Source organism: Orcinus orca, chromosome 1 (assembly GCF_937001465.1).
Source record: "Orcinus orca chromosome 1, mOrcOrc1.1, whole genome shotgun sequence".
NCBI lineage: Eukaryota > Metazoa > Chordata > Mammalia > Artiodactyla > Delphinidae > Orcinus > Orcinus orca.
Window position 1 is genome coordinate 197,147,191 of NC_064559.1, and position 142,681 is coordinate 197,289,871.

General features: G+C 50.5%; 1 protein-coding gene and 1 long non-coding RNA gene across 2 annotated transcripts; one reads left to right on the forward strand and one right to left on the reverse strand.

Moving 5' to 3' along the window:
* The first annotated feature begins 51,679 nt into the window (after positions 1–51,679).
* LOC125963646 (uncharacterized) lies at positions 51,680–54,132 on the forward strand. Its single transcript, XR_007475881.1, has 4 exons — positions 51,680–52,006; positions 52,133–52,335; positions 52,824–52,974; positions 53,566–54,132. It is a non-coding gene; the product is annotated as an uncharacterized LOC125963646 (long non-coding RNA).
* An 802-nt stretch (positions 54,133–54,934) lies between these two features.
* On the reverse strand, positions 54,935–100,262 carry VWA5B1 (von Willebrand factor A domain containing 5B1). The gene is made up of 21 exons (XM_004272486.2): positions 100,034–100,262; positions 98,044–98,196; positions 96,526–96,781; positions 93,002–93,147; positions 91,658–91,789; positions 90,903–91,027; positions 87,154–87,330; positions 83,375–83,485; positions 81,284–81,486; positions 80,701–80,815; positions 78,567–78,752; positions 76,469–76,652; positions 75,414–75,604; positions 71,589–71,790; positions 70,842–71,156; positions 69,159–69,296; positions 65,673–65,786; positions 63,444–63,518; positions 62,743–62,812; positions 62,183–62,300; positions 54,935–60,669 (listed from the first exon to the last, which is right to left on the reverse strand). The coding sequence occupies exons 1-21, from the start codon at positions 100,170–100,172 to the stop codon at positions 60,175–60,177; spliced, it is 3,645 nt and encodes a 1,214-aa protein (XP_004272534.1). The 5' UTR covers positions 100,173–100,262; the 3' UTR covers positions 54,935–60,174.
* Positions 100,263–142,681: the final 42,419 nt, after the last annotated feature.

The following is a 142,681-nucleotide window of genomic DNA, read 5'->3' on the forward strand; positions in this document are numbered from 1 at the left end:
TAGGTCTTGTTTTTGTATCCAGTCAGTGAGCCTGTGTCTTTTGGTTGGAGCATTTAATCCATTCACATTTAAGGTAATTATGGATATATATGTTCCTATTACCATTTTCTTAATTGTTTTGGGTTTGTTTTTGTAGGTTTTTTCCTTCTCTTGTGTTTCCAACTTAGAGAAGTTCCTTTAGCATTTGTTGTAGAGCTGGTTTGGTGGTGCTGAATTCTCTTAGCTTTTGCTTGTCTGTAAAGATTTTGATTACTTCATTGAATCTGAATGAGTTCCTTGCTGGGTAGAGTAATCTTGGTTGTAGGTTCTTCCCTTTCATCACTTTAAATATATTGTGTCACTCTCTTCTGGCTTGTAGAGTTTCTGCTGAGAAATAAGCTGTTAACCTTATGGGAGTTCACTTTTATGTTATTTGTCATGTTTCCCTTGTGGCTTTTCATAATTTTCTTTGTCTTTAATTTTTGTCAGTTTGATTACTATGTGTCTCAGTGTGTTTCTCCTGGGGTTTATCCTGCCTGGGACTCTCTGCTCTTCCTGGACTTGGGTGGCTATTTCCTTTCCTATGTTAGGGAAGTTTTCAACTATAATCTCTTCAAATATTTTCTCGTGTCCTTTCTCTCTCTCTTCTCCTTCTGGGACCCGTATAATGTGAATGTTGTTGCGTTTAATGTTGTCCCAGATGTCTCTTAAGCTGTCTTCATTTCTTTTCATTCTTTTTTCTTTATTCTGTTCTGTGGCAGTGAATTCCACCATCTGTCTTCTAGGTCACTTATCTGTTCTTCTGCCTCAGTTATTCTGCTATTGATTCCTTCTAGTGTATTTTTCATTTCAGTTATTGTATTGTTCATCTCAGTTTGTTTGTTCTTTAATTCTTCTAGGTTTTTGTTAAACATTTTTTGCATCTTCTCAATCTTTGCCTCTATTCTTTTTCTGAGGTCCTGGATCATCTTCACTATCATTATTCTGAATTCTTTTTCTGGAAGATTGCCTATCTCCACTCCATTGAGTTGTTTTTCTGGGCTTTTATCTTGTTCCTTCATCTGGCACAAAGTCCTCTGCCTTTTCATTTTGTCTATCTTTCAGTGAATGTGGTTTTCATTCCACAGGCTGCAGGATTGTAGTTCTTGCTTCTGCTATCTGCCCTCTGGTGGATGAGGCTATCTAAGAGGCTTGTGCAAGCTTCCTGATGGGAGGGACTGGTGGTAGGTAGAGCTGGGTGTTGCTCTGGTGGGCAGCGCTCAGTAAAACTTTAATCCATTTGTCTGCTGATAGGTGGGGTTGAGTTCCTTCCCTGTTGGTTGTTTGGACTGAGGCAACCCAGCACTGGAGGCTACAGGCTCTTTGGTGGGGCTAATGGCAGACTCTGGGAGAGCTCATGCCAAGGAGTACTTCCCAGAACTTCTGCTGCCAGTGTCCTGTGAGCCACAGCCATCCCCCGCCTCTGCAGGAGACCCTCTAACACTAACAGGTAGATCTGGTTCAGTTTCCTATGGGGTCACTGCTCCTTCCCCCTGGGTCCTGATGTGCACACTACTTTGTGTGTGCCCTTCAAAGGTGGAGTCTCTGTTTCGCCCAGTCCTGTTGAAGTCCTGCAATCAAATCCTGCTAACCTTCAAAGTCTGATTCTCTGGGAATTCCCCTGCCCGTTGCCGGACCCCCAGGTTGGGGAGCCTGACATGGGGCTCAGAACCTTCACTTCGGTGAGTGGACTTGTGTGGTATAATTGTTCTCCAGTTTGTGAGTCACCCACCCAGTGGTTATGGGATTTGATTTTATTGTGATTGCGCCCCTCCTACCATCTCATTGAGGCTTCTCCTTTGTCTTTGGATGTGGGGTATATTTTTTGGTGAGTTCCAGTGTCTTCCTGTTGATGACTGTTCAGCAGTTAGCTGTGATTCCAGTGCTCTCGCGAGAGGGAGTGAGTGCACGTCCTTCTACTCCGCCATCTTGAACCAATCTCCCTTTTTCTCAGTTTTATTGAGAAATAATTGACATACATCACTGTATAAATTTAAGGCATGCAGCATGATGGTTTGATTTACATTTAGTTATCTTTTAATGAGCACTTACACCAATCCTGAAGTAGGTACTAATTTATTCCCCATTTGAGGATGAGGAAATGTGGTTCAGAGAGGTTAAGAGGCACAGCTATGGTCACATAGCTGGAGGTGGCACAGCTGGGATCTGACTCCTCTGAGGGCTGTCTTATGAACTGTGTCAGACTCCCTCCCTCTGTCATACTGAGCAAGAGTTTGTTGAATGACTGACAGTGTTGACATGTGGTGATGGATGGATGGGTTTGAACAGCTGGCCTCTGCCAGCTGCAGCTGTTCATCAGGGACAGGAAGAAAGAAGGTGAGCTGGGGCCAACCCATCTGGGGGCTGGGGTCAGGCTTGGAGATCTACCAGAGATTCGGATGTTCTGGTGGGGACTAGAGCCACCCAGGGTCATTTGCAGACTCCAGATGAAAAGGTAGAATCTGGGCTCCAAGGCAGAGGATTCTCCAGACTCCATTTAAACCCTTCCCGTGCTGGGAACCGTCCTCTTCAGGGATGAATGGCAAGATTCTGTAGCTGATAAGTCTTGATCCCAGCAACCAGGTTCCAGAGCCTATGTCTTAACCACCATTCAATGTGTCTTCCCTGGTCTAAGCACTCTCATTAGCTACCTGGATTCCTGCAATGGCCTCTTCTTGTTTTCCCTTTGACCTCATCTACTACCCTACACCCCTTGGTCCATCCAGCCACACTGGCCTCCTTGCTGGTCCATGAACATGCCCAGCTCACTCCCACCCCAGGGCCTTTGCACATGCTTCTCTGTTGTTCAGAATGCTCTGTGTCATCTAGGTCGTTTGCTTGATTTGCCTCCCCTCCTCAGGCCTTTGCTGAAATGTCTTCTCAGTGAGGCCTTCCCTGATCAACTTTTTAAAAATTCAAACCCTACTTCTCAGCACTCTCTACCCTCCACTTTATTTTTACATAGCACTTATCAGCACCTGACATTCTTTTTATTTTACTTATTTATTGGTTGATTATCCATCTCCCTTGACTAGAATGTAAATCCCACGAGGACAAGGGATTTTGGTCTGTCTTGTTCATGGCTGTGTCTCTAGTGCCTAGAACAGTACCTGGCACAGAGGGGGTGCTTTGTAAATATCTGTGCATGAATTCCCTGAGCTTGCTTGAATCCAGGATCTCTTTATCATCATATCCTTGATGAAAATGTCCAAAGACAGATCCCGTGGTACACCATCTGAGACATGCTGCAGGCTGACATTGATTCGTTTATCAGCATCCCTCAATCGGGTCATTTGACAGATTATGGATCTACTTAACCATCCAGTCCCTCAGCCCTGACATGTAAGCTCCGAGAGGAAAGGAGGTGGGTCTGTTTTGCTTGTTCTTTTTCTTTTTGAAAAATTTTATTTATTTATTTATGGCTGCATTGGGTCTTTGTTGCTGCGCGCGGGCTTTCTCTAGTTGTGGAGAGTGGGAGTTACTCTTCGTTGCAGTGCACGGGCTTCTCATTGCAGTGGCTTCTCTTGTGGCAGAGCATGGGCTCTAGGCACATGGGCTTCAGTAGTTGTGGCGCACGAGCTCAGTAGTTGTGGTGCACGGGCTTAGTTGCTCCACGGCATGTGGGATCTTCCCCGACCAGGGTTCGAACCAGTGTCCCCTGCATTGGCAGGTGGATTCTTAACCACTGTGCCACCAGGGAAGTCCTGTTTGTTCTTATGAACAAAATATATTTAATACTTTGCTTTGCACACTCTAAGTGTTCAATACATGTTTGTAGGGAAAAAAAACATCAAAAGAGCCGGCAGGGACAAGGTCTCAGCTAAAGTAATCTACAAACTATCTTGTTTTCTTATGGTGATTGTCAATTCCCACAGACCCTTCCTGCCCCTACCCCTGACACCCCAGTCTTGGTGGGGGAACAGCACCTGTTTACATATAAATATCTTAGTGTCCTGACTGCTCTGAAAGGAATGAACAGAGAGAAATCAAGTGATACCCTTCAGGGGAAGCAGTGAAAATAATATGCAGTTTAATGTATTTATACACAAATAGTTTGCTCTGACTAGAGGCTCCGGGGAAACCGGAGAGTCTGGCTGTGTGAGTGGGGAGTGGAAAAACAGAGAGATTCCACCCCTCTCGCTTCATGGAGGTCACATGGGGAACTGGGTCTCCAGGCGCCTTTAAAAATTTCATTTGTTTGGTGCCTACTAAGCACAGGAACTTTATACCAAAATATCTCATTTCACCCTCATAACGGTCATTTCCTCTCTTTCACAGCAGGGGAAACAGAGGCACACAGGGGGCCAGTGCCTTGCCCAGGGCTGCAGAGTGGGTGTGGGAAGGGCAGGGAGGGGGCCCCAGTCGGTTTGGTTTCCATGGTCTCCCTGTGCCAACCTTCACCTGAGCCGCCTGCTCTGGGTTAAGGGTTTGCCCCCCGCCGTGGAGGAGGCAATCAAGCCCTGAGACAGTGGGATGGACTAAATGACCTCCCAGCCACCTCCCTTATATCCTTCCTTCCCCAGGATCCCTGGTTCCTGGGCCAGGTGCTTCAAGATGGTGGCCCAGGTGGTCCTGCGTCACCGTATGAGCTGTGACCCCAGCCAGTGGGGCTGCACCACCGACCGAGGCTGGGGAAGTGGGAGGAGGGCGGGGAGGAAAGCAGGGAGAGACGCTTTCTCGATCTGCGGTGTCAGCCTCGGCTCTGGAAATGAAATGCCTTTTAATTTCAACGTCTGCTTTTTTTTTCCCCTCCGTGATGCTGTCTGGTGCCAGGAGGCCCTTGGCCACAGGATGCGCATTTAACAAATCCAATAAAGCCTTTATTTGGCTGGCTGCTTGCTCCCTGGAGCTGGGCTGGCCTGGGACACATTACCTCATTCAGGCTCCTCACCTGTGCCTGGGGGGCGTGGGGGCAGAGAGCAGGGTCGGCCAAGGCGCTGGGAGAAGCAGAGGTTGGAGGTGCTGCACTGCTCACCAGGGGACAGGTGATGCCTGGGGCAGGGTCCCGAGACCTGAGTGCCGGTCCCAGCTCTGCCACCAGCTAATGGTTTGACCTTGGGCAATCCCTGGAAACATTGGTTCTTCTGTGAAGCGGCAGGATTAGACTAGGTCAGTGGGCTTTATATTTTTTAAGCAGCAAAACCCAATTTCCCCAAGTGGAATGCACTACGGAAGTCTCCTCTTGGAAGGCTCTGGCCCTTGGTTACTACTCCCCTTTGTGGTTTTTGTTTGTTTGTTTGTTTTCTTAAAGATGGCAAGCTTGTTCCTGCTTCAGGACCTTTGCACTGACTTTCCCTTTTGCATGACTACCTTCCCCTAGAATGCTCTGTGCGCAGCTGGTGCTTCTCTTGTCAGCTGGGAGTTAGCTCGGATGTTACTCCCTCAGAGCCTTCTCTAACCAGCTTGTCTAATGATGTCCTGCACGCCGCAGTCATTCTGTACCCAATCACCATTTTACTGTGTCCTCAGCACTTATCACTGCTTGATATTTCCTTGTGTCTTTATTTGTTAACACGTTTATGGTCTCTTTTCCCCACTAGCTTACAAGATGCACGAGGAAAACTTCGTCTCTTTTACTGCTCTATTCATAGCAGCAAACACAGTGAAGGTACTCAATGTTTCCCTGATGAACGAATAAACGATGATCTAAAACAGTGAAGGTGACGCTGCTCTGGTGTGGAGGGCTGTGTACCCCACTGGCTGGACCACCCCCTCACGACCTCCAACCTCCCACCGTCTTTGAGGTCCCTCCCTGCCCCCCCATTGGGATGTCACAAAGCCCAGTTTGAAAACGACTTGGACTTGGGTATCTCTAAGGCTCTCCTAGCAGCTCTGACCATCCGTAGCCAACTCCAAAACCACGGTACAGCCAAGAAGTGCTGGGGTTTCAGAGAAGGGCAAAGTGAAAGCTGATTGCAGTTGTCTCCGAGAAGGTGGCCCTTAAATTGGCTTGGAGCTTTAGAGCTGATGGAAAGAGGCTTTGAGGAGGAAGAGAAGCAGAGGCCACGGAGCAGAGAGGAGGTGGGAGATGTGGGCCTTCTTCAGACACCTGTGAGCCACCCAGGTTGGCAGGACCCAGGGGAGATTAAACAGGAAATGTTGGGCACGGCCAGCTATCGGAGGGTCTTGAGTGCTAAGGTGGGATGCTTGTGCCTGATTCGTGATGTGTGGCGGTCCGCACTGAAGCTTTGAGTGGGACAGTGGAATCGTCAGGGCCTTGCATGTGGGCTATAAGAGGGAGAAGGCAGAAATGGAGGCAGGGAGACTGGGGAGGAGGCTGAGAGACGATGAGGCCTGGGCCATGGCAGCGGGGATGGAGAGAGGGATGGGATTCAGGAGAGAATGGGAACTAAGAAGGGAGCTGGGGCTTCCCTGGTGGCGCAGTGGTTGGGAATCTGCCTGCTAATGCAGGGGACATGGGTTCGAGCCCTGGTCTGGGAAGATCCCACATGCTGTGGAGCAACTAGGCCCGTGAGCCACAACTACTGAGCCTGCGTGACTGGAGCCTGTGCTCCACAACAAGAGAGGCCGCGACAGTGAGAGGCCCGCGCACCGCGATGAAGAGTGGCCCCCACTTGCCACAACTAGAGAAAGCCCTCACACAGAAACGAAGACGCAACACAGCAAAAATAAATTAATTAATTAATAAACTCCTGCCCCCAACATCCTGGAAAAAAAAAAAAAGAAAGAAGGGAGCTGATCTGGCAGTGGGCTCATATGGAGGGAAAGGAAGAAGGAAGAGGCTAAGATAGACTGAAGTTTCCCATCAGCTTATGGGGATGATGCTCTGTTCCACGAGGACTGTGTTGGCGGGGATGGTTGGGGAGGGTCAGGCTTGTGGATAGCCCATATCCCAGGCCCAGAGAGTAAGGCTTCACAGCTCAGCTGCTCCACACCTCAGGCTGCCTGGGCCAAGAGGAGCCTTTGGGGCAGCACTCCAGTTTGGTTCCCTCCCCGCAGGCCCCGGGATTAATGTGTTAATGGTCACCCAGGGACCTCAGCAGAGAGTGGGGATGACTCAGTTTCGACTCATCCCCACTGCAGAGAACAAGGCACACCATGAAAAGCACTGGAAGTGCCCGGCCGGGGGAGCCCCCTTTGGCTATGAGGGCTGGCGTGTCACGGGCATGTCTGTGATGGTCTGCATGTCCCAAGTGACAAGGACAGGGTCATCTTCTCAATCCTACAGGTCGTCCCCTGACCCTCTTCTCCAACGTGAGCCCTGAGCACCCCACAGTCCTCACAGTTCAGACAGAAAAGGGAGGAGAATTTATTTAGGGGCATGTTTTAGAATTTGGGGGTGCTGCCGGGATAGTGTGCCCAGACTGCCAGAAATAGAGGGCATTCTTTGGATGTCTAGAGTGAGCTCTGGACCTTGGGGAAAATATTTTGTAATTCGAGGATAGATTTCAGAATTCTAGGCTTGTTCCAAAACTCTGGGCTCTGTTTCAGAATTCTCGGGAATGTTTCAGAAGCCTAGGGAATTCTGGGATGTATTTCTGAACTCTGGGGGTCTGCTGGAGTCCTGGGCTGGCTCCCCATCATTCATCTCCTTGGACTTGTCTTTTCTGCTGTGATCTGCCTTTACACATGGTTACAGGGAGGCAGTTGCTATGGCAACAGTAACCGTGGGGTGTATCAACTCCCAGAATTTACTCTGAGCCTGTGACATTTTAGCTGGTGGAAAACCACAGTTAGCTCCTGAGAGCCTGATGAGCAGGGATTCCTGCCAAACCTGTCTTTGTGCTTCCCTTTCCCCAACCTCAAATAACCTCCCTCTGGGCCCGAGGATATGGCTGCCTGACACTCTCTTGGGCAAATGAATATTCAAAAGCAGCCAAAAAGTGTATTCAAATCTCATAAACTTCCGCCAGCCTTGCTCCATTTAAATGCAACAACAGTCTCTGTTTTGCCCCATTCATCTGCCAGGAGAGTGAAGGGTAATTCCAGGAGCTGAAAATAAGCGCTTTTCCCAAGTTGCTTTAACCTCCTAAGTGGGCTAACAGAGGGGTGGGGCTGGGCTTTTCACTCTATAGGTTGTGTGAGACCAGTCTCCTAGAATCCTAAGATGCTGGACTACATCTGCTGAAACTGTGGTCCAGGGAGGGCGAGTGACAGCCGATGAGCGCCAGAGGCCAAAACCCAGGTTTCCTGACCGCCAGGTTAGGCTCTCCCCCACGGTGGCTGTGTCCTTAAACAGTAGGCATGGCCCACTGGGGACGGCGCTACGTGAGTAGGCTTTCTTGCCTGAGGCCTGCTTCTGTCTACAGAGTCACAGACTGTCATGTGTGGAGGACTCTTGAGAATCATCTGGGTTCTATGGATGGGGAAACTGAGGCCCAGAGACATCCCTCAGATGGTTGATTCGTGGCAGAGCAGGGACCTGAATTTCAAGCTCCCAATTCCCAGCCCTGAGCCCTTGCTGTCACCCTCACCTCTCCCGCTTCATATTATTAGTTCATCATTTGTCCATCCATCGTCCATTCATCATCTGTCCATCCATGCATCCATCTGTCCACCCCCCCATCCATTTATCCATGCATCCATGCCTCCAGACATACATCCATCCAGAAAGATATTAGTAACTGCTGAATGTCTTGTATCACCTTGGGCCTGGACAGGGCAGGAAGCTCATGGTTGTCTCACCTGGGTCCCCTGTTTAGGATTGGGGCCATCCAGTCCATCCCACTTCATTCTTCCTTTCTGCTAAAAAAAAATTCCCTCCTTTAGACCAGCGAGTGCCCATCCCTGCCCCCGCCCCCACTGCCAACACACCGATCTTCTAGTCTCTGCCCTTTTGCTGGTGATGTCCTTCCTGCCTGGGGCCCCCATACTCACAGTTTATCCAAACCCTACTTACCATTTAAGGCCACAAAAGCCCCCCATCCTCCACAGAGTATTTTCTCACCACCCCAGGCCATCTGCGCTCTCCTCTCTCCTAAGACCCTTGGACAATTAATTGCACAAGGAGCCTCTATTTCCTGCCTTTTGGTTTTGTCCCGGTTCACTCCTTGAGATTGGTCCCATGCTATTTTACTACTAATGTTGCTGTTGGTATATTAGATTTGGGCAGTGCTGTGATGTAAAGAAAATGTCAGGAGTTGTGGAATCAGACATAACTTTATAGATGAAATGCTGTGTGATCTTGAGCAAACTGCAGAACCTCTCTGAACCGCAGAGGTATGCGGTGAGGATTCCTGAAATGATACTTTTGAGAATTCTAAAGTGCTGAATAAACAGAAGGGAGTCCTCCTCAATTTGGGATCTATTTTCCTCTGTGCTACTTGGGCTTGTGGTCTTGAATGACTACTGACAGTTTAGGGCACAGACACCCTCTTCCTCCCCTATTCCCCATCCCCCAGGGGGGAGGCCTTGCTTGAGGACAATCTCCCAAGAGGGGTCTTGCTAAGCAGCCTTTTCTTTTCTTTTTTTTTAAACATCTTTACTGGGGTATAATTGCTTTACAATGGTGTGTTAATTTCTGCTTTATAACAAAGTGAATCAGCTATATGTATACATATATCCCCATATCCCCTCCCTCTTGCGTCTCCCTCCCACCCTCCCTATCCCACCCCTCCAGGTGGACACAAAGCACCGAGCTGATCTCCTGTGCTATGCAGCTGCTTCCCACTAGCTGTCTATTTTACATTTGGTAGTGTATATATGTCCATTTATACACTACCACTCTCTCACTTTGTCCCAGCTTACCCTTCCCACTCCCCGTGTCCTCAAGTCCATTCTCTACGTCTTCATCTTTATTCCTGTCCTGCCCCTAGGTTCTTCAGGACCACTTTTTTTAGATCCATATATATGTGTTAGCGTACGGTATTTGTTTTTCTCTTACTTACTTCACTCTGTATGACGGACTCCCTCCACCTCACTACAAATAACTCAATTTCATTTCTTTTTATGGCTGAATATTCCATTGTATATGTGTGTCATATCTTCTTTATCCATTCATCTGTCTATGGACACTTAGGTTGCTTCCACGTCCTGGCTATTGTAAATAGAGAGCAGCCTTTTCTTAATCTCTTCTCTCGAGGAGAGGTCCAAGGCAATGGTGGGGATGAGTGGGATATTTTTTTCTCCCAAGAAGAGTCATTTCCTCCATTGGTTGAGGTTGAGCAGAGCCTGGACAGGCCTTTGAGTATTTCCGAAGGGGTGTGGCTTCCTCAGGGACCGCCTCCTGTCTGGGAAAACAGGAAAGCACTTGGCCGCCTCTTGATTCCCACTCTGTGCGCTGCTGCCTTTAGTCTTCCTCATGTGTTTCTTTCCTGAAGTATGGCTTTAACACTCTCTGGGGCCTGTGGGAGGAGGTTTATACCTTAAGCACCTTTTTTTTTTCTCCCCCTACTGATTGATCTGTGCTTTCCAGAGCTGAGATGTCTTCTTTCACCATGGTTCCAGGAGACAAATCAGCAGTTCCTTCCTCACCTTAACATAAATCAAAACACGTCTATGTACCAAGGGTCGGCCACATGTGCCCGCCACATATGCAGGCCCAGGTGTGTGCACAGGAAGGCATGTTTTCACATGGAGACGGGTGTGCACAGGCCTGGCACGCGCGCTTGCCTCCCTGCGGGCACATGACGCATGTCCACGTCCTGAGCCTTTGTGCTTAGTTGCATCCCTTTCCCACTCACAGTGGGTGTCCACTTGAGTGGGTAGATTTACACATGTGCTGGCATAGAGAGGGCCGCTCTGTCTTGGGTGTGCATCTACCATGTGCACAGGCTTGTACACCCACATGCATGTGTAAAAATATAGACCTGCGTGCATCCATGTGCCACAAAGATAATCATGACAGCTGATGGTTACACACACCTATGTGCCAGGCACTGTTAACTTGGCGGTATTAACAATTGAGCCCTTGCGATGACACTATGACATATATACGTAAGACTGTATTATTATCCCCATTTTCCTGGATGTAGAAACTGAGGCTCAGGGAGGTTATATAACTTGCCTGGGTTCCCACAGCTAGGACATAGGAGGGCTGGGGTTTGAACTCAGGCAGTCAACTCCACAATCCACACTCATAACCACTCCACAGACTTGGTGGTTAAAGTCTGCTTTTGCAGGCGCTGCAAGGATTAAGCCAGTCCCTAACCTGGGCCTTTCCTTCTCGCATAGGCCAATAAGTGCAGGGTGTGAAGGTGAGCGTGTGGTGTGAAGCTGCCCCCTTGGGAGCCTCTGGGAGCATTTCAGCTTTCTCAGGGGGCCAGTGCCCCGAGGCTCCTGAACCAGCCTCTCTAAAACTTCCACCTTCCATTGCATTTTCTTTTCTCAATTCACATGTCCCAAGGCCCAGCTGAGCCCCATGAGGCAGGAATCGGAGAACCAGGCCACTCCCCCCAGTACTGGGTCTTTCCCAGCAGTCAGGCAGCTCTTAGAGCCCCTGCTCCACCTTGTTCCCATCCCCATCCTCACGTTCTCCCGTTGAGATCACTTTTGAGGACAGATGCTTTCCCCAGCAACCCACCCTGGACCAGTCTGATCAAGTTAGGGGCCCCTTCCTTCCCAAGTGTGGCTTGGGATCTCCCTCGGTCCTACTTCTGGCTTTGCTGCTTCTCAGCTGTGTGACCCTAGGCAAGTTTCTTAACCTCTCTGAGCTTCATTTGCCTCATCTGTAAAGTGAGGTAGCATTGACATCTACCCCAAGAGTTAATGGGAAGATTACATGAGTTAATACGTGGAAAGGGCTTAGAACTGCACCTAGCACTTAACTACTCTCATCATCACCATTGTTCTACCCCTTACTGTCCTAGTGCATGGTTAGTTTTCAGCCTTCCCCGCTCAGGTGTTGTGCTCTCTAAGGGCAGGACCACGACTTATGTCTCCTGGCTTGGTCCCTGGGGCATTGTTGGTTCTGCTCCACGTTGATTACACGTCTGAATGAGAAAGCCAGTTCTTCCCCCAGTGGGACAAGTTCTCTCTGTGAGTGGGATAAACCCCATCTTTCTGTCTTAGGGGGTGGGGTGAGGCCGCCTGCTCTATGCCAGGGATGCAAAGTAGGGCAGCCCTCCCCAGGGGGGTTGCCGTGGCAACAGGGAAAGTTCTGCACAGAGGCAGACACGCACGGGGTACACGCATGGGGTTGGTTGGGAGGCATGGTGGTGTTGCCTGCTTAGGGTAGAGAGACAGGCTGTTGAAATGGCTTTCGAGCCTCAGTGACTCATCTGTGAAATGGGGGTAAGCTCCCAGCTCATGATTAGGGTCGTATTTAAGGGGGACATTGATGGGGAAGGCTGTTGGGAGCTGCAGAGGGCTGTGCCGGTCTGCTGTGACTCCCTTCCCCACCAGAACGGAAGCATCCCAAGAGAAACGACGTTGCTTTATTCACTGCTGTACCCCCAACACCTAAAAACGTCCCTGACACGTAGTAGCTAGTAATAGGTGTTTGCTAAATGAGGAATTAGTCAAATAAGAGGGTGGGGACATCTCAAGGTCTCGCCCCAACCCAGCATCTAGAATTCTACCAGGCCCTGGTTCCGAGCTGTGGTTTACAGTAGAGACTCCTCGATGCCAGCCCTGACCTATCCCAGACCGCCATGGCTCCCTGAGTACCACTGCCCACCCTAGTTGGGACCTCTGTGAGGGCATGCAGGGGACTGGATCCCACCAGCCTTGGGAAAACTGTCCTAGACTGGGATACTCAGACTTGGCTGATAATGGAAGCTTGGGGTGGGGGTGGGAGAGGTGATCATGGTGGATATAATGAATTCAGGTTCCCAGGCCCCTTCCTTGTCCTATCAACTCCCTGGGGTACGGCTCAGCATTTGGGGTTAACTACACTCCCAGGGGATTCTCAGGGCTTCGGCTCAGGACACAGCCTCCTGCAGTTGTGGGGCCTTAAGGGGTCTCCCCGAGCAAACCAGGTTCTGCTGCTTCTTTTATACTTGGGGAGACTGAGGTCCAGAGAGGGACATGACTTGGCCCACGCTAACTCTGGCGCTCCTTTGTCCTGTGGCTTGGACACACTGCTTCCCCATCAACACTCATGGTGTCCACCTAGCCTGGCTTCTCCTGAGGGCTGCCCATTACAGCTCCCACCTATGCATCCAGGTCACGACGCAGAGCGGCAGGGAAGGAGCAAGGCTACTGAACCAGACAGCCCTGAGTTTGCAGCCCGGCTCTTCTTTTGGGCTTTTTGGGCAAGTGCCTTAACCTTCTTGAGCATCTTCCTCTGCAAAATGGGCATAACACGACCCATTTCACGGAGAAGTGGGTTAGTGAGGCAGTTAAGAGTGTGGACTTTGTAGCCAGGGAGTACAGATTTTGAATCCTGGCTCTACCGGGTTGACAGCTGTGTCACCCCAGGCAAATGACTTTCCCTCTCTGAGCTTTAGTGTCCTCATCTGTAAAATGGGGGAGATGAATCCCAGCTTCCTGGAGGTCATTGTGAAGATTGTAAAGGCACCCATGAAGCACATATTTGGGGGCTCAGCTGAAATGAATGCTTTTTTAAAGAAAGGCAAGAAGGTGGCGACTCAGATGTCCAGCCTGATCCATTCTAGCTCTAGAGAGAAGCTAGAGAGAAGACTGGAAGCTTTCCAAAGGGCAGCCCAGACCAGGGACGGTAGAGGGGAGAGGTGTTTGTTTGAATAGCCAGAGATGCTGAGAGGCCCCTGGTGTGTGTCCATTAGCTGTTCCTGCTGAGTCGGAGGGAGTTGAAGGCTGGGGAAGTGAGGAGCCGTCATTGCAGCTGTGCAGTACTTTCTCTGCTGAAAAGCAGTTTACAACCCGTTATCATAATGCACCCTCACAATAACCCTGGTAACCGTTAGCCCAGGGATCAGGCTTCCTGCTTCAGATGTGGAGATGACAGCCCAAGAGGCCAACTGACTCCGCCAAGGTCACATAGCACAGCAATGGCTGGAGACAGGGAAAGTGGAGGGTGCCTGTTGTCTCTAGAGGACGGTGACAAGCGTAGGGGTGTCCCTCCTGACTTCTGTCCAGCTTAACTGCTCCTTGCTCCAGTGCTCTGAAGCCAGATGTCTGAGTTCAGATCCTGGATCTTCCCCTTCCTAAATGTGTGCCTTGAGGATGTCACTTAACCCCTGTTAGCCTGGTTCTTTATCTGTCAAATGGGAGGAATAATAGTACCTACCCCATAAGGTTGTTTTGGGGAGTAGCCCAGCCAAGATATGTAAAGCGTGTGCCTAGCACAGGATGGGTCCTCTCTCTGATGTGCAGCTTTCCTGTTCCGAGATACGTACCCCTAAAGTCACATCACCTGTCTGGGCCTCAGTTTTTTCATCTGCCAAATGGGCGCTTATGTGGTGCCAGGCATTGCACTAGGCCCCTGTGAGTCAGGATTTTATTTAATATTAGCAGTAACCAATGAGGCCAGTCCATTTAGTCACCACATTCTACAGATAAGGAAACCAAGATGCAGAGAAGTAGACTGATGTGTCTGTAGTTACTTGGCTAGTGATCAAGATAATCCAACTCAGACTCAGACCTGAGATTCCAGAGTCCACAGCCCCTAAATGCGCCTGCCTCTAGGTTTTCCTCCAGGGAATTCTTTAGGGCTGCTAAACTTGCCTGGGACTTCGGAGTCTGCGGGCTAGTGCCCACCTGGGTGCCGGAGCAACAGAATCCAGCCCCACCCCTGCAGGCGGTGACCTCTCTCTGCACTCTGCCCTGGCCTGGAGCTCCAGTCCTAACTGGGCCTTTCTTCCCTGGGGCCTGCCGGGGAGACTGGCAGGCCCCAGGCCAAGGCGGGAAGGCCATTAGCTGGCACTGGAGGCTGAGCGCTGGTAATGACCCTATTTTCACATGGACGCAGCTCATGGTCTCTCCCCACGCTCAAATCTGCTCCCAGAGCGCCCATTCTGGAAAGAAGCAGCGCCAGATTATGTAATCGGAAGCGGGTTATGTAAGGATGTAGCAGGCCCTGGTGGGACTGGGGGAACGGAGCAGTGCCCCCAGCCCCTGCTCGCAGCCCCCAGCAGAAACTTCGCGAGCTGGGCCGGGTTCCTGCTCCCACACCGCTCGGCTGCCCATCCTGGGACTGAGAACTGTGGCCAGGGCGGGGTGGGAGAGGGGAGGGCGAGGCTGTGGGACGGAGTGAGATGGCACTGGTCAGTGAGTCAGGAACCCTCACCTCTGTCCCAGCTCTTTCACGAATTGGACAAATCCCTTCCCTGCTCTGGGCCTCCGTTTCCTTTTCTGGAAAACCAAGGAGGGGTGACTTGGGTCATCTCTAGGGGTCCTCCCAGTGCTAGGGCTGCTGTTTCTCTCACCTTGGAGAGGGAGCCCCAGATTTCTCCTGCGGTTGCCAGCTTGCTTGTGCCGGGTGCATTCTCTCTCTGGGCCCTGCTTTGCTTAACTGCCTAGCAGGAATATGGGTTCCACTTTCAGCTTCGTGGGTGCCGGATGTGCCTGGACTTTTGAGGTTCTGGAGGCGGGCAGCAGAGTGATGCCAGGACATCTCATCCCCAACTCTCTCCCTTGCTCCCTCATTGAGCCCCAGCAGAGAGCAGCCCTGCCTAATAATAATAGTGACAAGGACGCCAACTACCACTGATTGATCAGGCCCTGTGATAAAAAGCCCTAAGAAAGGTGTACTTTTATTATCCCTATTTTACAGATAGGTGCTCAGGCTCAGAGAGGGCAAGTGACCTGCCCAAACTCACACAGCTAATTCAGTGGCCAAACCAGGATTTGGTTCCAGGCTTGTCAAACTCCAGAGCTCCCGACACTGTGAGCCCGCACAGAATTGGCCTGCTTCTCTCCGGAGTCCAGAGAACCAGCTATGGCCAGATGGTGTAAACAGCCTCGTTCTGCAGTCTGGGCTCTGAGGAATGTCCGTCCCCGTCACCAGCCACCCCCAGGCCTTTCTGGACTCCCCACCCCCTGTCGTTCCCTTCGTGCCACCCACGGTGGCCACAGTGGCATCTGTGTGGTGGGCAGCACAGCCTGCAGGCTGTGTGGGCAGTTGGCACTGAGGGTTCATGGGCGCTTGTATTTTTAAACCCCGGCTCTGGCCAACCCCTGAAGTTAGCTCAGGGGTTTTCTTTGGGCACTGCTGACCCTGAGTGGGAGGGCGGGGTGGCATCCTTGGCTTTGGGAGGTACCCTGCCAATAAGTGGGGCTCTTACCAGCCAGGGAGATGATCAACACTGGCTGGGGTCTGTGTCCCTTGGACTCTGGGAGCCCCAGGCAGGCTGAGCAAAGACCATGGGAGCAGTGGGCAGGTTGGAGGCTTGGAAGGAGGAAAGCAGGGAGAGCAGAAGAGGGAGGAGGGCGGAACGCAGTCAGAAGGAGTTGGAGGACGTAGGTGGGAGGCCACTCAGAATGGTTAGAGTCTGACCCACTCACTCTGAGATGGGGATGCTGAGGTCCCTAGAAGGAAAATGCATGTCACACTGAGTTAGAGGCACAGTCAGGACTCGAACCCAGAGCTCTTGATTCCCAAGCAAGAGCAATTTTAGACCAAGTTTGCATCTTGGCTCCCAGGGAAGTCCTGCTCCTGGGTAGGGGAGTTTTGTCTGCCTTGGAGGAAGGCGAGGGCAGAGGAGTCCCCTCCTGTGTCCGCTGAATGCTGCCATATTGAAGGAGCCAGGGCAGGGTTTCAGGATCAAGGCCAGATGACAATGAAAGATGTGACTGGGCTGTAAAGGAGAGGTAGCTATACCCACGGGGCCCACCGGGGCTGCCCTTGCTCTCTCCCTTCTGATACTTAGGGCATTGGCCAATTTCCTTGTCTCTGACCCCTAGCACGAGGAGGGTCCCTCATACCATAGTACAGAGTAGGAAACTGAGGGCACTGTGGGGGCCATTTACAGGAGAAACACGATGAAAGTAAAGCACAGAGACAGTGGGAAGACCCAGTCCGCGCCCCCAGCTTGGACGCTCCCCAGCTCCATAACTTTGTCACAGCACCTTTCTGGGCTTCAGTTTCTTTATTTATCAAATGGGGACAATCACCAGCGTTTACCAAGTACTGATTTTATGCCAGGCATGGGACTAAACACTTTCATATGTTATTTTATTCAACTTTACGATGATCCATTTTTCCGACGAGGAAACTGAGGCTCAGAGAGGTTAAGCTGCATGTCCAGGGTCACTCAGCTGCTAAGTGGCAGAACCTGGGTTTGTCTTTAGAATCCAGGCACTTAACCTGCATCCAATGCCTCCACCTAGGGTGTCAGTTGCTCAGATGAAAGACAAGTAGTAAGAGAAAGGGATTTGGAAAGGATGGCTGGAGACATATACAAGCTGGGTGTTTCAGTACTCTTCCCTTGCCACCTACCAGGGAAAGGAGGCCCAGACCCATTCCAGGCCTCTCTCCAGATTCTTTCTTGCCCACCCTGCCTAATCCAATCTCCATGCCACTGCCACAAGTGCTGGCCTTCTGAAAACACCAACCTGATGGTCTCACTCCCCAGCTTGAAACCCTTCCATGGCTCTCCGCTCCCTCTGGGGAAAGTCTAAACAGCCTAGGTTGGCATTCAGGGCCTTTTTATAATCCAGCCCCTTCCCACCACTCCAGGGACCCTCTACTTTGGCCACATCATTCCCTGGACAGATTTTCTTCTCCTCCCTCATGCCTTTGCTCTGGCAGTTCCCTCTGCCATTTTTACCTTATCCTCAAACTCCTATTCATCCCTCAAAACCAGCCCCCAAATCACTTGTTCTGTGAAGATTTCTGTGCCTGTCCCTGGTGGAATGTCACTCTCTATTGGTGCTCCTGTCGCCTTGAGGGTGGTTCTCATCACCAAGTTTTGGAGTAGACTGTTTATGTGACACTCTCCCCAACTCACCTGACAGCACCTGAGGGTCTCTGGAGGAAAGGGACTCTGTGAGCCACTCCAGTGTCCTAGCCCCAAGGCTGGGCACAGTGAGCATTTGCTGCTGAGTGAATGAATCAAGGGCGTGGACCAGGAAGCTGCAGAGGGTGGACCAGAAAAAGTTCTTTCTGGGTAGAAGCCAAGGCTTGGGTTCTGGCACAGCTCCATCTGTATCCCACTCACCAAGTATGGTTCAGGTTGAGAGCTAATGGTCCACAGTTGGACAGATGTGGAATTGAGCCAGGTGACTTTGGGTAAGTCACTTAACCTCTTTGAGTCTCTGGTTCCTTATCTGTGAACTGCGCTAACAATATGGTTGACATGAGGATTCAGATCAATAGTGCCTGGAAAATGGCTAGAACAGAGCTTAACCTGCCATAGGGTAGGTGCGCAGTACGGGTTTTTTTCTCTTCTCCTACTGTCATCCCCATCATCATCACCAACATCTCCATCATCATCATCATCTCCATCAATATCATCATCCCCATCATCATAACCATCATCATCATATCGCCTTCATCCCAACATCATTGTCATCCTCATCATCATTATCATCACCACCACCACCACCATCATCATCGACAAACCACCACCATATCAACATTATGAGAATGTTGTATAAGTGAAATCATATAGTATGTTACCTGTTGAGATTGGCTTTTTTTTCCCACTCAGCATAATGGCCTTGAAGTCCATCCAAGTTCTTGCATATATCAGTAGTTGGTCTTTTTTTTTGTTTTTGTTTTTTAAACTGCTGAGTTATATTCCATTGTATGGATGTATCAGTTTGTCTTTCACCTATTGAAAGACATTTGAGTTGTTTCCAGTTTTGGGCTATTACAAATAAAGCTAGTATGCTACTTTATCTGATATTAATGTAGCAACTCCTGCTTTTTATTTTTTTTAGTCATTGTTTGCATGGTATATTCTTTTCCATTCTTTTCTTTCAACCTATCTATATCATTATATTTGAAGTGAATTTCTTGTAGATGGTATATAGTTGGATAATGTTTGCTTTTAAAAAAATCTACTATGATAATTTCTGTCTTTTAATTGATGTATTTAGACCATTTACATGTAATATAATTGATATGTTAGAGTTTATGTCTGCCATTTTATTTTTTGCTTCTGTTTCCTCTGTTTTTCATTTGTTTTCTTTTTCTTCCTTTTAACTACTTGAACATTTTTTAGGATTTCTATTTTGATTGACCTATAATGTATTGATATTTGAATATATCTCTTTATATAGATAGATTTTTAGTTGTTTTTCTAGATATTACTTTATGCATACATAACTTATCACAGTCTACTCGTACTGACATTTTACTAATTTGAGTAAAAACCTTACCTCCTTTAATGTTCCTTTCCCTCCTTGTTTTAAATATGATTGTCTTAAATATTTTCTTTACATGTATTTAGAACCACATCAGACAATGTTATTGTAAGGAACGGCACCAAAAACGGAGGAGAGCTTAAACAAGCTTTATTGGGGAACGCTCCTGGGCGAGGTTCCCTTTACGAGAGAAAGGGGCCAAAGAAGTTGTGCCCAGGTGTGGGTGCGAACAAAATTTATAGAGGTGGACGCAGGGGAGGTGCTTGCTGTGTGAAGCAGCCTTTGTTTGGTAATCTCTCAGGTGTTGTGGCAATGTCAGGTGTCGGTTGCATCAGCCTCAGAGCCGTTGGTTCCGCCCCTTGGGGAGCGGGAAGACCAGGGCCAGTGGTGTGGCAATGTCAGGTGTTGGTTGCATCAGCCACTTTGGCGGGGGTTCTGTCTGGCTCCCTGGGCCCTTCCCCGGACCTGCTGGCCTTACAGTTATATTCTTTGATTCAATTACCAAATATAATTTAGAAAACTCAAGAGAAGGAAAGAGTTTATATATATATCAATATATAAAAGAGAAACAGAAAAGTACATATATAATATTATATATATATCTCCATATTTTTGCTCTTCCTTCCTTCCTGATGTTCCAAGATTCCTTTACTTCCTTACTGTTTCAAGAACTTCCTTTAGCCATTCTTTTAGGTTGGTCTGCTGCTGACAAATTTTATTATTTTTCCTTCACCTGAGAATGTCTTGAGTTTTCTTTGTACTAAAGGATAATTTCACCAGATATAGATTTAGGGGTTGACAGTTCTTTTCCTTCAGTACTTAAAAAGTGTCATGCCAGTTTCTTCCAGGCACCATGGTTTCTAATAAACCATTGTCATCTGAACTGTTTTCCCCACAAGTAAGTTGTCTTTTCTCTCTCACTAGTTTTAATTTTTTAAATTGTCTTTAGTTTTCTGAAGTTTGTTGTGATGTGCCTGAGTGTAGATTTCTTTAGGTTTATCCTCTTGGAGATTCATTCAGCTTCTTAAACCTCTAGGTTTATATGCTGTGGCCTCTCCCGTTGCGGAGCACAGGCTCCGGACGCGCAGGCTCAGCGGCCATGGCTCACGGGCCCAGCCGCTCCGCGGCACGTGGGATCTTCCCGGACCGGGGCACGAACCCGTGTCCCCTGCATCGGCAGGCGGACTCTCAACCACTGCGCCACCAGGGAAGCCCAAGACTTTATTTTTTGTTTCTAGTTGGTTTGCAGTTGCTTGTTGAAGGGTTTTTATGCTGACTTTTAAAATTTGTCAGATAATTCCAACAGCTGTGACTTCTCAGTGTTGGCATCTGCTGATTGTCTCTTCTCATTCAGGTTGACATTTGCCTGGTTCTTGGTATGATGAATGATTTTCACTTATATCCTAGACATTTGGGGTATTGTGTTATGAGATAAGGGATCTTAGTTAAATCTTCTGACACTGTGCCAGTGAGGGAAGGAGGGTGTCACTTCATTACTGCCAGGTGAGTGAATGTCCAGGTCCCCTCCTCAGTTTCAGCACCCCAGGGGAGAGGGGTGGCTTGTTACTGTTGGGCAGAGGTGGGATTTCAGGTTCCCCACCAGGGCTCCACTGATACCAGCTTGTCTGGGAGGGGGAGGGGTGCCTTGTTATTGCTCCTCACATAGCCTTCACTGACACTGGAACTGGAGAAGGCTTCATGACTGCTGGATAGCAGTGAAAGTTTTGACTTCTGCTCAGTCTCCTCTATTGTCATTGTAGGAGGGAGGGTAGGGTTGCCTCATTACCACTGGGTAGGGGTGAAAGTCCAGGATCCCCACGTGGCCTCTACTGCCACCAACATGGGGGGGAGGAGAGTGTGTTATCACCTGACAGAAATGGAAGTCCTCGCTCTCCGTTGCGTCTTCCCTGATACCATTCTGGCAGGGGAGAGGATAGGGTAGGGGGTGCCTTCTTAGGTGCCTGGCTAGGGTGGAACTATAGGCTCCCCACTTGGCATTTACTGATGGGGTGGGGAAAGGGCCCATATTTTTTCCTGTAGTGTTTGGCCAGAGTTGGGTGGTTATTGCTTAGATGTTTACTGTAGACTAGTTTCTTGCTCTTTTCTGGTCCTTTAGCTAGGGAGCAAAAGCTTTCTTGTTGCTGTTTAATCTGCTCCCAATAGCATTTCTAGGTTGCTAGCTTCTCCAGCACTCAGTCTGAGATGCACAACACAAAAAGAAAACTCAGGGAGCTCACCATTGTGTTATCCCTTAGGTCCCTAGCCAGTCTGCCTTCTCTCCACCTTTCAGGGTCTACATATGCTTGTTTTAGACATAACGTCCAAGGCTTTTAGCTGTACTTAGCAGGAGGAATAGGGAGAAGCGCATCTACTTCATCTCGGTTCAGAACCAGAAGTCGACTTGGTTCTCTATAGGTTTTTAAAAAAATAAGTAGATCTATTTTATCTACTTGGTTAGAAAGAGAAATAAGCCTTGGTTAGAAACTAAAAAGGGATAAGCCAGTTAAATATAATTTGGCATCTGGAGGATGAAACAGAAAGTAAATATCTGATGGTTTGCAGGGTTTAATCACAGAAGCATACTATGGTTGGCACACCCTTGGCTTCAGGGTTATCACCAGGAGAGCAAAGCAGCCCAGCACATCCACTGCTGCACGTGTGATAACAATGTAGTAATAGGAGGTAGTGCGTGGACAAGCTGATTTAGATCTAGAAGAGGACAGCCATACAGTACCACTTAGGGGGAGTACAGACAAGTCTGAGCAATGTACCCTCACTGGAGCTGGGTTGGTGGAAGTCTAAGTGGAATAGGAGAGAGGGGCGGGGGATTGGGCATTTTGTACTAATGTGTAAATCCAAACATGTGAGTGAGAATGTGGCGGAATGCAGGTCTTTTGTTTCTTCTACTGACCTTGGTCAGGTTCCTGAAGCCAATAAGTGGTTGGTTTATCACTCTGTGTCTCACAGAGCACCTGGCACATAATAAATGCTCAATAAATATTTGTTGACAGAATGAATGAATGAATGAGAGACTGAGTGAGTGAATGAGTGTTTATTTGTATTGCCTCACATATTTCACTAGGTGTGCTGTTGTTGCTGACTGGAGACTCCCTGTTGATGGAGAAAAGTTGGAGACTTACTCTCCTGAGGCTCTGGGTAAGTGGCCTATGGGGAACCCTTGAGGCAGTGGTGCATAGGTTTTCACACTTGGTGGGGTAGGCCAACCGAGAGGGAAGAGGAGATCAGGGAGTCAACAATTCATGCAGCCACTGACCCATCCATTCACCTACTTTTCCAGGTCTGGGGCCAGATGTTGCAGGTTTTCATGCCCAGAGGAGTGGGTCCATGAGAAGGGAGAAGTGGGGAGAGGGTTAACATTTTATTCATCCATCCATCCATCCACCCACCCACCCATCCATCCATCTACCTATCCATTCATGTATCTATTCGTGTATCCATGCAGCCATGCATCCATCTATCCAGGGTTGGGGCCAGACTGCTCAGGGTCCTTAAATGCCAGCTTAGGACTTTAGACTGAAAGCTATTTTTTTTGGTGACAGCTGTCAAGGAGGAGAAGTTAGTTTGTATGAACAGCCCAAGTGCATGTTGGAAACTAATTCGGGCTTAAGCAGGGAGAGTCTGCAGATTCTGGAGTAAGTGGAGCCTAGGCATTGCAGAAAGCGACCTCTTCACTCCTCATGACAGTTTTAGAGAGAGATGGGGACCAGATGGGACACAGCTACTCTCATGAACAGAACACCTGGATTATGTACCCATTAACCATTTTATACTGACTCTAGAGTATAGGGCAGCAGATGGAATGATCTGGGTGTTCTCAAAAGTTCTTGGAAGGGAGAGAACCCAGTTAGGCTTTCTGGCATCATTGTTGGGTTTGAGACTGGGTAACAAATACTTTCTGAAAGAGTAAATAATCTGGGAAGGGGTGACCTTCAAATGCTCCTGCCTTTCTGTGGAGACCACAGGTATCTCCTCAAGGTCAAAGCCGAGGCTGGGGCTGTGAGAAGGACCAGGCGTCGTGGAGGAACCAACTTTTATTTTATCTTTGCCCCTGTGCTCCCCCTTCTCCATAGGCTGTGCTTGGTTCCTCCCCCTGTGCTCAGTACCTGAAACATAGTAGATGCCAGTAATGCTTACAGGTGAGTGAGTGGACAAATATATCCCTTAGTCAATACATATTTGTTGTGTGCCTACTGTGTGCCAGGCATTGGCCTAGGAGCTGAAGGTATAACAGTAGACAAGACAAATGTTTAGTGCTCAACATATTTAAGGAACACAAGTGAGTCCTATGTCTTTTAGGGCATGTGCTGCGGCTGTTGTTTCCTGAGGACCTTTGCCAAGTAATGCTTGCAGGTGTCAGTAGGTGATAGCGTCTTGGAACCAAGGCCCAGTGGTTGATTCTGGGAAAAAAGGGTGAAAAGAGGGCAGTACCTACTGAAGAGTCAAAATTGGTGGAAAAAAATTTTTTTTATTTTTATTTTTGTGCCAAGCCATGCAGCATGCAGGATCTTAGTTCCCCAACCAGGGATCGAACCCATGCCCCTTGCAGTAGAAGTGCAGAGTCTTAACCACTGGACCACCAGGGAAGTCCCAGTGGAAATTTTTAAGGGCTGTTTATTGAGCATGTTACATGCCGATATATAGGTTCTCTGAGGTCTCCACCACAGGAAGCAGGCTCTTTTATTTGCTCTGCTTTACAGAGGAGGAATTGAGGCCCCAGCAGCTGCTGTGACTCACCTGAGGCCACAAGGGGAGAGGGTGGTGGAGCTGAGATTGAATCCAGGTTTGTCTGGCTCCAAAGGCCACATTCTTAACCACTTGGCTACACTGCCAGGGAGGGTGGAAGAGGGTGGCAAGAGGGGTCAGCACGAGCTGGGGCCTGGCCATGGAGAACTTTGGAGAGCTGTCTTGGCCCTAACACCCTCTTGTCCTTGAGTGTGAAGCAGTCATGGGTGACTTCAGGCAGACCCACCAGGCCAGCCTCCCTGTTGCTGCTCCACTGAGAAGTCCATTCTGCAGTGCAGATCAAGTCTGTCCACACCCAATACAGATCCTGTATGTTTACACAAATCACTGAATAAAAGTTATATATTGTTGCAATTTCTAAACACCACCTACCACCCACCACTTGTAGCTGCAGGAGGAGGCACTGAGTGCTTGGGGAAAGCTGACAATGGCTCTCAGCCCCGCTGGGTGTACTGCAGCTCTGGTAGGTAGAGTAATTCAGTAACTCAGCCGCAAATGGCAGGAAGGAGAGCCTGGTTCTGCTGTGGCTTCAAGGGTTGACCCAGTCCTGGCTATTTGTCCAAATCTGCATTGATTCCTCCCCACATCTGGAGGCCAAATCCAGAAACTAATGATTATTACGATAAAACAACAATCATAGCCAACTCTCACTGAACACTTTATATAGCCCAGAAGCTTAATTTTACTACAATTCTTAGAAATAGGTACTTTGCTGTCTCCATTTTATGAAGGTGGAAACAGGCTCTGAGAGGTTAAGCAACTCACTCAAGGTCACCCTGCTAGTAATTGGTGGAGAAGACCACAAACCTAATTCTGATTGATTTAAATGTCTGGCTCTTATCTGTGATGTTGCCCTGCCCCCACCTGCCTCCTCCTCTGAGACCCATCAAGGAGATCTTACTTGGGGGAGTAGCCAGCAGCAGTGAACTCAGAGAGGATCCACGAGAACCAAGCCAGGGGCCAACTTACCATGTGTGCAAAGGTCTTTGAGCACGTGTCCGTTTCTGTGTTCACACGTGTTCTTAATGTGTGTCCTTGAGATTTTGCATGAGCCTATGCGCTTGAAGCTGTATTGTGTGTGTCCTGCATATGTTTGCATCCTCACATGTGTGTTTGCTAGTGTGTGGCTGGGTGCTTTTGCGTTCTTGTTCACGAGTATCATCATATGTTTGTGTGTTTGTGCTAATGTACATTACATGTGTATCTCATTTGTATTGGGTGCTCACCGTGTTCCAGGCATGATTCTAAGTGCTTTGTAAATATCAACTAATTTAGTCCTCACAACAATCCTATGTGGCAGGTACTATTAATATCCCCAAATCACGGATGGGGAAATTGAGGTACAAGGAGGGTACCAAGTTGCCCAAGCATCTCTTCTTGTGAGTACAGAGCCTGTTTTCTTCCTTTATGCTGCCCTCCCTCATTTTTGGCCCGTGTGGCTTTGGCATTGGTCCCTACTTCCCCCACACCTGGGTTGGACGTGGAACCCAGGTGTGGTAGTGAGAGTCACTGTGATTGGTTCAAGCAGCTGAACCAAGCAGCTCCTGAGAAGCAGCTGAGTATAGTTCTGTGTTATTGAAAGTGTGGTCTGCAGATGGCAGCATCACGTTCCCGAGACCCAGCCCAAACCCCCTGAATCAGGAATCTGCTTTCACAAGCCCTCCAGGTGACGGGGGTGCACTTAAGAATCTGGACCTTGAAGCCAAACTGCCTGGGTGGGGGCTAGAATTCCAGCTCTGCCACTCTCAGCTATGGAAAAGCTACATAAGTTTCTGTGCCTCAGTCTCCTCATCTGTGAAATGGAAATAGTAGTCCTGACGTTTTTAAGGTCTAAATAGCTTAATACATACAAAGGGCCTAGAGCGGATCCTGGCTGGTGACTTGCTGCTGGAGGGTTTCCTGTCACTGTCTTTACTCAGGAACAGCATGATTGTGACGGGACTCAGTCCTGCCCAGTGAGCATCAGCCCTGAGACTTTTGCTGGCACCGTTAGGAAAAAAGTCTCTTTCTGCTGAGATAGGATGCAAGCCTGGAGCGTCTGGTGACAGCACACCACCTCACGGGGAGAGCCCACCTGGGAGTAAAGCAGCAAAGAAGGAAGCAGAAGGGGAGAAGACATTTTGGGAGCACCCGGTCCATGACTACAGCCACTGGACTTTTCAAGTTCATGAGCAAATACATGTCATTTTGGCTTAAGGCACTTGGATTTAGGCTCCTGTCACTCACACGTGAAGGACTCCTGCCTAATCTGACCAAAATATTTTACAAAAAAGTGAGTTCGAGGCCAGTGAGTTGGGGCAATGCTCAAATACCTGACCCCCAGTGTGGCCCTCTTCCTGGCTGTCCTGTCCCAACAAGGTGACTCCAGTCATCAGCTCCCAGCCCTCAATCGTCCGTCCTCTCTGGCAGGCAGCTGAAGGCCGACCCTGTGTGTTAAAGGTGCCATCGTGTTACCAAACGCAGGTCCGTGTGCCCAGTGCACAGTGAGGCCAAACAGTACAGAAATGTTGGCATTTGGAGCAGAGAAAGGTTTAGTGCAGAGCCGTGCAAGGAGATGGGCGGCTCATGCCTTAAAAGCCCCCAACTCCTCGAAGGCTTTCAGCAAAGCCCTGTTATAGGAAAGGTGAGGGAGGGGCGTGGTTAGCTGTTGCAGACTTCTCCGTGTCACATCCTTTGTTCTTGCAGCTGTCCAGGGAGGTCAGATCAGGGTAAACCTCCATCAGAACAAATGTTATTCTCTGTTCTGCAACTTTTTATCCAAAGGTGTAATACTCTTAAAGGCATAGCCTTGAGAATTATACGAGAGGGAAGGGGAGGCATTAAATTCCGGCTCCATGCCTCCTTGCCACTTTTAACAATTAACAAATCCCATAAACAAAGACCCATCATTACCTCCCAGTTCACTTGTTCAAGGTCCCAAGGATTGACTTTCGCCCTCCGAGGTCCAGGCTCTGGCTAAGAGGCTGGGGTCCAGGCGCAGGCCAGTTACCCAGCCCAAGAGTGTTCGTCCAGAACCTGGTCTGGGTCACCCCCCCGCCAGGGCCTAGGCCCAGCTGAAGAGACAGATCTCCGCTAACCGCTAACGGCGCCCTCTGGGCCAGGTCCCCAGACCCTGACCAGCTGTCATCAGTGAGGAAGCCCAGAGCCCAGGACCCAGCCGGCCCTCAGGCTGCTCAGGCTGCGCAAACGGGGGCCGGGTCCCGTGGTCTGCGACCTAGGGTGACTGCCGCCTCCAGGACCAGATCACCGCGACGCTGACTGTTGGCGGAGTGGGACCTCTAAGGGCTGCGCTCCCGCCCCGCGCCCCTATTACAACTCTGGGCCCTGCAATAAACCTTTCTCTGCTCCAAACGCCGATGTTTCTGTATTGTTTGGCCTCGCTGCGCATCAGACACACGGACTTGTGTTCGGTTAACAGTTGCATTTCTTTCCCGGGGAACGCCATTGGCCTGAGAGGGGCGGTGGAGCTTCCAGAGAGAGAGTGACGTATTGGTCAGCTTCACCACGGGGCTGGGCACGTTAGCCACGTGGGGATTTTCTGATGAGGCCCCTTGGCCTCTCAAAGTCAAGCAGAGCTTCCCTCTGCCAGGCCTCCTCTGTAGCTGCTGCTGGGACCCCCTCATTGGCGGTGCCAAGGCCCCAAGCCTGGAGATGGGCTGAGGTCAGAGGCCGAGGATGGGCAGTGGTTGTGTCCACCTTCTTCCTTCCTTATTGGAGGTGTGCGGCAGGCCAGAGGCCATTTTCTGCCTTAGCTTCCCCGGCTAGTGCGCCTCTGCTTCCTGCTTCAGTTCCCTGCCTGACCAGGCTCTCGCTGCCTTCCGCCATCACCCCCAGGGTTCTCCCTGATCTCGCCCATCCCTCGCTCCACTCCCAGCCTTCCCCTGTCTCCCGTTTCAAGTTCTCACCATCTCCTCCTCTCCCCAGGTCTGCCAGTCTCGCTGTCTCCCCATCCCCCTCAGTTCATCAAATCTCCCCAGCCTCCTTTAACCACCTCCATCTGACCTCTCCCCATGTCTCCCCGCCTCCCCAGCTCACGGCCACTTGCCCCAGGGTCCCCAGAATTCCAGGCTTTTCCCTCTTCTCAGGGCTCTCCTGATTCCTCCATCCTCTCTGAATCTCCCTCCTTCCATTGTCTCTGTGTCTCAGGCAGCAGCTCCACACCTGTCTCCCCCTCCTCCCTCCCTTTCCCCCAGGTGGCTCGCTGCCAGTCGGGTACCAGTTGGGTTGCCATGGGAACCACTGAGCTGCTTAGGAAGCTGCCATAGATCTAATCATGGCTGTGAGATTTCAAGGAACAGCTCAGTTTCTGGACGAAAGAGGGTGCTGACAGTGATTAGGCTGCTGCTGGAGGCGGGGTGGGGGGTAGGGTAGGAGGAGCGGAAGCCATGGAAAATGTCAGCCAAGGCAGGGCCTGGCCTCCCAGTCACCCGCAGGCAGGAGGCCAGATCCACCCAGCCCACACTGCACTGTCTGCTGCCTCACTGGCGCTCTCAGACCTTCTGGGATTTCCCTTAAGAGATCATTGATGCTCCATTTATTTTTTCCTCCCCCATCACTCACATTCATTCATTCATTCATGCATTCGTTCACTTACCAAACCGCTCCCCTCTTTTGGTCGTGTGCTCCCAAGGCTTTCCGGCACAGTGGGAGAGACAGATCCCTACACAGGAATCTTCCCCAGGGGGCCAGGCTCTGCTGGAGGGCCTTCCGGGGACTATGGGAGATCCAAGGAGGGTGGAGGGCCGTGCAGTGGAGGGAACAGTGAGGGGACTAAGTGGTCATCTTCACAGGACATCCCTGAACTGAGTCTCAAGTAGGGACAGGAGTGGGTCAGCTAAGCAAAAAGTGAGGGCCTTTCTGGACCTACAAGTTCTCTCTCTGAAGGTGGGCCGTGGAACCTCTTTTTGAGTATGCTTGAGTGAGGCCGAAAAAGCCACTGCCTACCAACTGAGCCGTTTCTGTGGGAGCTGTGGGTGGTCTCTTCAGAGCAGACTCTTCTTACAGCTGTGCCAAGGATGGGTGGGGGGACCTCACCCCCGGAAAAAGAGCACAAAGTTCATGGCACCCAAGTCCCCTGGGGTTGGTGATCTGTGTTTTGGGAGGGTAAGAGGGTGCGGGGTTATTTGGGGGGAGACGTTCTCACCTGCAAATACCCCCCAACCCCTTTTGTTGTGTAGCCAGTAGGGTTGCATCCGAGCTTTCCGGCCAGAAGGGCCTGCCAGCTTGATCTAGTCTCAGATGGCTCCCCGGTGCCAGGTCTTTGGTTTCTTTCATCCAAGCCAGAGACTGTGTTTGCACATAATTTGCATACATTTGCATGTGGTGAAAGCAGGGCCCGGCATAACAGGAGAAAACATATTTTTCTCGCTAGGGTACTTGCAGTCTGAACTAGATAGAGCTCAGGTGCACAGAGACCAGGCCTATAATTCTTCCTTCCTTTGGCCCTCGAACCTCCTCTAGGGCATCCCTTCCTGCATCCCTCCCCCACTGTGGTGCTTGGACCCCAAGTCAGCAGGCAGGAGGGTGTCCCAGTCAGGGAGCCTGGGTTCTCCTGGTCCTGGTTCAGCTACCTACTTGCTCTGTGTCACAAGTCACTTTTCCTCTCAATGTCTCCACCTGCCTTTGGTTTACAGAAGATAGAGAAGTGGGGGGGGGGGTGTCCCTGAAGAAGTATCACGTCCTTCGTTCATTCGTTCATTCATTTGATTCTACTCATTGTGTGCTTACAATGTACCAATGCCCTCTCTTCTGAAATGAACAAAACTAGCCATGATCCCTACCTTTGGGGAGTTTCAGGGAGAGTGGCATTAGTCAAATGACCCCACAAATCAATGTACAATTGAAACTGTGATAAGTGCTATACATTATAGAGACACGTGGTGCTTTATGGGAGCCCAGAATTAATCTGGAAAGTCACAGAAGACTTCTTGGAGGAAGAGTCCTTCAGCTGAACTGTTAAGTGTAAGATGTTATTCAAGTAACGAGGGGCTAGAAGAACCTTCCAGGGAGAAGAAAAAGCATGTGCAAAGGCCCTGGGGTGGGAAGGAGCAGAGTGAGTGTGCAGAAGGGAGAAGAAGGCGCTGTGTCTGAGTGAGAGGGGTGTGAAGAAAAAATAGACAGGAAGGTGGGGCCAACCCTGCAGGGCCTTTCTGACCCATCAGGGAAGGTTGTCTTTAAAGCAATGATGCCTTCATTCTAAGAACAATAGAAGGCATTAAGCAAGGCAGTGATATAATCAGGTTTGCATTTTACAAAGATGGCCTGGACTGTGTTGTGAAGAATGGGTGGAGTGAAAGCAAGAACACTAGTCAGAAGATTGTGGAGTTGTCCAGGTGAGAGGAAACAAGGGCGGGGGTTAGGTCATGAAGGTGGGGATGGAGAGAAGGGGAAGAAGCTGAGATCTTCAGGCAAGGCTTGGTGATGGTTGGGGCATAGGGGACCAGGGTGGGAGGGGGGCTGTTGAAAATGACCTCTAGATTTCTAAACAGTCTTTGAGCCATTGACTAAAGAGGAAGACCAGGTTTGGGGATGACAAGCAGGAATTGAGTCATGATCATGTTGAGTTTGCCTTGCCTTTGAGGCATCCTAGTGGCAGTTGGGCAGAGGGTCTGGAGCTCAGGGAAGAGGTGGATAGGGGGTTTTGTGTCCTTCCAGCCCCCAGCCCTAGGAGGAGGGACCCTCAGGAGCCCCTCTGTATCCAGTACCTTCCAGAAGCAACCAACCTCATCTGTCTTTTTTAAAAAAATAAATTTATTTATTTAATTAATTTATTTTTGGCTGCGCTTGGTCTTCGTTGCTGCATGCGGGCTTTCTCTGGTTGTGGAGAGCGGGGGCTACTCTTCGTTGCCGTGGCTTCTCTCTTTGTGGTGGCTTCTCTTGTTGCGGAGCATGGGCTCTAGGCGTGCGGGCTTCAGTAGTTGTGGCACATGGGCTCAGTAGTTGTGACATGCAGGCTCAGTAGTAGTGGCTCGCAGGCTCTAGAGCACAGGCTCAATAGTTGTGGCACATGGGCTTAGCTTAGCTGCTCCTTGGCATGTGGGATCTTCCCAGACCAGGGCTCAAACCTGCGTCCCCTGCATTGGCAGGCAGATTCTTAACCACTGTGCCACCACTGTGCCTCATCTGTCTTCAGATCAGTACTTTGGGCTTATTTCTAATCCCAAGGTAGGCAGAACACTGCGGAATGTGATAAGCATCTTCCCACATTATGTGTATTAAACATGCATCTTCCCTATATGGGGATGGTATCTTCTGAAGCGTAAGTCAGCATCTGAAAAGGAATTCCAGGCTAGTTCCAGGAGAGTATATACATTGTGAAGAACATGATTTAGATGCAAAAACTTCACAATTTCTGGGATCTTTTGATGGTTTGTGGGGATGAGGGGACAGAATATTTGAAGTCAGGACAATATCAGAAAACTGAGGCTATGTGGTTTCCCCCAGAAGGCAAGCAAAGGGAAGGAAAGGAAAAGAGGATCTGTTATTTAGGAACATCTACTGAATGCCAGAACTTAGGCTAGTTTTTTTTTTTTTTTCGTTTTAATAGTATCATACTATTCTCACAAAAGCAAGGTAGCCCATTTTGCAGATGAGAAAACTGAGGCTCAGAGAGGTTAGATAACCTGCCCCAAATTGCAGAGGGAGTAAGGGTTGGAGCTAGAATTCTAACCCAAGCTCGTGCTCTTTGCACCACATCAGCAGTATATGAAAGTGCAGTTTTACTGTGAAGCCCAGGAGGGATTTGGCTTTCTTGAGGACCAGGTGCCAGGAGGGTAAGGAGCCACACTTTGTGCACGCACTGCCCAGCAGGAGCCCAGAGCTCAGCTGCGGGCTGCTTTAGGTTCCCGGTTGCTCTGCTCTCAGTCCAGTAGTCAGCACGGGGACCTCAGCCCTCACTTAGTGGTCTCACTCCCCCTTCACCTGCAGGAACTTTCCACCTCAGCACCCTTGCTCTTCTCACTGTCCCCTGGGAATGCCCCGTGCCTTCTCACCTCCACACGTGGTCCCGCTGTGACTCCTTTAGAATGCCTGGTTCTAAAGGAGAATGCCTGGTTCGGCCCAAGCCCTGCCCGCCACACCCCAGCTCCTGGCACGCTGCCTCTCATCTTTCATGACCCAGCTCAGGGGTCTCCTGTGAACCCTTCCTGATCCTCCGGGCCGAGCTGAGATCCTCCCTCTCCTGGGCCAGGATGGCACCTAAAAGCCAAGGCCAAGTTCAAATCCTGACTCCTCCACTTAGGAGCTCTGTGACTTAGGGCAAGTTGCTTAAGCTCTGGGGCGTCCCAGTCTGCTCCTCTATAAAATGGGAATCATAATGGTCCTCACTTCACAGGATCTTGGGAAGATTAATGAGATGATGAAAGTAAGATTCTTAGCCCAGTGCTAGGCACATGTGAGCCCTCAGTGAGAGATGGTCATTGTGTAGCTCGGGGCCCACTTTTTGTATTTATTTACTTGTCTGTAAATAAATTTATAAATTTATTTACTTGTCTGTAAGTTCCAACAGGCTGGGAGCTTCTTGAAGGACAGAACCTTTTTTTTCAGTATTCCCAGGGCCTACCACAGGCCTGATACATATTAGGTGTCAGTGGACATTTGTTGAATGAATGGACAGATGCTGGTGTCTTTTTTCTATATATCTTGCTTCCCTTCCCTGCATCTGGCTTTTTAAGGTAACTGTTGGGTTTCATGCTCAGTTGTACCCTTCACAAAGCCCAGCCTACACACAGGAGGAGCTCAGCAAAGGTCTCTGCTTCATTTCCTAATCAGCCCTTTCCCAGACAAGTGGAATCCAGCCTCTGATCCGCACATGCAGCGCCCGTCCTCTTGGGTGTAATGGATACAGATTTCTTATTGCCCACATGTCTCACCTTCCTTGCTGAGGACTGTGTTAAGTGGCTGTTCAGCACCTCAAGTGCACAAATATCCCTTTGAAAATTATTACGTTCCCCTTCTGTTGGCAGAACGTGCCATGTGAAACGGCACAACCTCACGTTGACTGCGGGGGTATGCTTTCTGCTTCCACTTCAGGGGCATTGCTTGAGGCCAAAAGACCTTGCCAGGGTTCCAAGGACCTGCTTTGCCAAGTATTGGCTGGACTTGGGGGCCAGTGGGGGAACTGATTCTGGGTTAACCTGAGCTGACCTAGGCAAGGCTGGCATCAACATCATATTATCATTTTCTTCATCACTGACACCAGTACCACAACCATTGCTACCATTACTATCACCATCACCACCACCACCTCCACCAATCAGCACCACCACCACCACCATCACCACCATCACCACCAACATGGCCACCATCATCACCACCACCATCAGCACCACCACCACCACCACCAACATGGCCACCAACACCACCATCACCACCAATCAGCACCACCACCATCACCACCACCAACATGGCCACCATCAGCACCACCACCATCACCACCAACATGGCCACCATCACCACCACCACCACCATCACCACTATCACCAACATGGCCACCATCACCACCATCACCACCAATCAGCACCACCACCATCACCACCATCAGCACCACCAACATGGCCACCATCAGCACCACCACCATCACCAACACCACCATCACCACCACCACCACCACCACCCCCCCACCACCATCACCACCACCACCACCACCACCACCACCACCACCATCACCACCACCACCACCACCACCACCACCACCACCACCACCACCACCACCACCATCACTACCATCACCACCACCTCCACCACCACCAACAGGGCCACCATCACCACCATCACCATTACCACCACACCATCATTACCACCAGTTTTGCCACCATGATCACCACTGCCATCCACACAGCTATTATCACCACCACCATTATCACTATTGCCACCATCATTGTCACCATCACCACCACAATTACTAATACTATTAATTATCAACATTTATTGAGGGCTTTATCTGTGATAGACGTAGAGCTAAGCACCTTATGTGCATAATTTTATTTAATCTCAAAAGGACCCTGCAGGCAGATACATTTTTAATTCTCATATTACAAATAAGAAAACTGAACTCAGAGAGGTTAAGAAATTTGCCTGACATCACACAGCCAGCAGTTGCAAAATTGATTTTTTAAAAAAACTCAAGCCAGCAGACATTTAGTGAGTGTCCGTCAGCACACAGGATACGGTGTCTCTTATTACCAGGGACACAAAAGTAAGTGTGCTTCCTGAACATGGGGGGTCTTTACAGCTCTCTGAGGGAGACGGGACACATAAGTAATACAAAGCAGCCTAAAGGCGTGTCTTAGAGAACACAGGCAAATTACCCTGACGGCCATGGGAAAGAAAGATCCTCTGTGGTTAAGACCCGTACCTAGAGGCACCACTCTGCTACATGTGTTTTGATAGAAACCGTCCTAGGCCTTTTGGTCACTTAAGATCCTGTGGTCTTTATGACTCTGCCCTAGGAGGATGGCCAACTTGAGGGAAGTCTTCGCTGTTCCCTCTAACTCCACGTGCCGAAGCCCTGGGCCAATTCCTCTTGCTGCCCTAGGTTTCCCAGGACCATCTTGGTTTCCAGCTGGAAGGGAGTCTAGCAGCCCTCGTGTAGGTGGAGAAAACAAACTCTGAGAAGGGAAGGGACTTACTGAAGGCTCAGAGTAAATGTCTTTTTCTGTTAAGTTCCCTGACAGTTCCAACATTCCGTGAGGACTGTATGGACGCTAAGTTCATCAAGAATGAAAGGGAAGTACCCACATTAGACTGTCTTTCCTCATCTGCTGGTTTATGCAGTCAGGGGTGAGGGAGGGGCTCCTCCCTCAGTCCCTTCCAAGGGGACCTCAGGACATGCTGGTCGAGTCTGGGAGAAGAGAGCTGAGGGCTCTTCGTCCACCAGTCCTTCAGGGGTTCATATTGCCCGTGGCTGGCCACGGAATCCTTCCCTTGGAGGAGGAAGGTTCCAGAGCTCATGGTGTGGTTTCCAGATGCCTCGCCCAATAAACAGGCAAACAGCACTTCAGTCTGGGCTTCCTTCCTGGAGTAGCAGCCTGGCGCCTTCTCCCGAGAGGCTGCAGCCGGCCAGAGGGGGTGTTGAAGGGATTTAAAGGTGTTAGGTCCGAGTGATTAACATGTTCACCCCCTGCCCACCCCCGCCAGCCCCACCCCCGCTCTTTGTCATTCTCTCAAGAGACTACAGTCCATCCTTCAAGTGGCCTTGGGATGACTTCTGGGTCTAAAATGCGTGTTTCTTTGACAGTGACTCGTGCTGAGGTGGACTTGGAGGAGGCAAGATTGCCCGGCTTGAAGAGGGTCACATCTGGTCCCTTCATTTGCTCAGACAACAAATATTTTTTGACCTCCCAGGAAGCATCAGGCTTTGTGCTGGGAATGGGGTCCAGCGGCGAGGACTAAGTAGAAATGGTATTCGCCCTCGTGGGGAAGACAGACACGACTCCAATAGTTATGAGTGGAAAGAAATGACAAACAGTTTTAAGCTCTACCCCCCAAAGCAGAGACCACTAAGAAAACATGAAACAGGGAGTTAGGAGTGGTTTGGGGATTTCCTTGAGGAAATGATGATTATCATTATTTTACAGATTGGGAAACTGAGGCACAGAAGGAAGGAGGAAGTTGTCCAATATATACAGTTAGTAAGTAGCAGGGTAGGGATTTGAACCCAGGCCCTCTGGCTTTGGAATCCAGCATCTTAGCCATTTTACTGCCAATGTTTCTGGCGGATGAGTGGGTTTAACAAGGCAAAGATGGGGAGAGCAGATGGAACAGAGCCACATAGAAAGTGCCTGGTGGTCTGAAGGGTGCAGATCATTCCAGGAGCCAGATGAGGTCCAGTGCAGCTGGCACGGGGGGGGGTGAGCTTCAGGAGGGCAGGGGAGAGAAGCGCAGGACCAGACTGCGTGGGGTACAGTAGGAACGTTAGGAGTTGGGTCAGGATGAGGTCCACAGGGCAGGCGCTGTGTCTGTTTTCTTCACCCATGAATACCCAGCTCTGAGCACACTGCCTGGCACGAAGGGGGAGATGGTGGATGATTGAATAAAGAGGGTGCGAACTCCCCTCACTCCAGCCCCCACCTTGCTCGGCTTCCTCAGTTCCCACTGTCTATCAAAATCTCCAGGGATCTTGTTAAAAATACAAACGCTGGGGCTACAGCCCCGAAAACTCCAGTTTAGTAATTGGGCCTTAGGATCTGTGTTTTCAACAAGCTCCCCAGGTGATTCAGCCTGGCTGTCCCTTGGGTACCCCTGGAAGCCAATAGCTCGGCTTGTATTGGGGGGCACAGAGGGAGCTGCTGCTCTGCAGACGGACACACCTCGAACTCACAGCGGACACACCTCGAACTCACAGCCTCCCATTGCAATCTTCATCTATAGCACCGTGGAGAGAAACACTCTTGGCAGAAGGTCTTCCAATGACCAGCAGACCTCTCTCCCTTTGGTGATGCAGATGTCAGTTCCCGGACAGAGCCTGACCAGCTGACTACCCGAGAATGTGGACTGGATCATTGTTGAACTTGAGTTTCATGCATCCTTACAGACTCCCTGGATGTCTGCTGGGAACCAGGAGGGAGAGAGAAACCAATCAATCAGTCAACCAACCAGCAACTGGTCAACTCAGAAAAGAGGAACAAGAGAGGGGGGTAGAGACAAGGGAGCAAAGGGAAATAAGAGAGGCGGTGGAGAGTCTGAGGATGGGGGAGAAGGAGGGAGAGATCAGAGAGACAGAGACTGCGAGGGAAAGAGAACACACCGAACAGGGATGCAGCGGTTCTGGGAAGGTGGTCCTGAGGAACGGCAGTCCTGGGCATCTGACAGTCAGGCAGCGATTCTCCAGCCGTTCTTGGGGGGGCTCTGAGGGGGTCACCAGAAAATCTGAGCACGTCTCACAGGTGCTGAGGGTGGTAGTGGGAAACCTACCCCCCCACCTCTCCTCGCTGCCACCTGGGGTTCAGGGCTTTAGCTGCTGGGAGAGGATCCCTTCCCTGCAGCTTCCCAGACCTCAGTCAATTCAGGATTAACTCCCTGCCTGATTGGGATGGCCTGGGGCTCACCTGGACTCAAGGGCCACCTATTCCTGGTTTCCATCACTGTACAGTGTTAAAGCACGTGAAACAGGTGAAGCTGGAGGGGGTCAGAAAAGGTGGTCACCCCTGGGCTCCACTTTATTTTATTCAGAACTCAAGACCTGATGTGTAGTGGCCCCTGAGGCCCTCTATATCGGGACAGGCCACTAGGCCATTAGCAGTCATCCAAGCCAGAGCTGGCCCCTTATAGGCAAAAGGTGAGGCTGATGGGTCAGTCTCAGTCTCCCCAGCTACTAAATGAGGGCATGGGACCAGAGATCATACCTTTAGCTATTAATATTGAGCTCCTGCTATGTGTCAAACTCCTTCTGCAGACATTCTAGGACCCCATCCTGACCTGGCCATACTTACCATTCCAACTTCAGCCCTGCCACTTTCCCCACCACTCCCTCTCTTCAGCCTTACCAGCCTCCTAGACACCGAGCCCTTTGCCTCCTCAGGGCCTTTGCACATGCTGTCCCCTCTGCAGAATGTCTCTCCAGGTCTTTGCATGGCTGACTCTTCTTGCCATTTGTCTCTTCAGAGAAGGCTTACATGATCACCCTGTCTCAGTCACTTGCCATTACATCGCCCAGTTTTATTTTTTGTCACTCTGCTCTCTCCACCCCCAGCATGCACAGACCATTAAAGCAGGGACCTTGGCCTTTTTAGACTCGGGGGTATTCAACCCCCACCCCTACGTCTAGCTCAGTGACAGGCACACATAGACACTGTGTGTCTATTTTCTAAATAAAATGAATGAATGAATGAATGCAGGTGGAGTAGTTGGTACTTAATTTGTGTAATTTCATGTAGATATCAGGAATCCCTACTTCCATTAGGTATTGAGGGGAATGTTATTGTCAGCAGTCTACACCTGAGGACACTGAGGTTCTGAGAGGTGAGGTCATGCAGCTGGGACCCGGACCCAGGATTCTGCCCCCAAAGCCCTCAGTCTTTCCCTTACCCCAGGCTGCTCCTTTGCTGAGCCAGGAGGAGACACCAGCAATGAGAAAGTTATTATTTGCCTTTAGAGATGGGGAGGTGGTGGCTCAGGGTTAAGTTGCAGGCTCCTAGTTGGTGGTACTCAGCACTGCCACCTACAGGCCTTTGGTGGTGATGATTTTCCTGCCTGTTCCTAGTTCCCAGCTCTGTGATTCTGGGAGGTTCAGGGCAGGGCTGTAGGGATACGGCGGCTGCGTAGTCTGGATTCAAGTCCCAGCTCTACCATTTACTGGCTGTGTGATGTTAAGCAAGTCACATAACTCTCTGAGCCTCAGTTTCCCCATTGTACAGGAGACAGTGCTTATTGAAGTGCCCGGCCCACAGTAAGTCATGCGAGAGGCATCATCTCACCATCTGGCCACACTCTCACCTCGGGCCACTCCCAGCCAGTTCCTCCCCCGTGCCTTTGCACACACTGTTCTCTGCCTCAATGCCTCGCCCCGCCTCGCCCGCTGGGCAAAGGTCTCATCCTCCTGCAGGGCAGGCACCTCCTCGGGGAAGCTTCCCCCAGACAAATCAGTCCGGGCTTCTCTGGCCCCCACGGTGCTCTGGGCTGATGGGGTTATAAGGGTCAGTGTCCTTGAGGACCTGGGCTGTGTTTTGTTCATCCGTGTCCCCAGTGCCCAACAGAGGACTCAGCACAGAGCAGGAGCAAAAGGAATATCCCTTTAACAAATAGATGAAAGAGGAATTAAAAATAGGAATGAATTAATGAGCAAGGAAAGAATGAAGGAAGGAAAGGAGGAGGAAAAGAGCGAAGAGGGAAAAAAGAAAAAAATGAAGGAAAAGGAGAAGGAAGGACAAGGAAAAGGAGGGAAGAAAACAGAAGGAATAAAGAAGAAATGAGAGGGAGAGAAGGCACGGAGGGAGGATGGGTTTCAGCCTCGTGTCCCTCGGGCGCCGCCTTCTTCCCTACCCTGCAGTGCTGACACCTCTCCCCTGCCTCTTCCTGTCTGCCTGTCATCAGCAGAGATCTTCAGTTGCCTCTGGCTCCCACAAAATATTCATTGTTCTCTTGCCTGCTGCATCTCTCCCTGCCTCTTAGGTGCCAAAAACTGGTGGAATTATCAGAGGTAAAATAGGTCTGTCACCAAGCCTGGTGGGTGGGGTGCTGTTACCGGCTGATTCACTGAAAGATGCTCCTGTCCCTTGTCTAAGGGTGCAGAGGCGGATTCAGGCCCGACTGAGTTTTCCCCAGAGGACCCAGAGAAAGCAGCAAAGGCTGTGAAAAGGGACAGTCCCCAGGGCTGGAGAAATTCTTTTAGAGCAACTGAGGGCCAAGAATCCTTGGCCAGGGGGCAGACCCCAGCCCGTGGGGCTGTAGGGGGCTGGGGAGTGGTCCAGCCTGCAGTGGGGAGGGGTTGGGGGAGAGTGTGAACCCAGCTGGAGATCCTGGGAGAACCCTAAGGGCAGCTCCTTGAGCAGGACCTGGGGTGGCTGGTATCTTGGAATGGGCTTGTGCCAGGGGCAGGGCACACAGGGCACAGACTCTCCAAATGGGGCCAGAGACAGAGCTGGGAGAGAATATGAGAGAGTGAAGACTACAGGCTGAGAGGCAGAGGCCAAGATTCAAGGAGGCCGCTGAGGCATCAGCCAGCCTGGGTCTGAGACGACAGCCACACAGAATCCGGCTAATTGCTTCTGTTTACCGTGTGCCTACTCTGCGCCAGGTGCCGTGCTAGGTGCTCTAGGGGTCTTGTCTAATCCCATCTTCACACTAGGTGTCATCCCCATGCGAGGAAACCACGGCATAGAGGTCAAGGAAATCATCAGTCCCGTGGCTAGAGGACGTCAGAGTCAGGATTTGCACCAAGAACTGTCAAACCCTGTTGCCTCCCTGTCAAGGCACACACTAAAAATGATTTATTAATCTTTCTAGAATATAATAATACACGTTAGCTGTAGAGACTTGGAAAGTAGAATTCAAGAAATAAAATAAAATTTACCCTAAACCAAGTTTTTTTGTTTTTTCTATGCCCTTAAAAAAAAATCATACAGCACACACCAGTTGGCATCTTATTTCGTCTACTTAACATTAAAGCATAAGCAATTTCCTGTGTGAGTAAAAACTCTCAGTCAGGGTAATTGTTAACGACTGTCACAATATCCTGGTTGGGAATTTGTACCCTAACTTCCTCAGCCGTTCCCTTACATTTGGACACTTGGATGGACTCTTAAGTTTTCCCTGATGTAAGCCTCACAGTGATGCATTTCTTTGTGTTCAAGCTTTTTTTCTACGCTTTAGGTGAGTTTCTGAGCATAGATTTCTGGAAGGGGAATTACTGAGTCAAAGGAAGGGCTGTTTTTAAGGATGGGTAGATGGGAAGAAGACCAAAGATTCCTGGCAGCCTCAGGGATGTAGTTTTTTTCTAAGAGAAACCAACTCATGAGGGAAGTTGGCTTCCTTGGACTAATGCGTTTCTGATTTCTGGCTGTGGAAATGAGAACTGAAACAGAGCTTTTGATAATACTCTTCGGACTGTTTTTTCACCCTCTCCCAGGAGCTGGTAGGTGGATGTTGAGGGGAACTTCATGCAGTCACCCAGCTACGGGAGGCATCCACCAATTTTAGAGACCTTGGGGATCATCCCACCCGACCCTCCCCACATTCACATAGACGTACATTTGACAGGCTGGGCAGCTGAGTCCCAGCAGGGACAGGTAACTTGTCAGAGTCTCTTTGCTTGATAGTGACTTTGCTGCGGCCAGAAGTGGGCCCCCTGAATCCCAGTCCATTGCTCTTTCCATGACGGTAGCTACTTCTCATTTTAAAATTCCAGGTAATATAATTCTATAAGCTGAGCATAGCGAGTACCAAGCGCTGGTACCATGGTTACCGTGGCAACATTGGTCCTGAATTTCCTCCCAGAGGTGCCTTGGGCAGTGAGAGGCCTGAGGCTGGGGTGGGGGCTGACCTGGATGGGGCTGGAGTCCCCTGGTGTCTCAGGCCATCGAGATGACATCACCCTGATGCCCTCAAGGAAGCCCCAGGGCTCGGCCCTGAGCAGGGACTGTCACCGGTGATGCTCCAATTTGGTGCTGATGCTCCGTGTGGGAAGAGAAGCAGGATCTGTGTTTCGGGTTTTTTTTTAAGACCGGAAGATGAGAGGCTCAGCTGAGTCCTAGAGCCGACTGAGCCACCTAAGCAGGGAGGAGGTGAAACCAGAGAGAAACCATGTCAGGCCCTTTTGGAAGATCTAGGGAGACAGCAAGGGAGCAGTGGTTCCTGGCGGTGGTGGGTGGCAGGCAGGCTGGTTTGCTCTGGGGAAACTGTACAGAAAAGTGGCTGGAGAGGGGCGAGGCCCAGAATGGGGCTCTGGAGATGGAAGGGCTTGCAGGCAGGACCAGCTCCAGATCCTGCCCCCCCAGGTGACCTCCAGAGCACTGCCCAGAGAAGGGTGTTCGTCTGGCTGTGGAGAAGGGTGGTGCTTTACGGAGGAGGATGGGGGAAAGTGGGGGCTTTGGAGGAAGTGGCGGGAGGACCCCAGGAACAGGAGCCTAGGGGAGGAGGTCCTTTTCTGTTCCCCGCTTTTCTCCCCTCCTTATCCGTCTACGTCCTTTCCTTTCTTCCTTCTTTCTCGCACTCGTTCTTTCTCCTCTGTTGCCTTCTTTCTTTCTCTTTCACCTACTCTCTTCTCCTTCCCTCCTTCCTCCAGCCACTCTCCTCTCCTTTCTCCTGCCACTATTTGCTCAGTGAATTGAAACACAGCCCAAAGCCAGCAAAATTGAAAAGGAAAATCTATTGCTAAAATTTCCAAAGCTAAATAGACAGGCATTTTCCACACTGTGGCCTATGAACTCCAGGTCCTCAAGGTGGGACGTGGTTAAAGCACAGACTTTGGAGCCTGTCTGACGAGGTTAACAAACCCCTGCTCAGCAGCATACTAGCCATGTGACCTTGGATAAGTATTTGATCCCTCTGTGCCTCAGTTTCCCTTTCTGCAAAATGGTAACAATAATAACACCTGCTTCATAGGTCGTTGTGAAGAAAAAAATGCCTTAAAATGGAAAGATCTCTTAGCTGGTGGGAAGCAGCCACATAGCACAGGGAGATCAGCTCGGTGCTTTGTGACCACCTGGAGGGGTGGGATAGGGAGTGTGGGAGGAGGGAGATGCAAGAGGGAAGAGATATGGGAACATATGTATATGTGTAACTGATTCACTTTGTTATAAAGCAGAAACTAACACACCATTGGAATGCAATTATACTCTAATAAAGATGTTAAAAAGAAAAAAAAAAAACAAAAAAGGAAAGATCTTAGAGCAGTGCCTGGCGTGTAATAAGTGCTGAATTACTTAGCTATTCCTATAGATGCTCCATGAGAGAAAGTCTGAGAAACACTGAGCACTTCTCCCCCATCATCTTGGAAATAATCAACACACAATAGCACGTTAGAAGCCCCAGAAGTCCTACGTGTCCCTCATCTTCGAGACTGACGTGATCCTCTCCACCCCACTTCCATTAGCTTTTCATGCCCTGCAAGGCTTGAGCCACAGTGGCCGTAAAGAAGGTGTGCTTCCCTCTCCACCAGGGAGAGTGATGAGGTGAGAAGTTCCCACTTTTCTCCCCCTACCAAAAAAGATAAAAGAACTAAACTCCACCCCCCCCACCCCCGCCCCTATAGGCAGAGTGACCAGGCACTTTTGAGAGAGCCAATGTGTGCGTCCCTGTCCCTGGTGCTGAAATACGGCTAGTACCTGGGCAGTGGTCCCCAACTCCTGACCAGGCTGGAATGGCTGCTGCAAAATCTCTTGGGGAGAGTCCATCATCACGGTGATTCCTAGGCCTTGCATCTCATGTGTTGAATCGGAATCTCCTGGGGTCACTGCCCAGTTTCTGTACATTTGAGAATCTTTCTAGGTGTGGTTTGGGACCCCACTTCTTTGGGGAATATTTGCGTATCCGAATGCTAGCCCACCTCTCCCATGGATCATTGTTTTTCAGTGATACTATTTTCTGATTTTTCTTAATAAATTTGTAATTTTCATACTGTGGCAGAAAAACAGATCATTTTATGTGCTTCATATTAATGGAACAGATTTTACGGGTGGTTGGCAATTCGATTTTTTTTATAGTAGTAGCAATTTTTTTCCTACTCTGGGAGCTCGAGGGTGTATATTCCCTCCTGATCCAATATTTGAGGTCCTCTGAAGTCCACTCCATTCTTTCCCTCTGCCTTCAGGCCTGGAGATTTAGGGTGCTGGAGTGGTTTCAGTTATGTTCATGTGCTCTCCATCCCCACACTGAACTGCTCCAGCCATAGTGAGATGCCTTTATTGTGGTATTTACTCTTTCAGATACTTCTCTTTCCCTCTGAGACCCTGAGGAAAATCCTCAGTAGAGAAATAGTCTCACTGGACATTCTACCAAGACAGATGCCAGCAGGATTGGGCCAGAGAGCTTCACTAGCTTCTGACAACCCCCTAATGCTGTGGGAGTGGGTGGATTGGGCCCTTGCAGACTGCATCACTCTCCTATTTGATTTCCAGATTCCAGAGCAGCTGGCTTTGAGGCTGTGAGGAGGTACAGAATAGTGATCGCAAGCACAGGCTTTGGTGTCACATCTGGATTCAAAGGCTGGTTCTGCCTTTTGCCAGCTGTGCCATCTTGGACAAGTTGCTCCTACTTCCTGGGCCTCAGTTTCCTAATGTTTGAAATGTGGGCAGCACCATTCATGCTTTGATAGGGTTGATGTAGAGATCACATGAGAAAATGGACATCAGAGTGTCATCCTATAAGCCACCATAAGTTATTATTATCGTACAAAGGCATCTCTACCCATATGATGGCTGCAAACTTAAGGAGGGCATTTATTGCATTTTATTATGATATTCTTGGTGTCCTGCAAACTTCCACTTCTCTCCCCTTCCTCTGGAGATCAAGGTCTAATAAGGAAGTTGAAGGTAGATGTTTGGGGTCACGGAAGGGCAGGGTTGTGTGTCCAGAGCAGAGTGTTGGTCATTGTGCCTTCTAAGGTGTCTTCTTGAGGTGCCTCTAAAGGGCAGTTCCAGACAGAGGAAGAAAGGAAACTGTCCCGGGGGGTGGAGAAGGTTGCTAAGTCTTCCCAGGCCCCAGCTGTGGAAGCGTTGTGCTAGTGTGGGCCTGGAGCTGCTCAGGCCTTAGGGTTGGCCTTAGCGAGCAGAACCAAAGGTCATGAATTGGGGGCCCCTCCCCACTTTGTGTGGATGGCAAAACAGAGGCCCCGCTCCCCATATCCTCAAGTCCATTCGGGTAAGCTGTGACAAAGCGAGAGAGAGGCATGGACATGTATACACTACCAAACGTAAGGTAGATAGCTAGTGGGAAGCAGCCACAGAGCACAGGGAGATCAGCTCGGACCACCTGGAGGGGTGGGATAGGGAGGGTGGGAGGGAGGGAGATGCAAGAGGGAAGAGATATGGGAACATATGTATATGTATAACTGATTCACTTTGTTAGAAAGCAGAAACTAACACACCATTTTAAAGCGATTATACTCCAATAAAGATGTAAAAAAAAACAAAAACAAAAAAACAAAACAGAGGCCCCTACAGGTCAGGTGATTTCCTCCAGGCCACAGAGTTAGCTGGCAGCAGAACCAATGGAAGGAACCAAGTTGCCTTTCATTGTGCCACATGGCCTCCTGGTCACAGTGCAAGGAGTCCAGCCACTGCTTCTGTCCAGAGCAAAAAAGAAAAGACTTGAAGTGCTGTGGGTTAGTTTCTGGGAAGATGGATTGGGTTGGTTCTGTGTGGCTCCGGGGTGGGGGGGGAGCCGTAAAGCTTAGGTGTTCGGAACAGACCTTTTGACATCAAACAGGCTGAAATATGAGTTCTGACTCTGTTATTCACCACTGCTAGGGGCTTGGCCTCCAAGAGGCTGGGTTTCTTCACTCGCGCAGTGGGACTAATGAGAGATGCTGCCTCAGTGATGTAGTGAGTCAGTAAGACAGGCAGGAGCGACGTGTATCGGTGGTTTTACAACGATACTCCAGTTCTGTGTCTCTGCACGTGCTAAGATGTTGAGTGAGGAAGTGAAGCGGTCACAGCACAGCCGGGAACAGACAGAATTGTATGCAAACTGGTATGTGCAGACCTCCAGTGACAGGAGGAGCTGCCTGTGTGATAGCGAGCTCCTCACGACGGGAGGGGAGCAAGCCCCTGGTGTGGGTGCCCCCGGGAGGATTCAGGCATCTGCTGGAGAAATGGACCAGCGCCTCTGCCATTCCATGAAGCCCACTCTCCCCCTTCTCAAGTCCCTGGACCCTGCTCACTGAGTGGGGGGGGGGGTCTCTGTTTTCCAAAGCGGCAAGCTGCCTGCATGGTAATTGCTTTTGGACTTATTAAGCATAATTATCCCTAATCGCACACAACCAGTAATTTCTGTGGCTGTTACTGGGGCCTACCCATACAGTACCACCCGCAGTCCTGGGGTTCCAACACCCAGCTGGGGCCTGAGGTGGAGCTGGTTCTCTCCGCCTGGGGTTGGGGGGCTCTGCAGAGATGGGGCTGCCGTATCCCCCACCAGTGCTCCTTCAGCCTGGGTACCAGGCTGGTGAGGAAGTTGGTCAAACACCCCAGCCCCAGGGCCTTCCTTCCAAGTACTCCCCACCCTGTGTGCCTGCCCAGACCACGTCCCTTTGCCCATGCTGCTCCCTCCTCCTGGGACTCTCTTTCTCTCCTCTTTTATTCCCCTTCCTTCCCTCCCCTCCAACCAACTACCCTCCCTTCTTCCCTTCTTTCAAATATTTTTTAAAATAAATTTATTTATTTTTGGCTGCGTTGGGTCTTTGCTGCTGTGCACAAGCTCTTTCTAGTTGCGGCGAATGGGGGCTACTCTTCATTGCGGTGCACAGCTTCTTATTGCGGTGGCTTCTCTTGTTGTGGAGCACGGGCTCTAGGCACGCGGGCTTCAGTAGTTGTGGTGCACGGGCTTAGTTGCTCCACGGCATGTGGGATCTTCCTGGACCAAGGCTCAAACCCGTGTCCCCTGCATTGGCAGGTGGATTCTTAACCACTGCGTCACCAGGGAAGTCCCCTTCTTTCAAGTATTTTTGATTCTCTTTTAGGTACCTGGCACTGTTCAAGGTACTGGAGATACCAAGTGAGGGAGGGGGCTAAGGACAAAATCCATGCTTTCACGGAGCTTACTTTCTACTGGGGAAAGAGAGAGAGGCAAAGAACAGGTAGGTAGTTATATAGCATATTAGAAGGGGTTGAGCGCTATGGAGGAATCAAGCACAGTGATGAGGATGAGGTTTTTCTTTGTTGGGGGGAGAGAAAGTCACAATTTCAGTAGAATGGCCATGGTTGGCCTCATGGAGAATGGGACACTTGAGCAAAGACTTGAAGGCTAAAGACTTGAAGACTTGAAGGTGATGGCTAAACTATGATGATATGCGGGGAAAGAATGTTCCAGGAAGAGGGAAGAGCTAGTGCAAAGGTCCTGAGGTAGGAACAGGCTTGGGGTGTTCAAGGCACATGGAAGAGGCCAGGATGGCTGGAGCAGAGAGAGTGAGGGCAGAGAAATCGGGGAGGAGGTGGAGGGTAGATGGCGCAGGGCCTCATGGGTCATTTTAAGGATGTTGGCTTTTCCTCCGAATGAAACATCTGAGCAGAGGAGTGGCTTAATCCGACTTGTTTTTTGTTTTGTTTTGTTTTGTAAATCTCTATTCTGTCCATAGAGAGACTGTGGGCATGGGGGACCCCAATGAGGAGAAGCTGTTACAACAATCGGGTGAGAAATAATGGGAGTTTGGGCCAATATGGTGGCCAGGGAGCTGGGAGGCATGGAAAGATTCCAGACACATTTTCAAGGGAGAGAGGACAGGATTCTCTGATGGGCTGGACATGAGGTGTGAGAGAGAGGCAGCCGGAAGGGCTCCAAGGTTTTTGGTCTCAACAACCGGAAGGAGGGAGCTACCACTTATCCAACTGGGGAAGACTGGGGGGCAAAGCAGGTTTCGGAAAGGAGGGCTGATGTTAGGTTCCAGGCGCGTTAAGGTCTGGACACCCAAGAGATGTAGGTTAGTCAGTGATTCAGAGGAGACAGGTCTGGCTGGAGTGTGAACGTGGGAGGCCACATACGAATGACAGTTAACACGTGAGTAAATGAAGACAGGTAAGAGGCCCTGGGTCTGAGGGCTTGGGCCCCCCAGGGTTAAGGGGTTGAAGCCAGCAAAGGGCTGAGAAGGAGCGATTAGAGGTAGGAGAGGAATCCAAGGGAAAAAAGCGATTCGAGTAGGAGAGAGGGAGCTCTTTCTTCTATATCCTTGGGGCACTAGATTCTGCCTCTTGAGCTCCCCTACTTCTGTCCTCACTCCCCTTTCCGTCAATTTATTCCCTTTCCCTCCTCCCCTCCCCCCTCTTTTTCTCTTTCCCTGTCGCTTTGGATGTCTTTCTCAGTGTCTGTCTCTGTCCTGGGCTCCTTCGCTGGGCCTCTCCCTCCCCTCCTCCCTGCTCAGTCCCTGGCCGAGGGTGGGGGCCTCTGCGGCGCAGGAACCCCCAGCAACCGCCGGCACGCGCCAATCTCCCGGGGTCTCAGAACCAGCTCGCGGCCCGTGCCGCGCCTCCTGCCCGCGTAATGCGCTTTAATTTTATTTACATGCCTTTCAGACTATTATTTATTAAGGTATCGCTGCCAACCGTGAGCAGACTAATTGCTCTTAATGTGCCCCCTCCCGGTTCCCACGGCGACGCCTCTGTGCCAGTAGAGTCAGCGCCGCAGGAGCGGGGAAACAGAGGACCAGAGCGCGGAGGGTGCCGGGAGTGCGGGTGCCCGCGCGGGGTGGGGGCGCGGGGGCACGGGAAGTGCGTGGGTGAGGCGCAGAGGGTGCTCAGGGAGCGTGCAGTTGGAGAGCTGGGGACGCGGAGAGCGCAGCAGGGGGACCCCGGCGCCAGGGCATGTGAGGCGTGCCCGCGGCGCAGTTTGGAGTCTTGGAGTGGGGTGGAGGTGCAGGGGACCCAGCTGGGGGGTCTGGGAGTAGGTGGGGGACTCTGCGTGCGAGGCTGGATGGGACTGAGGTTCGGACGGGCTGCACTCGGACCTTGCGCAGCTCTCCTGGCTGTGGGCAGACAGACCGATGACGGGGGGGGGGGTGGGAGGGTGCGGGGGGGGGGCGGCCGGGAGGGGGCCGTAGCCTTCCCGCACCCTACCCACGTAGGCGGTGGCCTCGCCTCGGCTGGTTCTCCCGACGTCAGCAGCAGCAGCAGCAGCCGAAGCTGGAGGCAGCGGTTTAATTGGCAGGATTTTGGGTTAAGGACAGATGTGGCTTCGCTGGGTTTGGAGGCTGGGCGTGCGGGGGCGGAGGAGGATGCTGGTCGGAGCGGGCAAAGCAGACTGAGAGAGACTCCGGCTAGGCGCCCCTGAAGAGAGGAGACAAGATAGGGGTGGCCCAAGATTGGGAGAGAGAAGCAGATGAAGAGGGACAGAAAATACAGCTGGGCAGAAACAGGCAAGATGGACTCTGGAGAGACGGCTGGAAGAGGGGCGCTGCGAGCCTGGCTTCTGCCCTCTGCTAGGTGGAGGCCCTCCCCCTTCTTGCCCGGGACCACCCCCTCCCTGTATTAGCACAGCCCCATCCCAGGCAGCAGTCTTCACTGGGGGGGACAGGGGGCTAACTTGGGGACATGTATTCATTGAATTTTATTATTGGTACTGTGTGTACAGTGTCTGCCAACTCCCAGGCCTCATTGGTGTCACCCTAAAAATTGTCCTCTGGACTGGAGTTGCAGTTTAATAAAACCCAGGGTACTGTGCCCCTCCCCCCCATAAAGACTGGTTTAAAGCAGCTGTGCAGGGGCCTTTTGGGTCCCTCTTCTGAGCTGCACTGGGCCAAGTGCATTTCTCCCTGTGAACACTGCTGAGGTAGGTATGGTGATTTTCCAGATGGGCAAACAGGGTCTCTGAGAGGTGAAGTGACTCCCATAGCTAGTGACAAGCAGAAGCTAGAAGGAGCGGCCAGCCCAGAAGCTCTACCCAGGGCCAAACCTCTGATTGCTGATGGCTATTTCATCAAGCTTCTGGCCCCAAGGGGTGTTGAGATGGCCACAGAGCTTTCTGGAACTGAACCCGGTCGATCTGCCTGGTTGGTGGTTGCTTGAGGCTCCGGGCTTGCTCTGTACTCTGCACGTTCCCCAGATGCCCAGAGCTCATTTCTCCATCCCTGGACCAGATGTGGCCATGCTAGATGCTGCCGCCTGAACGCTGGGAGTCTTATGCCCCATGGGGAAGAGTCCTTGTCTCCAGGAGAGCTGACACAACGTCATGGGGGCTGAGAGTGGGATAGGGGCACCACCCTTTCATCCTGGAATGTTCTGGAGTCTGGAATCAGGATGTTAAACTCACCAGCCTCAGAGGTGGCGGGAACCTTGAGACTTATCCAGTCCACCACATTCATTTAACAAATGGGGAAACTGAGGCCCAGAGAGAGGAAGTGACTTACCTAGGGGCACACAATCTGTGCACCTGAAATGACCTCTGCCCTCACTGAATGATTGCTGGGAGGTGTGGATGGCCCCGACCCCCATCTTATTTCAGCATCGGGGGTGTGGATTTTACTACAGAATTGGGAGAGCGGCAAGATTTGTTTTCTGTGTGTGCCAGCCTTCTTTCCAGCCCTTGTTCCCCCTCACCCAGTGCTCTCTGCTGCCCTAGGACCCGACTTCCCCGGCCTAAGTATCTAGCTTGTAGGTATTACCCCTCCGAAGTCACCTATCTCTAGTCCTTACCTACACACGTATATTTTCCCAGGGGCCTTCTAATGACATCGCCTTAGAGAAGCTGTAGTGTGGGATCTTTAGACCCAACAAGGGCAGGTTTTAGGGGACCTGCGTGACCTTGGTGCAGGCCCTGTCCCTCCTGGGCCTCAGTGTCTCCGTCTGTAAAGTGGGGGTGCTGCGGACATTTGGAGGTTCCTAGCATCCTTTCCAGCTCTGACATGTCAGGACTGCCCACAGAAGGAGCAGCTGGGACCTGGGTCCCAGGCCAGGGCCCATCTGCTGCTTCCCCTCCTTGGGGCAGGAGTAGGAGAGGGTAATGGGGCAAAAACAGTGGAGAAAAGGCAAAGGTCTCTGGGCCCCAGTAAGCAGCATCTGAAGAAGAGAGAAAGGCAGGAGGATTTGTCACCCATTCTCCTCCTGTGTCTTAAGCCCCCTGGCCCCTGACTGCCTTTCTGGGGAGGGACAGGAAGAGGGGGGCTATATTTGCCTTCTGGGGATGGTGTGGGGCAGAGCGGACTTGGTGGGCACAGGGGCAGTGAGCCTGCAGTCCCAGGACCTGAGCATGGCAGGGCAGTTCTTTGTCTAATGCGGGAGAAATGTAACGCTCCGTAACAAACACTCCCCTCCCCTACTTAGCCTGGTTAGCGTAGCCTTGCAGTACCCGGCACACAGTAGACATGGGGTGAATTCACAGGTGGAGTGAATGAATGAGTGAATGTCTTGAATTAAAGAGGCCTGGCCCTAGAGTTGGGCCGACCTGGGTTTGGATCCTGCCCCACCAGTTTCTGGCTGGCTGACCTCAAGTAGATTACTTCATGTCTCTGAACTTCGGTTTCCTCATCTATAACATCGAAAAGATACTTCCTCGAGTTGTGAGGAGCAAACGAGATGAATCAATGGGAAGGCCTTAGAATCGTGTCTGACATTTAGGACTCCCCAAATTAGAACTTCTGATTATTTTCACTAAAGAGAGAGTGACTGGGTCACCCTCTAACCTTGCACTTCAGCATGCGTTTACTGAGCCTCTACAATGGTCCAGGCGCCACAGGGGGCCTAGAGGTGATTGAAGCCCAGTCTCTGCTCTCAGATTGCTTATAGTCTGAGAGGGGAGACACCTGACCACACCGCCTTGAAATACCCCTGAGAAGTTCTCATAATAGCTGTGGGAGAGGTCCAGTCTGCCCTGGGGTGGGGGTGCAGGTCAGGGAAGGCTTCCTGGAGGAGGTGAATTCCACACTGAACTCTGAAGGACTTTGTTCCTGGTAAACACCTATCATACGTGGAGAAAACATGGCAGACATGAACGGCTTGCTTGGGGAGCACTCAGAATCCAGTCTCTGCTCCTATGTCACTTTCTCAGGAAGTCTCTAACTGCTCTCGGATACATAGCATCTTCCCTACTCTTTTTTTTTTTTTTTTGCGGTACGCGGGCCTCTCACTGTTGTGGCCTCTCCCGTTGCGGAGCACAGGCTCCAGACGCACAGGCTCAGCAGCCATGGCTCACAGGCCTAGCTGCTCTGCGGCATGTGGGATCTTCCCGGACCGGGGCACGAACCCGTGTCCCCTGCATCGGCAGGCGGACTCTCAACCACTGCGCCACCAGGGCAGCCCCTCCCTACTCTTTTATCCCCTTCCCCTATAACCGCTTCATTTTTCAGCTTTACCTTTTACCCCAATATATATTTATTTGCATTTGTGTTTCTTGTTTCTCTTTCCACTAGGGCATCAGCCCCATGAGTGCAGTATTATGGATTTAATTGAATCTCCCCCTGCCAAAAACGTCTTTGTATGTTGAATTCCTAACCCCTAGTACCTCATGATGTGGCCATATTTGGAGACAGGCTCTTTACAGAGGTAATCAAGTTAAAATGAGGTCATTGTGGTGGGCCCTGATCCAATATGATTGGTGTCCTTATTAAAAGGGGAAATTTGGAGACAGGCACATACACAGGGAGCATGCCATGTGAGGATGGGGATTATGCTGGGGGAGAGGACTGGAACAGGTCCTTCGCTCAGCCCTCAGAAGGAGTCAATGCTGCCGACATCTTGACGCCAGACTTCTAGCCTCCAGAACTGTGAGACAATACATTTCTGTTCTTTAAGCTCCTGGTCTGTGGTACTCTGTTATGGCAGCCTGAGCAAACTGATACAGGCCGAGACTTTGTTCTGTTCATCGCTGTATCCCCAGTCTAGAATAGGGCCAGCGTTTAGCAGGCAACACAATTCATGTTTCTTGAAGGAATGAACCTTGGTTGTGATGTGCAGCGAGGAGGACCAGATCCTGGGTGACCCTGCAGGTTGAAGAGCAGAGCTGCAGGAGCAGAGCAGAGGTGTGGTGCAGACAAGGTGGGGCTGGTGGCTTCAGTCCCTTACAAGTCTCATCCACCCACTTTCTGTTCTTCTTTCCCAAAGTGGTGATCTTTGGCCTGATCAAATCCCATCTTTCTCTTACCCAGTGTGCAAAGCTCATGGGACTTGGGGGCAACTCAGATCCCCCCTTGGGGGAGTGGGGAAGATAGCTGTCCTCATCCGATCACTGTCTGTGTACAGAGTCCTAAAACACGTGTACAGGAGCCACACAAGACTTGCCGTCGAGAGTGTACAGTCTGTTGGAGGAGACAGAGCCCTATTTGAGAAAACCCCTGGTCTGCTGGAGGAGGTAAGATATGTGCCCTTGGAGAACCTCCAGTCTGGTGTGGGTACACAGCCCCTGCCCTGCGGGGAGAGATTGCCAGTCGTGATTGGGAGCTTCCAGTCTGACGGGGGAGACATACACACATACGTACACTAATAAAATATCCCATAAGAAGCTGCTCCTGGAAGGCCTAGAAAGACTTCCTGAAAGAAGTGGGTTTGCACGGAGTTGGGGGAAGGAAGGGGGGGGTTCTATATGGTGGGGGGAGGAGGCGTGGGCAGAGCAGGGAGGGCCTAAGTAGTTATCTCTCCTTTCCAGTCCCAGGTGAGCTAGCCTGGTATCTGGACACACGGGTGAATACGTGACTGGCACAGCCTTTCAGTGGGCTTCCTAGCCATCACGAATCACCCATTTTTAGGAGAGAAAAAAGACTGTTGACAGGGGACGGGAATAGCTTCTAAAGCCTCCCTTCATCCCTGCTGCTCCTGTTTTCCCAAATGTTGTCTCCCCAGGCCCTGGATCTGGAAGGCAGTGCATGCCCACAGCGCCCCCTGCTGGACGGCATCAGAACCGGCTGAGTGCCAAGGCATTTGTGCAGGCAGCCCCCGGGTTTCCTGCCAGGGAAAAGAGATTCGGAAATCAGGAATGAAGGAGAGACAGGCCGTGAGTCCGTGTCTGGGAGGGTCCATATCTGCAACCTGGAGGATTTGGAGCTTAAGAGTAGTGTAGGGGAAGGTTAGTTCTGCTTGTGGTGACTGAGGGAGCCATGAGAGTTAACTTGCCCCCCAGATCTTATCAAGGGCTCAGGAGCTGGGGGTGGCCACCACCCTGGGTAACCAGGACCCCTCCTCCACCCCAGCGCATGGGAGGACCCCCTCCTAGCAGATTACCGATGTCTCATTATATCCTAGAGGATGTGTGTCCCTTTCTTCCTCCAACCTGGCATCTGGGGTGGCTGGAATCGGGGTGGGTGGTCCGGATGCTTCCAAGTGGGGTTGATGGTTGAGAGACTCGAGGTGATACTCAGATGGCAACGAGGGCCACTGTGCTGGATGGCAGAAGAAGAGAGCTTGGCAGAGCTAGGCTGGGACTCGACTTAATATTTTCTCCCTTTTTCAGACCAGGATAAAGATGAATTGAGTCTAAGGGAGCTCAGGGGGCCAGCAGCGCCTTGGAGTGGACAGGCAGCCATAGGACAGAGGACCCAGGAGGACCAGAGACCCGCTGGGCTCACTTCCTTCTCTCCTTCTACAGAGCTCCGGGGGAGAACCTGAGTCCCTGCTTTCCTGTGCACGTTTTTCATGGTGTGAGAGACTAGGAGACCCTTACTGCCATCCCAGCAGGATGCGCACGCGCACACCCGCCCCACCCCCAGCTTTTGCAGGATGCACAATGCGAGAAGAGGACAAAGCAGCAAGTTGGAAGTTTCTTAGAAAGGTGGAGGTAGTGCCCAGCTCATGGAAGTCAGTGAGGTGCTAAAGGGACCTTGGGTCCCCCAGCAGCTTGGAGCTGTGGTGGGGATCAGAGAAAGGGCTTGTCTGTCTTAGTGAAGGCCATTACCTGGCTGAAAATCACCAATGGAGGCTGCCCGCGAACAGTATTTCAATTGACCCTTTAATCTCAGCTTGTTGGCTCCTGGAATTTTTTCTATTAGAGGCTGTTAGCATGTTGTGGTGATGCTTTTGGCCTGTTGGGAATTCCTGTTTTAGTCCCTGTTTTCCCTGACTGCTGCAAAGGGATGAATGATTTTGAGGAAACAAGGCAGGCTGCTAGAGGATTTCCAGATGAACCTTGTGTTTGGTTTTGGGGTCAGTCTGTGTAGATTCCAAGACGAAATGGTGGCTGGTGACGATTTTCAAAGAAATATATTTCGTGGGACCACTAATGGCTTCTGAGAAAAATCTGAAACGGGGCAAACAGCTCTGCAGAGATATTGCAGCAGGTGCTCTCAGTGTCTGGCTGTATCCCTTCAGCTCCATTCAGCTCAGCACACAGGGGCTGAACACCTGCTGGCACCTGTCCTTTGCCAGTGGCTTTCTCTAGCTGCGGAAGTCAGCGTGGCTGGTGCACCTGTGGCCAGCCTCAAGTAATGCCCTTGGGAGGGAGGGACCCTCAACCAGTGGCTGAATGGAGCTGATGCACATACACTCCATTCCTTCCCTGTGAGCTTCGAGATGCATCTACTCTTGTTCCTAGAGTTCCCCAGGGGGATGAGGGTCCACACCCATCGTAGTAACCAGGTTCGTAACATCCCCTTTCTGCGTGTCCTTCCTGCAGCTATTCAATTCCTCACTCGCCTGGGGTGTTTCCTAGAATCATGCAAATACATTATTTGCACTGAATCCTTATCTCAGGCTCTGCTTCTGGGGGAACTACTGTGACCAGCTTGTCCCAATTTTCCTGGGATTGTCCCAGTTTTAAAACTCAAAGTCCCATGTCCTGGGACTCCCTCCCCCACCAAGTTCCAGGCAAACTGGGGGACAGTTGGTCACCTGAGGGAGACAGACGTAAGGCAGATGTAATCATACTAAGTGAGGCAAGAGGATCACTGAACCACTATTTTGAGACCCAAGCACTGGCTTCGAGAGCAAAAGAGCAGACACAAGTATAATTTCGTCATATCATCAGGTTCAACAGTATTTATGAGCTAAAAGCCTTTAAGAGAACAGTAGCCACCATTTACAAAGAAGCCATTCCTTTGAGAACAGGCACACGCATACAGCCCCAGGGTATGCTTTGCTAATTATTGGTGAACATTAGACGCTGGTGTCCAGGATTCCACAATGTCTACATAACTGGCTACCAGGCAGAAAGGCGATGTGTATTCCAAGAACAAGAAGTGTCACAGGCACCATGGGGACGTTACAGGTGAGCAGGCAAGGGGATGGGGTAGCCCGTTGTAGGCACTTGAGGCTCTGAGGGGGACAAGCACCGGCCATGCCACTTGAGCCAAAGCCATCTGGGCAAATAGTGAAACTATGCCACGGTGTGCCCACATTCGGCCACAGTGAGATGAGGCGCTTTGCCTCGGAAAGCGGCTGTAAGCTCAAGGTCGCTGGCTCTGAGCCAAGGAGATTTGCAGCATGAACAGGAGAAATCCCACTTTGTCAGGCTACCTGGGAGGCAGTGCTGTCGAAAGGCTGGGGGCCGGGTGAACACGTGGGTCAGGGAGCTCCACAGTGGGGACTGGAGGCCTGGCCAGGAGATGCCGCCAAGCTCCTGACCTTGGGACGGATCTCTGCGGATCAGATTATCCAGCTGCAAAATGCCGCCCGCGCCCCTGCCCTGTTTATTTTTACACTGGCGCTGCAGAGCGTGCTACAGCTGAGGAATGTGCCCATTTTCGTTGTTTTCTCTAGTCCTTGCTAGATTGGTGGGGAATAAAGATCTTCCAAATGCCATGGCAGTGAACACACAACCTATTTCCTGGGGGTAGCAGAGCCCTTCTCTTTCCCTTCCCAGGGCACTAAGGATGCAGAATGCATTTGTGTCTGGGCACCACCTATATTCCAATATGAAAGTAATGAGAGGCAGCATTTGGACGCTGCTACGGCAGGTGCTGCAGTGTCACACAGGTTCCAGCCAGGCAGGTGAAGGAGGTGACAAGTCCCTTGGGGTAGGCTGCACACAGATCTCGGGAGACTCCTCCAAATAGGAAACTTGAGAGGTCTTTTCTGACAGCTGTTCCACGTGAACAGCTGGAAGGGAAGAAGAGGAACCCTTGCTTTCTCAAATGTCTGAGGAGCAGGTGAAAACCCACCAGCAGCTAGTCTTGGGACCAGCTACTCCATTCATCAGCCCTAGCAGTGGAGGATAGTGGATGCCATTGGTTTGGTCCACAGGCAAGGGACAGGTTGAGAAAACAACAGTGCCGGCTGGAAACTTATGCTGCTTATTTCCACGTCCAGTGTAAGTCTGCCTACGTGTGGGGTCCAGTTTTCCTGGGATCTGGAGTTGGTCTCCTCAGCTGAGGGGTCTGAGAGCGAGGGCTTTGCCTCTGGGTGTAGCCGCAGGTTGGACCCTTGAGGCAGGGACTCCCCCCGCCCCCGCCCTGCTTCCCTGGACACGGAGGCCCACAGCTACCTCCGCCCTGGCTGAAGTGGTCAGTTTTATTCACACACCAATGAGTGTCAGAAAGCTTAGGGCGGTCTTCAGTGCCAATGGTGCCTGAGGCCACACCCACAGAGGGCAGGACCACAGGGTGGGGGTGTGGCCAGTGAAGACACACCCACCTGGGTGGCCAGGAAGTGAGGAAACAGTTCATGGAGCAGACATCCTTCAAATGCTTCTCACCAAGCTCCAAAAAGCACAGGAACACCACCTAATATGTTCACTATGCCACCCCAGTGTGCCTGGCATACAGTAGGCTCTCAATAAAGGATTTTTGAATGTCAGTGCCTGAAGAACCCAAAGGGAGATCTAGACCAGCATTTTCCCTACTGAATAACTCGGGGAGACCTGAATCACCCGTTGGAGACTGACAATGCATATTTACATATTCATGGGACTGAGTTGTCCTGACTTCAAGAAATCTGTTTTCCTAGTGTTTTCCCAACATATTTGCCCGCCAGACAGTTTCTCATGAATTGCTAATTCATATATCAACCAAGAAATAGTGCTGAAAATGCTGATCTAGTGTCACCTCATCCTTCTACAAAATATGAAATGGGGCCCAGAGAAAGCAAGCAACTTGCCAGAAGTCACACAGCAAAGTAGTGGCGGAGTTTAGACCAACATGTAAATTCCCCAGCTTTTAGCTCCACGTTCTTTCCACTAAAGGCTGGGCTCTTTTGGACAACGCCATTAAGCATTTGTACCCTCCTGATTCTTCAGCCAGGCAGGGCATCAAGGTCCTTCTGCATGACCTAGAAAGCAAGGGCCAGGTTAACAAAGACTCCAGATTAATCCAAATCCATCCCGATGTCTGGGGCATCGGTTCACCTACTCAGGAACCCTTGGAACCACTTTAGCTTCAATATATGTGCTAATTACCTAAGGTTCTTCTCTCTTCCTTAAAGCAAGTCCCTTTGGTCCTCTGCTTGGCAATCCTGGGGCAGATTCCTGAGACCCATGTCCTCTCAATACCACTGGAGTTTTTAAACAATGTCTCTTACCCAGATGTCCCCCAAAGCCCTTGGGTTATCTGAAATCAAGGAGCATTTGTTCCTCTGCACCTTTGGGTGCGGAGCAGGGGAATCAGGGAGTGCACAAGTCAGCAACTTGCTTGTGTATCAGAGTCATCCAGGGCTCCAGCAACTGCTACTGGGGCAGGGTCTGAGACAGGTCCCTGGAGAAGGGGGTGGTGTGCCCATCGCTCTGCTGAGCTTCTCAGTTCCTCCTTCCAGGGGTCTTGCAGCACTGGTTTTACACTGGGAAGGTACTGGGCAGGTACTGGACCACCTGAGCTCCGGTCAGTGTCCACACTGAGCTTGGAGACCCAGAAGCAGGTTAAGCAGGAGGCTGGCCAGCTCAGTCCCACCTGGTTACCTTAAGGGGGAAAGAGGCCCAGAAAGCACATGGGACTTGTTCAAGGTCACACAGACAGTCAAGCAAGTCCATGGTCACTAAGAGGGAAACACCTCAGAGGCAGAGAATCTGGGAATATCAAAGCAGGGGGAACCCCCCAGCCAACCCCGGCTCCAGGGCACCCAGAGAGGGATAGCCACTTGCCCAAACCAGTGCCAGCCATTTCAGCTCTCAGCCTGACAATATTTCCATTCCTGGGGGGCCAAGAAGGGGATGCCATGCCCCTTCCTCCTTCCCCTGAAGCTGGGGCTGCTGGCTGCATAGCTGCACAAGTGTTATTTTGTGGGGGAGGACGCATGCAGGGAGATGACAAGGTCTGGAGCCAGAGCCTCGAGCCCTCATCCCTCTGTGTGGGCGGCTGCCCGGCTGGCTTCCTCCCCAGGGCGGGGGTGTGGGGGGGTCTGAAGCAGAACAGTCAGTCAAGCAGCAGATGGGACTTGATCTGAAATCTCCAGCCCCTTCCCCTCCACGTGGGATGGGTCACCGGCTTTTTGAGGAGAGCCTCAGAAGGGCTGGGGAGGTGAAATCCCCTCGTGGGAGATTTTGCAGCACAGCAGGAGGGTTGGGCAGGGCTGTGCATTGGGGGTGGGTGGCGTGCGGGGTAGGGGGGGCTACCTGGTGGGGCTGCCTTTTCTCCATACGTGATGGGTGTTCTGCTGAAACACCCCTCTCTCTCACCCGCTGCTGAAGACTGGGCATTTCTTTTTTCTTTCTTTCTTTCTTTTTTTTTGCAGTACACGGGCCTCTGACTGTTGTGGCCTCTCCCGTTGCGGAGCACAGGCTCAGGACGCGCAGGCTCAGCGGCCATGGCTCACGGGCCCAGCCGCTCCGCGGCATGTGGGATCTTCCCGGACCGGGGCACGAACCCGTGTCCCCTGCATCGGCAGGCGGACTCTCAACTACTGCGCCACCAGGGAAGCCCAAGACTGGGCATTTCTTGAGTCTTCATGAGTCTTCATGAAGGTGTTTGATCCATGGGGTCCTCCACATATCCCTGAAGGGGGACCTCTGGGAGGAGGGTGCTTCTCGCCAGGGCCCTGAGCCAGAAGGGAATCCTTTCCTTGGTTAGGAAAGGTTAAGGCCCTGGAGAGGGGGCTGGGCAAGGGCATGGATTCAGTGTGGAGTCCCAAGCTGATGGACTTCCTTGGTGAGGTCCAGACCCACTTCCAAGGGAGTCTGCAGGACAGAGGTGATGGGGCCCCAGCCACGAGGGAATCTGAGGCTGGGACACACCTGTCCCCACATGGTACACATGGTGGGCCTGAGAGAGGGACGTCCCCAGGGGCTCTCTGCTTTGAAGCTTCAAGAGTCTTTCATTTCATCGAATAAATCACGGCTCCCAGTGGAAGCTGCACTGCAGATGCACTGCAGCCAAGCAAGGTTCTCTGTTGCAGACAAAGCGCCTCCGTCTCACAGTGCGCTGTGGCCACTATCCCAAAACGCAGCCGACACAGGGCGGCTCTCTAGCCCCTCAACACAAGGGGATAGAGCTTGCATTACGCAATCCCTGAAAGTGTGTAAAATGACTTCAGGTGTCGTCTGGTTTCTCCACTGGCTTCTGTGACCATGGCTCAGAATTCTTCGGGGACTGGTTTTGCACAGGCTGCGGCTTAATGCTAACACCTTGGCTTGCAGGGTGCCTCCCCTTGTCCTGCCCATCTCCTCTTTTTAGATAGGAAGTCACAAATAGTCTGCAAACCAACACTAAAATACATGAAGGGCTTCCAAGCCAAAATAAAAGTTCCCCGGGTGACTCTTTTAAAGTGCTGGGAAGGATGGTTCTCCGGGCAGTTTGTAAGTGGGATTTAGGGTCTGTCACCATGGAGACAAATGCTTATCCCACAACGCAGCTGGCAGAGGGGGGTCTCCCTCTGCCTGGATGCAGGCTTGCGGGTCTGGTTACTTTCAGGCTTTGGGGCCGCTCACCCACCCTTTATTTGAGGGGGTCATTGCCCATGTGACCCTCCTCCAGAGAGATCTCAGGCTTAAACTGTATTCTCTCTCCCCCTACCCCCCAGTGGCAGTAAATTCCATGGCTCTCCGGATGTCCGGGCAGAAAGGAACCTTTGAATGTTCTGGGGTTCTAGTCCAGCTCCCTCACCTCACCCACTTATTTTACAGGTGGCGAAAGCGAGGCCCAGAAGGGAGGGAGGGAGGAGCTGGCCTAAAGTTGCACAATTAGGTGGTAGCAAAGTTGGCACTGAACTCAGGCCTCCTGATTGCCAATCCAGGGCTCTTTCTAGCAACCAGTATACTGGCTACAGTTTCAAGAGTCCCCCTACCAGGCCCACGTGGTCTCCTCCCTCCCCGCCGCTGCCCCAGCCCCCTTCTCCCCCTCTACACATAATTCGGGTTATAGCAGAGCATATTGAATCCTAGGCTCTCATCCCAGTGCCGCAGGAGCACGAACAGCTGGCGGGCGGCAGCCTTGAGCGCGCCCCGCGTGCGGCCCTCGGGCACCTCCTGCTGCTCCAGCCACGAGCTGGCCTTGGCGGCCACCAGCTCCCACTCAACGAAGTAGGAGGCGGAGCTGTGCTCCAGCCACGCCAGCGCCACCACTGTGGCCCACAGCTGCCCTGTGTGCTCTACCGCAGCCCTGGGCTCCCAGCCCGGCTTGCCCTCGGCCAGAGGCTCCGGGGAGAAGCTGTCACAGGAGGGGTGCCGAGGTGAGGGGCTGGTGCACGTCTGGGGACTCGGGGGCTGGCGGGCGGTGAGGGACACTCGGTGGCAGGTGAAGGGTGAGGTCCACTTGAGCTTCTCCATGGGGATGTGGGTGGCCTCGCAGAAGGCTTGGTTGAGAAGGAAGGCTCCGGAGGCCAGCTGCAGAGACACCTGTGTGTGTGGGAGCCCCTCAGTGGGCCTCAAACTTTTTAGCCCATGGAGCCCCAGGCCATGCCCAAGTCTGTGTGAACACAGCCCGCTGGTTCACACCTCCCCCTGCCAGCTTGCCCCACCTACCCGGGGGATTTGCGGGATACCCAGCCCAGCCAAGCACCGCCATGCTTTATCCCACTGGTACTTCACGCTGATGACTTTCCAAGCCCAGCTCAACATCCTCACTCCAGACCTGCTTCTTGTCCTGGGCAGGTGGACCCAGCTCGGCCACTGGGACCATCCACCGCCATCCAACAGACTCTGGGCAGCTAACCACCCTCTTCCTCTCTCCATGTCAATCGGTTACCAAGTCCCAACGGGTCCCACTTTCTGAACAGCTCTGCAGCCCACCATCTGCCACTTCATGTTGTCCCTGCCTCTACTTCCCTCCCCTGTCCCCCCACCTTCACTCCATCTTTCCTGCATCCTGAGGGGTCTTTGTAAGGCAGAGGCCTTGTCACCTTTTGGAGGCCACCAGCTCAGTAGTTTCAATGTTCTCCTAGAATAAATCCAAGCTATGATTTCCAAAGCGCTGGTTCGTCCCTGACTCCTTCCCCTCCACCCATTCTCCAGCCCCCAAGCTCGCTCTCTCATGTGTAAACTGCCGGCTTAACCATGTAACTCCAGCATGGGCTTAAGCATTACATCCTTCCAGAAGCCATGCGTCATTCCTCCCTGACCTCAAGCCTGGAGTAGGTTTCTCCCTCCCTCCCCATCTCCCCCACCAAACCCAACTGCTCCCTCACAGCACCTAACCATCAGAATTGCCTGGTTTCCGTGGCAGTGCCGTGAGCGCAGGGACCATGTTCACCTAGTTCAAGGTTGTCTCCCTGGGGCTAGCGCTGTGCCTGGCTCAACAAATCCTTGCTGAGTGAATACATGCCTCCTGCTCTATTGCCCGGGATATTTGGAAACTCCAAGTGACACTAGGCACTTGGGTGTGCAGGGGCTGCAGCGGGGCAGTGAAGCTCTAACCGTTTCCCTCCTTTCAGCACCTCTCGCTCCCCAAACTTACTGAGCCCCAGACATGGCAGGACCAGGCTCCCTTTCTCCTCGATTCAGAGACACCCACCCCCGACCTGGGTTTCTCTCCCTGCCCCGCATGCTGGGGCATCTGCAGAGCCACTTGCTAAACACGTTGCATGTCCCTGGGGTGTTCATTTTACTTGCATGTGAATCATTTCAAGGCTTATTTTTATGTATTGAAAAACAGACACACAGAGGTGGTGGAGTGGAGTGCAAGATTCCCGTGAATTTTTAAAGCGAAGGTGGCAGATTGCAAAGAATTTTCACGGTGCTGGCGCTGGCTTTTAGCAACACTCCTAAACCCCAGATGGAAGACTCAGGCAAACTCCCTCTGCCCGGCTGCTACGTGGGTGGGAAGGTCTAGGTCTTCTTCCCTTGGTGGAAGGGGAGCAGGGCAGCCCCTCTGCTGAGTGTGGGCCTGGGGTCTGGGGTCTGGGGCACTCACCAGCGGGACGTAGTCCAAGCTCTGGCTCCCTGGGGCTGACTCTGGAGCCTTGGTCAGCGGCTTGCCCAGGAAGCCCTTGGCCGCTCGCGTCAGCAGCCTGGACTTGTTGAGATTCAGCCTGTGTGGGTGGAGCCGGGGAAGAGTGACCACCGCTGCCCCAGTGGTGTCCCTGGTCATCCCACCCCCCCGAGAGCCCACTCAACAGCTTCTGAAAGTCAGGGCTGCGAGGGGCAAGGTAGTGTTCTTTTTAGGACCCTCTTTTGATAGCATGTTCTTGTTCAGCCCAGTGGTCAGAGAGTCTCATGCTAGCCCTCTCAGGGGGACTTGCATTTGCGAAGACACCGTGAACCCGTTGGAAGTGAACTTGGGGCGGAGGTGGTTTCAACAGGGTGATACCTGAAGACAGTGCTATCTCTGGGCAGGGGTCCTTCTTGGCATCCTTAAGATTGTTCATTTCTGTGTAAATGTCAGCCTGGGCCTGCCTTTGGCCTTCCAAGCTAGGGACAGTCCTGGGAAAACGGGTGGCGGTAGAGTGAACCCCCAGTGGAACTCCCATGTACCTGGATCCAAAGAGAGCCTCTGAGGCCTTCAAGGAAGAAAGGGTGTTGGTGGCCAGACTGCGCAGGGGACCTGGAGAGCCACAGAATGACAGTTAGGGCTTGACAGATGACCCTGTCCAGCTGTTCACTACCCAGATGGGGAAACAGAGGCCCAGAGAGGGCCAGGGACTTGCCTACACCCCTAGGGATCTGAGCTAATGATCGGGCTGCAGGGCTGTTTCTGATGCAGTTGGTATGGGGAGGGGAGAAATATGTGGGTCCGTGTGTAAAGAAGCAGGCCTCCAAGTTCCCTTGGCTGGTGGCCCCTGGCATCTTCTGGAAGGTTACCTGTGGGGACAGTGACAACTTCACATCAACCCCCTTCAGCCCCGAGTAGGGACATTGAGCTTCCTCAATGGGCACATTGCTTGAAGCTTCTCAGCAGAGTGAGTTGGTATAATGGTCCCTCCGCTGGGAATTGGGATGCCTGATTCCTGGCCTAGCTCTGTCACCAACTTGCTGTGTGACCTTGGGCAAGTCACTTCACCTCTCTGGGTCTCAGTTTTCTTCCTTTAAAGTGTGGATACTCCTATTTATCGTGCATGGAACTGTTTTGAGGAATAAAAGAACCAACAAGGACTTTGTTGGGTTAAGACACTCTCTTGGCCCAAAGATCTATCACTATTTTAATTAAAGGGAGAGCTGGCAGACTGCCCACTCACCTTCAGGAGTAGCGTACTTCTCGCGGCCCGGGGATGTGTTCTCACTGAAGGACGCAGTGGGGCTTTCCTCCACATCTACAATAGAGGAAGCCAGTGAGGCCTGAGCTCCCAGCCCTCCCCCTTACCTCCCATCCTCCCAAGGAGAGTGCTGGTCTGAATTCACAGTACCTGGGGATGGGCTGGGAGAGCAAGGTCAAGGTTCCCATCCCTGTCTGGATGGGCCTTCATCTCCCAAAGACACCACCTGTACTCCACTGTAAGGGTCGGACATGCCTGGGTTCAAACCCCAACTCTCCCAATGATTAGCTGTGTAACCCCAGGGAAAGTTACTTGCTTTATAAGTTTCAATTGCAAATCGGGGATAATAGTATTGATCTGTGTTGTTGTAAATGAGATAATACACAGATAGTGCTTAGTGCCTGGTCCATGATAAGTGCTCAATAAAGCCGGGAGCTACAGACCCAGCAGGGAAGCAGGAGCAGGTCAGAGGCCTGAGCATGGTGTTTGGAGATGGGCGGAAAGGTGGGTTCATGCCAGCTCTCCAGGAGGCATCAGAACATGGCATTGACATGTCAGAGGGCTCTGAGCCTCAGTTTCCCCATCTGTAAAATGGGGATAATACTTGCACATCGTTTGTTCAAAATATATAATCAGGATGATTATTCTTATGACTATTATAATATTTCAATGGCTGGAGAGTGACGGGCATATATACTATACAGGAATGATCCAAATTATGGAAAAATGCACAGATTTGTTCTGCAAAGCCTCTGTCTCCCTTATGAGACCGTTAGTAGCTTTGTGAGGGCAAGAAGCTCTGATTATCACTGGGTGCTCGGGGGGCAGCACAAGAGTGAACCAGTGACTGAATGAATGAGGCAACCAGCAGGCAGAGAGCATGGTGGTTAATTAACCTCACGGACTCTGGAGCCAGACATGGCTTGTTCAAATCTCGGTTCTCTCGTGCATCTGCGGTGTGACCTTGTGTAAGTCAATTAATCTCTCTGAGCCTCGGTTTCCTCATCTCTTAATGTGGAAAATAAAAGAAACACTCTCAGATGGGTGTGAGGAGTCATGGATAATTAAAGCAGTGCCCAGCACATAGAAAACCCTCAGTGAGTGTTAGCCATTGTCATCCTTGGGGAGGGAAAGGGCTTGGGATAGACTAAGAGTTTAGACGTCTTACACACTGTGCGTGAATCAGAGGACAATTCAAAAGAAGGGATTTGTGATTTTGATGGAAGCCATGGGCCACCAGTAGCTGAGCTACAGAGAAAGGAAAGGGTAGACCAGAAGTTTCCTCTAGACTGGTAACCCAGCGTGGCTCAGGGGTAGAGCAGGTTCCCCTTGGTTTTGGAGGCTCTGAGGGACCAAGGAGCTGGCAGAACTCCTTAATTCTGAAGAGATCCTCCTCGGGATTTTCACCTCCTTACAAACTGTTCCTTTTTTAACCCATCAAAGTCTGTGAGCACTTTCTAATCCCTCACGTAAAACATCGTTATGATCTGGGGGTCGGGGCTAGTGGCCAGGTGGGACCTCTGATGTCCTTCCCATGCACAGAAGAAGGCAGGAGATGCTCATTGTACATGTGAGGGCACGTAGGAAGGGGTTAGGACTAGTGCAGCAGTTAGGCTGTCTTTAGTGGGACAAAAAGACACGCAGACATCCAAGACACAGAGGATTAAGGCAATCCTGTGAGTTAGTGCAAGGTCACCAAATGGTCAAATCATGGATCTTCAAGGACCCAAGCTGCAGGCATAATGAAATCAGGTGAAGGTGGAAAGGATGCTTCTGGGAATCCTGGAAGAAGCAGAAGGTGGGATGGAACCGCCTTTTTGCTTTTTCCTTTATTAGGTTTCCTGGCATTCAGTGCCTGGGAGGACTCAGAGGTTGGAGGCGGGAAACAGCCACTGGGGTTGGTGGACCTTGAAAAGGGAGAGGTGGGGAATGGTGTGGGCACGTGGGCAGGGAGGCCAGACTGCTCTCTGGCTCCCGGTGGCTCTCTCAGCAAAGCTGTGTAAACGACGCATGCCTGGGCCATGCTGAGCCCCGCTGCCCATCTCAGGCCTCAGAGGATCCAGGAAAGCTGGCCTTGCTCTCGCCCCATAAGGCCCAGAGTGAAGACTCAGAGAGAGTCCTTCGGGGCCTCGGACATGAGGGTGCGGTGGCTCAGGGGCCCAGGCTTCAGAGTACACCGGAGGCGGCTCTTACTTAGGTTCTGAAATTTGCCATCTCTGGCAGCCGAGTCTTCCCCAGGCATCGTCTGGGACCGCCGGAAACCAGCAGAAGTGCCCCTCGACTGTCGGGTCAGCACCCGAGAGCTGACCATCCGCAACACAGCACCTTCATGAGGACAAGGAGAAGGGGTCAGATGGGTACAACTGTGCCAGTCTTTCGCCTCTTCCCCAAGGAAGATGGGCTGGGAGAGCAAGGTCAACGTTCTGGCTTCACTCTGTCAATTATCTAAAGGCAGGGAGGCATTGCAGAAGGTAAGACCATGAGCTCCGAGACAGAATGACCTGGGTTTAAACCCCAGCCCCATCTCTGACTAGCTGGATGGGGTACTGACCACTCTGAGCCTCAGTTTCTTTACCTGGAAAATGGGGAGAATAATACTTACCTTGCCAGGTAAATTCTATTGCTGAGATAATGTTCAGAAAGCACCAATGTTTTCTAGTTAGTTAAAAGGCTCGTTATCTCAGAAACACCCCATTTCCCTTCTCTCTCAGTTTGCTGTCTCAGAAACTGAGGTCCCAGTTTCCTCTCCCACAGGGCAGGGCCCTGAGTCCCAGAGCATCACCATCAGGGTATGAAGATGAAGCTACAGCACCCAACAGTGTGTTTTGGGGAACTCCATTCTCAGAGAACACTAGTTTTGAAGTTGTTCCTTAAAAAATGAAGAGTTCCATTGGAAAATAAGCCTTGAAGAAGCTTCATACTGTAGTCCATTCTCTGAGCCTCTTGATGTATACTAACACGCTAAAGGCTCTGAGAAGTCCTGCAGTAAAGAAAGCTTTTAAGCTTTATTTAATCCAGTCATTCAGAAATGTTTTTTCCTAATCTGGTATTTCCTATTTTTGTGCTGAATGGCCATTAACAAGACACGGAACCAGGGTTCTAGTTTCCTGGAACACACTTTGGGAAGTGCTGATCCAAATCTTAGGGGGCTGTGGGACTTAGGTTAAGATATCCTGGTCCTTAAAACTCCCAGACTGGGGCTACAGAGGCTAAAAAAAAATGGTCAGAGACGAGTGGGAGGGGGGTGACGTCATTCAGGGTGACAGTGCCCAGTGGGTGAGAAGACCCAGTGGAGTGACAGCCTGGGCTGCTGGCCAGAACCTGAAATCAGAGGAACTGAGGCAGAGAGGGAGGGAGGGAGTGGGTCGTTGAATATTTTGGTACCAAATTTTTAAAAAGCAGGGTGGGGGGAGGGCAGAGGAATCAGAAAAGGCATATTTTGTTTCCAAACACAATTCTTTCAGGAGGTCTGCTTTAAAAAGAAAAAAGAAAAAGCTGCTGTAAAGAACAGAAAATGTATTGATAATTCAGGAAAGAAAAAGTGCATATAGTCCATAAACATACGAAAAGTTTTCAACAAAGAAGCTAAAGAAATTCCCCGAAGGTACTTTTCTCCCCTCTCAGTTTAGTAGGTTTAGAAAGATAAACAATTTTCAGTGGTGGTGAGGATAGAAAACCTTCCTCATGATAACCTTTGGGGGCAGGGTCAGTTTGGTAACATACATCACAATAATTTAAAATGGGCCAACTCTTTGATATGCAATCTTAGTTCTGAATGTCAGCCCTGAGGAGATTACCAGACAGGTGCACAGGGATGTTCTTTGCAGCACAATTTACAATAATCAAAAGGGGAATAAACAGGGCTTCCCTGGTGGCGCAGTGGTTGAGAGTCTGCCTGCCGATGCAGGGGACACGGGTTCGTGCCCCGGTCCCGGAAGATCCCACATGCTGCGGAGCGGCTGGGCCCGTGAGCCATGGCTGCTGAGCCTGCGCGTCCTGAGCCTGTGCTCCGCAACGGGAGAGGCCACAACAGTGAGAGGCTCGCGTACCGAGAAAAAAAAAAAAAAAAAAAAAGGGAATAAACAAAAGGTCTAATAATAGGGGGCTACATTCTGATAAACCTTAAGAGGCGGTGGAGGGACTTCCCTGGTGGTCCAGTGGTAAAGAATCCTCCTTCCAATGCAGGGGATGTGGGTTCGATCCCTGGTTGGGGAACTAAGATCCCACATGCCGCGGGGCACAACTACTGAGCCCACATGCCTCGGCTAGAGAGCCTGCCTGCCGCAAACTATAGAGCCCAGGCGCTCTGGAGCCTGTGCACCACAACTAGAGAGAAGCCTGCACGCCACAACAAAGAGCCCATGTGCTGCAACTGAGACCTGATGCAGCCAAAAATAATCAATCAATAAATTAATTAAACATTAAAAAAAAAAAAGAGGCAGTGGAGAGGAGTAGGAGGGAGCATAGACTCTGAAACCAGGCTACTGGGAGTCAAAGCCTGACTCTGCCCTTCACTGCTGTGTGACCGTAGGCAAGTTACTTACCCCCTCTGCCTCTGCTTCCCCACCTGTAAAATGGGGGAAACAGTATCTTCTTTGCAGAGCTGTTTTGAGGATTAAATGATTTAATGTATATAAAGGGCTATGGAACACTGTCTAATTGGCTGCTATGATGATGATTGCTCCCTGCAGTGGGGTACCTGCTGCTATTAAAATGAAAAGACGGAAAGATATTTCCCACACCCAGAGTTTGTAAGCTATAGCACATATTGGTATGATCCAATTTATGCAAAATGATCTGTCTTTTGATTCCTCTACATGTAGACACCTGTAGAAAGAAGTCTGGCAGGATGATCACACCAAGGGATTAATTAGTACTCATTTCTGGATGATTGGCAGTCCCAGTCACTTTTGTTTATTTTATGTCTTTCTATATTTAATTTAAAATTTTAATTTATTTTTTAGTTGAAGTATAGTTGAGTTACAATAGTGTGTTAGTTTCAGGTATACAGCAAAGTGATTCAGATTTATATATATATATATATATACACACACACCCCCACATATATATTCTTTTTCAGATTCTTTTCCCTTATAGGTTATTATAAGATATTGAGTAGAGTTCCCTGTGCTATACAGTAGGTCCTTCTTGGTTACCTGTTTTATATGTGTGTGTATATGTTGATCCCAAACTCCTAATTTATGTCTCTCCCCCTTTCCCCTTTGGTAACCATAAGTTTGTTTTCTATGTCTGTGGCTCTATTTCTGTTTTGTAAATAAGTTCATTCGTATCTTTTTTTTAGATTCTACATGTAAGTGATATCCTGTGATATTTGTCTTTCTCTGGCTTTATTTCACTTCATATGATAATCTCGAGGTCCATCCACATCTTTCTATATTTTAGAATTTTCTACAGTGAGCACATACCAACTGGAAAAATACAATCAAGTCATATTCATTTAGTGGGAAAAGGGGAGTGGGATGGTTTCACAGCTCTGTGCAGAGCAGTGGGATGGGGATTCATGTGCCCCCTACTCCCTGGCGGCCAAACCATCTGCTGGGGCGCCTTTTAGCTTCAAGGCCCTTCCCTGAACCCCTCCCCACCAGTCTAGGCTGCTTTGTATCCCAGTCCCCCTCCTCTGGCCCACTTGGGAATTGCTTGGCCCTCAGAAGAGCCCTGGCCGCGCACCTGCCTTACCAGAGTTGGGGTATCCCACAACGGTGGGCAGGTAACGGCTCTTGCTTCTGTCCACAGGCACGAAGGCTGTGTACTTGCTGATGACGTTGCAGGCCTTGCTGGTGTGCACGGCGTTCACTTGGTAGCGGCGGCTGGACCCTGCAGAGGGAGAAGGGGGGTGTCACTGTGTGGAGTGGGAAAGTCCTCCCTGACATGGAAGCTCTGGAAGCTAAAAGGAGGGCTAGATCCATGGTCCCATCTTTGGAATTAAATAAGCCCTTAAAATTAAGGAGTTACCAACTTGCCATTAAGGTCATTTAAAAGAAACCCTCAAGATTATTAAAACCTCCACCATCACTTCATAAAATAAGGATATTTTAATGCAAAAGAAGTAAGACATCTAATAAAAAATGACAGTTACTTTCCTTAAATAACTTTAGTGTTATTAAAAAAAAAAACCAAATCTCTGTGTTGTCAGTATCTTCTATTTTCATTTTGCAGCTCTCTGATGAGAATCTTGCTGCAGGATTTCACAGGTCCCCTGGCTGTGTGGGGACCATTGGGACAACCTTGCAGAGACAGACCAGAGAGGGAGAGTGGTGAGCATAGGGTCACACAGCAAGTTAGGAATGGACCTGAGATCAGGACTCAGGATGGTCCCCAAAGCCCAGACTCTTCCTACTGAGCAGGTGAGCAGTCTCCTTGACGTGAAGGATGGACAAATGTCCTGTAAACTGTAAGGTAAAGTGCTCATTGGAAGAAAAAAAAAATTTATAAAAATACAAATAATATAAAATATAAACCATGTATTATTGTTATATAAATAAAGCATAAACTATAACAAATAATAGAAATATTCTCTATTTATGTCTCTATTTATCTGTTCTCCAGGTGTGTTCCCTCAAGATCCCACAAATCACTGTCTTGAAAGTTTGCCCCAATTCCTGGACTAAATTAGTCTCCCCACCATCCCTGTTATACAATTTCTTGGATCCCTGTGTTTCTTCTTAATGGCATTAGGACAAATGCACTCAATTAATTGTGTTTATTTGATTAATGTCGGCTGGCTTCCCTGCTAATCTGTGTCAAGCACTCATAAGTAAGGACGGGGATGGTGGTGGTCACTGCACTGCTCAGCCCTGAGCCTGGCCCCCAGCTGATCCATACTCAATAAACGGCCTTGATTGGTTACTGGGTGGACCGATTAGATCTAGGGGTTCTGTGGGAAGATAGGTGTGGTCCCAGAGGAGCAAGGCAGGTGGAATAGGGCGATCCCCACGGTTCTGTCTCGGGAGCCCTACAGGGGCGCTGCAGGGAGATGCCCTGGGAAGTGAGGAGGAGTGAGGGGCGTGTAGCAGAGGAAAAGGAGGGAGGAGAGGACTGGTTACCGGGTGGGTGTGGGAGGTGTGGAGGAGCATGGGGCTGGGAGGGGGCAGATCAAGCAGGGGGTGGAGCCCTGGGCCGCTGTGTGTGTGTGTGTGTGTGTGTGTGTGTGTGTGTGTGTGTGTGTGGAGGGGGACTGTGGGGGTCAAGGGAGGCACCTGGGGGCAGAGATGGGGAGGGGAGGCGGAGCATTGGGCGGTGGCAGGGCAGTGGGGAGAAGGAAGGGGGTGGAGCCAGGGGGAGGAGGGCAGTCCCTGGGGGAGAGGCAGGGGCGGGGCATGGGGCGGGGCTGCGAGGAGGGGGCGGGCCCGCGGCCCTCACCTTGCTCGATCTCTCGCTCGCGCTCCGCCAGCTGTTCGAAGTCGCGGATGATGGCGCGGGCCGCCAGGTGGTGGAAGGTCTCGCCCCACAGGTCGGGCTCGCGCGCGTCGCCCCTCTTGGGGCCGGGAGGCCCCAGCTCAAAGCTCACCTCCCACTGCAAAGGCTGGCTGTCGCGCAGGCCCTTGACCACGGCCTTGCCCAGCACGGGTCCTGGGCTGGCGGGCCTGCGGGGACTGGCCTGCTCCTCGGACTCGGCTAGGGTCTCCCAGTCCGAGGACGTCTCGGTCTCGAAGGCGGAGGGGTGATGGGACAGCTCTGGGGGCGGAGGGACAAGCGGGCTGTGATCTGAGCTGCAGGACAGGGGTTCCATTCCCAGGCGACATCATCCCTCCCCAGGATGCAGACACCGCTAAGCAAGGACAGTCCCCTCCCCCCTCCCGCCCCCAGGGAACACACAACTCTTTCCTTAGGAGAGCAGGGGTGGCACTGGCTTGTCCCCAAGAGTAGGGCAGACCCACCTCTCAGGAAGCCAGTACCTGAGGGGGCCAGATAGGGTGGCGGGTCACTCCACAGGTAGGACACCTGGGAGCCTCACAGGCAGCCCAAGGGCCAGGTTGATTGGGAGAGAGGGATTGGTGAGGTCGTCTGGGAGGGATGGGCCACAGCAGATGCCCCCCTCCCAGGCTGGGCTACAGCCTAGGATTCCTCCCTGTCCCCAGTCAGGTCTTGGACCCTGTGGGCACTTACCCAGGTCCCCAGGGCTGCAGCTGTCTGAGGCAGGCTTCAGACCAGACCCAAGATCCAGCTCGTTCATGGCGCTCCAAGCCTGGGTCTCCTGGCCAGAGGGCAGGAAGGGCCGGCAGCCTTGGGGCAGCAGAGAGGGCCTGCGGGCCACTGGACCCCAGAGTCTGGGGCCCTGGCTCAGGTCCGGGCCACTGTTCAGCAAGGGCTAAGAATGCAAGAGGAAGGGGAGGAGACTGAGCTCCTGGTGGCTGGCCCCCTTCCCTCCACTCCCAGCCACAGCTCTTTCCCTGGCTGCCCCAGCTCCTCCTGGGGGACTGCCCCTGTAGTAGCCAAGGACACATGACCTGCTCTCCATTACCCATAAGAAACATCAACACAAATAATCCCAAACCATGGATAAAGTCCAAACCAGGAAAACCATGGAAAATCACATACCATGGATAATATTCTAAACCCACCTTTTTTGGGTTTGGCCATAAAGTTTAAAACTCTGTGTGTGTTTGTAGTTATAATTACCAGCCTTTTCCCTTATGTCTTCTCATTTGTCATGCTTAAAAAGTCTTTCCTACTAAAAAAAATTCTAGAATTTTTGTGATTCTATTTTTGTTTGTTTAAATCTTTGATTCACAAAAAAAATTTATTTTGATGTAAGGAAATAGAAAACAGCCTTTTCTTTGATTTTATGAAGAGTACAAACGTCATCACCATTTACTGAATACAGTTCATTCACTGAGTCCCTACGGCTTATCAGTTCTCTACCTCTATCCTGACAAAGCTGTCATGTATATTTGGTTTTATTTCTGGACTTTCTGTTCTGTTTTGTGGATTTAATCTGTTTAATGCTAGTCCCAAACACTTCAAAAGGCAAGGAGTAAACTGGGAAATATATTTGCAACACGCATGACAAAGATCGTTTTCAAGAAAATGCTCTTTAAATCACTGGGGTGGAGGAGAAGGGAAATAAACTCAATAGAGTAATGGGTTAAGGGCATCTGCAGGCAGTTCATAGGAAGAGGATTCTATAAGCCCATGAAAAAATGCTCAGTCTCATGAGCATTGCTCTAAATTGAAATAAGTTATGATTTTTTTAATCTTCTGGATTAGCAAATATTTAAATGTTTGATGACAACCATAGTTGTCCACAAGGAGACAGTTTCTCATGGACTGTTGGTGGGACTCTGCACCGAAGCACACTTGTAAAAGAATGATTTAGCTGTGTGCTATCTCTCAACAAGATGCACAATCTCCTTTGACTCAGCGATTCCACTTTTAGGAATTTAATTCTGTGGTAATACACAAGGATGCAAATATCCGTGTGCCCGTATTGTATATTTATTACGGTACTGTTTGTAAAAGTGAAAATCTGGAAACTGTCTAAATGTCCATCGCTAGGGGTTGGTAAATACGTTATGGTACATCCACACAGTGGAACACCATACAACGGTGAAATGAAAGAGGCAGATTTTTTCCAAACCAATATGGCAAGATGTTCAAGATAGAGTTCATTTCAAAAAAGTAAATTGCAACTGTTCTATAGTTTGATTGTGGGGAGAGTTACATGACTACATGCATTTGTCAGAACTCATAGAGCTGTTCACTGAAAAGAATAATGTTACTGCATATAAAAAGTGAATTAAAAAGACATTTAAAAAGTAAATTGGAGAGCAGTTTGTATATGTGATTGTTCAAAACATATATGTGTGTCGCATATGTGTGTTTTTTAGTGTGTGTAGTATTTCTGGAAGGGAACACCCAAAACCAAGTGAGTCAGGGCACAGGGGAGGGGGACTTTTATTTTTACTTTATATTCAACTGAACTGTTCGAGAGTTTTTTTTATTGAAAACTCTGAGTACGTATTACTTTTGTAATTAAAGAATATTAAATTAGTTAAAAATGAATTTTGCGCCTCTGGGAACACATATATCTGCCTGGAAGGAGGAGGGGATGGGGGGACAAAGGCACTTTTAGGTGTAACAGAGAGAAAAAATGCCTCTTAGTTTTTAGGCTAACAGTTAACCATGGGGTCTTTTTCATCTCTATCAAATATTTACTGGAATGAGGCCTGTGCGTCCCCATTAGATGGGGTCTCCTTGGGGCAGGGGCTAGATTCATCCTTCCTGTTTCCTCTGGGCCTGAGGTCCTGGGGATGGTACAAGGGTGTGGGAGATGAAAGGGACTGCTCCGTCTCAGGACGGCCTCAGTGGGAACTGGTACCCAGCCAAGGCTGCTGGGTCCCAGGGCATCCCTAACTTCTTTACCACAGCAGAGACTGGGATCCCCTACCCCTGCCCCACCATCACCAGCACACTGAGAAACAGAAGCTGCTACAGTTTCCATAGCAACAAGTTAGTCTAAGATTCAGCCCCCTTCACCCAGCCATAGGCTGCAGGGAGTGTATATGTGTGTGTGTGTGTGTGTGTGTGTGTGTGTGTGTGTGCATGCATATACATTCACACAAGTGTATTGGAGATAGATTGTGGAAGAAGCCAAGCAGGGAATGGGGAGAGATGAACAAAGATGGGCCAGAAGTGAGGAGGAGAGCTGCCCAGCTGCCCAGAGCTCTCACCAAGTAGAGTTGCATTTAAAGGACACCTACTGTGCGCCAGGTGCTGCACTAGACACTTCATATTTTATCAGCCAGTGCTGCAAGAGTCCTCCACCTGCAGTTGGCTCCCAGTAAACATCTGTTGATGACTGTTAGCTCATCATCTGACAAGCTATTCTCGTCATGTCATAGATGAAGAAATTGGGGGCTTAGAGAGGCTAAGCAACATGCTTGAGGGGCAGAGTCTGCCTGACTCCAAGATCAGTATCTTCCAACTGCATCGAGTGGCTCCTGGCTAAGCACAGAGGAGAGCCTTCAGGGCAAGGTGGCAGCATCCCCGCTGTTGGGGAGCATAGGGGGCTTATGTGTATTTGGAGGTGGGGAGAGATGGGGGTTATGGGTGGGAATGGGAGAGCGAAAGGCTACTTTTACGGAACCACAGACTCACAATGACAAAGCTACCTAAAGCCCATTCTTAAGAAAATGGGATAAGGCGTACAGATAATAGCAAATACCAATTTGGTTTAGACAGTGATTCTCAACCTGGTGATGTTGCCCCCCTCCCCGGGGACGTTTGGCAGGGTCTGCAGACATTTTTGGCTGTCCTGACCGGGGATGGTATTGTACCTGGAATCCAGTGGGTAGAGGCCAGGGAGGCTGCCCAACATTCCACAGTGCACAGGACAGCCTCCACAGAAAAGAATTCCCGTGTCGATAGTGTGGGAGCTGAGAAACCCTGGTCTGGCCGGACACTGGATGACTGGTCCTGCTGTGCTTCTAACTCTGAGGTGATCTCTGCCCTGGGTGAATGTACAGCCTTGGGATTTTCAGAAGGTGCAGAAGGTGACAGTGAGGGGAAAAGAAGGGCTTTTCAGGAAGAAGGTCCTTCGCTGCAATCCCCTGACTGGCTGTGTGACCCTGGGTAAGTCACTTTACCTCTCTGACCCTCAATTTCCACATCTGTACAGAGTGGGGGTGGCCGGCCCCCACATTCCCTCCTTTCCAAGGGGTGCTGTAAAATCAAAGGAGAGTGTAGATGGGGGTGCTCCTTGCCAACTGGGAAGTTCTATGAGCAGAGAATGGGTGATGTCATTGACCAATGGGTATCATTATTAGGAAGTTGTCATTGGAGGTCAGGCAAGTGAAGATCCAGAAAAAGGAGGAAGAAGTGACTCACTTCACTGTAAATTGTGGTCAAGCTCCATCCTTATGGCTGAAGCAGGAGACAGAGCTCTTCCCCATCTATGGCCACCCCCAACTCCAATATGCCCTGCTTGGGTACCTGCAAATCAATCTGCCACCGCGGAGCATCCAGGCTGGTCTGCTTGGTGAGGTCCTGCAGCTTGGCTTTCCTCAGTGGGTATCTCCTGGCAGCTGTTGTGGGGTCGCTGGCCGTAAGGGCCCTTGGAGAGGGCTTGTGGGTGGTGATCTGGTTGGTGCTGTATGCCCGCCGTCGCTGGGAGAAGTCTAGACCTGGGCAGGAGTGGTGACAGGGAAGCCATCAGGGTGGAGGACAGTGGGGAAAGAGAGAGGAGCTTGCATACCCATTTCTTGCTTGGAAACTTCTTGAGTTTTCCACCACTTACCTACTGAAATATGTGCAGATGCCTCACCTCACCTGGCATTCAAAGCCTTGCCTAATCTTGCTCTAATCTAGCCACCCAGCTACTCTCCTTTCTGCTCATTTTTCAAGGTATTATGTGCTCCAAATATACCAGTTGTGTATACGTTTTCTAGGTGTGATACCTCCACATCTTTGCTCAGGCAGTTTCTGCTGCCTGGAATCTCCTCTCCCTTCCCACTTCTAAGAACCAGTGCCCTCGTTATGTCTTTGTTAATATCCTCTACCAGATGTTCCTTTCCCTGGGATCCTTACAGTCTGTTAAACTTTCTTGCGGTCCATGTCATTCTGCTTTCTAAGAGAGTTAAGGCCAGTTGTATCTCTCTCACTAGATGGAGAACTTCTGAGGGACAAGTGCCACGTTTGAGTCATCTTTGCTTCCCACACTGCGCTCAGCACCTAGCCTTAGTAGGTCATCAGTAATTACCCTCTGAATGGAAACTAAAACCATAAAGAGGTTTTGGAGGAAGACAGGTCTAAACTCTTTATCTGTACTCTACCTCTTTCAAGTTCCATGAGCTTAGTCACATTGCTAAAATTCTCCAAGTTTCAGTTCCCTCATCTGTAAAGTTGGTATTATAGTACCCACCTCCACAGCTGCTAACCATTCAATGAGATTGTAAAAAGTGCTTAACACGTAATAAGTGTTCAGTAAAAATGTAGCAATCATGGCCTCCCTGGAGAAGGGAGTAAAGCTCAAAGAACAACTGACTGACCGGGACTGGTGGCGGAGTCTCCGCTGGATGGCTGGGCATCTTTGGCCTGCCTCAGGTTGAAGGGTGTCCCCAAGCTCTTGGCACAGTCTCCAGTGTCTGGGCTAGGTCCCTCATCCTGTGAGTGGTAGAAGACAGAGCTGCCGGACTCCTGAGAGTGTAGCATGCTGTATCGTCTTCTCTTGTCCTGGAGGGAGGGAGAGAAAAGAGGGCATAGAGTGAGGCTGGATGTCAGGAAGGACATCCAAAGTGCAGCAAGGGGTGTGAGAGGAGATGGTGGAGGTTCTACCTTTGAAGAACTGAAATAATAAGAAAATTTTTTGCTTGCTTGGGGAATTTAGGCAGACTCCTGCCTAAATTTAAGGGATGGTGAATGGAGGTGGTTTTTCATATCACTTATGCTGTTTATATTTTTCATTATATACTTTATTAAATGTTAAAAAAAAGTGTAATTCTAAATGCTACTGCTGTCTCCAAATAGATAACCAAAAATAACAGCATGAACCATCTGTTCCTTTTGTTTCATTCTCCATGATATAAACATATATAAAAATATAAGGGCTTATTGGGGTCATCTTGTGTTACAAAAGCTGGACCATATTACTTACATTTATCAGTAGCTTGAACTTTGCACTTAAAACATTTTGGAAATCTTTCACATCAACTATTCTTTTAAACACTTGGCTGTACGATATTCTACCACCCCTTTTTATTAAGCATTCGCTTTGTGGCCATTTATTTTTTGCCACCGTAAAAAATGCTACAATAAATCCTTGACCATGAATCTATTACATCACTTTTATTTCTATGTGTTTGATTCTTAGGAGGTTTTTCTGGGTTGAAAAGGTATATATTTCTAATTTTATTAGTTATATCTAGATCACCTTCCGGGAGGGTGAGTCACAATTATACCCTTACCCAACAACTCTTCTAGTAGTAGGAGAAAGCATTGCCAGTCTCATGGGTAAGGAAAGGAGAATAGATAGTCCCTGCTAGTAGTAAGGTCTGTGGCTGATCTGCTACCTCTCAGACCTCCAAGAAAGGCCTGGATTGTGCAGAGTCTTGACCAGCATTTTGTTTAGCACGTTCTCCCTGCAGTTGAACACTCTACTCTCCAAAACACTTTTACCATTACTGACCATGGTTCTTAAGAGATTCCATAACATTTTAAAATCTGGAAATTTCAAATAAACTTCTAACTTCTCTTGAAAGATTGGAAACACATTTAACATAGGGTCCACATTCTTGCATGGTAACTGTTTGTCAGGGCCGAGTAGGGGCTGAGCATTTAGACAGAGTTTTTAGCATTTAGACAGACAGTTTGCTGTATTCCTCACCACCCCTTATTTCCTCTTATGGGGAATGTCTGCTATCTCTCATGACATTTGTCCCTTTAATTTTTACAACAAGCCCATTTCGTTCATTTTATACCTGCCCAATCCCCCTAGGCATTGGGTTTGTGTGACTCCTGCTTAAAAACAAAACAAGATGACAAATCCTTTAAAGAGGAGTGGAGAGACTTACTAACGAGGGAAGCTAGATGAGAAAATAGCATCTCAGGCAATCTTCTACATTTTAGCATGGATTCCACCTCCCTTTGAGGAGTTCCTCACTGTTATTCCACTTCTGCCACCACATACAAGAGAATTATCCATGTAAATGAATAAAACACAAATTCATCTAAGGAGATATGATCTGTCTAGAGTGTTCAGGGAAAGAAATCTGAGTGCCATTGTTCTGAATTGAACTACTCACCAAAATCACTTGGAGTAGACTATGCAAAATGCAGGTTCCTGGGCCTTATCTTCAGAGATTTTTATTCAGGGGACCTGGGTTGGAGCTAGGGTTCTGCATTTTAAACATGTTCCCCAAGTTCTCCTCTTGCAGGGGATCTTGAGGACCACATATTGAGATGGTAGCATTTACCCAAGCAGTGTCACCATGACTGAATGTCCACGGCCTGACAACTATACCCCACAAGAGTAAACCCAGATCCAATTGGCTCCCAGCTGCCACAAATAAATTGTCTTTCCAGCCAAGGATGGCTTTGTGGGAAGGGTTCTGGACCCCCACTGACCCCTGGAATTTCTAAAGTACTTACTGTTCTGGGATTGGAGATGTATAAGGAGGCATCACATACAATGCCATACCCCACCAGCCGTTCTCCAGGGAAGAGGGAGCTGGTGCTGACAGGTGAGATCAGGACCTCGGTAGTCTCAGGGAAGACCCACTCCACAGTCACGTCACACAGGACTGGGGCCATGGCCTTCTTCAGGGATTTGACCATCTGTTGGACAGGGTCAGAACACAGGTTGGGGGGATGTGTGAACGGGGGTGTGCACAAATGAGGAGCCTGAAGACTATGTGGGTGTGAGCATGAGAAGAGGTAGCAGGGAAGAAGTGACAGTAGACTTTGGGCGGCTTGCCCAGCAGCAACATGCCTCTGCGTTTCTTAGACTCCTAGAACATCAGAGTTGGAGCAGATCTTTGCTTTCACCTTCTCTAAGCTTAGCATTTTATAAATGAGAAAAACCCAAGACTCAGAGTAGGGCTGTGATGAACCTGGGACACACAGAAAGTTTGTCTCAAAACATGGACTGAATAGTGACCTTGAGCAACTCAATTTACCTCCCTGGGCCACCGTGTCCCCTTCTGTTAAAGGGAGTTAGTAATTCTTAACTTTCAGTGTAGTTGGGAAGATACTGCCTTTGAAGTATCTGCCACGTGATAGGCATTCAATGAATGTCAGCTGGTTTAGCGCTTGGACAGTGGTTTAACGTCCCCTAGGATGATTTCCTCAATGGACTGCAAAGCTGGGGAAAAATGATTTGAGGATTGTGGCAGTCATAGAGGAGCACTCTCAAATTTCCCTTTGAGAAAGACTGTGTTCTTTTTTTTTTTTTTTTTTTTTTGGCTTAAAACCACAGCAATGTATTTTTTTACAAGCTCTCGAGGCCAGTAGTCTGAAATGAGTCTTCTGGGGCTAAACCCAAGCATTTGGCAGTGCTGCTTTCCCCTGGAGGCTCTAGGAGAGAATCCCTTCCTTGCCTCTTCCAGCTTCTGGTGGCCAGTGGCATTCCCTAGCTTGCAGCTGCATCACTCCAATCTTGCCTTCTGATGTCACACTGTCTTCTCTTTATCTGAAGTCAAACCTCCCTCTGCTTTATTCTTTTTTTTTTTTTTTACATCTTTATCGGAGTATAATGGCTTTACAATGGTGTGTTAGTTTCTGCTTTATAACAAAGTGAATCAGTTATACATATGTTTCCATATCTCTTCCCTCTTGCGTCTCCCTCCCTCCCACCCTACCTATCCCACCCCTCCAGGAGACACAGACCTGCTAGAGAATGGACTTGAGGATATGGGGAGGGGGAAGGGTAAGATGTGACAAGACTGTGTTCTTTTGCTGCAAGGAATGCAGTTAGATGACAGTCTCCATGTGCAATGCCTCAGCTTTCAAACCAAGTTCACACCTCTCCCTGGAAGCCCCCAGGCAACAAATGAGCATGGCAGAGATATTAGTGCCTGGTCTTTCCACCCAACAGAGACAACCTAACGGGCAATTCTTGCTCCAGAGACCCCTGGTGGGTTGGATGAGACCCTGTCAGACCTGCACTGCAGTCTGAGGCTCTCCCTGACCAATCCTGCTTCCCTCCTTCCCTTTCACAAGTGTTGCATCTGCACGTGGACTAAAAAGTTTTCCCTCCTGTTTCCTCCTCTTTTCCCTTCTACAGATTTTATCCCTCAAGAAACCTCTTGCACTCTTAACTTCAGCTCTGTTTCTTGTTCTTGGAAGATCTGGACTGACACAGGGATTTTCTAAGTGCTGGATTATTTGTGCCAATTATGCAAGACATGGAGAGAAGACTATAATTGCCTTGATTTCTGGGGCCTTTAGATTCTTCTGAGCCATCATTTGTCATCGTCAGGAACATGGCCAGAAATGACCCCAAGCGCAACTCCTATCCATAGAGGCAGTGACTCCTTTGGGAACCCCAATCCTGCCCAGCCAGGGGATGGAGCATATGAGCCAGTGGCTGGAGACCAGGGGATCTAGTGTCCTGTACTAGCTCCAGGAAATGTCCACTCTGTGGCCTCCAACTCTGATTTTCACTGGGGTGCAGTGGAGTGCTCAGACTTGGGGTGAAATCCCAGCTCCACCACTGAGTTGCTGTGTGACCAGTGTGGGCCTCTGAGGTCCCAGCACCAGAAGAGATGGAGGCCCTTCTGCCTACCTTGGGTTGCAGCCGCTCCCCCTCCACCAGGAACTCAGCACTGCCCTTGGACACAGTTGCCAGCCCTTTCACCAGTCTGTGGCAGACGTTGGGTCCAATTCCAAAGCTATAGCACCTGGAGGAGGGGGACAAGAGAGGCTGCTACTTCCCATCCTCTCTGCCATTTTTGTCCCCTGATGGGGACAGGGGCAGATCATGATCCAGCAGAGCTATCTCAGAGCTGGCCCCAGCTTCAGGTAGAGGGTGAGGGAGAAGAAAGAGGGCCATCAGTGGGCACTCACATTCACACATGGACAGCCCATCCCCTCCCACCCCAGTGCAGAGTCGAAGCAGGTAGGACTTCCTCTGCCTAGACTGCTCTTTGAGACCTGGATGCAGAGGTGTGGGCATCTTATCCCTCCTGAACCACTGTGGGGAAAAGGCAAACTTTGAAGTTGGCCACACCATCCTGGAAGCAAAGCTCTGCAGGAATTGTGGGTCCCCTCTTCTCCTCCTGGTACTTTCCACGTTGCCCCAGTTCTGACATCCCCAGCCCAGGGCAGCCCAGAGTAACCGAGCCCTAAACCTTCAGCCCTGTGCCCACCTGGTGGAGAAGGCATGGTTTCGCAGCAGCTCCAGCACCTTCCCGGTGTTGCTCACGGCACCATCTGTGATGACGAAGAGCAGCCTCGGGTGGCCTCGGGGCACTGGCTGCCGGATGACCCACTTGAGCGGGGAGAGAATGTTGGTGCCACCCATGTCAGCTTGCATTCTCTGGATGTTGTCACAGGCCTTGGCCAAACTCTCCTGCAGAGAAGGGTCATGGGCAGGGAGATCGTCCCCAGGGTCATTATACGGTGTGGAGACTCTAAGCCCCTTGGAGGATGAATCCTTTGTTTCCCAGGATCTTAGTTCAGCCTCACTGGAGCTGACTCATGTTCCCAGTTTCATCTCTGCCCCACGTGCAGGAAGAATAGGTGGCCACTTTTCGGTGTGAGTCTGCCCAATAACACCACCTACCAATGCCCCAAATGCCACCATTCATGATGTATTAACCTACTGTTGTCCTTTCTTTGTTCCTCTTTAAAAATGTAAACACCCCTGGAAAAGGTAGCGCGTCAAGCCCTAACTGCCCAGCACAAATGAAGTTTCCTTTTCTGGTGAGTGAGGCAGGAGGTATGGTGGAAAGACCACAAGACTACAAATCTTAAGACTTGAGTCCTGACCTGACTGTGGCACTAAATCCCTATGATACTCTGAGGAAACCATTTCCCCAATCTGGGTTTCAGATTTCCTCCCTCCTGGACAGACACTGTGAGACCCAACTGGCCAAGGATTCCTGCCACTGGATGGATGTCCCTGTAGCAAGGACAGATTCTCACTGGATATCAGATGTTTTCCTGCTCCTGACTCAGGAAGATGCTCCTCCAACATCCACACTTGGAGTAATGGAATATAACAAAAGTCTTAAAAAACTGTGTATGTACCTTTGGAACCAGCAAGACTAGGCATTTATTCCAAGCGAATCATTAAGGGTGTATGCAAAGTATTTGCTGCAAAGATAACTCAATAGATAAAAATGGAGACAACTTAAATGCCCACCTGTAGCGGTTTAGTTAAATAAGTCGCAGCCTATCTGTGTAGTGAAATAGTGGCAGCTACTGAAAATTATGTTGCAGATGAATACTTACCAGCATGGACATATGCTCATGATAGGCTGTCTTGTTAGAAAAATAGGTTACAGAAAGTATGGGAGGTCTAATCCTACCTTTATTGAAAATGTATGTAAATGCTTAGAGCAAGAAGGGATTTATCCTAAGCTCTTAACAGTGGTTTTTCTTTTCTTCTGACTGATCATGGGAGATTTTCAAATTTTTCACTTGATTATCTTGATTTAAAAATTGTGGGACAATCAATATATATTATTTCTGTATTTAAAAAACTGACAGGTAAGTTATTTTTAATTGAAAAGTGGCTCCTATGCCCTTCTTTCCTCCCTTCCCACCCGCCGTCTCTCTCTCCCTCCCTTCCATCCTTCCCTCCCTTCCTTCCTTCCTTCCTGTTCCTAGACCTGGGTAAGATGTCCGCCACCCTCCCACCTTTATTTTCGCTGTGCTTCATGGCTTGTAGGATCTCAGTTCCCCGATCAGGGATTGAACCTGGGCCACAACAGTGAAAGCCCGGAATCCTAACCACTAGGCCACCAGGGAACTCCCTAGGATGCTCCCATTTTGAACATCCTATTGGGGCCAAGGGTCCTCTAGTTACAAACTGTTACCTTGAGCCATGCGAGCGTCATTCTTAGTCCACTCACTCACCTATTCACTCCTCTATCCCTTGTTATTCATTCCTTTAGCTCAACCTTGCATGAGTGTATCATTCTAATGAGACGGAGGCTTCAGTGAGTGGGAGGCCTGAGATATATCCTCTCCCTATCCCTTCCCTCTACCCCCTCCCAGCGTACATCCATACTTTGCCCCACATGATCTTTATTTTAAGGAGGGGGGAGGCCAGAAGACTGCCTACATGGAGATAGCCTCCCTTTGGTTCTCTGCTCCTGGCATCATCTAGGTTCTATATGTGTGAACAGGTTCTATGAGTCCAGGCCTCGGGGGTACCTCCTCTTCCTCTTCCTTCCTTGCCTCTGTTTCTCACCACCTGACCCCTTCTGGTCCCAGCCATGCCCCCTTCTTACCTCATTGTAGGTCTGACTGGAAGGGAAGAGGGTCTTGAACGTGGATCCAAACCCAATGACATTGAAGAGGCAGGCCGGCATGAGGCTCTTAAGAGCCACCAGCATGGCATCCTGACAGGTGAGAAAGGAATTTTTAGGATTCAGGAAGGAGTTCTTACCTTGGCCACCACACAGCGTTGTTCTCATAGCAGCACGGAAGCAGCCTCCAAGTGCACCTTTCACCCTCTGTCTGCACCCAACATCACTTTCTCCCCCAGATAAAGAAATTCGCTGGTGTTGACCAGAGGCTGAGCCAAAGCCATCATCATAAAAGTCCTCACCTGTGTAGCAAGTCTGATTTCTCAAAGCCATTCTATTACAGTTTTCCAGTCTCGTTTCACCTCCTACTGACCCTGAGCGGTAAGGAGAGCAGGGAGCGCCCACCCCCTTCCACCAAAACAAAATTGATGTCTAAGGGAGGCACGTGGCCTGGTCCAGGTCCCACTGGTGATGAAGCAGCCCTCTGTTTCAAGGTCTGTGAGCATTAAAGAGTCTTAACCTATCTAACTATGCAACACCAGGAGACTTTGATCAAGGTATATTCTAAAAAATAATGACAAAGAGAGAAGGTGGAGGAGATGACAAGAGGGAGAATGATGATACTGATGATAATGATGATACAGTGCAATGATAAATGTCAAGCAATTACTTCATGCTAAGCACTTTGTATTCATTATCTCATTTAACCTCTGTAACGTGTATGATAGCATAGTGGTTAAGGAGATACATTTTGAAGTTAAACGTATCTGGGCTTCAATCTCACCATACACTTTGAAGTTAAACATATCTGGGCTTCAATCTCACCTTTGCTTTTACTAACTTGACCTTGGGCCAGTTATATCACTCCTTTGAACCTCAGTGTGGCGCACAGTAAACATTCAGTACCAACTGAATGATTATTATTGCCAACCCCATGAGATACATATTAGTATCAATGCCTCTGTTTTACAGATAAGGAAACTGAGGCTCAGAGGGTTAAGGAATTGCACTGGATCGTAAAACCTGAGAATAGGACTGAGGCTTTTGAAGCATAGCTCCGAGATCTTTATTTATGTTGGCCCTGCCTTGGCACAGAACTCAGGGATGAGTGGCTTTCCCTCATCCCTATAGAGTTTATTGATAGCACCCCAGGGATCTCAGCATAGCTTCAGAGAAACAAACTGTTACACTCCAAAATCTTGCAGGAAACAGCAGCAAGTAGATCCTGGCAACTTTTACACCGTGTGGCCTTCCAGGCTCTGCAGCCCTGCAGCCCCTCTTCCATTCCCCTCTGTAAATATTGACATTAATGTTCTGTCCATCTCCTTTTGTTGCTTGTGTCAATATGTTTTGTTTTTCTGCAAAAGAAGTCAATATCTGTTTATTTTTCATTAGTTCCTGACGTGTGTTGCTGCTAGGAGGAGACCCTGCTGGTCCATACGGATTGTCTCCGCTCGCACCTATTAGAATTTTAAAGCCATGTTTCTGGCAGCTACTGGCAGCTGAAGAGTGAGAACAGCTGCAGGAAATTAAATTGGCTGAACTTTCCCCTTTGGCATGGCTGTTTGGATTTCTATTCTCTCCTACCTCCCTAAGCCTAGTTTTTCCTACAACTTCAACCTAATGAGCCACGTGATGACTCAAGCAACCCCTCAATGGCCTCATTGTCAGTGGGGAAAGGGATGTGTGGCCTGAGTAATTTCTGCGACTTTTTCTAAAAGGGACGCGTTTAGCAGAATGGATTGTGCCAATGCAAAGCCATTTGTGAAAGGATGACCTCGAGCTCACTGAGCTGAACTGGAAAAGAAAGCAGGAGCGACTCCAAGGGGAAAGGGACTGAGACGTGAACCAAGTTATTGTCAGAGAATCCTGACAATAGGTCTCTAGTTCAGGAACTGGATTTCTGCTCATAAACCAGCTTCAATTTCACTGGTGGTAACTGCCTGGAACACCAAGATGAGAAGGAGGTAGAGACTGAAACCAGGCTCAGCACTGAAAAAAAAGTGTCATGGTCAATTACTGATGTCTGTCTGGGCTTGGAGGAGGGGAACAGAGGGATGTGTGACATATGTTTGCCCTCCTTGAATGAATCCTTCTTTCTTATTTTACAGAAAGAATAAATGAAGCCAGAGTTGAGAATCAACTTGTCCAAAGCCACATAGCGAGTCATTGGTAGAATTGACTCTGGAACCCAGGCATTGTTTTTCTCAGAGCCATGTAGTAGGAATGACAATCAGAGAAGAGAGGTTTTCTCAGTGGAAGAGTCTGTATAATTCCCTATTGGCAATGGAAGGAAAATGAGCACTGAATACAGAAGGTTCAGGTTCCCGCACCAGCTCTGTGATGTTGGGAAGAACATTTAGCGTCCTGGGGACTGAGTTTCCTTACCTGGAAAATGGCAGGGAAAATGGATTAAATGCTCTCTGAGAGATGTTTTAGGTCTGTGATCCTATGATACATTGGAGTAACTGAAGAGATGTCTTACAAATTGGTACAGCTGTGGAATGGAATACACATGGCCACACAGTCCTGGAGCATGCTTCAGCACTCCAGCACTGTGGACAGCTCCTTACTTCAATGCCTGCCTTTGATGGTGGGCAGGGGTGGGGAAAAGGTACCAAGCAGTCCTGCATCCCAATGACAAGAGGCTCAAACAAGAACTTGGATCTCATATATGACTGCTCTGTCATACTTCAAGACCAGACCCAGTCATAGCAAGGCTTAGGAGATAGCTGTCGCCACTGATCCCACTTAAGCCCATTCCTCCTGGCTCATTCTGTTGCGCTGGAAATAAGAGAGACAAGGTCGGGAGAAGGACAAAATTTCAGGTGACAGCAGAGCCCTCTCCTTGTTCTCTCATCTCTTGCTCTCTTGAACTATGATCCTTTACTGAGTTCAATAAACAGCAACCAAGGGCTTTTTACACATAGACACAGAGCTAGACCCCATGGGGAGAGACAGATGAGAAAGAGCTGGTCCTTTTCCTTAATGAGTGCATAGTTCCAGAGGAGGAGACAGACATCTGCACAACTAAAAATACAAGGAAGTGTTGGATAATGCCATAATTGTGGTGAATAATCTCCTCATGGAGATGGAATGCTTCTGGATGTGGGGGGAGGGTTTTATCACTCTTTCCCCTGAACTCCTTCAGAACCCTCCAAGGCACCAAGACCATGTTCCCAGGCAGGCTTGGCTAACAGGGCTGTGCCCCTCACTTGACTGTGAGCTCCTTGAGGGCAGGAACTATGTTTACAAACTACCGTCTTTCCAGGTGGCCAAGCACAGGGCTTTGCACATATGAGGCATTTGAAAAAAAAAACAAAAAAAGGATGAAGCACGTCATTTCTACTGGATTCTACACATCCCTTGAGGGCAGGGGCCATGTCCAATGAATCTCCAATGTCACGTGGGTATCCCTCTCCACCTAGTACCTAGTGAGGTGTTTTAGCCAGAACAGGGACACAACAAAGGTGTGTAGAATGCCGAGGGAAGCTACTGATCACTTCATCCCTTGTAAATGGACAGCAGTTAACCTCTGCTCAGATCACTTCAGGGGTTTATTTTGGGAGCGAGTTGAGTTTGGGTGGGGTTTCTGTTTAAACTGACATACCAAAAAGTTGTTTGTCATTTCTCTTAGCCATGGATAGTCATTTAAGGAACGGGTTCAGGTGTGGAAGGAGGGATGCTTGGGGCAGAAAGTGCTGAGAAGCTGGGCACCCTGGGACCCTAGATCCTGGGGGTAGGGATCCTCTTAGAGGTACCTTGACTCGGTGCATGTTGGTCCCATTCATGCTGCCACTCCTGTCGATGAGGAAGATAAACTCGCCATGGGTCTTTCTTAGGTTCGGCTGGACTGACTGGAGGTCAGGACAGAAGTTGAGCATGATGACGGAATGGTGGGGAATGTCCTTGTGGAGGCGTTTCCAGATGATTTCTGTCTGGAGGAGAAAGGGAAACTCTCTCACTTGGGCGTTCCAGGGGTCCAGAGCTACTCCTGGGGGTCGCGCTGGTCCCCCATTACTCTCCAAGTCTTGTCAGGATCCCACTCACCCTCTGTGTGAAAGACTTCCAGGTTGACCCTACCTGGCTCTTCTGCTAGACATTCACAGGTTGCAACAACAGAAAGGCCTAGGTTTGAATCCCAGCTCTGTCACCGTCCGGCTGTGTGATATTGGGCAATACCCTCCTCTGGGTCTGACTCTTCTTTGTAAAACGGGGCAAATAATGTCCATTTCTCAGGGTGGTTCTGAGGATGAACTGAGCTGGCACGCAAATGGGAAGGTCCTGGCACACATGCAGGTCCTCAGGTGAATAGTGGTTTCTTTCCCTCTCACACCCAGGGGAGAAGCCACTCTCTGGCTCGTTTTGGCTGTGAACTTAGATTCTCTGGTTTATTGATTCTCTCCCACTGATAACTTCCTACTCACGCTTCAAATTTTACCTCTTTGGAAAACCTGCCCCCATCTTCCTGGTGGACTTAGTTTCCTCATCCATGAAATGAGGACAAGAGCACATACCTCACTGAGTTGTATGGACTAAATGCAATGCCTGTGAGACGGCTTCCCAGCAGAGAGATTGTCTGCACAGCAACCATCTACGCTCTTGCTGCCACCGTTGGTATTTGTCATGGGGACCCAGGCATGTCTCACACTGTGAGTTTTTGCTCATCTCTCTGTCTCCCCTCTAGCTCGGGGGCTACTTGAAGGCAGGTCATGCTCGAGTCTCTTGCATCGCCAGGACTTAACATAGAGCTTGGTGCAGAGATGGGCTCAGTAAACATGAAAGGAAGGATAGCACCAGAGTTCTGTATCTTTTCATGTGTCCTCTTAGTTGGCCTTGTCACACCACTACTGAACTGTCCTCGACTCTCCGGTCACTTTGCACCGAATCTCATTTCCTCTCTCCTTACTCTGCCGCCCTCTCTCTCCACCTCTACTTTCTCTGTCTCTGTATCTGACTGTCTCTGCGTGTACATATCTCTCTTTGTCTATTTCTCAATTTCTGTCTATTTGGGTCCCTTTCTCAATTCAGTAGATGACATAATCTCCTGCTCAGGTGTTCAAACCAAAGACCTAAGAGTTGCCCTCGATTTGTCTCTTTTCCTCACCCCACGCATCCACTCCTTCAGCAGAGGGCTGCCTGTTCTGCAGCTAAGATACATTCTGAACTTGTCCTCTTCTCTCTGTCTCCGCTGCAATCACCCAAGCGCAGGACAGTACCATCTCTTGCCTGGATCTTTGCAATAGCTTCCTCCTGGCCTGATTCCTCTACTTTTATTTCCCCGTGGTCCCTTCTATAGAGAGAAGGCAGTGTGATCTTTCTTGTTACTCTCTTGCTTAAGCAATAGTTTCCCCTCACACCTTGTACCAGGGCTCATGAAGCCCCCCTAAGGACTGACCCCTGCCTACCTGTCCACCTCATGTTTGCCCTACATTTAGCCATTCTGGGCATCTTTCTGTTTTCCAAACGCATCGCCATTATTCTGCTTCCAGTTCTTTGCGTGTTCTTCCAATGCTTCACAATCCACCGGGTCTCATATTCAAACAGGCTTTCTCTACACACCTGGCTGAACAGCACCCGGTACTCATCACTCATTATCATATCGTCCTGCTTTGTGTTTCACAGTCCCCGGCCCTCACCTAAACAGGTCTTTCTCATGCGTTTGCTTCTTGTCTGTTTCCCTGTGCTAGAATATAAGCGCCATGAGGAAAGGATGTGTCATTTTCAGTGCTTTCGTCCTAGTGCCTAGAACCTATTGGGCACTTAGTGTTTGTTGAATGAATAAATGAGAGGATGAATCTGTGTGGGTCTTTTTGTCTGCTACTGACCTATGTGCATCAGTTTTTTTGTCTTTCTGTCTCTATTTGTCTCTGCTTCTCTCTGCATCTCCATCTCTCATACATAATGTCTCTCCCTGTGTCATTTGCCCCCTCTTTGCTAAGTCGCAGTTTTTGACAGCTCGTCCCACTCACTCTTCCTTATTGATGCCTCTGGATGCCCTCCTCCCTCCTACCGGGAGCTCCTTTGCCAAAAGCCACTGCCCAGCCTGGCCCTTTTGACGACAGAGCCCAAGGCAGCAACAGCCACATCTGGTAGTGACAGGAGCCCGATTTTTGCCTCTCCGAGGCATGGGGTGGGGGTCCGGGCTCAGGATCCTCTGATGTCTTGAGCTCCCATTATCCAGTTACAATAAACTCATCACTTCTTAGCAGCTGTGGGTTGAGGGCTGTCATCCCTGGAGCTCATGAGGATACAGGGTATTTGCATAACCAACCCAAGGTGGCAAATTAATTCTCATTTGCCTCAGTGGTCCCAGAGCTAATTGATTTAAGGCTTGGCAGGCACGCCTGGGAGGCTCACTGCCAACACCCCTTGCCCACGTGCTGCAGTTCTCAGAGCTGAGCGGGCACCCCCGGCATTCCCACCACCACTATGGGAGCCTGTCTCCAGCCTCTTCTCCCAACTGACTCATCTGGGTGAGGGGGCACCTCTGGGAGGACAGGTGTTTCCAGTGGGGTCTCTAACGTGGGGATGGGCATTGAGCCACCTACACCTTCCCTTCGCCAACTCCCCTACCCCCCACCAAGCAGGGGCTTCCAGTGGGATCTCTACCAAAGGGAATGGTGTCGTCAGCTGTAAGTTATCTCCGCGTTCTTGTCTGTTCCTCTGCCAATCAGGCCAGCAGGAACGGGGGGCCCTTACATCCAGCACAATTGCCCCACATGAGCAAGGCAAAGTCCTTAGCCTCTTTGTCACCAAAGCCAACTCCCTTTTCCCAGCTCACCAGTTATTTTGGGTGCTAAACCTCAGTTTTCTCATCTCAAAAGGGGAGACAATAGAAAGAAGTATCCCGCGATTCTTAAGCCTACCTTGGCACTCAGGACCCGGCTCGATGTGCAGGGTCACGAGCAGGAGGGAGACTGCGGTGGTGCCTTGTGGCTGTGGTTCAGCATCCTCCTCCCCCCCTTCCCCACCCCCAACCCCTTGCTGATGGAGCCCTTGTCCTTTCACTTTGTGGGGGAGGGGCGGGCAGAGGGAAAGGATCTTTCTCAGGCTTTCCCTGCTCTGCCTTTATTCTTTACCTAATAGCAAGCAGGGATACCAGAGGCAGGAGGAGCAAGAGACCCATTCAGCAGGTGGGAAAAGGGAGGCCCAGGAGTAGAGGTGGAGCCGGGAGGGCACCCAGCTGTAGGGTCCTTGGTGCCTCTTGGGGGTGGATTAGCCTGGAGGAGACCAAGGTTGTTTCTGCCACCAGCCTAGAATTTTGCCTGGCTTAGGCACCTTGGTGGCACTAGGAGCAGGTGACCTGGCAGGAAGCAGGAGGGCAGTGCCAGGGTGACTGCTGCATCTGGACGTCCACTTTCCCTCTGCCACCAGCTTGCTGTGTGACCTCGGGCAAGTCACACCCACCCCCAACCTCAGGTTCAGGCTCCTCATTGGTCCAGCAAAGACCAAGTCCCCAGTGCCACCCCAGTTCTGCCACCACTGATGTTGCTTCAGTCACCCTCACCTTTCGCTCTGCACTGCTGTCCTTCTTCATCCCTTTAATGAAATCTGTTCTTCCCTTCAAGTGCTGGTCAAACTCTCCCAGGGTCATGTCCCCTTTCTCCATCAGGACATGTGGCATGTAGGGCTCTGCAGAGATGAGATCAACTCTTGGCACTTGCCCGAGGGTGAGGGTGATGCTGGGGGCCTTGGTGGAGTGGCAGATCTTCACAGTGCGGAGGACTCCCAGTTGGAAGAGGGGGATGGGATTCCTGGCTGCTTGAGGCAGTGTGGGACCCTGAGAAGACTCCTTAGCTGGGAAGCAGGAGAGCCTAGTGGCTGTGGGTGATTCACTGCCCCTCCCTGGGCCTCAGTTTACCCATCTGTAAAATGGGAGTGATTCTGGGCTCTGATCTTTTTGCATGTAAACATTCGATGAATTCTTAAAGAGACAAAAGAATTGCTCCCTGAGAGTTCTGAGCTGCCAGGGTCTCATGGAGCTTAGGGCTTCAAAGATCTCTGCTCAGCTGGCCTGGGGGCAAAGTGCACCACTGGGTGGATGAGACCCTGGGGTCTCAGGAGCTAGAATGGGGCAGGAGACACTCAATTCTGCCAGTTAGCACTAAGTTTCCCAGGAGGCAAGTAGCTGGTCTCCTCCTCTGTCACGCGCCCCTACCCTCTCCCTGCCCACTGGGTGCGGGGCCATGTGTCTGTGCCCCATGGGATCAGCACCTCCTCCCTCCCACAGGCATCCTGGGGGCCCCGCCTGGTGCACAGTACCGCTGGGGTGGATGAGGATCTCCACGGGTCGGTCGAAGGTGTGCCTGTTGGCCAGGGTGATAATGATACTCTCGGCGGAGCGTGCGGACGGGGAGGCGTCAGCTCGGATCTCGTGGGTGGGACTCTCCACCCCTGAGTGGCACAGAAAAGTGGGATAGGCTCAGGAGTCCCCGGAGAGAGAGGAGCTTGGTGGGGGACCCTGAGACTCAGGCCAGAGATGACAGGCACTCCAGCCCCCTCAGGGGCTCCTGACCTGCTGTGTAAAACCGTGGACAGGCCTCCTCAATTTCCCCGTCTGCAAAAGGGGGGCTTAGCTAGATGGGGTCTAATGGCCTTTCCTGCCCTGACCTCAGGATCCAGTGGGGGTCAAAGGAATGGCTTCCTCACAGGGCACAGAAAGACAGAAAGAGCTCCATGCTCCATCGGTGGGCACTCCATAAATGCCTCTTGTGTTGGGATGTCCTGTTGCTCTGGGAGAACCCTTGTTGACAAGAAAGCACATCCTAGTGTCTCTTTAAAACCTTGACTGGGTGGGGGAGGGGAACCATCAGAACAATGGTACCCGCCCCTGGCTGCTTGTTAGAATCACCTGGGAACTTTTAAATGTTCCAATGTCCAGGACTCACCCCAGACCAATGTCATCAGAAGCTCTGCGGGGGGAATCGCCTGGGAACTGTTTTTTTTTTTTTTTTTTTTTTTTTTTTTTTGCGGTATGCGGGCTTCTCACTGCTGTGGCCTCTCCCGTTGCGGAGCACAGGTTCCGGCCATGCAGGCTCAGCGGCCGTGGCTCACGGGCCCAGCCGCTCCGCGGCATGTGGGATCTTCCCAGACCGGGGCACGAACCCATGTCCCCTGCATCGGCAGGCGGACTCTCAACCACTGCGCCACCAGGGAAGCCCTGCCTGGGAACTTTTAAATGTTCCAATGCCCAGGACTCACCCCAGACCAATGTCATCAGAAGCTCTGGGGTGGGGTCTAGGTGGTGGGATTTGGAAAGTTCCCCAGCTGATTCTGCCATGCAAGGGGAAGAGCAGGAAGCAGCTTTGTGGCTATGGCTCCAGAAGAAGACCGAGGACCGCGGACTTCGGACGGCCATGCCCTCGTGGACATTTCCCCGGGGAAGCCATTGAGGTGTGGGTGGGGACAGCCTTGAAACCTGTCCTTGGGAAAGACTCATCTTGGGCTGCATGCTGGGGAGCAGGAAACGGGGGCGAGGGGCATGAGCTTCAGGCTGTCTTCCATCTGGGCTGGCCAGCTTTCCCTCCCTCCCCTTCCCTTCCCCACCCCGCCGTGGCCTCGAATCTTCTTTCCAGCCCCATCCGGGTCTAGGCAGCTCCCTCTCACCTGCGAGCAGGCAGGGCCCACGGATCTCCAGCTGGAAGTTGAACTCGTATTCCATGGGGTTGGACACATCGGTGTCCAGGAGAGTCGCCAGGCTCAATTTGTTCCAGGAGTCCAGGGTCCGGGGGCCGAAGCAATGCTTGTCTTTGCTGGGAAGGAGGCCGAGAGGCGGAGGAGGCGGCCAGTCAGGGCTGAGGCAGGGGGCCAGCAAGAGAAGACATGGAGAAAACAGCAAGTCCCAGGCAGCCCTGGCACCCCTGCAGCCCCACCCAAAAAGGGGCTGAGGGGCTTCCTTCCACCCCAGATGCTGACAGTCTCACTCAGCCTGCCTGCAGGGAGAGCCTGGATTCAGACCTAAGGTACCACTACCTACGATGGATGGGCCAGGCACCAGGCATGGGAGCTAACACTGTTCTCACCACGCCCCCAGAGGAAGGCCTCAGAGCCCTCATCTCCCCCCACCCCCCACGTGGGGAAACCGAGGCTCAGCTACATGAGGTCACTAGCCTAAGTTGCCACCACTGGCACGCGGCAGAGTGCGCATCCTCACCCGGGTCTCTGTGGCTCGGCCGTGAAACATTTCACATACGTCACATCACTTCTGGAATACCTGCTCTGTCTCTGCAAGCTGGGAACCCTTGCATAAAGCCACTTCTCTGAGTCTTGGTTTTCTCATCATTGAATGGGGATAATAATGACACAGCTGTCTTGAGCAAGCGCTTAGCAAAGTGTCACTGCTGAACGCTCACGTCTCTATCTTTGTCATCCCTCACCCTGTCTCTGATTCTGCTCTATTTCCCTCCCCTCTGCGGTCATGCCTTCTGAGGTCTTTGATACACGTTCTGAATGTGCACATATTTTTGTAAAACACACCGTGACTTTTGGTTGAAAAGAAAGCATTGTATTAGGAATCTCATTCAATTGCTCCCCTTTCTTTCACCCAACACTGTGTCTGTAAGCTCTGTCCAGGTGGCTGTCTGCAAAGCAAAGTCTTTCCTGCTGATGTGCTGTGGCTTGGGGCCATCTGTTATATCGTACGTATTCCTTCCTGCCTTCATCTCTCTGTGTTCACAGACGCCAGCACCATGAACATCTTCATCCGTGTGTTATGTTTGGATGTATAAAAGGATTTCTCTGGGATCCCTGGGTCAAAGGGCACACACCGAGTATTGCCCCAGATTGCTTTCCAGAGTGGCTGGGCCAGTTTCCACTTCCACAAGCAATGAACGAGAGTTTCCTTCTCTCATCCTCACGAACACTTGGTATTATCTATTTTTCTTATTTTTTCCCATGTCCCTCTATCTAAGCAACTTTGAGGTTCATCAGAATTGGATGCAGGCATCTCCCAAGAGCATCTCTGTTAACTCTGTCTGCTGGAACAGGCAGGAATTAGCTTATCAGGGCCACCTCAGGGGCACCGGGGACTGCTTGGCCTCTTGTTCCCTGATCCACCGAGGTCTTGAATGTCCCCAGGTCTGCTAGGTCCTGCCTCTCCCAAGCACCTGGCTTGGCGCCTCTGGCAGCGTTTATATAGATGACACACGAGCTGGTGTTCCCTGGCCTGAGACTGGCTGGTGCCCCCAGCTTCTCTGTTGTACCAACAAGTGTCCTCACTCTAGATTTCGAGGCCCTACACAGGCTGACTCTCCCACTTTGCTAGAGTCTTACTAGCCTTGCAGCTGCTCTTCCAACATACCCAGTCTGTTGCTGCCTCAGGGCCTTTGCACTTACTGCCCGCTCTGCCCCCTGCCCCGAATGTTCTTCTTCCACTATACTTCCACGGCCAGCCCCCTTCATTCAGATCAGGCCTCAAGTGTTGCCTAAGCCCTGCCTATTCTAGCGAAACTAGCACCCACCCCATCCTGTCCCCCTCTAGCCTCTGTAGCATCTATCTCCATAGAGCTCATCACCCAAGAAATGACATGTTTGTGGGCTTATTACTTTATTGTCTGTCTTCCCCCTTAGAATGCTAGCCCCACGAGGGCAGGGACCTTGTCTGTCTAGTTTACTGCTGTATTCCCAGCACCCAAAACAGTACCTGCCCCATGGTAGGTGTTTAATTACTATTTGTGGTGTGGTTGAGGAGTGCCCTCTGGGCTGGCCCCACGTAGGAGGCTAAAATAACCCCTCCCCGTCAGGTCACCTTGAGGTCAGCACTTTAACTGGTGGTGTCCAGGGGTTTGCTGTCACTGTCCTCTGTGTCCCAGTGGGCACGTGCTCCCAGCTGTCCCCATAGCCCAACCAGGGTATGTATGAAACTCCTAGATACATACGGTACATCTTCCCAGATTTCAACTTGGCTCAAAGATTCAGACTCAAAGCTGGGGAGGGGGAGTTAAGCAGTTTAACTGGTAATTAATTCAAGTGTTGTTTTTCTACCACAGTGGTGCTAATATATTGTGGAACAGATTTTTTTTTTTAATGACGCGAATTGAATGATAAGATACACGACTTCAAAAGACATCTCCTGTATGCATCAGGCTACTTTAAAACTGGCATCCTCTCTCCCTGCAGAGGAAACACTAGTCCCCCTGGACTTATAGGTGGGAAAATGGGAGGAGCCCCGATCTCAGCTGCAGGTGCCTCAGGCTGTGACCCACCCCCTTTTCCCTCCTCCCCCACGGGGGGAGTACAGAGAAACTGTCCTGGAGTGTACCCTCCCGGCCCTGCAAAGCAGAAACTAGCCCACCATTGTAAAGCAATTATACTCCAATAAAGATGTAAAAAAAAAAAAAAAAATCAAGAAGCTACATTATATTACCAAAAAAAAAAAAAAAAAAAAAAGACTCCTTGTTGCTTCGGGGAGAAATCCAAAGTCTGCCAGAGCCACCGGGTATCCTGTATCTCTGCAGCCTCATCTCATGTCACCTGTCCTTCAGTCCCCCTCTGTGGCCCTGTCCTTGCTGCCTCAGGGCCTTTGCCCCTGCTGTTCTCACCTATGGGAACACTTCTCTCTGTGCCTATATCCACCCCCCTCCTGGCTCAGCCCTCAGCTGAAATACCACTCCTCAGAGAAGCCTGACCAGGCCCCCAGACCCCCCACTCCCCGGTTGGGTCCCTCTTTTATACTCTTAGCCAATGAACCTCTCCTTTACTGCACTTTTCACATAATTAATTATGCATGCAAGTTCATAAAGAGTTCACATTTGTTGTGTTATCTGTTGGATAATGATCTCTCCCACCAAGTTCCAAAAAGGCAAGGGACCATGTGGGTTTCGTATCCTCTGGGTCCCTAACATCCCCTCCCCAGTGTCTAGCACCTAGGTGCTCTGAAAATACCTCTTGAGTGCATTAAAGAAAAAAGCCTGGAAATTCTGATACCAAGCTGTCCAAATCCTAACACTTCTGACCTGCACCAACACAGAGCATTTCAGGGAGATTTCTAAGTGCTCGAAATGCGAGCAGGGGAGGGACAGTTACTGAGACGGGGGCAGCTACAGAGCTCAGCCTCACCTCCTATCCTTCCCGCCGGCCCATCTCCCTGCTGCACCCGGGACTCTGGCCCTGTTTGGGCAGGGGCTCCTCACCCATGGGTCTGTTGGTTGGAGGGGCCAGTGCTCTCGGTGCAGAACTGAGGCACGGTTGGGGCGCAGACAGCAGGTAGCAGGACTCTCACAGCCCCGCTGGGCAGCGTCAGGAGCTCCGAGGAGGTGCTGACAAAGATGGTGACGTTCTCCATAGGGGCGATTGTCCCCAGGTTGACCACAAAGAGGATCCGCTCCAAATCCTCGTCCAGAGCCACCTTTCCTGGTGTGCAGGAGGAGGGATGATGCAGAATGTTTCCTCAGTGCCGGGCCTGGTGTCAGGTACTGTGCACACATTCTCTCCCATCCCCTCTAAGCTTGCTGTGTGTTAGGTTAGAGCAGCCTGTTCTGCTGATGGGGAAACTGAGGCTCAGCCTGTGGGCACAACTTGCTCAAATTACTCAACAAATAACTAATTTATTGAACCAGGATCGGAACCTACATGGGTCTGATGCCAGGCCTGTGTACTTTCCACTGTATCCTGCAGGGATTGGGAGACTGGGACCCACAAATCCCCAACAGAGGGTCACATCTCTATCCGCAGACTCTATGTCCCCCCGAGAATCACGTTGGAGCATTGCCCCCTCCCCCAGGATCCATGCTCTCTCCTTTCATCTGAAAGACCCAGCCCTCATTCCTCCTTAGCCCATCCTACCCATCCATCCAACCCCTCCACGAAAACCTCCCTGGTCCCACCTGGACCGCTCCTTCCCTCCTCTGACATTATCTGGACCGCTTTTGGCATAGCCACTGTCAACTTCCTATCATGGTCCCTACCAGGCATGTCCTAGCTATTCTTCCAGGCTGGGAGAAGTCCTAAAATCTTGGGGGAAACTTTGCATCTCACATCGTGAGTGTTCATTAAAAGATTCTTGAACATCTCAATGATCAGGTGAACAAACTTCACCTCCATCATAAATCCAATGGTAAGAATCTCATATCATATGATCCTTGGTCTGGACTCAAGCCTTGGCTCTGCCACTAACATGCTGTGTGACCTTGGGCCAGTCACTCACCCTCTCTGAGACGCAGTATCCTCAATAGCAGGCATCAGTAGCCATGCTGTGAGTACCTACTCTGCACCAGGGACTGTGATGAGTGTTCTGCATGCTCTTTGTTGAGATTTGGATGCATGGGATTATTAGTTACAGTTTACAAATGAGGCTTAATTTCTTATCTGAACTTGCAAGCAACAGGAGAGGCAGTCAAATCCTGGTGTGACTCATTCTACAACCTCTGAGCTTAAATGACATGCTCTTCTGTTTTTTAGAGATATCTCAACAATCCTTCTGTTGCCTCCTTTGAGCCTTACCACTCTTTCCAGGTGAGAACAGAAACAATTACCTCTATTTTCCAAATAGTAAGGTGAGGTTCAGAGAGGTTCATTATTGGCCTGAGGTCACACAGGATTCCTGACTCTTAGTGTAGTGCTCTCTTTACCCTATCCCATTGCTGCCCTTTCAGTCTGTCTGAGACTCCAGCCATGCCCAGGCCCTGCCACAGCCTTTCTGGCCTTCTTACCTGTGACAGTTGCAGCTCGGAGGCCAGTGGCATCTAAGCGGCCACCCTCCATCTTGGCTTTGTCCTTGATCTGTACTGTCACGACTCGGTCGGCAATGACTGCCTCAAAGCCGATCACCGTGGTGTACTCATCCAGTGGGTATACAAAGAGACCTGCCAGAGCAGGGCCCAGCATCGCGGGGTGCCCCAGACCCGCTCTGCATGCCCCACCCCGGAGAAGGAACTGGAGCCTTTGGCCTGCCATCCGAGTGGATGGTACTCACTGCCACTTGGAGGACTCCAGAGAGAACTCGGGCTGGGGCCTCCTGGTTCTGGGGGCTGGGCAGGAGAGGCACAGCAGCAGGCTCTGTGTCAGCTGCAGGGCAGCTGGAAAGGGACGGCTGCTCCCCTGTCCCAGCCAACTCCTACTCTGCTGGCCTGTGAGGCCAGTGTGACCAGGGCTTCTGATTTTTCAAGAGAGAGTGGAGATCTGGATTTTTATGTGACCTGATGTGTGGGACTAATAAGACACCTCTGTGTGGTGGTCCCGTGCGTGGCACCTAGGAGCTGGGGCTTTGGAGGAATAGGGCTAGGGTTCTAATCTGGGCCCTGCCCCCTTCCCCAGTCTGGTGACCTTGGATAAAAACATTTAGCATCTCTACGCCTCACAGCCCCATCTGTAAAATGGGGATAATAGAGCCAAACTCAGGGTCGTTATGAAAATGGAAAAGCCAGCCACCACTTATTAAACTATATCCCCCATAGTGCGTGCCCTACATCTTTATATCTCAGTGCTTCTCGAACTTCAAGAGCACGTGAATCACCTGGGGGTCTGGTTAAAATGCAGATTCTGACTTAGTGGTCCTGGGACAGGGCCTGAGATTCTGCATTTCTAACCATCTCTGGGTGATGCCGATGGCTGGGGTACCACACTCAGAGGATCAAGGTCGTATCTCATTTTATCTGCCCACTAACATGACGGCAGCACAGTGCTGGGCCCATGGTGAACTCTCCACAAATCCCAGCTTCCCATCCCTCAGTTTCTGCATCTATAAAATGGGGGGACTGTCCTTTCTGCACATGGAAAGCCAAAGGACTGTCCCAGAGCTGTTCGGTAATTTAGTCCCTGGGTTCCTCGCGGGTCTTACTTTAAGCTACCTCTATAGGTTTCCTTAAACAGAGGAAAAGTGTCGTTTGCTCTGCCAGGAGATTTCCGCAGGGAGGAGACTTTCCCTTGCAGGTTTCTTTTGGGAATTGAAAGAGTTTCAGAAGCTCAGGTCAGGCTGGAGGGTGGTGCCCCAAGACATGAAGTTTGGGGGTTAGGAGGCCCCCATCGCTGTGGATGAGAAGGAATGCTAACCATAACAAGCCTTTACGCAGAACCCTCCTGGCCAGCCTTCCCATAACTCCCTTCCGTAAGTGCAAGGAGAGGAGTGTAATTTACAAACATCTCTTGCAGGGGAGCGCCTTTCCACACTCCTGACTGCCTTGCACTGATGACTCATTTGCAGACTGTTTTCCATTCCACACTGTCCTTCCTCATGTATTACCTCATCTGTTCCTCCTGCAAACCCTGGCGTCCAAACAGGTGCAGGAGCACCCTGATGTCGAGAAGGACAGTGGCTTCCCCAAGGTCATGGGAACGAGAGCCACACCTACGACCGGGAGCTCCTGGCTTCCACTGAGTCTGGACGCCTCTCCTACTGTGAGGCTCACTGGGGAAAGCGGAGGACTGACTATCTGACACAGGTGGGCATGTCTCGTGAACATAAATAGGGCTGGGACAGTGGGCTGGGGCCAAGCCCCAACCTGGGTTCGAATCCTGAGCTGACTTGCTACCAGCTTTAAGACCTGCAGGGCAGAAGTGGTATTCCTGTTTCGCAGATGAGGAAACTTGAGACTCAGAGAGGTGACGTGACTTGTCCGGTGTCAATCAGCTAATACGTGTCAGGATGGGGATTCTGCTTGGAGGAGCAGGTGGTCCTGGGGAAGCGCCAACAGGGATCCTTACCCTGGAAGGGCTGGGCTTCCAGGTTGCCATAGGTGAGGGAGGCGGTGAGACCCAGGGCGTAACCACTGACAAAGGAGGTGACGTCGGATGCGGTGAGGGGCAGGGCTGCCCCTGTGATCTGGTTCAGCAGACCAGGCATCTTGATGGCTACTCAGCCTTCAGGGCCTGCAAGAGACAGGGAGGCAGGAAGTGGGGAGAGACCCCCCATCCCTCCCCAACTCAGTTCTCCCACTTCAGCCCCCACAGGAAGTCAAAGCATTGTTCTCTTCACTTCCCCCAACTACCTCCCACTCAGGGACCCACAGTGACTCTTGACCACCCCTCAGAAGAGAAGCCGTGGTCATTCCATTTCTTTCCATTTCACAGTAGAGAAACTGAGGCCTAAAGACACGTGACCTGCGTGGATTCACTCAGTGGGTGGGAGCGCAGGCAGGGTTAGAGCCCAGGTAGCCTCGTGTCCAACCTGAGCTCCTCCATGGCAGTGCTCTCCTAGCTCCGGATGGGAGTCCAGGGGCTCTGATCCCGTCCCTTTGTCAGTCCTGTGATCTCTGAGCCTCAGATGCTTCCTCTGCAGAATGAGACAATTGGAATAGCTCACCAAACCCCTCCTTCGCTGACTTCAGTGAAGCTACCCACTACAGTCAACACTTGGGGCGTAAGGGAAGTGAGAAACCCCCACCCCCACCCCTCCAAAGACACTAAAGTGAAAAGAGCCACCATCCCTCCAGGTGTGCAGACCAAAAGCCTGGGGGCTGCTCTCGGCACCTCTTTTTCCCACCCCCACACCTAAGCTATTGCCAAAGATCATGATTTATCTCTGGGAAGACCCTGGCATCCATCCATGCCTTTGCTCCTCTGCCACCAGCATCACTGCCCCAGCCATCACCATCTCCACCTGGGCCGCAGCTCCTACCTGGCCTCTTGAATATACTCCTCCCCCCCGAACCCCGGAATCCATTCTGTACCCAGTGGCCAGAATGAACAGACCAACACACAAGTTGGACAGATTTCCATCACCCCCGCCACCCTCTCTCACCCACCAATGGTTTCCTATTTCTCCTAGAATAGAGACCAAACACTTTTAAAGTTTTGGCCTAGAGCCCTGTGTGATCTGGCCCTGCCTGCCTCTCTAGCTGATCTGTCATCATGTTCCCAACCACACTTTGTGTGTCTCCCAGCTTCCATGCCTTCCCTCAGATGTGTCCTGTGCTCTCTCCACCTTTGCACTTGCCGCACTCTACCTGGAAGGCTCACCCCATGACCCACTGTAAACTAGTGACCCCCTATTGTCCTTCAGTGTCAACTCAGGGCCCCCCTTTGCCGGGAAGCCAGTCCACGCATGCCCAGCATCCTTTCTCTGCCTGTTACAGAGCCGAGCTTCTCTCCCTCTGAGCACTTCCATTAGTTTGTAAGGATGCATCTTGTTCCCGTGAGATTATTTGATTCACGTCCGTCATCCCGTTTGGAGTGCACGCCCCTGGAGGTCAGGTCTATTTTTGCTGCCCATGGCATCCTCAGTGCTGATTGAATACATAAAAGAATGTATGACTGTCATTATTCCAACACCAAAGACTTCGGAGCACTTCTCAGGGCAGGGTATCGATTCTCTATGAGGTTCCTGAGACCCTCCCAGGCAATCACCTGCCTTCATGAGGTGGGGTGGGAGTGGGAAGCAAAGTCAAACATAGGGTGTGGAATACGAATTTGAGATTCTTTCTGGATCTTTCTCTCGGTGATGTACGTGCCAGGCAAAGCTGCAGCGGGCTGGTAGCCTGTTGCCATTTATTTGCAAAAGGCTGTTCAGTGAGTGCTGTTTACTCTGCCTTTGCTCAGAGAAGGGAACTCTTTGCTTCTATGTCCTCCTTGTGTCCCCAAGCAAGGATCCTCAGGTAGGCCAGCAGTGTCTTTTTAATTATGTTCTCTCTGCGGCTCCGGCCCAGACAGCTCTCGGCCCTGGTGTATCTGCAGTGGGCTGACTGACAGTAGGAGGAAGGTAAGGGGCTGGGAGGGAGCGGCTGTATCCCCAGCTGCCTTCTTTCAGGAGTTCTCGGTCTCAGGGGCCTGGCCAAGCCCAGAACAAGACAGCAGAGGTCATCTCCTGACAGATCCTCACTCCCTGCCATCCACACCCCCAACCTCCTTCTCCTGGTTCCCTCCTGTCCAGAATGCTGACTGGGAACCAGCACCCAGACGTGTGGTGGACTTGAACTTAAGCTTCAGTTCAACTCGAGGGAGAGTTTTGCCCAGGGCGTCTCAGCCAGCCCACTCATCCTACACTGGCCCTGTGCCCACCCCAGCTTCCTGGGGTGACTCTCACCCAGAGAGTAGGGCTTGGGTGAGCGATGTTGATAACACAGGCAGACTCACTCCGCACGGACCCTTTAACAATGTCAGCCCTCTAGGGAAGAGTAAACTTGAAATTCTGCAGGGCCTACTTCATGCAGTCTCCATCGATTCATCCAGCACTGATAAGCACCTACTGCATTCCAGGCCCTGAATTAGCCACTAGGCACACAAAGATAAGATACAACTCCATCCTTAAGGAACTTACAATCCAGAGGCAGAGGAGTTGGGGAGTGGGGGAAGATAATGGTAACAGCAGGTGGAATTTGTTGAAAACTGAAACTGTGCCAGGCACACATATTATCTCATTTAATTCTCACAACCTTATAAAGTGTATTGTTTTGCAGGTGATGACATCGAGGCCTCAGACGCGTTTGGTTTCGTGCATGAGTTTGGGCCGCCCCAAGGACATACTGGTACCCAGGGTGCGTGTGTGGGACTTTCTCCTGGAGGAGCCCAGGGGCGTCCCTGCAAGAGATGATGGGGACCAGAGCAAGTAATGAGCACCCTCCCTCCAACCATCCCAAGCTGGGCCTCCAGTGGGCGTCAAGCCACAGGAAACTCCTACGAGAGACCTAACAGGGAGGAAGCCACCAGACAGTGGAAGCCCAAGACAGTGTGAGAAGCCAGGCTCGGCCTCAGGAACAGTGTGGTGTGAGCGGGGCTGAGGTGGTGACAGGGGCTGATCTTAGTGTGTCAGGGTCAATATTTCACTAGGCGTTTACCCGCCTCACCTCCTTCCTGATCGGCCAGACCACCTGTCTTTTCCCAGGTCCTTGACTTTTGAGATGCAGAATAGGGGCTGGTGAAGTGAGAGACAAGGGAAAGGGGAGTGAATGCGCTGGGAGAAGGGACGGAAGGGGCCACTAGACCTTAGAGCAGCCAAGGGGAGGGTGAGGGGGCGGGCAGGAAAGAGGATTTCTAAGAAGTGAGCGAGCCACTGTAAGCCCTGGGTATTCGTCCCCTCCTTTATAAAACCAGGTGAGTGGAGGGGCCAATAGCTCCCATCTCATCAGCACTGTGAAGATTAAATTGAATAATGTGTACAAAGTACCCGGCACAGTGCCTGGCACAGAGTAGGAGCTCAATAAATATTTGTAACGTGAAATGAATGAATGAATGAATGAATGAATGAGTGCCGGCAGCCTCCCAGGGACACTAACCTTTAGTGGTCACCTAGGCACTGGGAGACAGGTGAACAAGGCAGAAGTGACATAAAAACTAATGGAGGTGACAGATATCACATGAAGCTGCAAAAGCCAACAGATTCAAAACCTGACCCCTTCCTGTCACCTCCACTGCTGCCACTCTCTTGTGCCCCTACAGTTTATCCCCAATGGAGTAGCCAGGGTGATCCTTTGAAGACATGGATCCAGTCATGTGGTTCTAGAGTTCAAACCCTTGCCAGCTCTCCTCGCCCCTCAAGACCCCCTGATCTGGGCCCCACGCCCTTTCCTTTCTCATCTCCCCATTGGTGTCTCTGCCCTGGCTCTCATGCCATAGAGCTTTTGCACGGGCTGCTCCGACTTCCTGGAACGTTTTCCCCTCACTATCCACGTGGCTCTCACCCTCACTCCTTCAAGTCTTTGCTCAAATGACACCTTCTCAGGGCGGCCTATCCTTAATACTGCATTTCAACTTGCAACCTGTTCCCCCAGCTTCACTTCCAATCCCTCATCCTGCTCTTTTATTTTTCCCAGAGCACGTATGACTAACATACTCTATATAAAGAATTTATTATGTTTATTGCTTATCACCTGTCTCCCCTCCACAAGGGCAAGGATTTGGGACCTGTTTTTCTCAAGATATATCCCAAGTGCCTTGAGGAGCGCTTGCATTATTAGCAGGTGGTGAATAAATATTGTTGAATGAATGAATGGATCAATACATATAATCACAGTGCAAAGCTGGCCATTTCTGGGTTTCCCATTTTTCTAGCTGAGGACAGCTCCCCAGGGAAGATGTCGGAGTTAAATCCATCATTTAGGTTTTCATCCCAGTATTTATCAGTCAGCAGCCCAGATACACCCTCCCCGCCAGCACGGAGGGCCCACCCGTCTTCGAACAGACCATCCATCCATAGGGGGTGCTCTGTGGTTCTGCGCCCCTGAGCCAGCCCCTGGCCCCCTTCCTCCTCTGCTAACCTTCCACTATGCCTTCTGCAACCACCACTCGGCAGCCAGCAGGCTCCCTGAGAGGCTCTCTGTGTCCTTGCCTGAGGACCTTCTTCCCCTTCTTCCAGGAGGGGCTGCTATTCCTTGCACCCCTCAGGTTGGGAGGCTGATGTCTTTTAGCTACACCCCGCCCCCGCTTTGCTGCTTGCCATCTTCAAGGTCCCAACCACACCCTCCTCTTAGCAAACACTTGGCACCTGACTCCTGGCTTCCCTGCTCCCCAAGCCCTGCCATCAGCTGGGGGGACTTTAGCATCCATGGGAAGGGTGCACCCAACTCACTGAGCTGCTATCCCCAAACCCCCGCATCTCAGTAACCTCTGCTACCCTCCAGCTCAGCCTCCAATTTCCACTCATTCCTTGAACTTGATATGCCATTTATGATTGCTCCATCTCCAAAACCTGAGTCACTCAGGCACTTAGGTCGCTCTTAAAATTGCAACCTCTCGACACTTCCTAGCTCTCTTTTCCTGTTTTTTCCTTAGCAGTTACCACCATCTGATAGACTGTATATTCTGCTTATGTATCTTGTTTGATGTGTCTCCCCAACTCTCTAGATAGAGTATAATCCCCTGTGAAGGCAAGAATTTTTAGTTTGTTTCTCGGCTATATCTGCCACCCATAGAATAATACTGGGGTATAGTAGATGCTCAATAAATACTTGTCAAATAGATGAAACATCATTCCAAGTGCTTTACATATAAAATTGGGTAGCACCCCTCAGAGGTAGGTACTCTTACTATCCATGTACTACAGATGAAAACACCAAAGCTCAGAGAGGTGAGGTAACTTATCCAAGGCCACCCAGCCAGTAGGTGATGGGGCTGGGAGTTAACTCAAGCAGGAGGACCACAGAGCCCATGTCCTTAACCATGAGGCTACATTGCTTCCTGCATTAAGCTTCTCCCCAAGCCTTGACATTTCTGCCCATACGCTCTCCCGAAATCCTCCTCTGCTCTCCATCCCCGTTGGGGCTGCTGCTTTGCTCTCTCCTGGGCCATCTCTACCAGCTCGTACCTGGTCCTTCAACCTCCAGGCTGTTTCCCTTCCCGTCCCCTCTGTCACCCCATGCGTAGGCACATGCGTGCACAGACACACATACAGACACACACACACACACACACACACACAGCAGCCTCCCTTTCCCCTGAGCTTAATGGCTCCCATTGTTTTTGTCCAACAGGGCAGGTTAAACTCCTAGCATGGCATTCAAGGTTCTTCCCCATCGGTTCCCTATCACAGTTCTGTGTCACTTCCTGCCATGTCCTACATGTTCACTTTGCTCCAAACACATTGACCTCACTATGCCTTTCCCACACTGGAGCCTTTTCCTGTAATGATTGTGGACTTCTTCTCTGCCTTTCAAAGTCCTATTCACCACTTAAGACCCAGTTCCACTGTCACCTCCTCCATGAAGCCTTCCCTGATACCCCAGCCCATCAGACATGCCCTCCTCAGGACCTCCACAGCCTCTTGTCTGCCACATCACACACCACAAATCTCCGTAACTGCCCATCTGTGATGGCTTGTCTCCTCCGCAGGGCTGTGAGTGACGTAAGGACAGGGGGTGCCCCTCCTCCTTTGCCTGTGCCCCAGCTCCCTGCCAGGGCTCAGTTCAGAGGAGGGATTCGAAGTGGAGGCACCTACCAGTGTCTAGTGTTTTGCAGTCATTGCTAATGCTCACACTCCCTCATGTTACAGGTAGGGAAACCGAGGGGGACATCTGGAAGCCAGGATCACATAACTGGTGAGTGGTCAGGCTGGCTGGGATAGGAAGCAGCCTTCCTCCAAAGCCTGTACTTTCCCTTCCCCAGCTGCTTCCTGGTCCGTGCTGAGCACAGGAGAAAGGGAAAGAAGGGAGGGAGGGATGGAGGGGGAGGGGGAGGGGGGACCAGGACCCTGGTGAACTAGGGCTGTGAGCCTCAGGGACCCTGGGCTTCCCCTGCTCTGATGCCTCTCAAGGTGGGGCTGTGATCCCAATTGCACCATGAACCCTGCCAGCCCCCGTCCATCCTCCAGGCTCCAGAGATGCCTCTGGGGAAGCCTGTGGCTCAGGCCCCAGTTTGTCCTGGAACAGCCCGGGGTGCAGTGTTCCAGGCTGAGCACAGAGGCTGGGTGACAGGTGCCTGCAGCAGGCGCAGTGTGACCTGATTTAGATGCAATGGGGGAAGGATGTGCAGAGATAGAGCAAGGAAAAGGGTGCTGGGCCCTGCCTGGCTTCGGTCTTCCTGGCAGCAGCATAGAACTCCTGCACTGAGGTCCTGGGGTCAAGGACCTCACGCCTCCCTTGCCAGGGGATATTTGCTTTTCAGAAAGGGATTTAGAAAGGGAGAAACTTGCTTGTGGGGTAGCAGCTAGGTCCCAGGATCTGGAGTACTGCCTGAGGATAGATTCTCTGGACAGCCACTTCCTGGTGGCCTTGGGCCAATTACTCGGCTGTGCTCTGCCACGTACATACTGTGTAACCTTGAGCAAGTTATTAACTTCTTTGTGCCTTAGCTTCCACATCTGTAAAATGGGACCGTGACGGCACCTGCCTCCTAGGAAACTGGGTGGGAAGCGGACGAGTCCTGATGGGGCTGGGGTCTTCTCCTCTCTGCCCTCCTCCACTGGCCGTCCCTGTAAGGGCCACTTCCGGGGTTGTGCTGACCCCTGTGCAGACCACCCAGCTGGGAAGGTGCTTGGGTCTCTGCCCAAGTGTCCGTCTCAGTAAGTCCTCGGATTCTGCCCTTGGAGCTGAAGTTCCCCATCTCCTTTCATCCCCAGGTCATTTTTGTCCCAGAGGCAGCATGGCAGGGACAAACGAGGCCTGGAAAGCCATTCTGGAGGCCTCTCGCCCTCACCCTGGTCAGATCTCCCCCAGATTGTATCCACAGAGTTGGAGACCCCCAGCCAAGTGGGCTCAGCCAGGCCTGGTCAAGATGCGGACAGTGAGCCAGCCAAGCAGTTCTGGCCTTGCCCCCCTCCCACTCACCTCGGGCTGGGGGGTCCTCATTCTCTTCCCTGTCGCTGACACTTCTAGGAAGTCCATGCTTTCATGCCCTCACTGGGAGCCTGTCCTCCAAGGACCACCCCACCCGCAGACCAACACTGACGCTCCCATCAAGTGGGGGCCGAGTCAATGGGCTCTCTGGATCCCAGCTGACTGTTCTAAGCTTCTAGAATTCTGGGGCTCTCAAATTCTGGTGTCCTTCCTCTAAACCTCCCCACTTTGTGGGTAAACAAACCCACGCTTGTGACACCCCCTCCCTCCCCTCATTCACCCCATGCTCCAACCAGGTAAGATCACTTGAATTCCTCCAATCAGGCCTGATTTTTCCTGCTTCCACATCTCTTCTGATGCTCCTGGTGCTGGCGGGAACGCCATCCCCTCCTCCAGAGGAGATCTGACTCATTCTTTAAGGCGCAGCTCAAATGCCACCACCTCCACGAAGACTTCTCGGGGGTCCTATGTCGAATAGGACTGCTCCACATCCACCCTGCAGCACAATCAGCACCTGTCACCTTAGCCATCTCGTCACCCGCGTGTTGTGTGTCATTTCAACAAATGTACGCATGTCAGACACTGAGCCACAGAGGTGAACAGGCAGACAAGGACTCTGCCCTGAGGAAGGGATTCCACCCACCCCAGCTGGGAGGCTGTCAGCTCCTAGAACTCAAAGCAAGAACTCTCTCTCCCCAGTGTCTGGCACCTAGTGGGCGCTCAGCAATGAACTCAGTGAATGACGGCATGCGCTCCGTTTGTGGAATAAATGAATGAGTGGGTGAATGAATGGCCAGGATGGATGCGGCAGGAATGGGAAGAGGCCGTGGCAATGGGTTCATTTAAAGAATCGAATAGTAGAGGAAATCCCTCTGTTTCAACCCAAAGCCTGGAGGATTCCATCCCAGAGACAGCTGCAGTCTCCTTTCGGGTGGGGATCTGGGGGGTCAATCAGGACAGAACAGGAGCAGGCCTTTCAGCGCCCAGCGTGCCTGTGATGCCCGGGGGACCTGGAGCGCAGCCAGTCCGGGCGTCCAGGACAGTCAGTCCGGCGCGTGGCTGAGGCGGAAGCCGCCCACGCCTTCTGAGGCTTCCAGCTAAGAGGCTGCCTCTGGACCTGCTGAAGGAGAGAGAAAGAGGCACATGGGGATTCAAAAACTCCAGGTCCATGAGGGCTGTCAGTAGAGTTACTGATAAGAGTCTTTGTTGTATGACATTCGGGAGAGGATGCTTTAAGTACACATGCGTGGTGCTGGTCGGCAGGTGGATGGATGCCTGTGCTCTGGGGGTCCAGCAAGCTTCCAGCATTGGAGTCTCTACCCGCTGAGGCGGGGGTCACTCAGAAATGAGCTCCCACACCGCTGGGAAAACTAGACTCCATTTCCATAAATTCAGTTTATACCCATCCTTCCAGGGGCACATTTGCGAGATGAGCGCCCCTGGCTCACCTGCCAGCATCCTTGCGGCCCCTTGAAAGGCACTAAATGAATTCTCCCTGTGGCTTCGGCCTCATCCATGTATCTCCAGGCCATCGTTCCCTGTCTGCTGAGGAGCTCATGGGATGACAGCGTGGAGGGAAGGCTATTTTAGAACCCACCCTGTAAACCTCTCCCTTCTGGAGCTGCTCCCTTGCCGTAGGGACCTGTACCTAGGCGTCCTTGTGGTGTGCCCTGCCCAAACACCTCTAAGTGGTGAAATGACAGGGAAGCTAATTCCTGCTCCCGGAACCTGCCTTTCCTCCTCTGGATCGAACACTTTCTCACTGGTAACGTCTTTGAAACTCAGTTTCACCCTCTGTATAATGGGCATGTAAAATGGTAGTTTATTCCCCAGGGTTATTGTGAGGATTACCAGTGAGATACTACACATACAGTGCTTGTCCCAGTGTATCTCCTTTTCTCTTTGGAATTTCCTCCTAGTCTTACTTTCCCACCAACTTAGACTGCGTCTAGGCACCTGTGTTTTTTGGCATTTCCCCATGGTGGCCATGGCCACCCATAGCCCCCAGATCTGCCATCCAGCCACCCCAGGGACCCCCTTTCCCAGGGCACCCAGCCTAGGCATGGGCTGAAGAATTGCCTCATTGCCTTAGCCTCCCTCTGAGGTCCCAGGTCGGTTTATGCCGAGCTGCAAGGCTGCACCCACACACATGCTGTCCCCTCAGACGGCACAGAGACGCTATGTAGGCTGAGGCCGCTGGACAGGAGGTCAAGGCCCCCAGGGCTGAGTGCCAGCTCTGCCACCCACTCCACGTGGGCCCCAGACTGGACCCTGCTGTCACACATACAGCCTGTGCCCACCTCTCAGGCCTGGCACACAGCACAGCCGGTGGGACGGCAAGACTGGTGGCTGCTGGCTTAGTGTCTGTCTTTGTCCAACACCCTGAGGGTGGATGCCCTGGGGGTAGGGACCAAAGCCATCTGGTTCCTTGTTATATTTCCCAGCACACAGAGCAGTGGCTGAAACAGTTCTTTAAAAAGAATAACAACTAACATATATTGAACAATGAACACCTACCAGGTGTTATTCTAAATGCTTTTCATTATTCGCTCAAGTAACCCTCGGGACAACCCTGTGAAGTAGGCATGATTATCATCCCCATTTTTCAGATGAGGAAACTGAGGCCAGAGTGGTTATATCCCTTGCCCAAGGTGATATACTCCTAAGTGGTAGAGCTGGGATTTGGACTCTAGCTTCAGAGATTGATGTCTTAACCATAAGGCTTTATCACCCCCTCAATATTTTTTTGCAGAATGAAATAAGAAGTCACCTCTCAACTCCACCTGGGTCTTGGGGTCTTCATCTAACAGCATGATGAAGTGGGGCTAGAGATTTAATCCTGTCCCCCTTTCCCAAATTGACAGTCCAGAGTCCATTCCAGAAGGAATCAAGTACTGGCGGCTGTTCTAAGGCGACTGAAGCTGGTCATTGGCTCCTCATTTGAAGGAGGCCACATGTCTGACTATTGAGTCCACGCCCAGAGGCAGCACTCCAGTGTTTCTGGAGTGCCTGGGAGGATTATCTCATTTAATCCCCATAAAGACCTTATGAAGCAGATCATCTTCACTTTACAGCAGAGGAAACCAAAGCTCAGAGAGGTTAAGTAAATCTCAAGGTCACACAGCAAGTCATAGTACAGTCAGGATTTGAACCCAAGCAGTCTGGTTCCAAAACCTGGGTTGTTAACGGAGTCCCCCTGCTGCCTGCTAGCCAGGTCCATGTGCCAAGGCCCAGTCAGTGCCACTGGGAACTTGCTTGCTCTTACGCAGGGTCTGTGTTCCCTCTGTATGGATTGGGGAAAAACTCCCAGATTCCACATCCCACTGGCTCCCGCTCTTCTGATGTTCCTTCCAGGAGTGGAGGGCGGGGATGGGAGTGGGGATGGAGCACATCCTTCCCCGTGCTTTGAGCACAGACGGTGGATCCGCCCCATGGCTCTTCTCCTGCAGAGTCAGCACAATTGAGGTGACTCCCACCGGAAATCTCTGAACCAAGAGGCAAATGGACCATAGTGGATGCACACAGAGGCCTCCAAATGGATCTCAAGGGGCAACTTACTGCAGGATAACCTCGGAAGAGGTCTGCAGTGTCTCTTTTTTTGTCGGTGGTAAAGAGCCAGCTGACAGTTAACAGGGAGCAGGGAGACAGCTGACGAAGATGGGTCTGGGATACAGAGCTCCCCACTGCCAACCAGATTTAAGGAGAGAGAATTTAGAGGCTCCTGACACTTGTAACAAGCTGTCACTGAGTCAGGCACTGTGCTGAGTAATTTATGTCGATTATCACACTGATTCCTCCTAAACGTATTTTTTTTTTTTTAACAGATGATCTGGGTGAACCTAAGAGAGGTTAAGAAACTTGCCCAAAGTCACAAAGCTAGTAAGTGGTAGGTCTGGGACTTGAACCGCGGCAGTCTTGTTCTGGTGTCTCTGCATTTACCGTGCTGCCTTAGCCAAATCCACAGAAACCAGAGAAAAGCCCATCCAGGTACAAAGTGGGATCGTCAGCAACAGAGATGAAACCAGCCAGAGGCAAGGAAGCAGGAGTCCCCCAGCCTGAGGGTCAAGAGCTCAGCCTCTGGAGTCCCAGCAGAGTTAGGTTTGAATCCAGCCTCTAACTTGCATCTCTAAGTAACATGGACAAGTGACTTCACCTCTCTGAGCCTCAGTTTTCTGATTTGTAAAATGGACACATTAGAGGCCTACATCCTGGCGTCATTATGACAAAACGAAGCCATGTGTGTGACGTGCCAAGCACAGTGCCTGGCCTGGAGTAAGGACTTCTCGAGTCTGGACAGTGTGTCTGACTCAGCTAGGGGGTCAGGGGCCAAGCTAAAGCTTTGTGAACGAAACGGGGCTGACTGTTAAAGGCGAGTGGGCAGCTTTGTCCTGTGTTGGGGAAGACGGGATGAGGGACAAAGTTGGTCAAGGCCGGACCTCCCAACAGGCTTGGGAGGAATCTCTTAGAAAGGGGACATCTTCGAAAACGCTTCAAGGTTCAAAGAATTGAAATGATAGAATTAAAAGTAGTGACCAGCTTACCTTCTCAAATCCACCACCAAGCCTTAAAAGCCTTAAAAGTAATAAGAAAGAGCATTCATGCCTCGTATGAAGCGATTTATAATCAAAGCACGTTCACATCCATGAATTAATTGGAGTTCTCTCAGTCGGGACAAAATAAAGATTATTATCCCCATTTTAAGGATCAGGCAACTGAGGCTCAGAGGGGCAGTAACAGAACAGAATTGGAGCTCCTGTAGCAGAGCTTCCTCTATACTGTGGACTGAATGTGTCCCCTTTAAGTTCATACTTTGAGGCCCTAATCCCCAGTGTGATGGTGTTTGGAGGTGGGGCCTTCCATAATCAGATTTAGATGAGGTCATGAGGGTGGATCCCCCATGATGGGATGATACAAGAAGAGGAATAAACCAGAGCTCTCTTTCTCCACCCTGTTAGCACACGGCAAGAAAGTGCCCAGCTGTCTGTAAAGCAGGAAGAAGTCCTTCCCCAAGAACTTGCCCTTGCTGGCATCCTGATCTCGGACAAGCAGCCTCCAGAACTATGAGAAGTAAATTGTTTAAGCCACTCAGTCTATGGTATTTTTGTTACAGCAGCACAAGCTAAGACCCTGTGAAAACCAACCTACTGCTTTGCTAAACTGGGGCTTGAGAGTGGCAAAAGCAAGCTCTGCTGGCCACGAGGTATTCGTATCTGCTGATCAGAGCTGGCAGCCAGGACCGGGAGCTAAGATGCTCAAAGGGATCCAACCCAAGATAACATTTCCTCTTCCCCCAATTTCCCGTTAACGTCCTCCTAAAGGCCACGCCGCCCCTCTCTTGGAGAAGCCAGAGTGTGATCTTCACGCAGTTGGGCAGATCTTTCTGGTTCTCCTCCTCTGGGCACTCGGCAGGCTGAACTTCCCTGCCCTTCTGAAGGTGTGGCTGTGTGTATTGCTTCCTCCAGTGAACTGAGTGGAAGTGAAGTGGGTCACTTCCAGGTAGAAGATGTAAAAGCCAGTGTGCAATTGACCATGTCTTGTTCCCTGCCAGGGTGATCATGGAGACACGTGTCCACGAGGAGCCTCTGTTATCCTGGACCGAAAAGTGACTGAGTTCTGTGACAACGTGCCTGACCCCAGGATGTGCGGCACAAACAAGAATGAATACACTGCTGCTTGTTACTATAGCATCACCTCGTCTAACTTACCGAGTCGATCCATACATGGGTCTCTGAGCAAATATGGTCCCAGGGACAGTAGCCGCACTATTGGGAAGGGAGTAAGAGGTGCGGGAAGGGGAGATTTGCCAGTGAGTCCACTAGAACATAAGCTCCATGAAGGCAGAGATTTTTGTCTATTTTGTAGACAGTTGTATGCCTAGTGCCTGGCAATCAACAGGAGCTAATTAAATGCTGAGTAAATGAAGGGATGACCTAAGGTGAGGCGGGCAATGCAGAAGCAAGAGACTTGAAAAGCTAAGTGCATGGCATTCACTCACTCGTTCATTCATTCGTTCATTCATTCATAAACTTTACAAATATTAAACACTGACCACATAAGGTCTCCATATTTCCACAACAATTGGAGCAGAAAGGGGCCAAGTGAATCCACTTAACACAGGGTAGAGGGTTTCCCTGGTTGCGCAGTGGTTGAGAGTCTGCCTGCCGATGCAGGGGACACGGGTTCGTGCCCCGGTCCGGGAGGATCCCACATGCCGCGGAGCGGCTGGGCCCGTGAGCCATGGCCGCTGAGCCTGCGCGTCCGGAGCCTGTGCTCCATAACGGGAGAGGCCACAACAGTGAGAGGCCCGTGTATCGCAAAAAAAAAACAAAGACAGGGTAGAAAATTTCATAGGAAATGGTGAGTGGAGAAAAGTTTTCAGCTGGGATTTTATTGTAAGAAATGAAACTAAAAATAAAAACTAACACTATCAAAGTAAGATTGTAAGTACAACCACATGCTCAAATTTTCAATGAACAAAGAACAAAGCACACGGCAAGAAAGTGCCCAGCTGGGGTTGGTAATACTTTTGAACATTCTATGCTAGCATGACATGACGTTTTTTCATTTCATATTTCACTGTCACGGCATAATGATTAAGTTTCCTATCATGAACTCATTGTGGCCAGTTTTCTCTCCTTGTGTTATTAACTGACCTACCTCTGCCAGGTTCTTGTTTGTCTATGACTTTGTGTGGGATTAGAAGAGTCCTCCATTGTCCCCTTTGATTGGTGTCATTAAAATCCACAACTTTTACAGGATTGCAGTTTCACCGTGCAGTCCATTGGCATCGTATGGTCAACTGCTGACCCCACCCAACTACCAAAGAGGACCTGATGGACATGGATGTTAAGTGATGGGCGGGGCTTGATGCTGGCACTGAGCAAGGAGAGCTGTTCATGTAGGGACTACTTTTTATTTTCTTATTTTTATTTTTTTACTGTACGCGGGCCTCTCACTGTTGTGGCCTCTCCCGCTGCGGAGCACAGGCTCCAGACGCGCAGGCTCAGCGTCCATGGCTCACGGGCCCAGCCGCTCCACGGCATGTGGGATCTTCCCGGACCGGGGCACGAACCCGTGTCCCCTGCATCGGCAGGCGGACTCTCAACCACTGCGCCACCAGGGAAGCCCCGGGACTACTTTTTAAGTGGTCAGTTCATTAAGGTTCTTCTAACATGGTGACTCTTTTTTTAACTTACAGCCTCACATTTGTGGGGTCTCAGATAGTGATTACTCAGATTCCAGCATGAGGTCTGTACAAGCAAAGCAGGTAGACCGATCCCTCACCCACGGCCCCCTTCGTGGCCGTGCTGGGAGCATGCCCTCCTGCTGCCCGTGCTGACCCTGTGTCTTTCACTATCTCCAGAGTGGCACTCACTGAAAGAACCACTTAACCAGTGTCCTGGGTCCAACAGTTAGATCCCTAGTGTGGTTGTAGGAAGAGGGAGAAGAATCCAGCAAAGGGTTTTCAAACTAGGGACTGGGATCCCCCTGGATCCTGGTGAGGATTCGGGCAGTGAGATTTCAGCTCCTCGGGTTTGTCCATTTGTCCCCCTGAGGTTCAAACCTGATCCCTGTGCTCTCTGCTCCACACTGTCCACAGCCCTAACTGAAGGCCAACCGCATATCAAATCCAGCCTCCCTGATGGTCACCCGCAATCCACCTCTGAAACCTGGTCCCATATCACTCCTCCACTCTCACCCTATGCTCCTGAAAAAACAGAATAGTTGCTCTCCCTTCCCCATTCCATGCCCTGGCTATGCTCTCCCCTCAACCCAGAGCACCCTTGTGCCATCTATGTGTTTCTAAACCTACTTATCCTCCTGGTCCTGTCAAGTCCCACCTCTTCCCTGAAGCCTTTCCTCATCCCTTTATCCGGGTGTGACTGCTCCCTCCTGAGTCCCCTAGGACACAGCTTCACACAGTCACATCCTGCTATGATAATCACCATCTGTGGGGTGGTCCTAACATCTCTTCTAAAGGATGGCACGAGGCCCTTCTCATGTCACTTCCTCTCAGGGCACCCAGGACGTAGCACATAACTCAGAAACTGTCTGCTGGACCTGCCCACATCTCTCACTTCATTTCTGGTGAAATGACTCTGTCATTTGCTATGTGACCTTCAACTGAGCTCTTTGAGCTCTCCAAGACTCAGTTTCATCATCTGTAAAGTGGAGATGAAATAAAATACCATAGGGAAGGTACCTGGTAAGGGGACTTCACAAGGCAGGGAGGACGCTCAGTACTGGTCCCCTCCCTCCAGCTGCTTCTCTGTTTCTTTTGGAGACTCATCCCTTAGGGCCAGGGCTAAAGTGAGGCAAGTGACTGGCCATTGGAGGCAAAAATTCCTCAAGGTCCAATCTCAGGGCTTCTCCTCTGCTCTCTGTTCCCTCCCAAAGTAGTTGACCCCTGCCCTGCTCCAGTGTGTGAGTGGATGTCTCCCAGCTGCCTCTGTCCGCCCGGCCCTCACCTCTGGGCTTCGGGTTCTTGTAAGGCCCCTAGGCATTCTCCTCGTGGCTGGCGTGAAGAGACCTCAAATCAAAGAGCTCTTGTCATGGGAGCTCTTTTATATCATCTTGGGCAATTGATTAATCTTGCTCTCCCCACTTGAGACCGCAATGCCCAGCACAGAGCCTGGCATAAAGTGGGCACCCAGTGATGAGTGATTTTTATTCCTTTCCCTCTTTCCACCTTAGGTTGTTTAGTTCATGCCAACCGACTTACTTGATACCAGCTGACCAAGACCTCCTGCCCCTCCCGACCCTGCCTGTACTCACACCTCTGGCCAAGTATGAAAGCTCCTCTGCTCCTTTTATCCATCCATGTGTCCACATCCCTGCACCGCTTCTTCCGGGTCCCCACTGTAACATCACCTCCTCCAGGAAGCCTTCTCAGCTCCACACTGAACACCCCTAGCCCCAGCCCCCTCTTCCAGAGGGTTTCATGGGTCAGCCGTTCTGCTGGGTGAGTAACCCCAGAGAGCACAGGTTAGGGAAGGGTTCCAGCTGGATTTTCACCAGGCAGTGCCCGATGGGCACATGCTCTTAAAGGAGTTTAATGGGATGAAAAGATTTGTGCACTCCTGGTGACCTGGAGCCACATTCTGTCCACTGATCCCACTGGACTGTTCCCCATGCCTCAAGGGAAGTCTGTTGACTTCTTGTTTATGGTGACACTCTGCTTGGCATGGCCCAAGCCCCCTTCCCAGTCTGGCTGGACTGTGAACATGTATGAGACCACAAGAAACCTGTCAGCTTGGCCACTGGTTATGTAGTTGGAGGGAATGGGCCAGGGCGTGCTAAGAGAGACCCACCCACCCAGCAGAGAGGACAATTTGAATCTGAGCACGGGCCCAAGGCGAGGGTCCTGAAGGAGAGCTGACCTGGAGCACCTGGGTGCCTCTTCCGCTGTCCCCATTCCCCCAGGAGTGTCCATTTTCCCCGTGGAGTGGCCTCCCCCAGAACCGCAATCAGCATCATATGTTTGGTAGAGAGAGGCAGCCAGCAAACGAGCCCAGCTCAGCGAGGGAAATGCTGTTCTTCCCTCTGGGCCCAGGACCACTTTACTAGCAGCGCATTCACCAGGTAGCAAACGAATGGCCAGTGACTGGAGTCCCTTAGAGCTTTAACTAGCCCGGATTTGGGGCTGGTCTCCTACGACCCTAAGTTACCTAAGGCTGGAGAGGATGCTCTGCACCCCAGTCCCCCCTCCCAGCCCAGGACCCTTGGCCCGTCTCATGTCAGAAAAGCAGTGGGGTCTGCAGGCCACCCATCAGGACACAGTGCCCACCTCCCTGGGGCCCTGGATCATCACCTGGGGTGGGGAGCTGGACTGGAAACGGCAGGACCACCGTCCCTGGGGAGGGAAGCTAACCAAGGCTGGGTGACAGGTACTGCACGCGGCCAACATGTCAGGCCTCGGGGATCCTGGCCGCCAACCTCTGGGTCAAGTTCCATCCACAACTGCCGGCATGTGTACATGTGTGTGCATGCACACACACGCATGGCCCACACTCTTTGATCTTGGCACACCAGCAGACACAGGACACCCCATCCATGTACCCCTACACACGCCAGCACATTTACCCATGCACTTACCAACGCCTGAGGCTCACTCCCTACCCTTCACACCCTCCAGGGACACAAGTGCCGGTACTCTTCTGGAGCACACATCCCACGGTCACCACACCCCCCGGCGCTCAGGCCCCCTGCCCCCAAGCCCCCCCCTCAATTCCAGCTAACGGAGGGAGCCTTTGTGCCCTCTGCCCTCCACCCCTGAGCAGGAAGGTGGGATTCATCCAGGGCCCTCCGAGCCTCTGCCCAGATCCCAGGTCAGGCGAACGCAGGGAACAGGTTTCTATGCCAGCAGAGGAGGAGAGGAAGGGCGCTCTGCCTGCTCTTAAGTCTTCTTCAAAAAAGAAAGGAAGACCGGGCGGTAGGAACAGAGACAGGAAGGTGCCTGCGGCTCTAGGAGGGGAGGTGGGGAAGGGGGAGATTCGTCTACTCCCCCCAGGCCCCGCCAAGCCCCGGTCTGCGCCTCTGCTGGGCGGGCGTTGCGGAGGGTGCCCCCGGCTGGGACTGTTGGCGCTGCTGCGGGAGATGTTATGACGGGACTTCCAGCCCGGGCTTGACGTGTTTGCAGACGCCACCGCTGCGCGCGGGTGCCAGTCCCCCCACCCGCATCCCCAGCCTGCCCGCCTCTCACCCGCCCCCGACCCCTTCTCCCTCCTGCAGCTCCGCTTACCTGGCAGGAGCCGGGGGTGTGGGGCCCTGAGAAGGGCGCACGATCAGCTAGCGGCTGGCTTTGGGGACAGTCACACGCCCGGCACCCGGAGGGCAGCGGGCACGAGCCCGGCAGCCAGGGGAGGACGGCCCGAAGAGCTCCTGATGGCCCCGGGGCCCCGGAGGACAGACAGGAGACTATGGGGGACAGGGAGATGGTGAAACAGGTGTCAGGGAAGGGGGGAGGGGGCAGAGACACACAGGGAGCCGAAGATACAGAGAGATTCACACACAGAAAAAAGACACAGAGAGAGAGAGAGCTCTAGAAAGAGGGAGAGAGAGGGGAAGGAGTTGGGAGGTGGGGAGAAAGGCGGGGGAGAAAGAGAGAGAGAGAGAGACAGAGACAGAGACAGAGAGACAGAGAGAGAGGGGAAAGGGGAAATCTGGGCAGCAACATGTGGTCGTGTGATCTCTCACTTCTGTTGCTGGAGCATCCTGAGCCCTGTGTCTGGCGGATCCCCCATCCCACTAGTGCAAACACACAACGTACACATGCAGATGTATGCACATGCTCATACACACACGCTCACACACACACTCGGGACAGCCCAGCTGCCGGGTCCGCACCCTCACACAAGCTGGACCAGCCCTTACCTTGCCCCAGAAAGGACACTGTCTGGGCAAACGCTCCCTCTGTCCACAGCCCCAGCAGCTGCCTCCCTGTGCCCAGAGCTGCTAGAGGGGCGCCCAGGGCAGGGCTCCAGTGCCAAGCCCAGCGTCCGAGGCCCCAGCAGCCGGCTGGGTGATGCCCACATTGCAATGGCTGTTTAGATGGCCTGCAGGAAGCAGAGCCATTTGTTTTGTCAGAGCGTAACCATGACAATCACCCCGACGCACACACCGCTGGCGCTGCTCCCCCCTCACCCTTTCCCTCCCCCCATTCTCCAGAGCACAAGGGAAAGCAGGAGGCCACTTAGCAGCCTCTGCTAATTCCTACTGGGGCTGATGGAAAGGGCCTGGCCAGCGATGACAGACATGCCTGTGGCAGCCCCTCCCTGGGGAACGGGGCTGCCACCAGGAGAGTCAGCACTGGACAGGGCCCGCTTGGGTCCTGGGCCCTTCTGCCTGAGACCAGGGCCACACCCAGGAACAGGGGCTTTATTCCAGTTTTATAGAGAAACTGTGATCAGAGAGGTGGAGTGATTTACCCAAGGCCACACAGTTAGGAGATGACAGAGTAGGGATTCAGATTCCTGCCTGTCAGATGCCAATGCCTGGGAACTTTCCATCACACCCCACTGGCCTTTTGTAGCTATCACTGCGTGCCAGACACTTGCAAGCAAAGCCCGGAAGAGGTGCAGGCTCTTGTTCTATACCAAACTCTGGGAGGAAGTTGCTATGCTCCTCATTTCAAAATGATTGACATATACACACTACTATACTTAAAATAGAGAACCAACGAGAACGTACTGTATAGCACAGGGACCTTTGCTCAATATTCTAAAATAATCTAAATGGGAAAAGAATTTGAAAACGAATAGATATACCCATATGTATAACTGAATCACTCTGCTGTACACCTGAAACTAACACAACATTGTAAATCAACTATACTCCAATATAAAATAAAAACTAAAAAAAAATGAGCTCAGAGGGGTGAAGTAATTTGCCCAAGACCACATAGCAAGTAGAAGAGTCAAAATTCGAGGCCAGGTCTGTCTGACTCCACCTTTCCACCCTGCCTCTTTCACCACACATCGGGTTACATCCAGGGCAGATGACCCATCCCTTTTCTGGACTCACTGCCTAAGTAGGGTGGCATCTGAGAGTGGGATGGGGGCGGTGGGTGGATGCTGTGAGATAGAAAGTTGTGAAGGGAGCAGAGACACCGTGTTGGGTGCAGGAACTCCCTGCCAGGGTAACAGATGACACGTGATCTCAGCCAGGAGTCTGAGAATCAATGATTCCACCATTAGGGAGTCATATCTTAGGATCCCTGAGGGCTTTAAGTCCCACCAGACCTTCATTAAATGTCTGCCTGAAACCCCCGGTAGACATCACTGCAGGCGTCAGACAGCTGAGAGGGAAGTCCCAGCAAGAGAATTTTGGAGAACCGTCTGGAGGGAGGGATTGTGTGTGTGTGTGTGTGGGGGGTGCGTGGGTACTGCTGGGCAGAGGGAATGCAAGAGGGGTGGAGAGGAAGGGGAGCTAGCTTGTGGGCAAACGAACTTCTCCGAGTTGGTCATTTTGCCTGGATCACCTCTGAATGCCTGCTGGGGTGTGAGATCAGTCACCAGTAGAAGTGATGACGGGGGATGGAATGCTGCCTTCGTCAAAATGGAGACTAACCAAGATACAAGGCATCATTCACTTCAGTCTGAAACTATGATCACCCACGAAGAGCTAGGCTTTGGGTCCAGGGCTTAAAGAAGGGGATGATGAGACTCAAGGGTCCAGGAGCTTGGTCAGGTGGGAAGAGGCACAAGGGTTCCCAAGCAGCTTTTTTCCCACTCAACCGTCCTCTAAAGCCTTTCCACAAGCACTGTCTTATTTCATCCTCACCATCACCGGTGCAGTGGGCAGAATCAGCCTTGCTCTAGACCAGCTGGGAGACTGAGGTGGAGAGGTGACGTCACTGGCACCTGTAGTGGCTTTGAGCCACTTTTCAGCTCAGAGAGTACCAGTTTCCTGGAGGTAAGGGACTTGGGCTTAAGGGGCAGGGCCACTGAGAATTCCAAGCCTCCGCACCCCCAAGGTTCCCAAAACCCAATTCTCAGCCCCCACGAAGTACAGAATCTCTGTCCCCGCACCATTCAGTTTCCATATCCACTGGTTACCCTTTCTCCTCAGCCTTCCCCAGCCTGGACTTGCATTTCAGGACCAAAGTTCTCCAGGAATCAAGGTCAGCCAGGTTGAGTGGCTACATAAGAGGTGGCAGGAGACAGAAGATCTGGGACACGACCTGGGAGGGTAGAGAAGCCTTCCAGCTTGGAGTTACTCTCCGGAGCTGTCTCTGCTTGGAACCTTCAAGACTTCCTTACCCATTGTATTGGTTTTCCAGGGCTTGCTGTAACAAACGACCACAAACTGGGTGACTTAAAAGAAAAGACATCTATTCTCTCACCATTCTGGAGGCAAGAAGTCTGAAATCAAGGTCTCCACAGGGCCATGACCCCTCTGAAGACTAGGGAAGACTCCTTCCTGCCCCTTCCAGATTCTGGGGGTGGCTATGACCTTGGCGTTCCTATGTTTGTAGTTGCATCTCTCCAATCTCTAACTCCGTTTCCACACAGCTGGGTATCTCTGTGTCTCGATGCGTCTGTCTCCAAATCTCCCCCTCCTTTCTCCTGTAAAAACACCAGTCACTGATTAGGGCCCACTCTAATCCAGTATGACCTCATCTAAACTTGATTTTATTTGCAAAGACCCTATTCCAAAAAGGTCATGTCCACATACCAGGAGTTAGGACTTGAATTATATTTTGGTCGGTGGGAGGCGGGACACAATGCAGCCCATAAAACCTATTTAAAAGGAAATAAAGAGGGACGTGGGACAGGCATGACTCCAAGAGGCAAGTTTTCTGGACTTCCAGAAATTTGGAGAGGAGAGTAAAGCAAGTGGCAGCGTAATATGGTGGTTAAATGTGGACTCTGGGGCTGGATTGCCTGGCTTGAAGCCCTGACATTGTCATTCCCTGGCTGTGTGCCCTTGGGGAAATTACTTAACCTCTCTGTGCCTCAGTCTCCCCGCCATAAGATAGAGGTGACTTGAAGTGTTGTTATGATAATTAAATGAGTAAATACTTGCAAAGCACTTAAGATAGCAGGGCACTTAGTAAGCATTTTATGAGTGTTTCTTCAACATTAAGTGTCCACTAGACCAATGTTACTGTTTTATAGGTGTGAAAACTAAGATCCAGAAAAGGGAAATGACATCCCCCAGGTCACCCACTCGGGCCAGCCAGGTACAGGCCACTTCTGCTTCCTTCCTTCAGGGTTACCCCTGGGGGAGATTAAATCTTCTTCTCATTTGTTGTGCAGTTGGAGAAATCAGGTAGATGGTCTAGAGGGTCAGCCAGAGAGGAGGACGTGTGTGCAAAGGGGGAGAGGAGATCCCAGTGAGACCAAGAATGGAAGCAGTAGATTCCATCTGCCCCCAACACACACATCTCTTTTCCCACCCACACCTCTGTTAGCAGGATTGAAGCAGTTGTGCAACTGTTTCTGCCCACACGGAGGAAAACAAGACTCCAGAATGTGTAATCAACACAGTCTGAGTGAGAAGGGAAGCTAGTCTTCCAGGAGGCAAGCTGGGGAGCCCAGGCCAGGGCTGGCAGAAAGATCCGGGAAGGTCTGGGTGGGGTATGGTGCTGAGGGTTCGGTTCTTTCCCTAGAACATTCAGTGCAGAGTGGGCGGGCTGCATAGACATTGCATCTGAGACGACCCCTGTCCCTGGCTTAATTCCTGATTGGGCTTTGGGGTCCAGAGTGGAACAGATCCAAACTTTGGAGGTAGTTGGGTTGATATGTACCCCATTCTTGGCAAGAAACTCATGAACTCCCTTCCTCTCCTCCCAGCCCTGATGTGGTGCAAGAAATAGCTTGAATGACACCCCAGCTCTTCACCCCTCCCTGAGTCCATGCCCTGTGCCATGTGACTCGGCAGTTCTTCCTCCAGAAAGGTGGAATATAGCTCCCACCGCGTCACCTCGGGCTCCACCCTGTGACTTACCCAATGGAATGTTGATGGGTATCACCTAACTAAAGGCTTGTAAAGTTCCTGCCTGGTTAGCCTTGTTCTCTTGTGCCTCTGCCCTCCTTACCATGAGAAGAGCACGCCCACTGGTGCCAGGAGAAAGAGGAGGGACTCACGGAGCAGGACCAAACTGCCCTGAGCAGGCCCAGCTGATATCAGCCAACAACAGATACACGCTCAAGTCCAGCCAAGCCAGGCCGAGCCTGGGCTGGATCAGTCAACTCTTAGCTGATCTGGGACCCATGTTGCTTTAAGACATTATCTGGAGTGGTTAGGTCCGCAGCATTTTCTGACAATAACTAATTGACAAGCCACTTCTCACAGATTTCACCTTCTTGATGTCTTTGGACACGCCCCTCCCCTCCATCCCCCTGCCTCCTCCGTGCGGGCCTCCGAACAGCTTCCTACCTGGGCTCCCTGTCTCGAGTGCCCTGTGTTCCCCTCCGTGCCCCCACTGCAGCCACGTCTCTGTGATATCTGATGACGGTTGTCCCTACCTGTTACCCCCTTTCTCCACCCAGCCTAAGACACTTCAGTGACTCTCTCATGGCTTTTAGTAAAAAGTTCCCCGTCTTGACTTAGCATTCAAGGCCCTTTATGATCTGCCCCTGCCCTCTCTCTGGCCCTGTTCCTGCCTGGCGCCGCAGGTGGACCCTTCTTCCAGCCATGTAGAAGTATTCATGGCTCCCTGGACCTCAAGTTGTTTCATAGCTCTGGGGTTTTACCAGGGTTGATCCTCCATCTGGAAGATGCCTTTCCCCTTCTTCATCTAGCTATCTTCCACTTGTCCTGCAAAGGAGAGCCGAAGCACCTTGAAGGCATCTCCTTGAGAAAGTCTAACCATCCCAGTTAGATAGCCTGACTGAGGGGGCACAGTTCCCATGCTGGGCACAGTAGGTGTTCAATTAATATCATATTGGATGAACGAGTGAATGGGGAAATGAACGAATAAGCCTCTCTCAAGGGCAGTATCATGTCTAACAGACACCTGTATTTCCATCATCTAACGCTGATCCTGACATGTAGCAGGGCTTCATAAATATTTGTTGAATAAGTGAATAAATGGCCCTATCATGTCTTTGTCCCAAGGAGTCAAGGTAAGCTTCGCCTCTGCTCTCCAGAGAAGGTGGAGGTAGGAGAGGGAGCCTTGGCATCTGGCATCACAGGGGCAGGGGTGGTGGGGAACCATCTCCTCTGAGTTCAGGCAAGAAGAGTTACATTGTCTGTAGAGAGTTTAAAAACAATAAAATGGATTAAAATCAGTTTGTGTTTTATTATCACCATGCATTGGGAAGTTCAAACAATGTCTTGATCAAAAAGTCCTCCCCACTCAGCAGACCCCTCCATCTGCCTCTGCCTGATGTCCTGCCCTCCCTCTGTCCCTGATGCCCACAAGAATCTGCCCCATCAGAGGACGTCCTTGGAGAGACAGGACAGCTGTGTCTCCGGTGAGCCCAGCCTGGGTTACAAGGGCTCACAGCCTTGGTGGAATACTTCTTAGTTCGGGTCAGATGTCAGGAAGACTTTGGCAGCGTCAGGGGGCGCATAGCTAGAAGGCAGCAAGGACGGGACTTGTACCCAGGCCTGCAGGCCTCCAGAGCTCATCATATCCACCTGGCCTGGGTCCTGTCTCCAGCTGGTCCTCGAGCTTGGTCTCCTTCCCACCCCTGCTGACCTCCTTGGGTTTGGCTGAAGATCCGGCATTTGCTGAGGACAGGACTGGGTCAGCCTGGAGGCTGCCCGCCTCACCTTTGGGAGCAAGAACCTTGGGAAAGAGGCCAACCCTGGCCTTGGGGACCAGTCTTCACTCAGCCACTTGGTACTTGCCTAAATAATGATAACTGACACTGTTCCCCTGGGGATCGAACCTCTGAATTGGAAGACTGGCTGTGAGCTTGGAAGTGGAAGTGGCCCCCTTCCCCTTTCTGAGGCTTCATTATCTCATCTCTAGAGTGGAGATGGTAATTCCTGTCTCTCCCTGTGAATTGCAGCCCTATCCATCTTCACCCCCACCCCTCCCTACCCGACCCCACCTGTGCAGCCAGCTACCAGGACGTTCTCATCAGCTCTGCTGCCACCATCATTACCAAACCACCCTCCTCTTCCTCCGGGACGCCTGCGATGGCCTCCAGGCCCCTGCTTCCCCTCAGGCCCCTCCAATCTGTTCCCCATGCAGCAGTGAACCTTGCAAAGCATCAAACTCCATCTCATGACACCCTGATGAAACCGGCAAAAGTTTCCCACTGCTCTCAGGACGAAGACACAATTCCTCTGTACCTCCGACAACAGGGAGCACCAGGTCTGGTCCCTGCTGACTTTTCCCATTTCATTTCCACTCTGCACCCCCAGAAACACTGGATTCCTTGCAGGCCCTCACGATCTCTGGGCTACCTCCTGACCCACGTTTTGTCTAAGCTGTTCCCTTTCCCCAGAACTCTTCCCTCCTCTCCTAGTCAACACCTCTACTTCTTCCGATGTCAGTTCAAGCATTACTTCCCATGGGACCCTCAAGGTCACGCTCCCCAATTACAGGCTCTCATGCCTCAAGTACCTGTCCTTTGTGTACTTTATAGAACCTGTCATGACTGTAACTTAACATTTTGTTGTGGGATCACTGGGTGAATGTCCTCCTCCCCTACCATGCAAGCCTGAGGAAGGTTGATATCTTATCTCTTTGGGCAAGTATTTTTGCCATGCCTAGCATGGTGCCTGGCACAGAGTGGGTACCCAGTAAATATTTGTTTCACCAAACAAGTGAAATAAAATGAAACCATTAATGGGTAAGCCTTTTATCAAGAATATGAATCCTAGATACCCATTTCGGTTGTTACTATACCCACTTTACAGATGAGGAAATGGGTGGTCAGAAAAGTGAAGGGACTTACTCACTTCTCCTGGGATAGCAGCAGAGCCAGGCCTGGAACCCAGACATCTTTCCTGACACAGGGAGGGGCTTGATCCCTGCTTGCTGAGCTCAAGTGGGTTCTGCCTCCGTCTCTGGTGCATGTCGCCTGCGCCCTGCTGCCCCTCTGGGAGAGGGGCCGCCTGGAGTTTGCAGATGGCTGCTGGAGGGGTCAGTGCTGGTGGGAGATGGCTGCTCTGCCATCAGGGGGCTCTTTCTTATTCATGATCTGTTACCATACGTGGTGCCTTGGTACACACAAACAGGCAGCGACAGCTGCTGGCTTCAAAGCCAGCCTGGGGGCAGGAACACAGCCGGTCTAGCCAGGGGCCCCCGGGTACAGTTCAGTGCGGCAAGAAGAGGCGGGGGCAGGGCAGATGCAGGCGGCTCAGAACAGGTGGCTTCTTGAGAGCCATTGGAAAGAGGCGAAAGAGGGCTGCTCAGGCGACAAAGAAGGGCTGAATCTCAGAAGCGATCATCTTGTAGCGCTCTTCCAGCTCTTTAAAAATAGACACATTGCAAAGAGGGAAAGGAGGCAAACTAAGAAAATAAATTCTTTCAAGTGTAGTCAGGAGTACTTGCCTATGTTTCTTGCCCTCTCGCCTCTCACGCCTTTTTTTTCCCCGGGGGAGGAGGTTAATGCATTTTTCATCCCTGAAATCTGCAGGCGAGCCTGGGACGCTGGGTGAGCACGTGGCCGCCTGCAGTGAACCTGGCTCTGTGCCAGGGGCTTTCACACAGTTTCACATAATCCTCAGAACAGCCCTGGGAAGCTTTTTGTTGTTGTTCTATTTGGATTCAACAAATATTTGAGTGTCTCCTCTGCTAGACCCGGGGTCTGCCTAGTGAAGACGGGCAACAGCCCTACCCTCATGAATCCCACATTCTACATCCATGAGGCCACAAAAGATTTGGTGCTATAAAGGGGAGGATTTGAGTGATGCAATACAGAGTCACTAGGGTGGGGGCTGGTGTGTTGGATTGGGAAGTCAGGGGAGGCTTCTCTGAGGAGGTGATATCTGAGCTGAAGCCTGAAGGATGGGGGGGGATCCAGGTATTGAAAGAATGGGGTCGGGGAGAAGTAGTCAGAGATAGAGCAGCAGGCACAGAGGTTGGGAAGGGGTGTTGTGGACCCAAGGAAGAGAGAAGATGGGCTGGATCAAAGTTAGAGGGACCTATGCAGAGGAGAGGGTAGGTGGGAGGTGACAAGGACCAGTGCAGGTCACTGTAGAGTTGGAATTTTACTCTGAGACCAATGGACCATCCCTTCAAGGCTAAAAGAAGGGGGGAGATATGCTTCTGTTTACATTTTATGAGATCAACCTGGCCACTGTGTAGCGAATGGATTCGAAGCTGGGAGGAGGTCAGTGGGAAGCTATGGTGGTAAGAGCAGTCAAAGATGGCAGCGGTGGTGGTGACGGTGGTGATGGAGAACAGTGGATGGACTGGGTGTAGCGGTCAAGGGAAAGGGAAGAATCAAAGGTGCTTCCCAGGTTATGGGTTTGTGCAACCAGATGGGTGATGTGCCGTTCACAGAGGTAGGAAAGGTGCGGGTAGGACCAGGTTGGAGGTGGCATTGGTGGGAATCCAGATTCTGTTTTGGATATAATGGTTTTAGGGCAAATTGTGTATCCAGGTAGAGTTTATAGTTGAATATATGAGTTTGGAGCTCAGATAACACTCAGATGAAGGTAAGATTTAGGAGTCATAAAGCTATAGGTAGCACTTAGTACAATCCAACAGGACCCTCTGTGGGCTGAGAGATGGTTGATGGCCAGTTGCAAGTTCCATGACAGCAGGGAGCATGCCTGTCATTGTCATTGCTCTCTGCCCCCCTCCACCTACAAATTAAGCATTTGCTACGTCATTTTTTTTTTTTTTTTTTTTTTTGCAGTACGCGGGCCTCTCACTGCTGTGGCCTCTCCCGTCGCGGAGCACAGGTTCCGGACGCGCAGGCTCAGCGGCCATGTCTCACGGACCCAGCCGATCCGTGGCATGTGGGATCTTCCAGGACCGGGGCACGAACCCGCGTCCCCTGCATCGGCAGGTGGACTCTCAACCACTGCGCCACCAGGGAAGCCCTGCTACGTCATTATTGAAGACTGAAAGGAGAAAATGCAGAGAAAGCCCAAGACGTGATCTCTTTCTTCAAGGAGCGAGCTTTTGTTACGGGAGACCATTCAGAAGCAAACACAGCCTCGAGTGCACAGAACACAGAGCTGCAGGACCAGTTTGGAATCTAGGGCCATTCAGATGAGCCAGGGTTGACATTTACCTTAGCCTCACAGAGCCCGCCCTGGGGGGTGGTCCAAATTAATAAGCTAAGTACACTTGGCGGAAAACATTTAAAGAGCTGGAGAACAAGCCCTTTAGAAGCATCTGCTATATGCTTGGTGGGTTTACACTCCATTTGTTTTTGCTTTCCTGTAGCATGTATGTGTCTTTGCTCCTGCAGTTGTCTCATTGCATTGCCGGCCTTTACTTTGGAGACACCCTTACCATCCTCCCACCAAACACCCGCTCTGTCCACAAAACCAAAAGCGTTGCAAGGGGAGAGGGCTTTATCTGATTAATCTTCATAACTTCAGAGGCTGGCTGGGTGCTGGGCATGTGATAGATGACAGACAACCAATGCTCATAATAGATAATAGAAGCTCAGTGGGTTTATTGAATAAATTAATTCTGAGCTATTTACTGAAGCAAATTCTTTAAGGGTCTGTCTTAGGTAATGCTTCTTGGAATTACTATATATGATCCAATGGCAATAGAATTACATTTGGGGTTTTAAAACTCACTACATGCTAGCTGTGTGATCTGGAGTAAGTCTCTGAGCCTCTCTGGGCCTTGGTTTCCTCTAAACAGTCTAGAAAGGGTCTGCAATGCCTGGTTTCTTGCTGTTTGTACTGTGGATGAATTTCTACATGTTCATTAGGGTGGCGAGGGGCTCCTGGCTGAGCTGAAACTAATGCAGGGCATTTAGGTAGTTGCAACCTCTGCTTGGGGAAGGAAGACTTTGCAGGAAGCTTTGGGGGGTCAATGCCCTGGGCCAGAGGTGGAAAAAATTGGTAAAGTGCCTGGTGGAGAAAAGCACTGAAACGAAGAGTTTGTATTTTTATAGTAAAAAATAATCAAGATATCCATGGTCAGCCCATCAGCAAGCATGGTTGATTCTCCCTCCAAAATATCTCTCAAATCCACCCACCTCTCATCAGCCCCCTCCCAGACCCTCCCCCAACCCCCTCCCCCACCTCCCCCCCCACCCCAACTCTGCTGCAGTCTCCTCACTGCTCTCTCTGCTTCCCCTCTTGCTTTGCCCAACAGAATGACCTTTAAAAAATATAAATTAACTCACATCCCTGCCTCACTTAAAACACTCTGGGGATTACATCCTGCTCAAAATAAAATCCAAACTTCTCACTTTGGTCTTGAATGACCTGGCCCAGCCTCTCTCTCTAATCTCACCCCTCTCTCCAGCCAGTGTTCCAGCCAGTTCCCCTCTTCTCAGTTCCTCAGGGTCTCGCCCTATACTGCTCCCTCCGCCTGGAATGCTGTGTCCCTTACTTTGGGCAGGATGACTCTTAGATCTCAGTATAAATGTCACCTCTTCAGAGAACTCCTCCCTGACTGCTTGACCCCAAGTACAATGTCCTATGAGTTTATATAATTGAACAGCATCCTGCTGATTTCCTTAGTAGCTCTCCTCACAATTGTTCATGTGTTTGTTTATCATCAGCTACTAGACCACAAACTCCACAAAGAACAAATGTCATGTCACATTTATTCCCCAGTGACTCTCCTGGCACATAGCAGATGCTCAATAAATGGTCCTTGCATGAACAAATTCTCCCCATTTGGCGTGGACCCCAGCATGGCTCTGACACAGTGAGGACAGAGGGGGAAAGAAGGATATTTTGGCATCTTGAGGCTTCAGCGTGGAGAGCACTGGACCGCAGTGCCCTAGAGGATGTGGTAATTAGAGCACCCACAAGAACTGCACCGAGCCCTCAGCAGGTGACCACAAATTGCCTAGCATGGAGTGTACAGGACTACTCTTTCCCCCAAGACTTTCAGAAACACTTAAAGGAAGGGACTGTGTGGGGTTCTGAGGTCCTACCTAGTGGGTAGAGCCCCATGCCTGTGGGTTTCGTATATTTCTGTTAGTGCCGCTTGTTGGTTGCTCACCTTCCTGATGGCTCCTCGCTGTCAGTGGTCAATTCAGTTGCATCTGGATTTATTAAGTGCATCTGCATTCCTGCCAGGGTTGCATCCTCCAGCAGGGAGTCAGGCTGAGCACGCCCTTTGAAAGGAGGCTCTGATAGAGGCTGAGGGCCTTCGTGAAACAATATGACTTAGTTCTGGGGAAAAGCCATGAACAGAATCATCTCTCACAGCTTGCGCCTTGTTCCTCCCTTTCTCGGGTATTAAATGGTCAGCGTAACATAAGCAAAAAGCATGACCTCAAACCGGCTTCTGCAGGAAGTTTCTGGCCTGTGCTGAACCTGCTTTTCAAGGTGAAAAAGGAGGCCATGATGCTTCAGAACCAAGGCATGCCCCTTAACTTAACTTCTGGATGCCCCAGACACCCCCAAGGTGAGTACTTGCCCACTCCAGTGCCTAAATCCCTGCCATGGAATCAGAGGGAAGAGCCCACGGTGGCAGAGGTACCCAGGGTCTGGCCAGGAACTTGGTCCAGATAAATACTATTACAAATCTGCCTCCTCATCAAGGAGCATTTCTTTTTCTTTTTAATTTATTTTATTGGAGTATAGTTGATTTACAATGTTGTGTTAATTTCTGCCATACAGCCAAGTGATTCAGTTATGCATGTATCAATACATATATATATATTCTTTTTCATATTCCTTTCCATTATAGTTTATCTCAGGATATCGAATATAGTTCCCTGTGCTATACAGTAGGCCTTGTTGTTATTCATTCTACATAAAATAGTTTGCATCTGCCCATCTCAAACTCCCAGTCCATCCCTCCCCCACGCCTCCCTCCCTCTTGGCAACCACAAGTCTGCTCTCTATGTCTGCGAGTCTGTTTCTGTTTCGTAGATAAGTTCATTTGTGTCATATTTTAGATTTCACATATACGTGATCTCATATGGTATTTGTCTTTCTCTTTCTGACTTCCTTCATGTAGTATGATAATCTCTAGGCCCATCCACGTAGCTGCAAATGGCATGATTTCGTTCTTTTTTTATGACTAACATTCCGTTGTTTATATATACCAAACCCGCTTAATCCATTCATCTGTTGATGGACATTTAAGCTGTTTCTAGGTCTTGGCTACTGTGAATGGTGTTGCTATGAACATTGGGGTGCATGTATCTTTTCGAATGATAGCTTTGCCTGGATATATGCCCAGGAGTGGGATTGCTGGATCATATGACAGCTCTATTTTTAGTTTTTTGACGACCCTCCATACTGTTCTCCACAGTGGCTGCACCAGCTTACATTCCCACCAACAGTGCGGGAGGCTTCCCTTTTCTCCAGGGGCATTTCTGTTTGGGATGGGAAGGGCGGGGGGGAGAGGCTGGGCTTGTGCCTTGCAAGCAGAGATGCCCACGGTGCTTTTCTGTGGCACCTGTGCTAGCGGCTGCTGCTGTAACTTCTCAGCGTCATTTGTGAGAATCTACAAACTCATTCCCTGATGGAACTTGGACAAATTCCATTCTCTGGACCCAGAAATCCTCTTCTGAAAGTGACAGCAATGACACCTGCCCCACAGGTGGTTGTGAAGACAGATGAGATCAGGTAGACCAAGGGCTCCCCGCGGTGCCTGGCGCGGGCCCAGCTGTCCCCGCCCCCAGCTTGGTCTCAGCTCCGATAGCAGAACCGGGACCTTGGCAGTTCACTCTCAACAGGCTGCCAATCCAATTTACTAAGTATCCACCTGAGAACACATCCAACGTCTTAACAGCGCCCTGTTTACATTACCCACAGTGATGAGAATGAAAACAGCTATGATTTAAGTGTGCACTCTCTGTGTTCCAGGGAATTTTCATCTATCAGCTGATCTGGTCCTCACAACAGCCGTGCAAGATAAGCCTTTATTATGATCCCCGTTTTGTAAGTGAGGACACAGGGACTCAAGAGGAGTGAAGGGAATTAGGAGGCAGAGCCGAGATTTGAACCCAGGATACCGGCCTTTCTCCTTGGCACCATGCTGCCTCTCCCCCACCTGCACGAGAATGTTCCATAACCTGCTTTAACTGTGACTCCCCTTCCCCACTGAGGAGCCTTGACCTCGGGGACAGTCACCGTAGACATGTGGTCAGGCCTATAGATCGGACTAATTGATCCCCAGCTCCACTGGGCTCTCAGAGGCAATTGATTGCAATGACGCACTCCTGGCAAGTTTGAAGGTGGTTTTTCGCCCTCGAAGACTTTGTCCCTTTGAGGCTGGACCCTGGGCTTAGTCCCCAGAGAGCAGAGAAGCCTGATTTGGCATCTCCAGGAGCAGTCCTGGGTCTCCTGGGAGCTAGGCTGTTGCCATGGTGTCCGCCTTAGCCTCTCTGAGGCTGGGCCCGGCTGGAGAGGTCCAGCTAAGCATTAGATCATGCCAGGCTGGTGACCACATTGCCAAGGGGATGCCGACCTCTGAGATGCTCTGGTGCTGTGAACACTGGAGAGGAGGGAGCAGGAAGCAGGGACAGGGATTCAGAAGGACATCTCCCTCCTAGGGGCTGGTCCTCTGCTCCTGAAAAGTTCCTGCCTGTGGGTGTCTCCCTAAGAGCCCAGTATGGTGCCTGGCATACAGCGCAGGCTCATTCGTTCGCTTATTTGTTCAACCCATGTTTATTGAGCACACTCTGCTACAAGTCCTGGAGATGCAAGGAGGGAGTGAAAACAAACACAGGGCTGACCCTCGTGGGGCTTACATTTTAGTGGAAGAGGGAGCTACTCATGAGTGTAAAAGGACAATTTTGACACATGCCACCAAGAGAGTGACATGGTGCTTGCCTGACGTAGGGGAATTTGACCTAATCAGGGAGGTCAGGAAGTCTACTTGAGTTGAGATCTGAGTAAGCAGGTGTTACCTTGAAGAGGGGGAGGAGGAGGGGGAGGAGGAGGAGGAGGAGGGGGAGGGGGATGGGAGGGGGAGGGGAGGGGGATGGGAGGAAGGGGAGGGGAGGAGGGGAGGGGGAGGACAGGCAGGAGGGGGAGGAGGAGGGGGAGGAGGGGGAGGAGGAGGGGAGGAGGGGAGGAGGAGGAGGAGGGGCAGGAGGGGGAGGAGGAGGGGGAGGAGGGGAGGAGGGGGAGGAGGGGGAGGAGAGGCAGAAGGCACAGTACGTGCCAAGGCTCCATGGGGGCAACTTATGGGACAGGATGAGGACCACGCCCTGCAGGGCCTTGCAGACACTGCTAAGGAATCTGGTTTTAACCTCAAGGGCAATAAGCCATCAGAAAGCTTTAAAGCAGGGGGTGATGTGACCAGATCCATTTTGAAATGCTCCCACAGCTGCCAAGTGAAGCGGACATGGAGAGATCAGAGGTGGTGGAAAAAGTGCTCAATAAATATTTTGAAACTATTTTTCAAACCTGTCCCCCGTCTCCCCCCCGCCCCCACTGCCACCACCTTGGCTCAGGCATCTTCATCTCTTTCACACAGCTCTAACCAGCCCCTAATTGGACCCTTGGCCTCTGCTCTTTCCCATCTGTTATCCACCTCGCAATGGCTGGCAAAATTCCCATTCAGAACTCCCAGCCCGATCATGCCCTCCATTGATTCCATGGTGGTTCTCTGTGTCTTCCTTCCCTCAGCCTGAAACGTGGGGCTCTCTCATTGCAGGAATATTCCCTCCCCTCCCAAGTCTCCCCTCAGCTTCTGGAACATAGGGTGACTTTCATCCCCAGGCAGACTCTCTGCCTGGAATGCCATTTCCTCCTTCCAGTTCTTGGCAACTCTGCCTCACCCTTCAGGAGAACCCGGTAGAGTCTTCCTTGATGGCCCTGGCCCGATATCTTTCCCATGTCTTGGTCCAAATCCTGATTTATTTTTATGCTGCCTCTTTAGGTAAAGGAGAGGATGGATATCTTTTGGAGTATCACCCAGATCAGGCTCTCAAAAGTACATAAATTCATTTAATCCTGGTGACAATTGCCATGTAAAGAAAATATTGTTATTTACATTTTAAAGATGAGAAAACTAAGTTTCAAAGAAGGGAAAGAACTCGCCCACAGTTATACTGCAAATAAGGGCCAGAGTTGGGGTCTGTTTGCTCTGAAAATCTGCTCTCTTTACACCACGACCTGGGATGGAGGGGCAGGGGAGGCATCATTTGGCCTCTGGGGGTTCATTGCACCTGGAAAGGGAAGGAATGAGGAAATGATACAACGAAACGGACGTAAATCTCCTGCTCCTTCTGTATCTGCTCCTTGCTTGAGGTCCCTTTGTCTCAGACAATGATATTAATACTTGTGTTTGTATGTTATAAACATTTATATGTTACAAGCATTTATGGTTATAAATGTTTATGTTGTAAATAACATGAACACATTTAGTGCACGTGCATATGTGTCTGGCTCTATGCAAACTGCTTAGCTAGCATTATCTCAGCAAAAACTTTCTAAGAACCCTGAAAGTGAGGTGCTATGGTTATGCCCTCCCGTGGAGAGAAAACTGAGGCCCACACGCTCATCTACAAGAAGAGAGGCTGGACTACGCCTTGCACATCTACAAGGAGTGATTTACCTGGATCTCAAGGTCATTAAGGGCTTAACCACTTTTGTGGTCCTCCTAGCTTTTCCCATAGCCTGAACCCCACTGTTCTCCCAGCCCAGGATCTTCACGTGCTTCTGGAATGCCCTGGTGGGAAGGAGGCAATTTTTACTTCAGTTCACTGTACTTCATATAAGCATCCGTCCAACCATCCAACCAACAAACATTTATTAGCACCTACTATGTGCCATGCCCTAGTATGTGCTGGGACTGTGCAGATCAAAAAGGCCTGGCCCTGCAGGAACCCACAGGCTAGTGCTGTTTCCTGCCCACCAAAGCTATCAGTAACAATGCAGAGACCAGTTAGAAAATTTCTGGAAGGACCCAGTGACTGTCAAAGGTTGGCAGCCTGAAGTCGTGCCCAGAAAATCCTTACTTTTTCCACCTCCACTGAAGTCTGGGGAAGATGCTGCAAATCAATGAGAAAGGAATCACCTCAGCTGTGGCTTCTCCCTCAGGAACATCGACAATGAGGAAGCATCTTGCAGAGTCCAGGCAACGTTGTCATAGTTGGATTTCCCCTGCTCGGGCAGCTTGCTGAGACTTTTCTAGAGGCAGATTGTCACAGCTTCTCTGTCAGCATCAGCTTAGGAGGCATCTCTCAACAGCTTGCCCTTCCTGTTGACATTTCTGCCAGTGGAGTGGCTGTAAGGCAAGCTCTGCCTTCCCGCAGAAGCTCCTGTAACAGCTGGCATTATTCTGTGCCTTCTGTATGCCAGTCTCTTTGTAGGCGAGGTTACCACTCCCCACAATGATCCTGGAATGTAGCGGGTATTGTCCCCATTTTAAAGACAAAAACATTGAGGCTCATTGAGGGAGGGCACTTGGCCCAAGATCAGACAGCCAGGCAGTGGACTGCTGGGCCAGGAGCCCAGGTCCCTCTGACACATGACTGTATTGACTATACTGTTTCACGGTCAGGTAGCCCTGCCTGAAGGGTAAGCACTGTACAATGTTGTGATGTGTTCTAAGTTTATGATCCCTTTGCTTTGGGGGATTAAGGTCTGAGCATGACAGATAGGAGAAATGAGAGTCCACTAGATAAAGCTCTCAGCTTACATGAAGATAGTATCTAAAAGTTGAGAATTTGGAATCCATTTGTTTAGGTAAGATGGTGGTTGGATTTCCAGACTGACCCACAAAATCCCGTTTGACCCTTAAATACTTGGAGGATTGCTAGTAGTATTTCAACTATACCCAGCTGTCACTTATAACCCTGTTGCTGCAAGAATCACATCCCAAGATCTCACTCATGATACCAGCAATGTGTCTCTCTTCTTCAATGCCCCCACTCCCAAGCCACAGCTTCAGAGCTCCTCCAAAAGGGCAAGGATGGGGCTTAATTCCTTTATCTATAAAGGAAAGACCCCTCTGGACACCAGTGAACAGGCCACATCTGTCTAAGACAGGGACTAACACACAGAGGTTCTCAGACCAAACTGACAAAAAAAAAAAAAAAAGACAGAAAGTGGGGCATAGGGAGGATGGTGGGTAGGAGGGAAAGTAAGAATCAGGAAGGGAAGGAGTGATGGACAGAAAGGAGAGCAATAGCTTCGGTCATTGTGTAGGTGTTTTTGAGATGAAGGGCAGATTCTGCAGGTAAACCATCCAGACAGGCCTATGCTAAACTTGGCCTCCACCTACATAATTTTTTTCCGGCTGGCTGGCCTGTCTCAAAGATAAAGAGTTCTTCAGTGGCAGGGAAGGCGGTCCTGTCTGCCCTCCCTAGGGGCAGCTACCCTGCTGTAGGGTAATGCAGGGCTGTGAGAGCTGATGCTTGTACCTCCCAAGTGACTCCTTCCCATCCTGGGTGTCCGTTTGCCCTTTCCTGGTGGAAGAGACTTTGTCTGGCAGACAGGCATCGCTGGGTGTTGCCATGGTGATGGCTATGACGTCACTCGGGAGTAAATCAGATGCAAGTCTCACAGTGGAACAGCTCTACATCGGGAGGGTTGTAAGGAAGGAGGAAGGAGTTGATGTGGCAAGGAAAGTCAGGGGATCTGCACCGTGTCCGTCTCCCACCTCTCTCCTTGCTTTGTCACCTGAGATGAGCCTCGTTGGTTCATTCATTCATGCACATCATTTTTTGAGTGCTTACTATGTACCAAACACCATGCTAGGTGCTGGGGTGGAGCTACAGATAAGAGGGTGTGGTCCCTGTATGGCTGTATGGTTTATAGTCTAGTGGGAGGGACAGGCATATCAGAAATTACACCATAACGTGGAGAAGGGAACCCTCCTACACTGTTGGTGGGAATGTAAATTGGTGCAGCCACTATGAGAACAGTATGGAAGCTCCTCAGAAAACTAAAAATAAAGTTGCCATATGATCCAGCATATATCCAGACAAAACTATAACTCAAAAAGAAACATGAACCCCAATGTTCATAGCAGCACTATTTACAATAGCTAAGACATGGAAACAACCTAAATGTCCATCAACAGATGAATGGAGAAAGAAGATATGGTACATATATACAATGGAATATTACTCAACCATAAAAAGAATGAAATAATGCCATTTGCAGTTACATAGATGGACCTAGAGATTATCATACTAAGTGAAGTAAGTCAGAAAGAGAAAGACAAATACCATATGTTATCACTTATATGTGGAATCTAAAATATGACACAAATGAGCTTATCTATGAAACAGAAACAGACTCACAGACATAGAAAACAAACTTATGGTTGCTAAGGGGGAGAGGGGTGGGGGAGGGATGGATTGGGAGTTTGGGACTAGCAGATGCAAAATATTATACATAGAATAGATAAACAACAAGGTCCTGCTGTATAACACAGGGAACCATATTCAATATCCTGTAATAAACCATAAAGGAAAAGAAAAAACAAAAAGAAATTATAACATAATATGTCACTACCATTGTGATTCGTGCTATGAAGGAAAGTACTGTGAACATATTAGTTTATTCAGGCTGCCGTAACAAAATACCATAGGTTGGGTGGCTTAAAGAACAGTAATTAATTTTCTCACAATTCTGGAGGCTAGAAATCCAAGATCAAAGTGATGGCAGGGTTGGTTTCTTCTGTGACCTCTCTTTGGCTTGTAGATGGCTGTCTTCTCCCTGTGTCTTTACATGTTTTTTCCCTCTAAATTTTCTGTTCTAATAAGGATACCAATCATTTTGGATTGGGGCCCACCTTTCCCATTCTGTATGAGCAATGGGAAGCCACCAATGGATTGTAAGCAGAAGAGAAACTTGATCAGCATGTTCTTTTGAAAGATGGCTCTTCCAATGGTTTTGGGAGGATGTCCATTATAGAGCACATACTATGAGTGGCTTAGGTGTGTAGTGGCTTAGGTGTAGACTGTATTATTTGCCTCCAATTCTTCCTCCCTTCCTGGTCCTTGCCATGGCTTCTCTTCTGTGGGAGGAACATAATTTTCTGCCCCATTGTCTTTGGCTTTAACTATATGACTTGCTTTAACTAATAGAATGTTAGCTGATGTAACACAAGCAGGGTTTCTTCCTCACCATGAGAGGAAGATGCCCTGGGTAGCTACTGGTCCATGAAGAATAAGAATACCTAGAGAGAAAGATTAGAACCTGACCTGTAGCCTAAAGAAGTACTACCCTAAATGACCCATAAACCTACTATCAAGAAAAAGAAATGTTGTGGCAAGCCACTGAGACTTTGGGTGGGGGGTGTTTGTTATGTAGTATTATCATACAAATAGCTAACAAATACACTAAGCAAGAGATGGGGTTGACTTGAATTAAGGTGATGGCAATGGGGCTGGAGAGAAGTGGGCAGGTTCAAGATGCGTTTTGTAGCTGTCAGCATAGAGGTGGCATTTAAGTCCTGGGCTGGACAGTGGGGGTTAGGGCTTCAACATACCAATTTTGACGGGATACAATTCAATCCATAAGAGGTACAAGGTACTGGGTACAAAAGCAAAAACTGCAACGCCTCTTGAGATTTAGATGGGGAGGTCACCCAACATCATATCCACTGCATTTTATTTATTAGTCAAACCAAGTCACATGGCCAGTTCAGATTCTAGGGGGAGGGAGAAATAGATTTCATGTCTCATTAGGAGGAGTGGCAAAGCCACATCTGCAAAAGGGCATGCAGATAGGAGGGATCATGTGTCCATATTTGGAAGCGAGCATCACAGAGGCTTTGAGGATGAGTGAGTAGGAAACTTCAGAATTCTCCCCGGTCCTCTGGTCCTCACCAAACGACGTGACACTTATCTGGAGGCAGAACCATTTGAAGGCCAAGACATCCCCAGGAAAGTTCCTTTTCACCCCTTTTCCAGTCCAGCTAGTTATTTGAGGACATCCATTCTGGAACTACTGGAACTACTTCATTTTACAGACCTCATAGGGACTTAGAATTGCTTTGAGTGTGAAAATGATGGACCCCTCAACATCTTCTAAAGGCTATGTGGCTGATGACATGGGATGCCTGTGTTTTGCCCTTCAGCACCATCCTTCCTTTTTATTATAAGTAAGCTCTGAAGCTCCTTTTGTGAGCTCCGCCTCCTCTACCGTGGGCAGGATTGGTTGGACTGTCAATCAAGGTGTCCTGCCCATCACCCAGACAAGAGGTGGACCCAGGACCCAGGATTGCTCCCAGAATTTGAGTCTAAAGAGGAGTCATGTGAAGACAGTGGCAGGGAGAGCACGACTCACCCACAGGGGTCTGGCAGGGATTATGCTTGGGTTTCCTGTCCCCTGGATTCTTGGTTTCCTGTTCTTTCTGAGATGTGGTTTGTGTGTTTCAGTTTTTCCTTTGATCTGGAAGCTTCCCCACATCTCTCCAATGAACTTCACTGCTTAAGTGAGCCCGTGGATCTCTGTTCCACGCAATCAAAGATCCCCAACATCAGTCTTGGAAGCTGAAATCTGACATGGCGCAGTTTGCCATGGTGGCGTCAAGAACCTTTGACTCAGGAAAAGCCTCTCCTCCAACTGTCCTTTGGGGAGGGGCAGTTAGAACGCGCTCCATTAAGACAACTTGGAGGCACTGTGCGGCTTTCTCCCTTGCCGTGTCTTGATCACAAAAGGGTTAAGCGAATTTCCCCGCTTGCTCTGGATCTCTTGTCTTTGTCCCTTCTAGGTTGACTCAGAGGCCACCGTTATAGGGGAAGATTCCTGGACTCTGTATGACAGCATCAAACCCTGCAAAGAAATAGATCTTCAAGCACAGGAAAAAATGGAAGGCCACTGGCGACCCTCCTGATGGCAGCCCCCAGCAGAGCATAGGCCCAAAGTCACTGCTGGAGACTCAGGGAAGCATTGATGAAGAAGAAACTGGGCAACTGTGTTTTTCAGGGAAGCGGGGAGAGGTGGGTATCAGTAACCAGGGGACCTGGATTCCCCAATTCGCTGGCTGTGTGACCTTGGGTGAGTGGCTCTGATACTCAGTTTCCTTATTTGTCAAATGGAGAGAAATGATAACCCTACCACTTAAAGGTTGTTGAGAGAATGAATTAAGTACAGATGGGTCAGGGTTTTCTGGAATTTGGTACACATGTCACTGCTGGAACATTAGACAGTTTCAAATGGTACACAAATAAGCAAATTTTATTTTTAATAGTTGTGTATTTCTGTGGACATCAACATGAATAGTGAGCACCCTATGGCTGCAATTTTGTGGTTATCATTCTTTAGGATGAGACCAAATTAAAAATTAGTCACTTAAAAAAATATTAAGTAAATAGTAGGACAGATGGTAAAAGGATGTGGCAATCATCAAACAAACGCAGCTTTGGACACGGTGCTTACAAAGGAGGCATCAGGAAGATGCATGTGGCTGGTGAGGTTGGCAGGGCAGTGGGAAGCAAGGCCGGGCTGGGCTGGATCTGGGTCCAGGACAGTCAGAAATCCCTGTAGAGAATCCAACAGCACATTAAAGGGATCATACACCATGATCAAGTGGGGTTTATCCCAGGAATGCAAGGATTCTTCAATATACGCAAATCAATCAATGTGATACACCATATTAACAAACTGAAGGATAAAAACCATATGATCATCTCAATAGATGCAGAAAAAGCTTTGGATAAAATTCAACACCCATTTCTGATTAAAAAAACCCTCCAGAAAGTAGGCATAGAGGGAATTTACCTCAACATAATAAAGACCATATGTGACAAACCCACAGCCAGCATCATTCTCAATGGTGAAAAACTGAAACCATTCCACTAAGATCAGGAACAAGGTTGCCCACTCTCACCACTATTATTCAACATAGTTTTGGAAGTTTTAGCCACAGCAATCAGAGAAGAAAAAGAAATAAAAGGAATCCAAACCGGAAGAGAAGAAGTAAAACTGTCACTGTTTGCAGATGACATGATGCTATACATAGAGAATCCTAAAGATGCTACCAGAAAACTACTAGAGCTAACCAATGAATTTGGTAAAGTAGCAGGATACAAAATTAATGCACAGAAATCTCTTGCATTCCTATACACTAATGATGAAAAATCTGAAAGAGAAATTAAGGAAACACTCCCATTTACCACTGCAACAAAAAGAATAAAATACCTAGGAATAAACCTACCTAAGGAGACAAAAGACCTATATGCAGAAAACTATAAGACACTGATGAAAGAAATTAAAGATGATACAAATAGATGGAGAGATATACCATGTTCTTGGATTGGAAGAATCAACATTGTGAAAATGACTATACTACCCAAAGCAATCTACAGATTCAATGCAATCCCTATCAAACTACCAATGGCATTTTCCACAGAACTAGAACAAAGAATTTCACAATATGTATGGAAACACAAAATACCCCGAATAGCTAAAGCAATCTTGAGAAAGAAAAACGGAGCTGGCGGAATCAGGCTCCTGACTTTAGACTATACTACAAAGCTACAGTGATCAAGACAGTATGGTACTGGCACAAAAACAGAAATACAGATCAATGGAACAGGATAGAAGGCCCAGAGATAAGTCCACACACCTATGGTCACCTTATCTTTGATAAAGGAGGCAAGAATATACAATGGAGAAAAGACAGCCTCTTCAATAAGTGGTGCTGGGAAAACTGGACAGCTACATGTAAAAAAGTGAAATTAGAACAGTCCCTAACACCACGCACAAAAATAAACTCAAAATGGATTAAAGACCTAAATGTAAGGCCAGACACTATCAAACTCTTAGAGGAAAACATAGGCAGAACACTCTATGACATAAATCACAGCAAGATCTTTTTTGACCCACCTCCTAGAGAAATGGAAATAAAAACAAAAATAAACAAATGGGACCTAATGAAACTTAAAAGCTTTTGCACAGCAAAGGAAACCATAAACAAGACGAAAAGACAACCCTCAGAATGGGAGAAAGTATTTGCAAATGAATCAACAAAGGACTAATCTCCAAAATACACAAGCAGCTCATGCAGCTCAATATCAAAAAACAAACAACCCAATCCAAAAATGGGCAGAAGACCTAAATAGACATTTCTCCAAAGAAGATATACAGATTGCCATCAAACACATGAAATGATGCTCAACATACTAATCATTAGAGAAATGCAAATCAAAACTACAGTGAGATATCACCTCACACTGGTCAGAATGGGCTTCATCAGAAAATCTACAAACAACAAATGCTGGAGAGGGTGTGGAGAAAAGGGAACCCCCTTGCACTGTTAATACAGCTACTATGGAGACCAGTATGGAGGTTCCTTAAAAATTAAAAATAGAACTACCATACAACCCAGCAATCCCACTACTGGGCATATACCCTGAGAAAAGCATAATTCAAACAGAGCCATATAACACAATGTTCATTGCAGCTCTATTTACAACAGCCAGGACATGGAAGCAACCAAAGTGTCCATTGACAGATGAATGGATAAAGAAGATGTGGCACATATATACAATGGAATATTACTCAGCCATAAGAAGAAATGAAATTGAGTTATTTGCAGTGAGGTGGGTGGACCTAGAGACTGTCATACAGAGTGAAGTAAGTCAGAAAGAGAAAATCAAATACCGTATGCTAACACATATATGGAATCTAAAAAAAAAAAAAAAGGTTCTGAAGAACCTAGGGG

What these genes read in the sequence shown, in the direction of transcription:
- VWA5B1 (XM_004272486.2), bottom strand. Translation starts at nt 100,172, where the DNA reads ATGCCTGGTCTGCTGAACCAGATCACAGGGGCAGCCCTGCCCCTCACC. An exon ending in TGGGCCCTGCCTGCTCGCAG is followed by an intron (nt 91,790 to 93,001) that starts GTGAGAGGGAGC and finishes TGTGCCACTCAG; the next exon opens with GGGTGGAGAGTCCCACCCAC. An exon ending in ACAGCAGTGCAGAGCGAAAG is followed by an intron (nt 87,331 to 90,902) that starts GTGAGGGTGACT and finishes TTTCTCCTCCAG; the next exon opens with ACAGAAATCATCTGGAAACG.